This window comes from Salvia miltiorrhiza, chromosome 1, assembly GCF_028751815.1.
Source record: "Salvia miltiorrhiza cultivar Shanhuang (shh) chromosome 1, IMPLAD_Smil_shh, whole genome shotgun sequence".
In the NCBI taxonomy this organism is placed as follows: Eukaryota; Viridiplantae; Streptophyta; class Magnoliopsida; order Lamiales; family Lamiaceae; genus Salvia; species Salvia miltiorrhiza.
This window is the reverse complement of record NC_080387.1, coordinates 16219817-16341712: the sequence shown is the minus strand read 5'-3', so window position 1 is coordinate 16341712 and position 121896 is coordinate 16219817. Positions and strand designations below refer to the sequence as shown.

The 121896-nt window shown below is 39.0% G+C and overlaps 5 protein-coding genes, 3 long non-coding RNA genes and 1 other non-coding gene across 12 annotated transcripts; 7 read left to right on the top strand and 2 right to left on the bottom strand.

The window, feature by feature from the left end:
* Positions 1–1061: 1061 nt before the first annotated feature.
* LOC131006752 (uncharacterized) lies at positions 1062–4021 on the top strand. 2 transcript variants are annotated; one of them, XM_057933877.1, is made up of 5 exons: positions 1062–2271; positions 2352–2639; positions 2706–2811; positions 2910–3698; positions 3778–4021. In XM_057933877.1, exons 1-4 carry the CDS (start codon positions 1067–1069, stop codon positions 3696–3698), a joined length of 2388 nt encoding a protein of 795 aa, XP_057789860.1. In that variant the 5' UTR covers positions 1062–1066; the 3' UTR covers positions 3778–4021. The 2 variants fall into 2 exon arrangements, with proteins under 2 accessions (XP_057789860.1, XP_057789859.1); XM_057933876.1 differs by having other exon boundaries at positions 3772–4021.
* Positions 4022–26468: 22447 nt separating this feature from the next.
* On the top strand, positions 26469–29345 carry LOC131006751 (uncharacterized). The gene is made up of 4 exons (XR_009095755.1): positions 26469–26528; positions 26611–26641; positions 28370–28434; positions 29030–29345. It is a non-coding gene; the product is annotated as an uncharacterized LOC131006751 (long non-coding RNA).
* Positions 29346–34067: 4722 nt separating this feature from the next.
* On the top strand, positions 34068–34174 carry LOC131007359 (small nucleolar RNA R71). The gene has a single exon (XR_009096062.1). It is a non-coding gene; the product is annotated as a small nucleolar RNA R71 (small nucleolar RNA).
* A 7849-nt stretch (positions 34175–42023) lies between these two features.
* LOC131006750 (uncharacterized) lies at positions 42024–42541 on the top strand. Its single transcript, XR_009095754.1, has 2 exons — positions 42024–42293; positions 42413–42541. It is a non-coding gene; the product is annotated as an uncharacterized LOC131006750 (long non-coding RNA).
* Positions 42542–48960: 6419 nt separating this feature from the next.
* On the top strand, positions 48961–51854 carry LOC131006749 (uncharacterized). Of its 2 annotated transcripts, XM_057933875.1 has the most exons (5): positions 48961–49271; positions 49355–49501; positions 51062–51207; positions 51339–51362; positions 51393–51854. In XM_057933875.1, exons 1-3 carry the CDS (start codon positions 49062–49064, stop codon positions 51200–51202), a joined length of 498 nt encoding a protein of 165 aa, XP_057789858.1. In that variant the 5' UTR covers positions 48961–49061; the 3' UTR covers positions 51203–51207; positions 51339–51362; positions 51393–51854. The 2 variants fall into 2 exon arrangements, with proteins under 2 accessions (XP_057789858.1, XP_057789857.1); XM_057933874.1 differs by lacking the exon at positions 51393–51854 and having other exon boundaries at positions 51339–51369.
* Positions 51855–53664: 1810 nt separating this feature from the next.
* Positions 53665–54546, top strand: LOC131006748 (uncharacterized). The gene is made up of 2 exons (XR_009095753.1): positions 53665–53993; positions 54108–54546. It is a non-coding gene; the product is annotated as an uncharacterized LOC131006748 (long non-coding RNA).
* A 19110-nt stretch (positions 54547–73656) lies between these two features.
* Positions 73657–75847, top strand: LOC131006747 (uncharacterized). The gene is made up of 3 exons (XM_057933873.1): positions 73657–74041; positions 74298–74438; positions 75429–75847. The coding sequence occupies exons 1-3, from the start codon at positions 73841–73843 to the stop codon at positions 75576–75578; spliced, it is 492 nt and encodes a 163-aa protein (XP_057789856.1). The 5' UTR covers positions 73657–73840; the 3' UTR covers positions 75579–75847.
* An 11652-nt stretch (positions 75848–87499) lies between these two features.
* LOC131006746 (uncharacterized) lies at positions 87500–94272 on the bottom strand. Of its 2 annotated transcripts, XM_057933870.1 has the most exons (9): positions 93693–94272; positions 93382–93586; positions 92104–92194; positions 91802–91947; positions 90629–90872; positions 89586–89690; positions 89319–89501; positions 88458–88659; positions 87500–88281 (listed from the first exon to the last, which is right to left on the bottom strand). In XM_057933870.1, exons 1-9 carry the CDS (start codon positions 93841–93843, stop codon positions 87809–87811), a joined length of 1800 nt encoding a protein of 599 aa, XP_057789853.1. In that variant the 5' UTR covers positions 93844–94272; the 3' UTR covers positions 87500–87808. The 2 variants fall into 2 exon arrangements, with proteins under 2 accessions (XP_057789853.1, XP_057789855.1); XM_057933872.1 differs by lacking the exon at positions 93693–94272 and having other exon boundaries at positions 92104–92252; positions 93382–93520.
* Positions 94273–113958: 19686 nt separating this feature from the next.
* On the bottom strand, positions 113959–116236 carry LOC131006745 (sugar transport protein 8-like). The gene is made up of 3 exons (XM_057933869.1): positions 115980–116236; positions 115595–115914; positions 113959–115092 (listed from the first exon to the last, which is right to left on the bottom strand). The coding sequence occupies exons 1-3, from the start codon at positions 116110–116112 to the stop codon at positions 114019–114021; spliced, it is 1527 nt and encodes a 508-aa protein (XP_057789852.1). The 5' UTR covers positions 116113–116236; the 3' UTR covers positions 113959–114018.
* Positions 116237–121896: the final 5660 nt, after the last annotated feature.

Genomic DNA, 121896 nt, shown 5'->3' with positions numbered 1-121896 from the left:
TTAATCCATTCAAGTCAATGAGTATTGCTCATAGTACTTGGCCTATTATTCTCATACCTTACAATTTACCCCCTGGTAGACAGTGACGTAGCCAGGATTTTGTTTCAGGGGGGGCCAATTTATAATAATATTTAAATAATATATATATATATATATATATAAGTTAAAAATAAAATTATTTTTTTTATCAATTTATTTTATGTATAATGCATCGTTTAAAATTAATAGCTAGACATTGCTATATCATAATATATATTTTTTATACATTTAGTATTCTAAAATTGTAGTATAAAAACTTCATTGTAATATTTAAAATAAATCTCTTTCGATGTAGAATCAAAAAAATATCTTTCGATGTGAGATACTAAGATTAATCAAAACATGTCCTAATAACTTACATAACAAAATTTAGAATTATTAATAATAATTAATAACTTGATATCTGAAAATAAAAGTAATAATTGGATTCGTTCACTATCGCACTACTTCACATAACTAAAGAATACTAAATTCTCATTAATAATGTAAATACAAATAACATATATACAAAAAAGAAATGAAAACTAATTCACTAGCATATGATGGTTTGAGCTAATAACTGATATGAACTAGGATTAATTACTTAAATATATTAACTATAATATCTAATAATTCACATAATAAAATCAAGTTATAATTAAAAAAAATATTATTAATAAAGAAACTAAAACAAACAATCCATAACATAATTTAAAAAGTAAATTGCGTGGAAAGTAAATTGCAAGGTGATCATAAAAAAATTTACATTTAAAGTTCAAATTTTACTCTTTTATTTATGATCGTTCATTATAGATAATTCAAAATTCAAATTCACCATTTCAATAAAAAATAATAACATCAAACCTATATTAAAAAATATTGTGAATTTATGATTGTTCTAAGGAAAAGAAGAGAATTTTTTAGAATTAAAACTATATTTAACTAAAAATATAAATATTACTATATATATACTAATTATTTTGAAATTTTCAGTGGGGCCCAGTGCCCCCACTGGACCCCCCCTCCCTCCGTCACTGCTGGTAGATGTATGAAACAAACATCTATAATTTTATCCACACTCATCGATGGTCCTAGAAGTCCAGGGAATGATATTGATATTTATTTGCAACCATTGGTTGATGAACTTCAAAGTTTATGGAATCCTGGGGTTTCTACTTATGATGCAACTGCAAAGAGTATGTTCCAATTACGTGCTGCATTATTATGGACTATAAATGACTTTCCAGCCTATGCCATTATTTCAGGTTGGAGTACAAAAGGTGCATATGCATGCCCTTGTTGTAATAAAAATTGCCAATCTCAATGGCTAAAAAATGGAAAGAAGCATTGTTACATGGGGCATCGTCGGTTTCTTCCTAGCGGACATAAGTATCGTACAGATAGGATCCATTTTGATGGGACTATTGAGAAAGCTCATAAACCTAAACGATTGTCTGGTCCTGAGATATTAGAGCAACTAAATGGTATGGTGAATAGCTTTGGAAAACGTGAACCCAAAAAAATAGGGGAGAAAAGACGAAGGAAGGAAAAATCTCCTACCGATTTCACATGTAGATACAATTGGAAAAAGTTGAGTATATTTTTCCAATTGCCATACTGGAAAGAAAATCTTATTCCCCATAATCTAGACATTATGCATATAGAAAAAAATGTTCTGGAAAATATCTTATGGACTTTGCTTGGTGTTGCTGCTAAAACAAAGGACAATGTTAAATCTAGATTGGATCTTCAAATTTTAGGCATACGAAAGTCGCTACATCCTCAAAGGAAAGGTGATAAATTTTATCTTCAACCAGCTTGTTTCACGTTGGGTAAAAAGGAGAAGGATTTATTCTTACAAGTTTTGAAGAACGTAAAGGTTCCAGATGGTTATGCATCAAACATCTCGAAATGTGTCAATTTAGCTGAACGAAACATATTTGGTCTTAAAAGCCATGATTGCCATATTCTAATGCAACAATTGCTACCTGTTGCTTTAAGAAGATGTGTTCCTAAGCAAGTCTGCAAAGCAATTATTGGCTTATGTGAAGTTTTCAAGCAATTATATTCAAAAGTGCACACAGTAGCTGATTTTGAAGCTTTAGAGGATCGAGTTGCCTTAGTGCTTTGCGAGTTGGAGAAAATTTTCCCTCCTTCATTTTTTGATGTTATGGAGCATTTGCCTATTCACTTGCCGGAAGAGGCTAAACTTGCTGGACCTGTTCAGTTTCGCTCTATGTACCCCATTGAGAGGTAATATTTAGTATTTGCTTAATTTCAAATTCAAATTATATGGTTCAGATGAATGATTTAACAATGCTATGCTTATTTAGGTATTTGTGCACATTGAAAAACTATGTCCGCACTCGAAGTCACCCTGAAGGATCTATAGCTGAGGGGTATCTCGCTGAAGAATGCATGACATTTTGTTCGATGTATTTAAGTGATGTCGAGTCAAAGTTGAATAGACCAAATAGAAACAATGAAAGTGGTGGGATTGGTCCAATCCAAGATGGTCGTCCATTGGGGAAAGAAGAAATATTTATGCTGGACGACATCGAATGGATTCAAGCACATAGATATGTGTTGAATAGTCTATCGATTGTTGATAATTTTAAAAGGTTTGTACACGTATGAAGTATTTTATTTGTGAAAATTGTTGAGTTACTAATATTCTAATATTGCAGGGAACATTTGCGTGTGCTACAACGTAATCGTAAAAATGGGCGCATGTCAAATTATGATAGGCAAAAGCTTCATACTGAAACCTTTCATGATTGGTTTAAAAGTCAAGTAAGTTCATAAAATAATTTAACAATAATCTGAACTATTTATTTCTTTATGTTATTTAATGCATTTTTACATTGCTATATTTTTATTAACTTACATAGGTAAATGAAATGGCAAACACAAGTAGTGAAAGTCTACACCCGGATATTCCATTTTTAGCTGTTGGACCAAGTAAATGGGCTCGTCGCTACACTGGGTATATTGTGAATGGACTACGTTTCCATACTAAGAAACGAGAGATGAGAAGAAAAACTCAAAATAGTGGAGTGTTCTTGACAGCTACTACCGATAGTTTCTCGAGTAGTAAGGATAAGAATCCTATATCAGGAGACGTGTCATTTTATGGTGTTTTGAAAGATATAGTAGAAGTGAGGTATACCAATAATTTGAAATTTGTATTGTTCAAGTGTGATTGGGTTGACTATAATTTAGGATTGAAACGTGATGAGTTTAATTTCACTTTGGTCAACTTTGCTCACTTACTATATAGAGGAAATAGGCAAATAGATGAGCCATTTATTTTGGCATCTCAAGCTCAACAAGCATGGTATATTCAAGATCCCGTTGATCCAGATTGGCATGTAGCTTTGAAGATGACACCTCGAGCTGTATTCAATGTTGATCCAGAGGTTAATGAATTTGAAAGCATTGAGGATGAGCTGATTTCATGTCAACAAAATGAATCAGATATTAACAACGAAAGTATATCATGGACTGGAGCAGATGTTGATAATGTGATAGTTGTTGATGCTATTGGTGAAGATAATGTTGATAAGTTCAATGATGAAGATGATGAAGCTGATTATTTTTCTAGTGATAAATCTGATTCCAGTGATGATGATGACTATTTTGAAGATATTATACCATCAGATGAGAATGAAACAGATTAGGTAATTGAGTATGCAGTTAATCTAATTTTTTATGTGTTTTATCTCGTTATTTTATTTCATGTGGTGTTTACAGGAGCAGTAGCAGGTGTGAGCAGAGCTTGTATGGGCTTGAGCCAACATGGGAGGGAGGCTTCTTTGTGTACATGGTTCAATTAGCTCAATAGTATTCGTCATACGTAATGTAACCAGAACTTTTTCTTTCTAGTTCAAGTTTGATGAATTATACGGAATTGGAAGTTAGACCAATAACATTGGAAATTGTACCATGTATTTGGGAAAGTTTTGGATGATTTATATGAAGCATAGATTAGAATATTGTGTTTTATGTGAGGTCTATTTGCTAAAAATTGTGTGCTTTGTTCTCTTAGTTTTTTCAATATTAGTTGCTGCCATGAAAGTAAAATAAATTAGCATGTCAACCATTTCTGTATAGTGATACAATATGATGCTTTTCATTGAGCATTCAAATTTTAAAAAGGCATTTTTGCTATATCACGCCCCATAAACTATCAAAAAGTTGAAAAGTTGGATGATGGTATTCTTGTTGGCAAAATAGGTTCATTTTACCCTTTTTTTGTATAGATAACCTTGAACTAATTTAGTTATTTTTCAATTCTCAATTTTTTTTTTATCATTTTTAATCACACAATGTCACTAAAATATATTTTAATCACTTGATCATTTTGACAACAACATATGTTGGACAAGGGAATCCCCAAAGAATAATGGCAGTATTGGTACAATTAAAAATTACTGTTTTTTTTTTAATTTTCGGTAAATTTAGAATTCTTTCTAATAAATAAATTAATAATCAAAATATAGTTATATGTTATTCATTTTTATTTTGTATATATAATTATATAACTGAACAATATATATATATATATATATATATCTAAATTCTTTATATTTTGCATAATAAATTTTCCGATAATCTCAAAATGTCATAATTAAACTCTTAAAAGTCCAAATTATATTATTAAGAAACGATGCCCAAAATTAAAAGTTCCAAATTGTAAAAATGAATTAAACGTAACTATAAAAAAATTAAAAACAAAAAATTAATATAGAATAATTGGAATCCCAATTTTTCGTTTTATACATCTAAGATCCAGCGTGAATATTTATAATTAAGCTTTTTTTTTTCAAGAAAGTGTATTTTAAAAAAAAGTGTATATTTAAAAAAATGACTATGAGTAGAATCGAACACTCCACTTGTAACAACTGAATCATCAAATCAACTAGCACACGTCCACTCGTGCGATGCACGATCAGTATGGAAACTAAACGATATTTTAAATAAATCAATATGTATATTAAATATATATAATTTAAATATAAATAAATGTAAATATAAAATTGAAATTCAATAAAAAAACATGAATTCGAAAATATATAAATTTTCAATTTTGTATTTTCAATTACCAATTAATTGATTTTCATTGATAATTAAAAGAAATTATAAAAGAAAAAGGAGAGATAAAAGATGAGAGAGAGAAAAAAATATTTTTGTAACTTTAATTGATAATAACTTATTTGATTTAAATTTATTTTTTATAATATTTATATCAAATTAAAGATCTTTTCGTTATCTTTAATTTAACATCCATGTTGAATATCTTTTTATTAATCAAAGTTGACGATTTTTTATAATAAAATAAAAAAGAAAAATGAGGAGATAGAAATTTTGGCGGGAAAAAATAGCCGTTATACTGCTCTTTTATATAATATATAGATTCATTACTCATTCATTCTTTGTTAATTTATGACATAAAATTTTAAAAATGTTTCAAATTCCGTCAATTTGCACCAAACCTTGGGCCCCACAGTAATAATAATAATAATAATAATAATAATAATAATAATAATAATAATAATAATAATAATAATAATAATAATAATAATAATAATAATAATAATAATTAGTTCTAAAATCACATCACAATTTTGATACACATAAATGAGTCACATTTCTGTCACTAAAATACGATATACTTTAGATGACACAAAATTGACCTAAATATATGACACTAATGCAACGTTATTCTAAATATGTGGTATAATTATGACACTTTATGAAGGTGTCGCAAATAAATTGTCGTAATTTTGAGACATAAAAATGAATGTCGCATTTGTGTCACTCAATTGCGACACAATCTTTAGATGGCGCACAATTGACGTAAATATACGACATTAATGCGACATAATTGTAAATATGTGGTATAATTAAGACATTTTATTGAGGTGTCACAAATAAAATGACACAATTTTGAGACATAAAAACAAGGGTCGCATTTGTGTCACTAAAATATGACACAATGTTTAAATGACGCACAATTGACGTAAATATACGACACTAAAAGCGTAAGTGTGGTAATTTAACGTCACATACATGTAGTGTCGCATGTGCATATGTCGCAATAGGTCAGTTTTCCTGTAGTGGACCTTGCAGATGGTCAAAGATTGTCTTCTTAATGAAGAATCCAGAAGAAAAGATCAAGAACGTTCTTCTGAGACAAAGGCGATGATTGCTGAAAATGGAGATCGAGGGAGAAGTAAAAGTAAAGGCTCTCAATACTCGAGAGATAAATCCAGGGGGAAGTCTAAACCCAGAAAAGACTTCAAATGCCATTATTGCGGTGGTCCAAACCACTATGAGAGAGACTGCAGAAAGAAGAAAAGAGATCAAGCGCGTGGAAATAATGAAAATGCTGAGAATGACACAACAGCAGTTGCAACTGATGGCGATGTTGTCGTAGTTTGCGATGATGCTCTTGTGAGTTCGTCATGCCAACAAACAGATTGGATCGTTGATTCGGGTGCATCATATCACATTTCACCACATCGTGATATGTTTGCATCCTACACCGGTGGCAGCTTTGGCAAAGTCAGAATGGCCAATCATGGTGTGATAGAAGTTGCTGGTATAGGAGACATTGTCCTGCTTACTAACACTGGATGTAAGCTTATCTTAAAAGATGTCCGACATGTTCCTGATATCAGACTCAATATTATTTCCACTGGCAAGCTCGACGATGATGGCTACATCAACCATTTCGGCGGAGGAAAGTGGAAGCTAATCAAAGGCTCTCTAATTGCAGCAAAGGGTAGAAAGCAAAATTCTCTCTACATGATGCATGCAACGTTGTCCAATGGAGAGGTGAATGCAGTCGTCAAAAATTCCTCCATTGAGATATGGCATAAGAGGCTTGGGCATCTGAGCCAGAAAGGTCTGGAGATCTTGGCTAGAAGAAGCCTCATCCCTGAGGTTAAAGGAATGCACTTGGAAACCTGTGTTGATTGTTTGGCCGGAAAACAACACAGAGTTGCATTCAAGAGCTTCTCTCCCTCAAGAAGAGCTCAACCTCTTGATTTGGTGCACACAGATTTGTGCTACATGAAAGACAGAACTCTTGGTGGCGCACTATATTTCGTCACTTTCATTGACGATTTTTCGAGGAAAGTCTGGTGTTTTGCTTTGAAAACCAAAGACCAAACGTTGGAGGTCTTTAAGAATTTTCAAGCAAAAGTCGAGAGACAAACAGGAAGGAAACTGAAGTGTGTTCGTGCAGACAACGGCGGTGAGTACCAAGGCCCGTTTGAGCAACACTGCAGGAACCATGGTATCAAGCTTGAGAAAAGCGTCCCAAAGACCCCTCAACACAATGGCGTGGCAGAAAGGATGAACAGAACAATTTGTGAAAGAATCAAATGCATGTTGTCGCACTCCAAACTGCCAAAATCCTTTTGGGGTGAAGCTATGAGGACCGCAGTTGACTTGATCAACCTTTCTCCATCAACTCCTCTGGGTGGTGACATTCCAGATAGAGTTTGGTCCAGGAAAGACGTGTCTTACAAACACTTGAGAGTGTTTGGCTGCAGGGCTTTTGTTCACATTCCAAAAGATGAGAGATCCAAGCTTGATGATAAAACCAAACCATGTATCTTCTTGGGATACGCTCATGAAGAGTTTGGTTATAGATTATGGGACCCAATTAACAGGAAAGTCATCAGAAGTAGGGATGTTGTATTCCTTGAAGATCAAGTTCCTGATGATGCGAAGGAAAAGCCTGAATCTAATTCAGAAGTTCCTGTCAACTTAGATCCAGTTCCTTCACCGACACTCCAGAATTACGGGGGAGATACCCAATCGGAGCATGGTAATCCGGTTGATGATGAAGCAGGTGACGATCAGACTCCATCTGTACAAGATGATGTCCCTCCAGTCAGAAGGTCTACCAGAGAAAGACAACCTTCTACCAGATATAGCCCAAATGAGTATGTAATGCTCACTGATGGAGGAGAGCCACAGAGTTTTGTAGAAGCCATGGCGCATGACCAAAAGGAGAAGTGGTTAGAAGCCATGAAGGAGGAGATGAACTCCTTAGTTGAAAATCACACCTATGACTTAGTGAAGTTGCCAGCCGGCAAGAGATCGCTGAAAAATAAGTGGGTCTACCGATTAAAGGCTGAGGAGAATAGCTCACAATCAAGGTACAAGGCGAGACTGGTTGTGAAGGGTTTCAGTCAGAAAAAGGGTGTTGATTTTGAAGAGATTTTCTCACCGGTGGTGAAGATGTCTTCAATCAGAGTGGTGCTCGCGATTGCTGCCAGTTTGGACCTGGAGATCAAGCAACTTGATGTGAAGACTGCATTTCTACATGGAGATTTAGACAAAGAAATCTACATGGACCAGCCTGAAGGTTTCAAAGTCAAAGGAAAAGAGAACCTTGTATGCAGGTTGAAGAAGAGCTTGTACGGCCTGAAACAAGCTCCCAGACTATGGTACATGAAGTTTGAGTCCTTCATGTCAACCCATGGCTACAACAAGACCACCTCAGATCACTGTGTTTTCTTCAAGAAGTTCACAAGAGGTGATTTTATCATATTGTCAGTCTACGTTGACGATATGTTAATTGTAGGCTATGATGCCAGCAAGATTGATAAGCTGAAGAAAGAGCTAAGCAAGTCTTTTGCGATGAAAGACTTAGGCGCAGTGTTTAGCCCTATTTTGTGATGAATCTCTGGGTGTTTACGTGTTATATTGACTTTTATTTTGGTCTCTTTCACTTAAGAGTTGAATGATTTGAGCTTTTGTGCTAATTTTGTTGTCTCAGGATTTTGTGCTCACATTGATTGATATGTGAACAAAAGTAAAGTCAGAATTTAGTTGAATGGTCTGAAGAAGAATCAAAGTTCGTCTCGATACGAGTTCGTAGGCGAAAACGGATCTAAAATCCGACTTGAAACGAGGGAGAACGGACCAAAACAAAAACGCTGCGCATTGCAGTCTGCGAAAGGCATACACGGCGGCGCCGTGGCACGGCGGGCGCCGTCCACGGCGGCCGCCGTCCCACGGCGGCGGCCGCCTCTGTTCAGATCCGAAAGTATGATTTTTCGATTAAAAACCCCTTTCTAGGGTTTTACTTTAATATCTTCGAACCCAGCAGCCTCTAGAGGCGATTTCCACATTTTTCCTTAGGGTTTTTAGAGTTTCAAATCAATTACTTTCGATTGTGGATTCATTGAATTGCTTTGGATGTCAATTAACACTTCATCGGATTGGTTTTCCTTGGATTGCTATGTTTTGTAAGAACTCCCTTTGATTCTCTTTGTTTATGAATCCCTTGGTTATTTGAGTTTTTGTTTCTTGTCTTTGATGAATATATATGATGATTGAAGATTATTGTTGTTGATGCTATATTTTTTTGGTTATATGAATCTTTTGGTTAATTAAGTTTTGTGTTTTATGCTTTGATGGATGTAATGATTAGAGATGATTGTTGTTGAGTTTAGATAATCTACGTGATTCGTAGTTCGTTGCTATTGATTACGTTTTTCCCCTTCTTGTTGGTGAAAGTTTAGAGATTGCTTTTTATGGAGATTAAGATTTTCTTTGCATTTGAATTGGATGCTTGATTTAGTTTCTTGCCTAGATAGTAATTAATCGTCGATGCTTACGAGTTTATGATTGTTTGGTTCAGAGTTCAAGATTGAAACCCTAGTTGATTCCGTTAATGTTTAATTGCCGTGTTCTTAGTTCTTATATGTGTTCGTACATGTCTCTGCATTAGTTAATGTTTACTGCTTCATTTCAATTACGTACCGGTGTTAGAGCGTTAGTCAGTGCCAGCCCCAATTATCCGATTAGAATGTTTAGGTTTTATTTCTGTTTCTTGTGAGCAATACGATTAGAGCCCTGCTAAGTCTTCCTTGTGAGACGACTTGAGTCACCTTACCGCTCTAGGACGACCTCGTATAAATTCGAGTCCATCCGCTAGGTGTTTTTGGATGAGTCAAATTTTGGCGCCGTTGCCGGGGAAGGCTTTAGGCATTTGATTGTGTTGCATTGTTTTCCGTGTTTATTTTTGTTTATTTCTTTTGACTCGGTTATTTTCTCCCTCCGGTGCGTTTGATTTGTTTGTTCGTGTTGTGTATGCAAGGACGTAGAAGCTTGAAGAGAAAGCTTGCACCTTACTTACGACAACATTCATCGACCTCGGGAGGTTCCTTTCAAGCCTGGAGAAGGAGTCCGAGTCCAGTTCGAGAAGCCTTGTGGAATCACAGTTTAGTGAGGAAAACTGTGAAGAGAGAATTGCTTCCAATCCCATTCCGGAAGCCGTTGAGGAGACACTTTCCGTGCATTCTGAAGAAGAAGAAGAAGCTCGGCCCAATCCTGACCAAGAAGCAATGGCGGAGCAGAATGTCCAGTACATGGGAGATTTTTCCAGGCCAGTTATTGGGACCACTAGCACTTCTGCGATAGTGTTTCCCACGGCGGTCCGGAATTATAATCTGAAGCCCAACGACTCAAACCTGCTGCCGCTCTTTCACGGGATGCCCAGTGAGGACGCCTTGCAGTTCATCCGTGATTTTTGCACCCAAGTGCAGACCTTCCCACTGCTGGAGCTCACCGAGGATCAGTTGAGACTCAAGTGCTTACCTTATGCACTCAAGGACCGGGCGAGAACGTGGTTATTGTCCTTGCCGCCGAACTCCATCACCACATGGGGAGAGGCAAGTGAGAAGTTCATGCTCAAGTACTACCCTAATCACAAGACTCAAGAGATTAGGAGCCAAATAATGAACTTCATGCAAGGAGCTGACGAGCCTTTCCACGAGGCTTGGGAGAGATTCCAAGAGCTCCTCCGCCAGTGCCCACAGCACCAGTTACCACCTGTCATGTTGATGCAGTTCTTCTATGACGGATTGATTCAGACGGCACAGTTTATGGTGGACAGTACAGCAGGGGGCAACATTGCCCGGAAGACAGTTGATGAGCTCAAGGAGATTTTCAACACACTTGCAGCGAGTTCTCAACAGAAATCAGCTAGAGGAAGGAGGGTTGAAGCCAATGCAGTAGCTCCCAACAATGAGCTTCAGAAGCAAGTAGCAGAATTGATGAGGCAAGTTCAGCACCTCAAGATGAACCAGGCAGAAGCCCCACCAGTTCACGCGCCACCAGCAGAAGGATGTGGAATTTGTGGCGATTTTGGTCATGGAACCAACGCGTGCCATCGCATGGGGGGATTCACACCTGAAGGAGAAGCAGAGGTCTATGCTGCTCAGAGCTATCCGGGGAGGCCTCAATTTGAACAGAGGCCTATCTTTAATCAAGGGCAACAAAGCTCCAATTCGGGTTGGAGAGCTCAGCAGCAGAACTACACTCAAGCTTATCAGCAGCAGCAGCCCCCGCAGTATCAGCAGTATCAACAGTTTCCTATGCAACAAGGGAATTTTCAGCAGCAGCAGCAGCAATACCAGAATGCCTCCCAACAGTGTCAGAAGCAAGCTCAACCGCAGAAGCCGTCTCTCGAGGACACCATGCAGTCCTTCATGGAGATGACCAAACAGAACATGGAGTCTCAGAGTGCTACCATCAAGCGCCTCGAGACTACAGTTGGGCAACTTACAGGAGCCCTAAATCAGCTGCAGCAAGAACAGCCAACTGGGAAGTTCCTAAACCAGGACAAACAGCCGCGTCAAGCTCATGTCGTGGCGGTAATCAAGGAAACTACCCCAATAACCACGGGGAAATGGAGAAGCAGAACCGTGCAAGCAATCAAGGCAACCCAATGCCCCAGTGAGCCACTGCCACCTGTCACTGTTGCACCAGACCAACCACCACCCAAGCAAGGAGATCCAGGTAGCTTTATCGTTGATATTAGCTTAGGAGGGGTTGAAAAGGTCTTGGGAATGCTTGATTTGGGCGCGGCAGTCAATTTGATGCCGCTTGATATTTTTGAGAGGTTGGGAAATAAAGAGCTGAAATGCACGAACATTAAGATAGAACTAGCTGACGGCTCCATTAGCAGCCCACGAGGCCTTGTAGAGGATGTTGAGGTAGTCGTGAGGGGGATTAGTGTTTTAGCTGACTTTGTTGTACTTGATGTGGGAAAAGGGATTAGAGGCGAGAATGGGCATCTCGTGCTACTTGGCCGACCCTTTATGGCTACCACCCATACTCGCATTGATGTGGGTACGGGAACTGTAAGTATGGTAGGGGCAGGTAGAGCGGTAACATTCTCTGTTTTTGATCAAAAACCTACTACCCCCACTCGCTTAATTCAAATCTGCTCTTATGTTGAAACCTTTAATGCTTTGGAGGAGAACTATATTGTGCAGGAACTCCTTAATAAGTTGCCGGAGGAGGACGAGATCGTGGAGGAATTCCTTGCTAACCTGCAGGATGAGGCTGACATTGAGCAGGAATTGCTGGAAAAGCTGCAAGAGGAAGATGATAAAGAGCAAGGCCTTCTGTGTGCTTTGCTATTGGAAGAAAAGCTTGATGAGGTTGAGTCACTCAATTTCGTTGGATGTGTGGATAGAGGGCCATCCCAGGATATGAGCATGGATGACTCATTTGGAGGACCCGCAGCTGCAACTCAAGAAGATGTGTTTACAAGGGCGCTAAGGCAGCTGGAGCTTCAATCGGATTTTGGTTAAGGGGTTCTCTTAGTCGGGCTGGCGACTTAAAAACTAGCGCTGCATGGGAGGCAACCCATGTTTTCTTGCTTTTTCTTGTTTCGTTTTTCTTTCGTTTTGTTTGTGTTGTGTTTTGTTGCTTCTGTTGTTTGGTGCAGGTTGTTGCGTTGGAGACTGCTTGTTCTATGGATGAGAGAGAGGCAGACATCGTGGGACACTACAGACTCACCACTGGATCGGTATTTAGGGGAAGTTTCCTCTTTCACCTCTCTTTTTGTTTGCACTGAGGACAGTGCTAGATTTTAAGTGTGGGGGGGGTGTTTGTTGATCCTATGGGTGCCTTTTTGTTGTGTTTTTGGGCTTTCTTGTGTGGGGCAAATGGTCTCCTTTATCTTGATTGTTGTTTGGCTTCAAGTAATAATGCACACTTTGATGATTTGTTCACAAGTAAATTTCATGCTTTGTGTTGGCTTGGTTGCTATCTTTGTCTCTCAGGCTATGCATATTCCTCTCTTAATGTAAGTTGTTTAATGTTTTGGATGCAACACCCTTATGAGCTATTCTTGACGTGATTTGTCCTGGTAGATGCTAGAGGGAGTGTTTTCATTGTGATAGCCTACGATCTTATCCCTTGAGTTTGAATGTTGGTTTGTTGTGAAGTTTTCTATAGCTCTGGGTCTCTGCTCCTCTGACGGTAGTGTTATGAGCATGGAAAATCACGTGAGAACATTTTGGATTTCCTCCAAAAGTGTTGATCTCACGAAAGTTGGCCCATCTATTGAGAATGGAATAACATCACCTTTAAAAGAAAGATGTATAAAATTATTTTTGGTTTGATTGTTTATCATCTTCAAGGAAAATGGGATTTGATTATAAAGGCAATCACATTAGGGAATTCACCTCTAGCGGAGAATTGGGTCTGATCGGATTGAATTGTATCATGTGGTTGTTGCTTCTTAAAATCTTAACAATGAACATCTCGTGAGGAATGTGAATGGCCAAGAGACTTAGATTGGTTGGAGATGTGAATGGTGAGGAAGTTTTCTTGTGAACTATCTTTTGGTGTCGTGACTTTGCTTGAGGACAAGCAAAGGATCAAGTGTGGGGGGGTTGTTTAGCCCTATTTTGTGATGAATCTCTGGGTGTTTACGTGTTATATTGACTTTTATTTTGGTCTCTTTCACTTAAGAGTTGAATGATTTGAGCTTTTGTGCTAATTTTGTTGTCTCAGGATTTTGTGCTCACATTGATTGATATGTGAACAAAAGTAAAGTCAGAATTTAGTTGAATGGTCTGAAGAAGAATCAAAGTTCGTCTCGATACGAGTTCGTAGGCGAAAACGGATCTAAAATCCGACTTGAAACGAGGGAGAACGGACCAAAACAAAAACGCTGCGCATTGCAGTCTGCGAAAGGCATACACGGCGGCGCCGTGGCACGGCGGGCGCCGTCCACGGCGGCCGCCGTCCCACGGCGGCGGCCGCCTCTGTTCAGATCCGAAAGTATGATTTTTCGATTAAAAACCCCTTTCTAGGGTTTTACTTTAATATCTTCGAACCCAGCAGCCTCTAGAGGCGATTTCCACATTTTTCCTTGGGTTTTTAGAGTTTCAAATCAATTACTTTCGATTGTGGATTCATTGAATTGCTTTGGATGTCAATTAACACTTCATCGGATTGGTTTTCCTTGGATTGCTATGTTTTGTAAGAACTCCCTTTGATTCTCTTTGTTTATGAATCCCTTGGTTATTTGAGTTTTTGTTTCTTGTCTTTGATGAATATATATGATGATTGAAGATTATTGTTGTTGATGCTATATTTTTTTGGTTATATGAATCTTTTGGTTAATTAAGTTTTGTGTTTTATGCTTTGATGGATGTAATGATTAGAGATGATTGTTGTTGAGTTTAGATAATCTACGTGATTCGTAGTTCGTTGCTATTGATTACGTTTTTTCCCTTCTTGTTGGTGAAAGTTTAGAGATTCCTTTTTATGGAGATTAAGATTTTCTTTGCATTTGAATTGGATGCTTGATTTAGTTTCTTGCCTAGATAGTAATTAATCGTCGATGCTTACGAGTTTATGATTGTTTGGTTCAGAGTTCAAGATTGAAACCCTAGTTGATTCCGTTAATGTTTAATTGCCGTGTTCTTAGTTCTTATATGTGTTCGTACATGTCTCTGCATTAGTTAATGTTTACTGCTTCATTTCAATTACGTACCGGTGTTAGAGCGTTAGTCAGTGCCAGCCCCAATTATCCGATTAGAATGTTTAGGTTTTATTTCTGTTTCTTGTGAGCAATACGATTAGAGCCCTGCTAAGTCTTCCTTGTGAGACGACTTGAGTCACCTTACCGCTCTAGGACGACCTCGTATAAATTCGAGTCCATCCGCTAGGTGTTTTTGGATGAGTCACGCAGCTAAGCAGATCCTTGGAATGAAGATCTTCAGGGACAGGAAGAGCAAGAAGCTCTGGTTATCTCAAGAACAATATATTGAGAAAGTTCTTGAAAGATTTAGAATGAGCAAGTCGAAGCCAGTCACCACTCCACTTGCGGGTCATATGAAGCTAAGCTCAGCACAATGCCCGACAAGTGAGATAGGAAAGGAAGAACTGCAAAAGATTCCATATGCTTCTGCGGTGGGGAGTCTAATGTATGCTATGATATGCACTAGACCTGACGTCGCTCATGCAGTTGGTGTGGTTAGTCGATTTCTCTCAAACCCAGGAAAAGAGCATTGGACAGCAGTGAAATGGATATTTCGGTACTTGAGAGGTACTTCTAAACTTTGTCTGAAGTTTGGTGATAACCATATTCTACTTGAAGGATATGTGGATGCAGACATGGCTGGTGACATAGATTCCAGGAAATCCACATCTGGATACCTGATGAGACTTGCAGGGGGAGCTATCTCGTGGTAATCGAAACTTCAAAAATGCGTGGCATTATCCACAACGGAAGCTGAGTACATTGCTGTGACAGAAGCTTGCAAAGAGGTGTTGTGGTTGAAGAAGTTTCTACAAGAGTTGGGCTTGAAGCAAGAGAAGTATGTGTTTTACTGCGACAGTCAAAGCGCAATTCACTTGAGTAAGAATTCGAGTTTTCACTCGAGATCGAAACATATTGATGTGAGATATCACTGGATTCGAGATGCACTTGAAAGAAAACTAATGCAGCTCAAGAAGATCCACACCGATGAGAATGGTGCAGATATGTTTACCAAGTCCTTACCCCGAGATAAGTTTGAGATCTGCAAACGTGAAGCAGGTCTAGTTGAGTCTCCACATGACGTGGAGGGGGAGAATTGTTAAGTTTTTCCACCTCATGTGAAAGCCCACAACTTTTGACAAAAGTTGCGGATGAATAATTTGAAAGTTTGAAGCAGCAAAAGTTTGACAGATTTTTCCAGCAATTGGAAGTCAACAATTGCGGCCATAAAGTTCAACAATTTGCAGCTCAGATCTCCTATAAATTGAGGCTCATTCTGCCAAATGAAAGTGTGCAGAAGTGCGAGAGGTGTGAGGCAAAACAAGAGAGAGTTTGGTGAGTGTATTTGAGAGAAGAAAATTGTGAGGAAAAATCATAGGATTTTTCATCTCTCTTAAAATAGTAGCTCAGTCCTCTTGTGTTTTTCCAAGTTATTAAACTTGAGATTTGTGTTTCCCCTATTTTGTGTAGGGAGAATTTTGTAAGCCTACTATATACATAGTGGAAGATTTCTAGACTACGGTCTCGTGGTTTTTCCCAATTTGGGTTTTCCACGTAAAAATTCTTGTCTCATATTTTCTTATATTTTGCACCAAATATTTTTTTCTTGGTTTGGATCCCATTTTGTAATCCAGCAAGAGGGAAAAGAATTATCCTGGTTCCGCTGTGCAAGTGTCATTTATTTGGACACTCGTGAATATTTATTCACCACTTTTCCCAACAAAAGCTTCAGCCTTGAATTAAATAGTAAAACCTTCATTCACGGGAATGAAGGTTTTACTGTTTAAGCTCCAACCAAAAGCTGCTTTGTTCCCACGTTCCTCTTAAACAGTAAAACCTTCATTCCCTAGCAACGCCTTCAACACCTCTAGCAACACCTCTAGCATTTTCAATTGAGTTGCTTGAGCCTCCATGTCGCAGCCCGCCTTAACTAAGGATAGTTAAGTCGAGTGATCTACAACTAGGGATGGGATTAAAGAATAAGGGAAAGAAAGGGGCGTCATTTAGAACTGTAAAATTTACTCAATTTAAGAAAACTCGTCATAATTTCTCATTAATACTCAATTAAACAGTCTATGAAAGACAACATAAAAACTTAATTAATATCATTAATTCAAGTTATACATCATAAGAAACCATTCTCTTAATGCTCAAGGTACGACATAACATAATATAACATCAAAATATTTTGCAGCGGAAAGTAGCTAGACATAAGAATGAAGACATATTCTAGACAGGTTAACTTCATTTATTAACAACTCTGGAGACTCCGCTCATTGCAGCACCATCACCACATCGGCTCAACCTGCACATTTAGAAAACATATGCAGGGCTGAGTACAAAAGCACTCAGTGAACACATGTAATGACCCGACTTTTAATTGAGGATTTAAAATCTTCTAATGACAGATTAAGGATTTATTATGACAATTAGGGTTCGGCATCCATTAATAAAATATGGACTTATATGAATTTGATGATTTATATACGTGATGATTTATTTTCAATGGATGATGCACTCAAATTATATTTTGAGTCCATTAATCTATTACTGAGGATTTAACATTGATGTGTTAATTATAGATCTTTTAATTGATTGTTAAAGTGAGCATATGCGATTATTTAATTTATTTAAATGGCAAGCTCAATTAGATTTTATACTTCAAATGAGGAATTTGGCTTATATGTATTAACGTATTTATATGAGTTTCAGACTTCATAATTATGCAAGACAAAAAGTCCACAGTCATACATAGTAGGCTGAAAAAAAAATCCATGTTCATACTAAAGCTGAAGAATTTCCACGATCCTCACCAATCCATTTTTCTTTTATAATCTACACCATTTTTCACCCAAACCTCACCACTTCACCATTTCTAAATTCTGCAGTCTCAATTTCACACAGCAAGTTAAGGTAATAGAATGAGGATATTCATCTCTTTCAATTTTTTTTCACAACTGACGTTTCTAATCTTAGTGATAAACAAAATCTGCAGAAATAAATATCTTCCACCACACCTATTCAAGGTATCATCGACTTCTTGATTTCAATTTTCAGAGAACCACCAAGGGAACTACCAATTCATACACGGCTGTTTTCACAACATGTTTACATATGCACATATGAACTGAAACTTTTAATTGAGTGTTTAATTTGCAAGAAAAGAAATTCAGATTTGATTAAGCAATTACAGTTTGAGAATGATATGTGCTAAGAAACCCTATGCTATTTTATGAACTGAATGTGAGGCTTGAGTCCCTGTTTTTGTATGTGTGAGTCGAGGTCAGGGGGAGGGCAGCCTCGGTGGCTCGCCGTCTCTGGCGATGGCGAGACGGCGGCGGAGTCGCGGTGGTTCCGATCTGCCAAATAGGAGAAGAGAGAGAGAGGGTTTTCAGATTTTTAAATTAGCAAGGGAAGGATATTGAAAATAAGAAAAGAGGAAGGAAGGAAAGTTAGGGTTTTTACCTGGGCTATCTCAGGCGACGGCGGCTCCTCTACGGCTCCTGGCCGTGAGTCCACCGGCGAAGGAAAGGCGGCGGCGACGGCACAGCAGGGGCTGTTTCCGTGCGTCCTGCTTCCAGAGAAGGAAACTGAGACGGGAGAGAAATAGAGGGAAGGGAGAACAGGGGGCGGCCGTGGCGTTGAACGGAGCCGGCCGTTCCGCCGTGGAGGTGAGGCGGAGGAGATGACAGCGGCGGCGTGGTTGCGCTTGCTGTGCCTTGTTCCAGCGGCCGAGAGTGAGCGAGAGAGATAGAGGAGAAGAGAGGGGGGAAGAGTTCAGGGAGAGAGAAGGAGAGGCCGCGCCGCTCGCCGGCGGCGACGGCGCCGTTGAACGGCAGCGGGGCGGCAGAACACGATAGAGAGAGAGTAGAAAGTGAGGCGCAGGTGTGTGTGTGAATGATGGTGTTTTAATGTGTGTGCAACTAGGTTATTTAATTAAGATGGGCTTGGGATGAACTTGGGCTTTTATTTAACTGTTGGGCCGAGACTTGGGCCGATTTTAATAAGTGTTTGGGCCCTTATTTAATTAATTGATGGGCTTAGATTTAAATGTTTGGGCTGCAATATCTGTTGGGCTCGGCTCTATTAAATAAAAATCTGATGGGCTTCTTTTATTTAAAGGATTTGGGCTTCTTTAATTTAATTGTTTGGGCCTTATTCAAAGAAAAACATGATAGACTTAATTTATCTAATTAATTTGGGCTTATATCTATTTAAATTATTTGAGCTCTTAATTATTAATTTAAATTGAGCTTGATTAATTTAATTATATATTGACCTTTAAATTAATTATTTAAATGGAGTTCTTTATTTCAAGTATTTTTACAAATGGACTTTAAAATAAAATATTTTGAGTTAAACTCTTATTTAAATTAATTCTTTTCAAATGACTTATTAATATGGATTATTTGAAAATGATTAAATTATTTTAAGTATGAGAAAGAATGATCTATGATGACATAATTTGTTTATGTAATATTATATGATTTGTTATTAAATGACGGAATATTTAACTTGATGGCGTGAGTAGAACGAGTTATGATTGATGCGCATGATGATGTTCAAATAAACGGTTTCGAACCTAAATGTTAGTTATGTGATAGATGTTTTGAGTTTAAGGTTTTGAACGAGACAAGATTAATATGGATGCTAGAACCCTAAAATCATTAAAGGAGATAGTTTAGTTTAGAGACCTATCTTCCTTTCTTACACGACTTTCTTCTCGAACTTATCGACTCTTCGTCAATAAAGGTCCAGACGGGAAGTGAAAGCTAAAGAAGGAGGTAACTCTACGCCCCTAGTGGGAACGGAATGAGGTGGGCTTTCTTAAAACACGTATATAGAGATCCCCTGCATACAGGCCGCTTATACGAAATGAAATGAATGATATGATATGACTATATTATTTCAAATGATGAATGGTTCTTATGAAATGAAATGTTTATGGAAATGATTAAATGATGAATGGTTCTTATGGAAGGAAAGGAAATGTTTATGAAATGATTGTCTGCCAAAAATATTTATGTTTTATGTATGTATCCTATCTGTGTTGGTTCGCCAACTATAAAGGAAATCGAATTCAGACCCTACGCTAGACGAAGGTTTGCTAGTAAGGGTTAACGTGTACACTCATGGAGACTGTGTGTCGCTTGCGACCAGTCTTGGCGTCCGTGGAAGGAGGCCTCCTTCCCGGCGCGTAAAAGGAACAGATATGGATCATATAGACTGAAAATGGGATGCGCATCCAACTTTATGAAATGAAAGAAAATGTTTAGTAAGCACAGGTCCTTCAAGTAAAACCCTGTGTGTTACTGTTGGCAGTACAATAAATGATATAAAATGTTATGTTTCCGGCATATGTTCACTGAGTATTATTACTCAGCCCTGCATGTTGTTTTCCCTAATGTGCAGGTTGAAGCGGGTGATGGAATGGAGTGGAGTTGAGCGGATGTACCCTTGAGACGTAGAACAGTAATGTAACCTTGAGTATACATCTTCATATGTATAACTCACACGTATTTCCGCTGCAAGATACTCTGATTATGCTAATGTTTTATTTTAAGTATGATACTCTTTTGTTGGGTAATCCACTTCGACGGGCCTTCCCGAACAAACGTCTTGTATTTGCCCAAGTGATCAGTTATGATCCTAGTGTTATATAATAAATGTCTCTTTTCGTAAAATGTTTGATTGTTAAGTAAATGCCCCTTTCTTTCCCCACTTCTTAATCCCCTTCCCGAGTCATAACCCCGGTTAAACCATCCTTAGGGATTGCGGGCTGTGACAGAGTGGTATCAGAGCAGTTCGTTTGCTCTGGACCCTAGAAGTTCCTTTCAAAGTAAAGCCTAGATCGAGTCATTAGACTTATATGGGTTCAAACGACACCGCTCAACACTCCATTGCATCACGCTCAATCAAAGAAAAAGGTAACTGAAGTTACAATGTTTAATTATGTTATGGTTTTAAACAGTTGCAAGGATGTGATTGTGAAACGCATGTTATGAATGATATGTTGATGCTTTACCTTTTTATGGCACAATTTGTGCATATTATGTTGATACGATTGTATGAATGAAAGGACATGGACACGTTTTCCAAGGAACATAGATTGCTATAGGCTACATGATCATAATTGGAAAAGAACATAGATTGATGTATCAATAGGATATTCATATATTCTAGATGCTTGATATGTTGAATGAGAAAAATGATTGAACACCTCGAGTGTTTTGGTTTCCTTCGGGAGACTGTAGTTTCGTTGAAACTCAAAGATATACTGGAAAGATACGTGCCACGTTGAAAGTAAGTCAATGAAAGGTGGCATGAGACAACTTCAAGATGGACGTTACACCACGAGGGTTTTTAAGCATAGTCTCTACGTTCGATAGTTCACACATGACAGAACATCGAATTAACTTTGTTTCATGATGAGTTATAGAAAGAATATGGTTGGACTGTTACATTACTATGTTGTAATATATCTACTTATGGAAGAATGTTGAACGTTCGGAATATAAGTCTAAGAGATAGGACCCTATGCTTCAGCTATTAGCTTACTGTTACGAACTTAAGTGTTGTTATGTATAGTATGATGAGAATTTAGAAGACCCAGAATTACCAAGTTCGGGATGATGTTTCCCGTGTAACTGGGAAGTGATTATGTTGGACCTAGCCAGTCCACATGATCCAAATCTCAGTAGACGTCTTTTGGGTTTATAAACCCCTGTATTTCAACTTCAGTTTAAAAATCAGATGGGTTCTCACTCTAGGTCATTTTGTTCGACCTGGTAGTTACTCCCTTCTACCCTCTGGTTATTTATTTGAGTCTCTTGAACAAATTTTCCGCAACACTTTATTATAATATCATTTGAGATTTGAGCTTTTGCAACTTTGAGTTGCCCTAGTAGATTCTTTTGATGTATACGACTAAGAAGCGTTAGTATATTGACTTAGTAAGTCACCCAAACTATAGCATGGTTAATTGACTTCAGTTGTGTCTAAATTAGTTGAGATTAGTATTTCTCCTCTGATTATTATCGACCACTCCTTTTGTTAACAATTTATAGTACAAACCGTAAGGTTGAGAATAAGGACTTGAGTTATTTTGTCTATGCTGATTTCACGATGGAATCATGGAAAAAGTGTTACGCATGTGATATGAGAAAAGGAATGTATTGATGATCGTTTTTTTTTAAATAGAATGTCTGGTAGATGAGAAGCTAGAAACGAGATGGGGACAAAAATGAACCATTACGAAAGATGGATGAACTTTTTCTCGAGTAAAGCTTGTTATAGCTATGAAACCAAGAATCCAGTTGAGGGTAAACTCTAGATTAAGACGATAAAGAAAACCTTTGATTTTCTTTGTACCGCACAAGAACGACTTCATGTGTTGCGTTCCAGATGACTAGATCTACAGATTTTGGTGGGAGGCCAAAAGAAAAGAAATGACTCAAGAATGGTTAGCAAACTTGTCTTAGAAAGACTTTAAGACGGACACATATGACATATATTTTCAATATCTGCGATAGGAGGAGAGAAACGAAAATGTTCAATCTAAAGCAAAACAGGATATCTATGACCTAGTATGACCACATTTATTGTGGCATGTCCGTTATGCCCCACAATAGGTGGACACCAATGAAAAGATCCCGAAGAAGTTTCGCCCTGGCCTAAAGTATGAGATAAGAATGGCACTCGCCAACCACGATGAGTTTACGTACTTTGAATTGCTCAGCAAAACTCTAGACGCTAAGGTAGTTATGCCCGGGGATCACCCGTCACAAATTCAAACTGAACAAAGTGATCAAGACATGAAAAAAACTTTTCACCCATAGAAGGAACGACGATAGTAACACGTAGTTATATGAACCTGTAATCGAATGCAGGATCACTTAAGGTGGTAGCGAATAACTTGATGTTATATCAATATGGAACGTAGATATAATTCTAGGAATGGACTGGTTAACTGAGAACTATGTCACGATTTATGCAAAGAAGGGAAACCTCCTACAAACCCTAAGAATAGACAATTTAAGGTACTTCATGAGATAAGTATAAAGAGTATTATACCAGTTTTTCAAACCTACAAGCCAGGAAGGTTATAGATAAGAAGCATTACCAAGTTTTCCTTGTATACCTAAACGGAGGAGCTAGAACAGAAAGGACAGTCGAGGACGTAAAAGTTATACGTGAATTCCATTATGATTATCCGGAGAACTTACCAAGACTGCCACCCAATAGACAAGTAGAATTTACCATCGACCTAGTACCAAGATCGATACGTGTATCAAAAGCATCGAACAAGATGACTCCAAAGGAGTTGGAGAACCTAAAGATCCAATTGCAGAAAACGACTAGACCTAAGTTTGATCATGTCTAGTGCATTCCCATCAGGAGCGCATATTTTGTATGTTATGAAGAAGTATGGTACTTTAAAAAGGTGCGCAGACAATAGAGCGTGGAACAAAATAATACTCAAGAATGAATATCCTTTACTGAGGGTAGATGAATTGTTTGACCAACTCAAAGGTGCAAATGTGTTTTCCAAGATCGATTGAGGATCGGATGTCATCACCCAAGACAACTTTTAGAACGGGTTATGACCACTACAAGTTTGTAGTTGTGCCATTCAGGCTAACAAATGCCCAGATATATTTATGGGCATCATTGATAGAGTATTCTACCTTCACCTGGATAAGTTCGTCTTAGTGACTCCAAGAATGAAGATGAACATAAGGAACATTTAGGGACCATGTACACAAGTACTATTGGGTGAACGAATTTATGCCAAATCAGTAGGTGTGAGTTTTGCTCAAGAAAGTGGCATTTTCTGGAACATATTGAATGATTTGAGTTTATATATGTGTTTATATTTATTAAATATTGCACGTATAATTTACTTAGATTAATTTGAACACCAAGGTTCAAATTTGATGAAGGCCGTGAGTCATAAGGCCAGAGACGAGCGATGCTCGATTTTAATTAAGTTATTTTGAGCATGCCAATGTGTTTAGAATAATTAAAAATATTTGTATTTAAATTTTTGGAATTTATTTCCATTAAATACAAATTTTCTAACTATTCGATGATTTATTAAGTTGAGATATGTGGAGTATGTGAAGTCATGTAAGTGAACTAGCAGTGCATATGAGTTAATGCTATGTTAGTAAGACTATATGAATTATTTGAGTATTTATGAGATGAGCATGATTAGTAAGTTATTGAGCTTTTTGAATTGCATGAGAAATGCATATAAAATGGCTAAGTATGAGAAATTAGCATGGATTAGATTTATTAGTTTAAATGAGGTAAATAAATTAGATAAGCATGTTAATTAATTATAGTTGGAATTTAGTATTTAATTACAAAGTTCGAGATTTAATCGAGAACTATGAGCATGATAAATTGTTAAGATATAATTTATTATTTGAGTTTGATATCGATTATGTGTCTAAATGGAGTGAGTGTGAGAGTTATGAATAACGCACATAAATGTTGGTATCTGACACTCGAACAATTGGTGTCGAGTATAAATGATAGTTTACTGATAAAGAGTTTTGATGATTTTGAATTGTAGTGCTAGAGATTCTAAAACCTGATAAGGAATTTGTAGTAGCTGATGAGACAAAGAGGATGGGTTGAACCCGTAAGGGATTATGATTTTGGTATTAACCATCACATGGACAAGACCAATGTAGTAGATGATACAGTGAGCCGGAAGGTCTCGTCTAAGATGTGATAAGATGATGATAGAAGTGATTAAACCACCCAGCTTGAGGAAAATTGTGGTAGGAGCACGAAGGAAGGATGAGAAGTTAAGAGTAAGAATAAGGATAAGAAGTTTCAAGAATTACCACGAGGAATCAAATAATGTTATCTTCTTTGAAGGGAGGATATGCATCTCCATAACAATGAACTTAAGAATAAGATAAACCATGGCACCTTTATACTGTCACCAGGAAGTACTAAGATGTATTAAGATCTAAAAAAAAAAAAATTCTAGTTAGGAAGAATGAAACGAGATGTAACCTCATTTGTTGAAATATGTCTTCTGTGCTAGCAAGTGAAGGTTTTACCACATATCATATTGTTATTTTGAGTCTTCGAGCTCATAAAGTCAGGCATAATGTCGTGTTTGGGACAAACCGAGCCCTTAACGAACCAATGGATTTCTTTGTCGAGATGGATTTTTTTTCGAATCCTTCAGACCTAAGCAAAGGTTGTCACGAAAGGGGGCAATCAATGCCCACATGACTCGAGATTCCTTCGATGAATGAATAAAAGTTTATAACGGCATTTTAAGCTAACTGCCTACATGCTCGAAATGGTGGGTCTCCTTACAAACTGTTTAAGTTGCCTTAGGAATGTTTTAGAAATATTAGTCGTTATAGTTCCGCTTAAACGACATAGAAATTACTAATGAGGTATGTTGAAGACGACCGAGCTAAACCGGGGTGAAAGCTGAGAACATGTTTTTGCCACTAATTGTGAGGCATATAATACCAGTTATCAATCGACTATCGATAGGTTGCCAAATGAGGCGTTATACGCGAGGAAATATAGATCACCACTTTGTTGGGATGAAATGACTAGATGATTGAAATCATTCGTCAAAATTTGATAGTGAATAAAAGAGGGTCATGATTGACAGAGTCATATGTTGACAAAGGACGAATTGACCTATGATGTGAAAGTGGAGAGATAATTTCCATAAAAGTTTCTCCATCAAGAGAAATAATTGGATTCAATGTGAAGGGTAAACCTAAACCCCGTTTTATAGGCTCATACGAGATTGTAGAAATGATAGGCCCAATAACTTGATGGTTGGCGTTAGCACTAAGCTTTGAGAATGTGTGTAATGTATCCCATGTGTCGCAAATAGTGAAGTATGTTTACGATTCAAAGCATATGATTCATAATAACAACATAGTTATTAGTCAATATTTGAGTTACGAAGGAAGATCCAAATCTATCTTAGATCGGGAAGTTCAAGTACTAAGGACTAAGTCGATACCGATAGTAAGGGACCTATGAATATATCATGGTCAAGAATAGACTACGGTCTAACAGGAAAGTGAAGTACTCAGAGTTATTTTCTGAGGTACAAATTTCGGGACGAAATTTCTTTTAAGGGGGATAGTATGTAATGACCCGACTTTTAATTGAGGATTTAAAATCTTCTAATGACAGATTAAGGATTTATTATGACAATTAGGGTTCGGCATCCATTAATAAAATATGGACTTATATGAATTTGATGATTTATATACGTGATGATTTATTTTCAATGGATGATGCACTCAAATTATATTTTGAGTCCATTAATCTATTACTGAGGATTTAACATTGAAGTGTTAATTATAGATCTTTTAATTGATTGTTAAAGTGAGCATATGCGATTATTTAATTTATTTAAATGGCAAGCTCAATTAGATTTTATACTTCAAATGAGGAATTTGGCTTATATGTATTAACGTATTTATATGAGTTTCAGACTTCATAATTATGCAAGACAAAAAGTCCACAGTCATACATAGTAGGCTGAAAAAAAAATCCATGTTCATACTAAAGCTGAAGAATTTCCACGATCCTCACCAATCCATTTTTCTTTTATAATCTACACCATTTTTCACCCAAACCTCACCACTTCACCATTTCTAAATTCTGCAGTCTCAATTTCACACAGCAAGTTAAGGTAATAGAATGAGGATATTCATCTCTTTCAATTTTTTTTCACAACTGACGTTTCTAATCTTAGTGATAAACAAAATCTGCAGAAATAAATATCTTCCACCACACCTATTCAAGGTATCATCGACTTCTTGATTTCAATTTTCAGAGAACCACCAAGGGAACTACCAATTCATACACGGCTGTTTTCACAACATGTTTACATATGCACATATGAACTGAAACTTTTAATTGAGTGTTTAATTTGCAAGAAAAGAAATTCAGATTTGATTAAGCAATTACAGTTTGAGAATGATATGTGCTAAGAAACCCTATGCTATTTTATGAACTGAATGTGAGGCTTGAGTCCCTGTTTTTGTATGTGTGAGTCGAGGTCAGGGGGAGGGCAGCCTCGGTGGCTCGCCGTCTCTGGCGATGGCGAGACGGCGGCGGAGCCGCGGTGGTTCCGATCTGCCAAATAGGAGAAGAGAGAGAGAGGGTTTTCAGATTTTTAAATTAGCAAGGGAAGGATATTGAAAATAAGAAAAGAGGAAGGAAGGAAAGTTAGGGTTTTTACCTGGGCTATCTCAGGCGACGGCGGCTCCTCTACGGCTCCTGGCCGTGAGTCCACCGGCGAAGGAAAGGCGGCGGCGACGGCACAGCAGGGGCTGTTTCCGTGCGTCCTGCTTCCAGAGAAGGAAACTGAGACGGGAGAGAAATAGAGGGAAGGGAGAACAGGGGGCGGCCGTGGCGTTGAACGGAGCCAGCCGTTCCGCCGTGGAGGTGAGGCGGAGGAGATGACAGCGGCGGCGTGGTTGCGCTTGCTGTGCCTTGTTCCAGCGGCCGAGAGTGAGCGAGAGAGATAGAGGAGAAGAGAGGGGGGAAGAGTTCAGGGAGAGAGAAGGAGAGGCCGCGCCGCTCGCCGGCGGCGACGGCGCCGTTGAACGACAGCGGGGCGGCAGAACACGATAGAGAAAGAGAGTAGAAAGTGAGGCGCAGGTGTGTGTGTGAATGATGGTGTTTTAATGTGTGTGCAACTAGGTTATTTAATTAAGATGGGCTTGGGATGAACTTAGGCTTTTATTTAACTGTTGGGCCGAGACTTAGGCCGATTTTAATAAGTGTTTGGGCCCTTATTTAATTAATTGATGGGCTTAGATTTAAATATTTGGGCTGCAATATCTGTTGGGCTCGACTCTTTTAAATAAAAATCTGATGGGCTTCTTTTATTTAAAGGATTTGGGCTTCTTTAATTTAATTGTTTGGGCCTTATTCAAAGAAAAACATGATAGACTTAATTTATCTAATTAATTTGGGCTTATATCTATTTAAATTATTTGAGCTCTTAATTATTAATTTAAATTGAGCTTGATTAATTTAATTATATATTGACCTTTAAATTAATTATTTAAATGGAGTTCTTTATTTCAAGTATTTTTACAAATGGACTTTAAAATAAAATATTTTGAGTTAAACTCTTATTTAAATTAATTATTTTCAAATGACTTATTAATATGGATTATTTGAAAATGATTAAATTATTTTAAGTATGAGAAAGAATGATCTATGATGACATAATTTGTTTATGTAATATTATATGATTTGTTATTAAATGACGGAATATTTAACTTGATGGCGTGAGTAGAACGAGTTATGATTGATGCGCATGATGATGTTCAAATAAACGGTTTCGAACCTAAATGTTAGTTATGTGATAGATGTTTTGAGTTTAAGGTTTTGAACGAGACAAGATTAATATGGATGCTAGAACCCTAAAATCATTAAAGGAGATAGTTTAGTTTAGAGACCTATCTTCCTTTCTTACACGACTTTCTTCTCGAACTTATCGACTCTTCGTCAATAAAGGTCCAGACGGGAAGTGAAAGCTAAAGAAGGAGGTAACTCTACGCCCCTAGTGGGAACGGAATGAGGTGGGCTTTCTTAAAACACGTATATAGAGATCCCCTGCATACAGGCCGCTTATACGAAATGAAATGAATGATATGATATGACTATATTATTTCAAATGATGAATGGTTCTTATGAAATGAAATGTTTATGGAAATGATTAAATGATGAATGGTTCTTATGGAAGGAAAGGAAATGTTTATGAAATGATTGTCTGCCAAAAATATTTATGTTTTATGTATGTATCCTATCTGTGTTGGTTCGCCAACTATAAAGGAAATCGAATTCGGACCCTACGCTAGACGAAGGTTTGCTAGTAAGGGTTAACGTGTACACTCATGGAGACTGTGTGTCGCTTGCGACCGGTCTTGGCGTCCGTGGAAGGAGGCCTCCTTCCCGGCGCGTAAAAGGAACAGATATGGATCATATAGACTGAAAATGGGATGCGCATCCAACTTTATGAAATGAAAGAAAATGTTTAGTAAGCACAGGTCCTTCAAGTAAAACCCTGTGTGTTACTGTTGGCAGTACAATAAATGATATAAAATGTTATGTTTTCGGCATATGTTCACTGAGTATTATTACTCAGCCCTGCATGTTGTTTTCCCTAATGTGCAGGTTGAGCGGGTGATGGAATGGAGTGGAGTTGAGCGGATGTACCCTTGAGACGTAGAACAGTAATGTAACCTTGAGTATACATCTTCATATGTATAACTCACACGTATTTCCGCTGCAAGATACTCTGATTATGCTAATGTTTTATTTTAAGTATGATACTCTTTTGTTGGGTAATCCACTTCGACGGGCCTTCCCGAACAAACGTCTTGTATTTGCCCAAGTGATCAGTTATGATCCTAGTGTTATATAATAAATGTCTCTTTTCGTAAAATGTTTGATTGTTAAGTAAATGCCCCTTTCTTTCCCCGCTTCTTAATCCCCTTCCCGAGTCATAACCCCGGTTAAACCATCCTTAGGGATTGCGGGCTGTGACAACACATGCCAAACATCTCATGCATATAAAGCTATAAATATTGTCATTGCCATTCTCATGCAAAACATAAGGAATTTATCTAAAAAGCCTGTTCGCTAAACTCATTTTCATTTCATAAAAGTTGTCTGCGCAGACTTTCTCATCAAGTAAGTATCGTATCTGTTAACTCGTGTACTGAGAGGGAGGCCTCCCTCTGCAGCACTGTAATCGGCCAACCTGAAAGCTGACTTACGATTACCGTGTACACTAATTCTACCTCGCGTAGAACCGATATTATTATGCTCAGACAGATAGATAACATACTAAAATCTCAAATATTTTGGCAATGCAATAACATCAAAATAGATTTTCATTTCAATCATACATCAATACATAAAACGCATAAACATCTTGATTTTAGCGTAGAAAAGCCCACCTTCTTGCGTCTTGTATTAACGGGGAATATCATTCTCTCCCCACGTCTTTACTTCCCAAAAGGACCTTCATTGCTATGAAGAATCGATGAGAAGAAGGGTCATTATAAAAGAAAACTCATTTATTAACCTAAACTCAAATAAGGAATTAAAACTTAATAATTTTAACTCTACTACCCTGCCAGCGGTGACTTGGCAGCCAGAGCTGACAAACTCGACAAAGCTGAAAATCACACGCCAGAGCTGATCACTCGACAGAGCTGAAAATCACATGCCAGAGCTGACCACTCGGCAGAGCTGAAAATCACACGCCAGAGCTGACCACTCGGCAGGGCTGAAATTCACACGCTAGAGCTGACCAACTCGACAGAGCTAAAATTCACACGCTAGAGCTGACCAACTCGACAGAGCTGAATTTCACACGCCAGAGCTGACCAACTCGACAAAGCTAAAATTCACACGCCAGAGCTGACCAACTCGACAGAGCTGAACTCCACAGCCAGAGCTGACAATTCGACAGAGCTGAACTCTGCAGCCAGAGCGAACAACTCGACAGAGCTGGAATTCACACGTCAACTCAAAAAGCTCAAAACTTACTCATGCTCATCAAACATTCGGTCCTCATACATCCCTTCACTAACATTCCTCAAAAACTTCCAACTTAAACTAGCATGCTCAAGTGACATCCTAGAACACATATACGCAAAAACATTTATCATGCAACGTCCCATACTTCACAATTTAAACAATCATGCTCTAAAAACACATACAATTTCGTGCTTGGAAAAAATACGAATTTAAAATATAACAATCATAGCATACTCCTAAGCACAAATATCAAGTCAAAACGATCAAACAAAAATCGAAAGACGAGCTAAACAGTGAAAACAAACGGGGCTTCCCTCATGGGTTTCGTAGCTACAGTTTGTTCCATTCTTACTTCCTTCATTAAACATGCTCAACTATATGCTAGGAACAACATATTAAAAATTCACAATGATCCGACATCATTTCAAAATAAAGTCGAGAAATCGACGTTGACTAAACTCGAAAATCTAACTATCAAAATGTAGGTAGAGATGACACCTACCTACACTACAAGAAAACACGCGTTTAAAGACCGAAATTAACGATCGAAAATTTCGGTCGTTAATTTTGCGGCCTTAACGACCGATTTACGACCGTTTAACGACCGATTTTATTTTTTATTTATTTTTATTTTTTAACGACCGAAAATTCGGTCGCTAATTATTTTTTAATATTTTAATATTTAATTTTTTTTAACGACCGAATTTTCGGTCGTAAAAATTATTTTTTTATATTTTAATTATTTTTTTAATTTTAACGACCGAAAATATATATTTTTTATTTTTTTTATTAAAAATTATTTTTTTAAAAAAAATAATTTTTTTAAAAAAAAAATTATTTTTTTTAAAAAAATATTTTTTTTAACGACCTAATATTATTTTTTAATTATTTTTTATTTTTTTATTTTTTTTATTTTTTAATATTTTTTAAATAAAAAAAATATTTTTTTTAATTATTTTTTTAAAGACCGAATTTTTCGGTCGTTAAAATTATTTTTATTTATTTTTTATTTTTTTTATATTTTTTTATTTTTTTATTTATTTATTTTATTTATTAACGACCGAATAATCGGTCGTTAATTTTATTTTTTCAATTTTAAAATTTAAATTTCGTTTTTATTTTTATTTTTATTTTTTGATTATATATAAATATATATATATATATATACATATTTAATTATTTTTTATTAATTTTCTATTTAATTATTTTTTTCAAATTATAGAGAATATTTTGAAAATGATTGTTATTTTCATAATATTATTCTATAAAAATAGATAATATTGATTATTAATAAAAATGTGATATTATCTGCAAATAATAATAAATTATTAGATTTATTATAATAAATTATTAGACTTATTATAATAAATTATTAGACTTATTAGATTTTCTAAATTATTAGATTCATTATTTTCAAAATATTAATAATTTTATTATTTTAAAATAATAAAATTATTTTTCAAATATTAATTTTATTAATATTGATTTTGTTGTATATTTGATTGTTATTTTTCATACTCATATTTTCTTTTCTTTTTTTAATTACGATAATATTATTTTTTTATTATTTTAAATTCGATCGTATATTTATCGTCAATGTTTCGCCGACACCACAAATCTTAGTTATTATCTCGACATATTATAAGGTTATGAATGATTAATGATATTTTATATTGAATTAGAGTTTAAATGAATTAATAGGTACTATATATATCAATAATACGAGTGTTCTCTATTGGTGACTACTCGAAAGGAACTTCAAGGTTAAGCGTGCTTGACTTAGAGCACAAGTAAGATGGGTGACCTACTGGGAAGTTCGTCAAATGGTATGCAATTAAGGTCAAAATACATTAGAAATACACTAAAAATACTTGTGGGATACAAAGATATAAAAAATAAAAAAATATATTTTTTTCGAAAAAAAAAATATTTTTTTATTAATTTTTTAACGACCGAATTTTCGGTCGTTAAAAATAAAATTTCGGTCGTTATTTAAAAAAAATAAAAAAAATTATTTTTATTTTTTATTTTTTTCTCTTTTTAACGACCGAAATTTCGGTCGTTAAAAATAAAAAATCGATCGTTAAATTTAACAACCGAAAAAACGGTCGTTAAAACTCGGGCGACGATGCAAACAACGACTGTAAAAAACGGACGTTAAATCGGTCATTAAAAATATTAACGACCGATTTTTGGGTTTTAACGACCGAAATTTCGGTCGTTAGAGCCGCATTTTCTTGTAGTGCTAGATATGTGTTTGAAAAGATGATCGGGGCTCGTCTCCTCGCTTAAAACGGAGCTCAAAAGCTCCAACTCCATGCAAAAATGGAGAATGTGCGTGAGTGTGTGTGTGATTAAAGTGATAGTGCGTGTGATGAAAGTGATGGCTGACTTAAAGGCTGTAACAGCCGAGATATTTTAAGGGAATGGGCTTTGGGCGGTTGGGGGGGGTGGTTAGGGTAGGGGTAGGTAGATATTTTAGGATATTAATCCCCTTTTAGTCGTTAAATATCTCGTTTCGTCTCGTTTTAACGACTAACTATCCATACTCTTCGTTACTCGCCCTCTCAACTCCCACTCACTTTCATTACACTCGTAATTCTATATAAATATAGAAAGCTCAAGTTCATTCTCGAAATTCTAATAAACGAGCTCTATTCGTTTATCGAAAAATTCTAGTTTACTATTCACTCGTCGTCCAAAAATAAAAACTTTCATTATTGGACTCGTATCGAAAAACTAAGAATATTTCTCGACAACGCGCACATAAGATTTTGAAAGTCGACAAAAAGACGAAATAGCAATTATTACTATTCATCGTCAAAATTTCAAAAACATCTTAACGGACTCAGATCTCACTTCCGAGTTCATCGTTCTCAGTCAAATAATTATCTCAAATTATTCAAATACTCATACTTAAATACGAATATAAAATCCCACATCATTCAGATATAAAAACTGACTTCTCAAAATTGTAAATCAAAGTAGTTCTCATGTCTCTATAAAATTAAAGGAAAGAGCTAAAACCTTAATTACTCAAACTTAAGCAATTAAACAAGTATTAAAAGCCCGGGTATTACACTCCAACCTGTCATCGGTTTTTGTCATGTGAGCTTATGTGGCCGTCATGAACTTCATTAAGATCTCTTCAAGGTTGACATTTTTCTCTTCCTTGATCATACCATTTCTCACAGCAAATCCGGGTGGTGGTTGTAAGAAGTTGCTGGGATTACCATATGCAAGATTTGGGTGGCGATTTGTTTAAAATCCTTGATTGTATTGCCCTTGATACCCTCCTTGGTGTTGAGGATGGAAGTTCCCAAAGCCTCGATTATTGTTGATGTAGTTCACATCCTCAATGTTGGTTCGTTCCTCCACCGTAGGCTCCGACTTTGATGTGGACATAACATCAATTTTGCTATTTATAGCGGTCAATTGAGCCGTCAAAAGAGCTATCGGATTCGAGCTTGTTGTAGCTGCCACTTTCTTCAAAATAGTCCTCTCCACCGGAAATTGGTAGCTATTTGCGGCTAAATTCTCAATTATGTGGGCGGCCTCCTCGTGGCTTTTCTCTAACAATGCTCCATTCGTCGATGCATTCATGTCTCTTTGCATCTCACCACTACACCCGGTGTAGAATACACAAATGATTGTGTTTTGGTCTAAGCCATGGTTAGGGCACTTCCTTAACATCTCTTTGAATCTTTCCCAAGCTTCATAGAAGGATTCTCCATCAAATTGGTGAAATTGGACTATGTCCTTCTTCATCTTCATGGTTTTACCCGGAGGGTAGAACTTGTTGAGGAACTTTTGAGCCATCTTCTCCCATGTAGTGATAGAACCACCCTCTAAAGATTGATACCATGTCTTGGCCATGCCACTTAGTGAGAAGGGGAAGAGTTGAAGTCGAGCTGCATCCTCCGGGACTCCATTTAACTTGATAGTGCCTCATATCTCCAAGAAATTTCCAAGATGTCCATTCGGGTCATCTTGAGAAAGACCGGCGAATTGGTTTTGTTGCACCATATTTATGAGGGCCGGCTTGAGCTCAAAATTATTGGCATTGATCCTTGGAGCATGCACTCCTCCTTGTTAGGCCACGGGTTGGAACATCTCGCTAATGAGTGGTGGTGGTGGTGCATTCATTTGAGCCTCTTGCTCATTGATTCACCCTTGCATGGCCTCCAATTGTCTTCGGAGTTGGAGGATCAATTCTTGATTTTTCGCCATGTTTTCCTCCAATTCTTTCTCTCTTCTCGCTCTTGCTTTGTTGTGTCGGCAAAAAGCTTCAACTTCAAGGTCAATGGGTATAAGAGGAGCACCCTTAGACCTTGTATTCATGCACTACCTACCAACCAACAAGAAACAACGAGTCAAGACACAATCTTAAAATTAAAAACAAAAATAAATCAAGTACGCCGACAGCTGTCCCACAGTTGAGCTTGATGAGCCTGTAATGGTTGACCATGAAGTTTCTCGGGCTGCTGCTGCTGCAGCTGGTTCAGAGTACGCCGACAGCTGTCCCACAGTTGTCTCAAGACGCTTGATAGTAGCGGCATAAGACTCCATATTCTGCTTGCTCAGCTCCATAAAAGACTGCATAGTCTCCTCCAGCGAAGATTTCGGCTGTGGAGTCTGCTTCTGAAACTGTGGTGGAGCGTTCTAGAAGTGTTGCTACTGAAAATTCCCTTGCTACATAGGAAATTGCTAGGAAAAATTTTGTTGCTGCATAGGAAACTGTTGGTACTGCTGTGGATACTGCTGGGAAAAATTCTGCTGCTGCGGGACAGAATTTTTTTACTGTGGTGAGAAATACTGCGGTTGATTTTGATATCCCATCTGCTGTGGAGGTCTTCGGAACTGACTTCCTTGATTTAATCCTGATCCAGGAGCCTGATTTCTCCAGCCAGAATTTTGCTGACCCCTCCATCCTCCGTTGAAATTTTGTTGGCCTTGATTATAATTCTGTCTTTGCTCAAATTGGGGTCTGCTTGGATATCCCTGAGCTGAATAAACTTCAGCTTCTCCTTCTGGCGTGTATTCCCCCATTCTATGACATTCATTGACTCCATGGCCAAAATCTCCACATATTCCACAACCTTCTACGATATGCTCTTGAATAGGTGGAGTTTCCAACTTGCTCATCTTGAGCTGCTGTACTTCCCTCATAAGTGTAGCCACCTATTTTTGCAGCTCGCCAGTCGGTGCTACTGTGCTAGCCTCAACCCGGCGTCCACGGGTTAACTTCTGCTGAGAACTCTTGGCCAGAGTCTGGAAAATCTGGTTCAGTTTTGTAGCTGTCTTTCTGGCCATGTTCTCGCCTGCAGTATTGTCAACCATAAATTGAGCAGTTTGAATCAGTCCATCGTAGAAAACCTGGCTCAACATCACAGGGGGCAGCTGATGCTGCTAGCATTCCCTGAGCAACTCCTGAAATCTCTCCCACACCTCATGAAAAGGCTCATCAGATCCTTGAATGAAATTCATAATCTGCGTACGAATCTCCTGCGTCTTATGATTGAGATAAAATTTCAGCATAAATTTCTCGCACGCCTCTCCCCAAGTTGTGATGGAATTTGGCTGCAGAGATAACAACCACGACCTCACCCTATCCTTCAGCGCATACTGGAAGCATTTAAGCTTCAGCTGATCTTCTGTGATATCCAGCAGCGAAAAAGTCTGCACCTGGTGCAGAAATCACGGATAAACTTCAGGGCATCTTCATTAGGCAGCCCGTAAAAGAGGGGAATCACATTTGAATCATTGGGCGTCAACTTATAGTTCCTAACTGCAGTAGGAAGAACTATAGCTGAACTTGTGGCCTCTACAACAGACCGGGCAAAATCTCCCATATACTGCAGATTGTTTTGCGCCATCTCTTCTTTGCTGTGGTTGGATGGCTCTTCTTCTTTTTCTGTTTGATAACCTCTGGATTCTTCAGAGTGATTAGATTAAGTATCCTCCAGAGTGGTATCTGACTTCAAACTCCTTGCGCGCTCGTGCTCTTTTTCCACAGACTCGTCTGAACTGGACTCAGATTCCTCCTCCTGTTGGTTAGGAAATAATTCCTTGATGTTCTTTCTAAACACTCCACTAGTCCGATTAATGTTATCGACGTAGGGCACCAATTCCTATTTTAGACTTCGGCGACCCTGCATGCACAATACTAACAAACGGATCAAACGCACTGGCGGGAGAAAATAACAGAGTCAAAAGAAAATAAATAAACAGAAAAGAAACACAAAAAACAACGTGACACAATTAAAATGCCTAAAACCTTCCCCGACAACGGCGCCAAAATTTGACTCAACTCAAAACACCTATTGAATTGACTCACAATCGTACGAGGTCATCCTAGTGCGGAGAAGGTCTTCAAGAATTCATCCGTTGGAGATAGATTTGAACTTTGCTGAGGCTTCAATTTTTGAGGTTCCTTGTTTGGTGAGAACGACTACTTGGTACAGGAGATACGACGTCTTTGAAAAAGGTAATCACAAAAAAAGGCTCATAGAAAAGACGATCTTTGAAATCTCTGCGAGGAAGAATGTTAACTGATACTAAATGATATTATATGAGTATGGTTTAAGTTTTCATATGAATATCACATGAGTTTTAAATGATGGATTTTCAAGTCTATTTATTTTAGAAATGGGCTGGGCCAAATTAATTACTAAACTTGACAAGTTTTGCTTTTTGGGCCGGATTCTCTTATTTGTGGATTTTTCAAAGCCCAACTGAATTTTTATTTTCTTGGAGCTCAAGTTTTTCAATCACATATTTTCTTACTACCACATTATTTTCAATCACAAGTTAATTGAATGGAATTCAGAATCTCAAATGTCCACGTAGCTTAGTTTCCTCCTACTTGACACCCCCAATCCTTCAGATTCTTCAACCACAAATTAGCTGATTTCATTCTCCTCCCAAACAATTCAGTCCGCATTCCCCAGCAAACTTCTATCTCTCAAATCGGTTTTGTCTACCCTACATCGCCACATTCTACGCACTGTCGTAGATGGACTGACACGTGTTCTATCTATTTTATTACTTGTTTTCTTATTTGTTTTATACTTTTGCTTAACCCAGACCCGGACCCGGATTACTGTTGAATACCACTTGCACCGTTTTTTTGCATGGCTGTTTTGCAGAAGCTAACTTTCCATCTTGGATTATGTGCCTCCCCTAATTACTTTGACTCTAAAAAATTAGGTTGACACGTTTCGATCTGTAGTTGACGGATCATTATGATTTTTCATTCCCCACCGTTGGATTACACTTTAAAAAATTTGGGCTATACCCACGTCGCCGGTGTACGACGGCCAGCTTCTACTTCAACGGCTTCTTCTTCTTTTTCACAAGGCTTTTACTTATTCTGTGGAAGTATTATCTTGTGAGGGTAAAATAAAAAATTTCAAAATGGGTTCTCCAGCATTGTTGTTATTCTTTGACGTTGTAAGCTTTCAACTGTTTTTGTGAAATCCGTCGAAGTATAATAGTCTCCGGCACTCACCGTTGCTAAGTATAAAGTAGTGACAACATATTTGAAGTTCGGAAAGCGAAACTGCAATAAATTCAGCTAACACTTTTCACAAACATGTGGTGGGCGTGCTTATACAATGCAGTAACTCTGTAATGCAATTTGTTTTTCAGTGGAACTTTTCGTGAGCCAAGTTCATAGTTATTATATTAATCATTAATAATGAATAAAATCAATGATTCAGAATAGTGTTGGAAAATTTGGTGGGAAAATTTGGATGTATTTGATGAAAGGGATTCCCTCCGAAAAATTTTGGATGGAATGGTGGGGCTTGTTGCTGGTACAAAGCCATGGAATTGGTACTTTTCTAAATTGTTTTACAACCAGTGAAATAAAATTAACTTATAAATTACCTTCAAAATTTATTTTACATAAGACACTGCGGGAAAACCAAGTACTGGTAGATTTCTTTACTTGAAAATGATTTAAAAGGATTCCGATTTTCCCATATATATACGTAGGAATATAAATGTTTAGTTTTTTACAGTAATTAATTATTATCTAAGAGCAATGCGATGAAGTAATAACGAAAATTATATGCTTTTTTCTGAATGGAACAATGTTAACTAATAATGACAACATTATATGTTATTACAGGAATTACAAATTCAGTCACTTTTAAAAAAACAAAATACCAGATAAGCCTAAAATTTTGGAGGAAACTATAGCCATAATACAGAATACTACTACTATGTATCAACAATAACAAAACTACCGTCTTCCCATACGAAACGTCTGATATTAACTTGAATCGTGGACGCATGATCTGGACTACAAGTTCCAACGATGTTGAAGTATACCACATCCCCAACTTGAAGTCCATGTTCAACGTAGAATTCATCTTTGCGATTTATTTCCTTCATGCATCACGTGAGCGAGTACTATGGGTTTTTTTTTTGTTGATTGCTTCTTTGAAAAAGTAAAATATTCGCGTAGAATGTGGCGACGTAGGGTATACAAAGCCAAATCAAGAACTCTCACAATCGCTCCAGAATACCTGCAAGTATTTATAATCTACCAAATCAACAGTTCATCTACAACCCATTCTCAGCCATAATTTCGAGAACCCAAAATCTATTTATTTTCCTTCACAAAAGGTAAACCGACTCACAAATTCATGCAATAATCAGTAATCCACTTCATAAAGAACCATCTTATTCACGGAGGATCTTGAAACAGAAAGCAAGAGAAGTATGGCATATAAATTGACTTTGCATATATAATGTATGTCTGCATATACACGTGCATTTTTCTGCAAATTAGCTAATCAAAGCTTTTTAATTTAATAAGACAAGAAACTATCACTCTTGCGTATGTTTGATGTATAAAAAGAAGCCATTTCTATTTTGTGTTGTGTGTGAGGCTGCTGCTGGGTTGTGATTCGAGGGAGAACGGAGAAAGAGAGGACCGGCGATGCTGCTGTGGGCAGCGGCGTTGTGGCCGCGACGCCGATGGATGGCGGCGGCTTCTCGTCGGAGAGAGAAGGGTGGAGATTAGGACGGAGGAGGGAGTGCCGGCGGCGGCAGCGGCCTGATGCTCCTGCTGGCGTCTGCCATAAATAGAGAGAGAAAGGGGAGGCGGCTGGACGGTGGGGCTGTTCGGCGGCAGGAGCGACGGCGGCCTCGGCCTTTGAGATCGACCGAAGGTCCAGAGAGGGTGAGATCGGCGGCGGCGGAAATGGCCTTCTGGCTCCTGCTGTCTGTCTGCTAGATTTAGGGATTTTATTTGCAGATTTGGGGTTTTTGCAGGAGAGTAGGAGAGAAGGGGAAAAAGAAAGAGTTGAGAGGGCGGTGGTGGTGCCCAATGCGGCGGCGGTCGGCGGTCGGCGTCGGCCTCTGCAGCCGGAGGAGAAGGAGAGATAGGGGGGAGAGTTTCATGGTACTTCATCTGGTTCGGTTTTGAGAAACAAAGAATGGGGTTTTGAGCGAGTTTGAGGAGGGGAAGGAGGTGGTGGTGGTGGCAGCTGGTGGCGATTTCGCCGGAAAAGGAAGGCGGCGGCGTCGGCATGAAGGAAGAGAGGAGAGAGAGGTAGGGAGAAAGAGGGTGGAGGGCGGCGAGAGTGATGAGAGAGAAGAGGGGGGGGGGGGGTTAATTGATTATTCAAGTTCATTGTCCCCTTGGGATGGCCTAGTGGTTGGGGTGGTTGCCTGTTGTCCAAGAGGTCACAGGTTCGAGTACTCTCGGCCACAATAACCACTAGGTGGGGTGTGTGTGTGTTTTGTATTATTTATAATGTAATTTCATCAAAAAAAAATTATTCAAGTTCATTTGGACACTGATTTATTTAATTAAATTCTTCATTAATTGTTTCTTTACAAGTGTTGTTATAGGCACACGATTGTTTTGTTATATGTTCTAATTTAAATGTTAGTTTTACAAATTTTTGTAAGAAAAATATGGCAAAACACATCTAGAGGTCCCCTATATTTCTATTTATTATTTCATTAGGTCCTTAAAAAAAAATTCGTTTCAATAGATCCTTATATTATTAATTTTTATTTTGTTGGATCCTTATTTAACGGAATCCATAAGTCTGTTATCTCATACTCCCTTTCTTTGTTTTTTGGAATTACGTACTCCCTTTCTTTCTCAAATGAAAATAGAGGTGTGCATCAGTCGGTTTGGCCGGCCGATCGACCAAATTTTAGCCAACCGATCGACCGACCGGCCCCCCAAAAAAATAACCGACCGACCGAAAACTGATTTCCAAACCGGCCAAAAGCCGAACCGGTCAAATTTAGGTTTTCGGCCGATCGAACCGACCCGACCGCCCACCTGTGCACTTACTTCAAATTTGCAGGTCGGCTATGGTTGTTTCAAGCACGGAGGGCGGCGCCGGTGCGGTGGTGTTGGTGTCAGTGAGAACCTCTTTCTCCTAAGAATCAACGGCGATAGAGAGAGGCCTATTTTCAGCAACTGTTTCATAATCTCCCACTTGAGGGTGGTGGCGGTCTGGACTCTGGAGGGCAGCGCGGCTGCGGGCTGCGGCAATTTCGGGCCGGCGGCGGACTGGGGGTAAGGGTGGGGGTGGGGTTTACGGGCGGCTGACTGGGGGTGGGGGAAGGCAGATTGGATTGGGGTTTGGGGCTTGGGGTGGGGGTGGGGTTGACGGGAGGCTGACTGGGGGTGAGGGAAGGCAGATTGGATTGGGGTTTGGGGCTTTGGGGGAGGCGGAAGATAGATAGTGAGAGAAAGATAGGTTTAAGATTGATGATGTAGGTTAAAAAATGAAAAAGAATATTAAAATACATATATGTTCGGTCGGTTCGGTTTTCGACCGACCAAATTAAAAAAAATTGAACCGACCGAAAAAATCGAAAATTTTCAAAAAAATCGGCCGAACCGACCGAACCATTAAAAAAAACCGATCGAAAACCGATCGGTTTGATCAATTTTCGTTCGGTTTTTTCGGTCGGCTCGGTTTTTGCTCACCCCTAAATGAAATAAAGCAAACTACAGCTTTGCGATTCCAAGCAGAGAAATGCAGAAGGAATAAGATAAGGCAAATTTTTGGGCTCGCTGCTTGGCACACCAAAACTACCTTTCGACCATTAATGAACTTTCAAGGAAAATCAAAATATCGAACGCACAAAGGGGTATTTTAGTAAAGCAAAGGAAAGAAGCGAGCTGAGAACAAAATTTGGGAATGTTGCAATATTTCCTAAATCAGCCAAGAATGAAAAGCTATACAAGATCAAGAAGCCGATGAAGAAGATGAGGTTTAATGAAAAGTTATGCTTTGTAGTGTCGCCTTCTTCATCATCTTGTACTTTGATGGTGGCTATTTGATTGTATCTTAATTAATGAAGAAGATGAGGTTTAATGATTAAGCATATAAAAGTTGGAAATTAATCGGAAGATGATCAATAATTTGAGGAATTGTAATTGAATCTCCAAAAGGGTGAAGCAGTAACGGAAAAGTTCACGAAATTATATGATCAGTTAAATAAGGACCCAATAAATTCAAAGAGAAAAGTAGAAGGATCCATTAAAACAAAAAAAGTTATGTAAGGATCTTATGAAACAAGAACTAAAAATAAAGGGACCTCAAGATATGTTTTGCCGAAAAATATTTTAAGTTAATTTTATGCTCAAGTTGAGTTTTCAAAGTAAAAGTCGAGCAAGAGTATTGTTGGAACCCTTAGCCAAGAAAAATGATTTTCAAGTTTATGTTGAATTTTTGAAAACCCGGGTGTTGCGAATCTAGTTAGAAAATGATGACAAGTCATGAAGGTTAAGCTTGATTTTAGGATTATGAGTTTAAGTTGAGAACTTATCTTGTAGGTCCTACAGAAGAGGATATTTAGGCTCTTGTTCAGCTGAGTTATATTGTTTGGATTTTCTTCAAATCAGGTGAGGCTTTATTTACGAAATGTATGTTTGAGCTAATAAGCTCGGTTTCATGTAAAGTTAAAGTTTGATGATTCATGCTTAAAATGTTTTTGCTCTCTATTGGTTATTGCTTCTACCAGAACATTGTTGGCTCCGCCAACCAAAACATTGTTAGCTCTGCTAACCAGAATTGTGTACGTACACCAGAACCTGTTGTCTCGAGAGATTCGGTGACAACCAGTTGTAGTTAGCACGCCCAATAGATGAGCCAGGAAAATATGAGTTCAGATTATTTTAGTATGCATAGAATGACTCGTTTTTAAAAACATTTTAGTATGCACTAGTACTCAGCCATGCAAATGTTTTCAAAACCTTTTGCAGATTGAGCAGCTGGTGGTGATGTGCGAGGCTGATGAAGGGTTGTTGCTGTGGATTTTGAAGAAATACTGTGTTTACTTCCGCTGAAATAAATTCACTTAGTGAATATTATCTGATGCCTAACTATGTTAATACTTTTATTCATATTTTTAATATGAATTTCACTCTCCATCACCTTTCTAGCGATTGTTTTCCGCATCTATTATATGCTTAGTATGAGACGTTGTCTTGGTCTCAGACCTTCGAACTTTCGATCCTGATAGGGAGAATAGTTATGTTATAATGTCGTACTTGTTATTATTTAAACACGGCATATCTTACTATTAATGAGATGAAGCCCAATCCTCATGGCACATTACCCATTTTATTCAAGTAAAGCTTAGTAGTCCCGTTACATAGCCCATTTCTTATTTTCCCGGGAAATTGGGGCTGTCACATTATCGATCTAATTTATCATAGTTCGTACTCATTTCTGTAATAATTCACCAATCCTCGCTGATTAAATACTCGTCGTATTTATATAAATTAAATCCTTATACTTGGGATTTAATACGTGAAAGTCGGAATTAATTCGCGACTTAATACTAAACACATATAGCGTGAAATAATAAAATTATTATTCACATAAGCTCAAGTTATAATTCTAGCAATTTGATTTAAATAACACGATTTATGAAATCGGTTATAACTCTGAAATTTCTAATAATATTGATTGAATCAATCGACTGGTAAAGCAAAGTCTCAAACGTGTAGCTAAACCAATAATTTAATTATTGGTTTGATTCAGGACTGAATATTAAATCGCAACTCTGTATCTCTTATACAGGCTTTTGCTGAAATAATATTATCTCAACAGAATAGTCACAATAAATAATTAAATAGGCAAAATAATTTTATAATTAATGCACATATTTAATCTAATATGTATTTAAAAGAGCGGGACATCACATACTACCCCCCTCAAAATAAATTTCGTCCCGAAATTTTCATACCTTCGTTAAACAGTTCTGGATATTTTTCTTTCATCTTGTCCTCCAGCTCCCACGTGGCTTCTTCTTGTCCATGGTGTCTCCAAAGAACTTTCACTGAAGTGATTGATTTATTTCTGAGCTGCTGGACCTTTCGATCTAGAATTGCTTCGGGTTTTTCTTCATAGCTCAGGTCTGGATTAAGAATCATCTCATTTTGCTGAATCACATGCTTTGGATCGTAGACGTACTTCCTGAGTTGTGATACGTGGAAAACATTATGGACATTTCCTAAGCTTGGTGGCAATGCTAGCCTATAAGCCACTGGGCCTATTCTTTCTAAGATCTCATAGGGTCCTATAAATCGGGGTCTAAGTTTTCCTTTAACTCCGAACCTAATGATCCCTTTCGATGGAGAGACTTTCAGAAAAACTTTTTCTCCATTCTCAAATTGTAAGTCAGTTCGGCGTTCATCAGCATATGACTTTTGCCTATCCTGGACCTCCTTAATCCTTTGTCGGATTTGGCAAACGATTTCAATCATTTCACCTACTGTGTCTGGTCCTAGGATATTTCTCTGGCCCACTTCATCCCAATAAAGTGGCGATCTACACTTTTTCCTCGTAGGGTGCCATAGCGATGGTCGTTTGGTGACTATTATTATATGCAAACTCAATGAGTGGCAAAATGTGCTCCCAGTTTTCACACTGGTTTAGCACTATTGTCCTTAACATATCCTCCAATGTCTGAATCGTTCTTTCAGACTGACCATTTGTCTGTGGGTGAAAGGCTGCACTAAAATTCAACCTTGTGCCCAATTTCTTTTGCAAGCTAATCCAAAATCTGGATGTGAACTTGGAATCTCTGTCCGAAGTAATTGACTTTGGTACTCCGTGCAAACGCACAATCTCTCTAACATAGAGTTAGGCTAGTTTATCGGATCCATGGGTGATTGGGATAGGTATAAAGTGCGCACACTTCGTAAGTCTGTCCACAATGACCCATATAGCCGTGTTACCTCGCCTGGATCTTGGCAATCCTGTGACGAAGTCCATTGCTATATCATCCCATTTTCATTCTGGTATCTCCAAAGGTTGTAACTCCTCGTAAGGCCTTTGGTGTAAGGCTTTCACTTACTGGCAAGCAAGGCATCGTTCAACAAACAAAGCTACATCTCGTTTCATCCCTTCCCACCAGAAATTCTCTTTTAGATCTTGATACATCTTAGTACTCCCCGGGTGGGCAGTATAAGGGGTATCATAGGCTTCGCTCAAGATTTTACTCTTAAATTCTGCATCTTGAGGAATGCATATCCTTCCTTCAAAGAGTATGGCATTGTCTGGTGCTTCTTGGATATTCTTGAGATCTCCGGGTCTTATCCTTTCTCGTAATTTTTCCATCTTCTCATCATTTCTTTGTGCTTTTACCACTATTTTTCTCAAACTAGGTATTGTCGCAACAACACCTGCTATAGTACTGGTGGTTTAATCACTTCTACCCTCATTAATCTATAATATGTTTTTTTTAATATAAGACATATAGAACATATGTGACGTTTTCATTATATTCCGATGATAATGTATGAATGTTTTGGATGATATATAATACTCCATCTGTCTGATTAAAAGCGATCACTTTCTTTTGGGCACGAAGATTAAGAAGGTGATTGTTATGTTTTAATAAAATATCTTCCACCAAAATTAATGAATTAATTAAAATTTTCTTCAACCTATCTTCTTCTTCTGAGTGACGACCACCACCACCGTCCATGGCTGGGCAGCAGCGACAGCTCCGTCGCCGTGCCCTAGCCTCGTGCCACCTCTCTGGTTTACCGACGATGGCAAAGCCGCCACCGCCGTGCCCTAGGTACGACACTCTCCTCCCCTAAATCAAACGACAACAACAACCCCCATCACATCTCTCTCTTCAGAAAGTGGCGAACCACCACCACCGTCGACCACCTTTAGATTTAGGCGTTGACGCTTCTCCACGCCGCCGACCACCCTCAGATCACTTCTTCTTCTTCTTTTGGGCGCTTCTTCTTCTCCCTGCATCTATTCCATCTTCTTCTCCAGACACCCAGGGCCACCGCCAACCGGAACTCTAGGCCCCTTTTATTTCTCTTCTTTATCTCTCTCTTGCCCCAAACAGAAGCCGACAATGGTGGCGCGACATCTGTGCGTATATGTCTGTGTCTATGAGAGAGTCCAGAGGTCGAGGGTAAGGGGTAACCGTCGTGTTAGCCAGAGAAAAGAAAAATCGGGGAGAGGTTGAGGGGCGAGAGGTGACGACAACCATGGGGGTGGAGGCTATCGCCGAAAGTTTTGAGTGGGAAGGCAACGATGTTTTCGGTGTGTGCACACGCAACGAGAGAGCAGAGGCCATTGGGGCGGCGGTCGGCGCTGTTGCCGTTTGCCAGAAAAGAAGAGAGAAGGGGGATGAGTTGTGTTGGGCGACGCAACTGCTTGAGTGTATGCGTGTGTTTTGTGTGTGTGTTTATTTAAAGAGTGTTTAGGTTTAATTAGAAATTTTAATTAAATTAACTAATTGAGCTTAATTACATAATAAATATTTTTATTTTGAGAAGTGGCCACTTTTAATGGGACAAACCAAAATGGAAAGGTGGCCACTTTTATTGGGACATAGAGAGTATATATCATCGATGATAATATCGTTTTGTTGTTTCGGAATTTATTTATTTTTCAAGATAAATAATATGAAAATTGAGAAAAAAAATACTCCCTCCATCCCCAAAATAAGTTCATCTTAGGGGACGGCACGAGTTTTAAGAAAAAATGGTAAAGTGTATTAATAGTGGAGAAAAATATGTTATAATTAGTATTGAGAGTGGTGAAAATATGAAAAAGTGTTATAATTAGTATTGGGAGTGATGAAAAAGTGAAAAGTAAGAATAAATAAAGTATTATTAGTGGTGGGGTAGTTGTCCAAAAATGGAAAGAAAGAAAGAGGAACTTATTTGGGGGACGTCCCAAAAAGGAAAAAGATGAACTTATTTCAGGGACGGAGGGAGTATTAAATATGCTGAAAGTTATAGCTAGCATACATAACGGTATAAAAAATCGTCATCTAATATAGATAAAATCATTATCTATAGCATTACACAATTAATATAAAAATATTTATAACGGTAAAATATTGTTATGTATTATGACAAAGATAATAGTTCAAACTGTTATGTAAAGTACAAGAAAACGTTATGTATAACGACAATACAATACGTAAGAAATACATTTGATAACGGAGATTGACCGTTACATATAATAATAATAGAAAATGGAGAAAAATGTGTTATGTATAAGTTATGTTACCGTTATGTATTTCATATATAGGTAACGATATGTCTTCGTTATATATGAGCGCACTCATACATAACACCACTATATACATCGCAGATTTGGATACATAGATAGCATAAAAATATCGTTATCTATGAGCATCTATTTTTATTATATATCATTTTTAGTTTATTTCTCTTCTATTTTCTCTTTCTAGCTTGTAAGTTTAATTATCCAAATACTTTCACAACTTATAATATCTTTAGAAATTACATCTTATAAGCTCTTAAAATATTTTATAAGCAGTTTGGAACTTATAAGAGCATCCACATTGGTTGAGTAAATACTTGACTCATCCATGCTTCGGGCCCACTTGAGTCAAATGCTGCATTGGATTGACTCATCATGTTGACTCATGTGAATTAATTAGGATGAGTTACTCGTATGATGCATTCGTTGATTTATTGGCCAAGCCGACTCAAGCCAGGTGCGTTCAATGCACGTTCTACACATAAAAAATTTATGAGTCAAGCTCATCTACATGAGTCACGCGTCGAGTCACCCGACCCTACATCGACTGACTCGACACTAACGTTGACTCGAACCGACGAATGAGTCAGCCCAATGTGAATGCTCTAAGAACATCTCTAGTGGGAGGCGCTATAAGGTGGTCCCCACCATAGCACCTCCCCTTTCCAGTGCATTGACTTTATAATAGGTGTTATAATCTTCATTTGCATTAGACCTGCCAAACGGGTCAGGTCGGACCAGCCCGACCCCGACCCACCGGGCTTTTGACTTGTACCGAGCCGGGCCAGACCCGGCCCAGCCCCATCAGGCGGTCAGGCCAAACCCGCCAATTTTTTTTTTGAAGTCTTAGTTTTTTGTTACAAAAATAAAAAAAAATATAATCAATTAACTTCAAATTAAATTAAATCATCAATTTACAAATATAATTAGAAATAAAATAAGAATCTTAAATAAATCATGCCATTATAAGTGCAAAAGTTTTAAATAAAAATACATTTCATCATAAAATTAATGAAGTAACTCCGTGAATTTAAATAATTATATAGCAACAAATCCAAAAAAAAAAAACTAAATAGAAAATTAATCGAGCCAAGTAAAAACACCAAGAAAAAAAATGTTATTACTAATGAGGGAAGGAGACACAACAAGTGGCAGCTAAAACTAATTAAAAACTAGTGTCGAAGACACAAAAAGTGATAGCTGTGACTAATTAAATAAATGTGGCAGATACAATCGTATAAATGAAAATATAAGTTGATTTGTTAATTTAATACTTTTACTTCTCTTTATTTTTTCTTTTTCTTAATGTGTGAAAATTAAATTTAAATCATGCACATAGTGCAAAAGTCCTCTTTAATTTTTTTCTTAATATGTTCTGAATAGGATTTTTGACTTTAGTTTTATATTTTAGGATATATAATAATAATAATAATAATAATAATAATTAGTTTATTTCGGGCAGGCCAAAAAGCCGGCTTTTTAGCCCGAAAGCTCGATCAGCCCGCCGGGCTGTTTGGATGAGCTTTTTAGGCCCGATTTTTTTAGCCTCATTTTTTAAAGCCCAGTCCAGCCCTAAACTTGGGCAGATCGGGCCGGGTCGATTTTGACAGCTCTGATTTTTATTTTATTTAATTTTTATTTTTCTATTTTAATATTCAATATTTCATTAAAATTAAACATTATATTAATTAAAATATAAATTACAATAATTTAAATGACTAAAATTCGAGAATAAAAAGAAAAAATAATAATTGAAAAAGTAAAAAAATAGTCTGACTCAAATTTTAATTATTTTTTATTTAAAAAAAATAAAAAAAGTAAAAAATGATCTGACTCAAATTTTAATTATTCGCACGTGGTGCATAATACGCACCCGCCTTTTATTCTCCAAAGCAGCGCCACTATTGAAAGCACCTAGCAACAGCTGCAGGGACACGCAACTATGCAAGCAGGCGGCACGCGGTGTAAACTTTTTAAAATAAGCTTAGTCAAACGCTACGTAGATATATTTACCCAAAAATAAGGCTAAAACTTCTTTGAAGTCAAACAGAAGGGAAGATGAAAGAAGGGTAGTTGGGTTGTATTTCAGTGAAACAAATGGTTTAAAGCAAGTGTTGATGCATATTGACATGGAGAAGGCGAGAGAGTTTCTGGAGAAACTGACGTCCGGCGAAGAAGCCGACGAGGTATCGCGACTCACCTTCCCTCCCCACCGGCCCCTCGCTGAGTCCAGCTTCTACGAGTGCTTCGCCGGCAGAGGCGTCCGCCTCGCCCTGCTCCAGCCGGATTTCATCTCTTGCTCTTTCAAAGTGCCGCCTCGTCTCCTGGTAAGATTTTTGTGAACGATCTCCATTTTCATGTTTCCTAGCGATGGAATTGAACATCGATTCCATTGCCCAACAACTCGCAGGATAGAGATGGGAAGCTTGCTATGGGTGCAATCACCACTTTAGTTGATCTTTTAGGGGCCGCGGTGGCGTACCAGGGCCAGGGGGATGACTCGTGGAATCTGTCAGCTGATATGTCCATCTCCAATCTCTCCACTGCGAAACTGGATGTAAGCATTTTATTGCTCCAGTGTATATTCTTCTTGTGGTTGGTAGTCTAGAGTTTTAATCAGATGATGTGATTTTCCTTATGAAATTGTTCGTATTTCTTAATTGCTAGCTTTAATTTGAAATGCGGTTCTCGCCTTTGAGAAGAAGCATTTCGACAATTATGGTATCTTAATTAATGGGACGATTTCTTGTGTTTGCAATGGTAGTGGTGGTGGTGCTTGGTTGCTAGATAACTCTCTCAACATATGATTGTGTCATTTGAGAGTGGAATATATGTGTTTGCACCGTGCCTTTCAAGATCCAAGTAGAGATTAATTTAACAGTTTTGTTGTAGTGGCTTTGCTAGACATCTGCTTGCAGTTCTCAAAAAACACATTTCTTATTGGAACTAACATCGCTTGGCTATTTAGATTCCATAAATTGCATAGAAGATAATGGTAGAATTGGGGAAAACAAAAATTCCCAACATGAGAAAATAGCTTTTTTCCTCGCCTGCCCAACTGGAAAAACTCCTCTTCATGTTTGGCTTCCTGAACTGGAGTTTCGTAGGATTTATATGAACCACATTTAAAGCTTTGTATTTACTGTCCACAGACACAAGAACATGATTGGTTGCAACATTGTGATAACTGCTTGCGTGATGGAACATGTGCCAAGAAACAAGTAGGCTAAGTCAGACAATTTTCATAATTGGTAGAGTTAGCTTAAAGACAGATCACATGAAATAAATATGGATTGGAAGTTGAAAATGAATTTGATTGTAGATTCAAATGGGAAGGTAAGGTTGATCCATTTAATAAATCCCTTTTCCTATGCACGGCAAGTGAACTTCTAACTTATAATTTGTCCGTCCTTGCTTTGCCAGATTGGCAAATGCAAGTTAAGAGTTCATTACTCTTATCTATAAATATTTCCTTCTTTCATTTAAAAATGTATAGAAGGAAAGAGAAGAATAATCAAATGAATATAAATGGAAGAATGCTAATAATCAATCAAATAGTTGAGAAGTAGAAACAAGATCTGCTGAAAACCAGAATTAGCAGGCAAATAGTTGGAAGTCAGTTAATATCCTGAGAAGTTGGGAGATTTATTTGCATGGGTAGTAAATCTCTTCTGTTAAACATTGTAATACATATCTAGATGATGATAGCTCCGAGTTCATTGGGTAAGAGAGATGATTGAGGTGTTAGACAGCTTTTAGCATGCAAGGATTGTTGATTGTTGTTGCGGAGATGGACTTATAAGATTCACTACAATAGTGAAACTATGGCTAGTTAAAGCAGACGACATTGTATCAACGTGTATTTGGTTTCAACAAAGTGTGGGTGCAGGAACAGGGAAATACGAGGTTTGGACCCTCAAAACTACTTTTGTGCAATGTGTTTGATTTCATATTTATTGTTTCACTGCTAGTGTTTTTTCATGCAATGTGTTATTTCCTGATCTTGAGTTTGTCTGTGCTTATATAATTCAGATCTTAGACTTGCTCTTGACGAGCATCCTACTATCATATACTGTCCTATCTGCTTCTTACTCGTCGTTCTCGACACAAATGGCAGGACGAATTGGAAATTTTCGCGAGGTGTTTAGGTCGACAAGGTGGCTACTCCGGAACACACATACTCATTCGAAACAAAGCAACTGGGGAAATTGTTGCCGAAGGGCGACATTCATTATTTGATGCTCACAGCAAATTGTGACTACGGTTTGTCTATTTCTCTTCATTCGTGGTAACCTGTTATTAAGATAGTTGCAGTTACAGAATGGTTTGATAAATCCCCACCAATTATGGAATTGTAATTGATAGTGTGCTACATTTTGGCTTATGAATGATAGGACGTTGTTTGCATCACGGCAACTTCGAATAGAACTATGAATGACACGTCAACTACATCGACAACCATCAATCACACCACGGCCGCTCTGTACTTATGCGTCCCTGAAATAGTTCACTGAAAGGGACGCATACACTATTTTTTTAATTTTCGTGCCAAAAAAAGGTCTTAAAATAGCCGGGACGGAGGGAGGAAGTAGTTCAATGTTGTCCAACTATCTGTTGTGACAAAAGAAAAATATCTCGCATCATTATATGGTCATAAGACTCATTAAATTATAGAGACATGTATAAGAATAACGACATCTGCGTAGAAGATGCCAGAAAATAATGGCCAATATAGTTGGGTTAGGGGTTAGGGAAAATGAAGAAATAATAGTTTCATAGTGTGGTGGATTAGGAACAAAAATGTGTTTTTGTCAAATTGTCAAGAGTCCTGCACGAGTTGTTATATTATATGTCGTATATATTTATGCTTAATATTTAATAGAATTTAATTTATATCAATTTTAAATAAATTATTTTACAAAACATGTATTTATGCCCTTACAATTATCAACTTAGTTGCTTAATAAAAACAATTATCAACTTAGTTCAATAATATAATCCTAATATTTTGTAAACATAAACTACATGATAAAATTTTATAAATCAATATAATATTAGTAAGAGACTTTAAACCAACATTATAAAGTAACCGAGATAAATAATACTCTCTTCGTCCCATTGATAATGACTCATTTTATGTGGATATGGAAATTAAGGATGATGTATTTAGAGTGTAAAATAAATGATAATCACTTATATGGATGAGGTGTAAAGTAAATTTATGGTGTAAACCGGAGTAAATGAAGATAACTTAGAGACCTTAATATTTCTATTTTGAATTAGGTCATTATCAAAGGGATAGACACTACTACAAAAGTTTACATACATAACAGTGCATAGATAACGGTTTTTTTCAAAAACCGTTATGTATGAGCGCACTTTTAGGAATAGATAACGGTTTTGGAAAAATCCGTTATCTATGTAGTGTTGTCTATATGCATAGATAACGGTTTTTAAAAACCGTTATGTTTTTTGCGTTATCTATTAGTTGCATACATAACGGTATTACAAAACCGTTAAGCCACCGTTATCTATGACCATCTTTTATAACGGTTTATTCATAACGTTAAAGAACCGTTATCTATAAGAGTCATTTATAACGGTTTTGGAACCGTTATGTTTGAGCGTATCTAAAAACTGTTATGTATAATTTTTTTTAATTTTTTTAATTATTTTTTTTAAAATTTTTTTAAAACTTATATTTTATTAAACCATTTGAAACTTTCAAAATTTACACAGAACATTCTCTCCCCCTTATTTTTCAAGCTGAGCGGACCAGCTAGGGCTCCGCCGCCGCGGCCGCCGAAGTTCCGGCGAGGAGCGCCGGCCTCGCCCACCTTATCTCTCATTCTTTTGACTCAATTTGGGCATTCACAAACTCACACCACCGCCCAATTTCTCAATCTCCGGCGAACGGCAGTGAGGCCGCCGCCACTCTCCCTCAAAATCTCACTTAAGCACCGCCTCAATCTGAAAAGGTTCCAGCCGCCACCACCGCCTGTATCTCAAGAGGCGGCGCCGCTCTCTCCTCTAAACCCTAGATCCCTAATTCCTCCGTCTGAAACCCTAGGGCCCCAGATCTAGACTCCACCCTCTCCGGCCTCTGGCATCAATAGCAGCTCCTCGCCGCCGTGCCTGGACTTCCTTGATCCCGAGTCATGCGGCGGCTAAGGGTCACCGGCGACACACTCTTTAATTTTTATGAAGCAGGATTAAGTTTATTTAGCCACATCAGCCTCCAGGTTAGTTGTACTTCACTTGTTTGCATCAAATAGTCAAATTAGGGATTGATTATTGAGTTTTAGTGATAAGTCAAAATTAGTAGAATTTCTTTGATTTTGTTCTTCAATTTCTTTGATAATAAAATTTAGAGATTTGATGCTCTAATTTTGTACTTCCATAATGTTATTTAGATGGACCCTGGAAACAGAGAGGCCTGCATAATTCTATCATGGTTTTAACTTTACACAGATGGAGATGCTATTTTGCTCGACAGTTGTTGGTTTGCCTTTCTTATTTGAGTGCAGTAGTAACATTGGAATTAAATCTTGGCCTTGACTGAATGGCATTCTAGCCTATTACCGAATTAGAAGAAATAAACAATAATGAACAGCTAATATGTTTCTGTATGAAGATGAATGCCTTGTTACTTCAGAATGGCAAGTACCTTGAGTTTCATTAATGAATATCCCTCACATATTTGTATTTTCTCTTGTGAACTAGTATGGACGTCCCCTCTATGGAGATGTTTTCGGCTTTGTGCAACAAGAACAGCCCAATTATGAGGTAAAGGAACATAGTATATTAGAACCTTTTTCATACATGCTCCCCTCTTTGTAACGGCGAGCATTTTATCATGATTTTGTCTCCATGTAATTCATACCGACTGATTTTCAGGAAGAACCAGTTGATAAGACTAAGCACTGGGGTGACTTGGAGGAGGAGGAGGAGGAGGAAGAGGAAGAGGAAGAAGAAGAAGAGGAGGAGGAGGAACAGATGGCAGAAGAGGAACTTGAAGATGGCATTCAGTCTGTTGACAGCCTTTCAAGGTGAAAGACATGCTTTGCTCTTTTGTGTTGAGATTTTGATTGTACTGTACACTAGAGACTGGTCTATATGTCTTCTTAAGTTGCTCTAACTGGTTATCTGGTGGATGATTGTAGCACTCCTACTGGCGTTGAAACCCCTGATGTTATTGATCTTCGAAAGCAGCAGAGGAAGGAACCTGATAGGCCTCTCTACCAAGTAATTATTTTTCTTTTTTCCTTACATTGTTACACCTTATTTTGAAGGTTTCTAGATGAAAAATCTTTCCATTTCAGGTAGCTTCTTTGCTTGATTATGTATTTCTTTCTACATTTTATGCCTGCTGGATTATAGATTCATTTCAGGTTCAAGAGATTCTGCCTGAAGTATAAAGGTTACAAGTCTATTGGTGCTAGAAACATTGTATGATAGATTTTTGTTTTAGCTATAAGGTTGTTGGTATTTTCAATTTTGAATCGGAATATGCAATGATGATGTATACTTGATATTTGGTTCATTTGTATAATAATGTATGAATTTCTTGGATGATATATAATATTGTTATCGTTGATTTTATCATTTTGTCGTTTTATAAAAATTGCAAAATTTAAAAATATACTACAATTATATAAAGTGCAAAAAACTATTATAAAAGGTGCAAAAAATCGTTATGTATTCTAATTAAAGATAACGGTTAAAATCGTTATAAAAACTGCAAAAATCGTTATAAAAAGTGCAAAAAATCGTTATAAAAAGTGCAAAAAACCGTTATGTATTCTATCAAAGATAACGGTTAAAACCGTTATAAAAAGTGTAAAAAACTGTTAACTATGATAAAAAAAAATAAAAAAAAATTAATACATAACGGAAAAATCTTAATACATAACGGTGAAAAACCGTTATGTATTCTATCAAAGATAACGGTTAAAACCGTTATAAAAAGTGCAAAAAACTGTTAACTATGATAAAAAAAATAAAAAAAAAATAATACATAACGGAAAAATCTTAATACATAACGGTGAAAAACCGTTATGTATTCTATCAAAGATAACGGTTAAAACCGTTATAAAAAGTGCAAAAAACTGTTAACTATGATAAAAAAAAAAAAAAAAAAAAAAAAAAAAAAATTAATACATAACGGAAAAATGTTAATACATAACGGTGAAAAACCGTTATGTATAACCGTTATAGATAACGGATGCGTACTGTTATGTATGACACATCGTACCGTTATCTATGCTACTATACATAACGGTTTTGAAACCGTTGTCTATGACGTATAGAATAGATAACACCACTATACACAACGCTTTTTTTGCTCATAGATAACGGATAAAATCCGTTATCTATGAGCGTTTTTCTAGTAGTGAGATAAAAATGAAAAGGTCATTATCAATGGTATGAAAGCAGTATTTTTTTTTTGAAGGTGAAAGCAGTAATATTTATTTACAAAATAAAAGAAAAATTATGAAAAAAAAATAGAATAAAAGATTGTAGATTGATAAACAACACCTGCTATACATCTAAGGTCATCTCATCTTCAATGTTGCGCCAAGATGGCGCTGAGTGGTATTTTGAAGCAGTGATTTCCCCAATATCGCGTTATATATATGTTCTGGAGATTGCTGCAATGTTGCACTAAATATGTCACAACACGAGAGCAAAATTTTTTTAGACAATATATTTGGTTGTTTTGCAAATGCAGGATAATTTTTTTCGGGCTTATAATTATAGAACAAAATTTCAAAATTCGATATTTGTGGACAAATTGAGCTCGATCGGGCTAAATCGCATGTGCTTCTCACGTGACTTAATTTTTGCGAGCTGATGCCTATGTGGCTGACAAGCAAGCTATCACTCAGCTTATAAAAATATTTTTTAAATTAAAAATTAAAATGAAAGGCATCCACGATTACATGCAAAAATTGATAAAAAAATTTTGGGAAAATATTGAGGAAGCCATGGGAGGCGGTCAGCAACACCTCGACCATGTAGACAACCACTATCATGAGCGCGTAGCCGACGCTGGCGATGAAGCAGCAGGTAGGTAGTGGCGCAGCCCATGAGCAGCGCGCCGACAAAGAAGATGCTTCGACGAACACAGTGGTGTAGTTGCGGCCGGCGACGGCGGAGTCCATGAGCAAATAGATATTGAGAATGTTCATTACCACGTGTCTTTGGTTATTTGATATATGAATCTCTACATTTATTTGATATATGACGGTCTTACTGAATATGGAGTATTGCACAACTCATCACTCTTACATCTGCACACCACATGTTCGACAGAAGTCCAAAGAGGATAATCATGCAAAATATATTGCCAAAGAAAATTAATGTTCAATCATCAAAATATATGGCTTATGTTTATCTAAGCTATCACCAGACTTATACACAAAATACACGCAGAGATTGATGTCCAATTTATTTGAACAAAAGACAAGTGAGTAAATACCTTTAAAAATCACGCCTCTATTTCTATATTGATGTTTATTTTCGGCGCACTGCTCATGGGCTACGCCACCACCTACTTGCCACTTCATCGCGGGTGTCGGCTACGAGCTCATGATTGCGCCCGTCTACACGGCCGAGGTGTTGTTGACCGCCTCCCGTGGCTTCCTCAATAATTTTTAAGAAATTTTTATCAATTTTTGTATGTAATCGTGGGTGCCTTTCATTTTAATGTTTAATTTAAAAAATATTTTTATAAGTTGACTAGATAGCTTACTTGTCAGCCACGTAGGCATCAGCCCACAAAAATTAAGTCACGTGAGAAGCACATGCGATTTAGCCCGATCAGGCTCAATTTGTCCTACAAATGCTGAATTTTTAAAATTTTGTCCTATAATTGCAAGCCCGAAAAAAATTGCCGTACATTTGCAAAATGACCAAAGATACTGTCCTAAAAAAACTTTGCTCTCTCACAACACTGTAGCTTACACTATATTTTGATTTTGTTTTATGTATTAGTATTATTTATTTTGCAATAGTTATAATAAGTTTCACCCATTAACCAAGCATAGACTAATTTAAAAAGTATGAATTGGTCTCCTGTGAGACTGAGTGCATGGGTGAGACTGATTTTAACCTGACTTGACCGAGGAAGTGAGCGCAGGGATGGGAGAGCAGCGAAGGGTGAGGGCGCGGACCTGAGGTTGCGGGCCCGGGTGCGAAGGGCGCGGGGCTGGCAGAGCAGCGAGGGAGCGGAGGCGGGCGTGAGCGCGGTTGGGTAGCAGAGTTGCGGAGGGTACATGCACAGAGTGAAGGTCGCGATGATGTACTTATTTTGGTCAAGTAATTATTGTTGTAAGAAAAAATAATTATTGATATAAAGAAATGTAATGTTTCAAAAATATTACTTTTCTTTATATCAATTATTACTTTTCATCACAATAATAACTACTTCGAATAATTCATATTCTTCAACCAGTTGTGACTGGTAGAGCAGCGGAAGGAGCGAGCCGATGATGTACTTATTTTGGTCAACTAATTATTATTGGTATAAAGAAAGGTAATGTTTCAAAACATTACTTTTCTTCATTTTATTATTACTTTTCATAACAACTATAATTACTTTGAATTATCCAGCCTAGATCCCCGACCCCCGCCAAGATCAGCCCCGACCCTCGCCCAGACCTGCTCAGACCCGCGCCCCAGTCCCGATCCGACCCGTCTCACTCATACACTCAGTCTCACAGGAGAATTTGTGAAAAAGTATATGTTCGATTATCTTTTATTGTTGTATAAAAGGAGAGTGCTGAAGATGAAATTGAACTTTTGCGCTATTTTTATGTCAGACTTGTTGTATCATGGCTATGAGTGCTAGAATTTCCCTAAGGGCCTATTTGGTATGGCTTATAAGGCTAGATAACTTAATTATCTCACTTTATCTCACTGTATGGTAGTCTAGACTATGAAATCAGAAAGCCCATGTATTGAGCTTGGCCCGACATAAAAGTACTATTCACCTTCAGGAAATATATCTGAAGCCTACCCTCGGATACCTTTTCCTTCTTGATCAGTGCTCCTTATTATTTTTACAGACTTCAAATTACCCTCATCCCAAAGCTTGTTTCAATCCCCCAATTTGAATGCAAGTAGAACTTTTCCCGAAATCAAATTATCATAGCAACAGTATCTGGCGGCGTTCTCAGCGTCTTCAGCCACCATAACTTTCTTCTTCTCGAACTTTCTGTCTCTTTTGGCGCGAAAGGCTTTCTTTTCAGAATAAGATATCTCTGGGCAGTCTGTCTTGTAGTGTCCCTTCTTTTCACAACCAAAGCATTCAAAGTCCTTCAAGTCTGGACTTGAGGAATACTTCTCTTCAGTGTCGTCCTTGGAGTATTTGGCTTGTACTCCTTTTCCTTGAAGTTTCTCTTTCGGAACTTGTTGAATTTTTTCAGTCTTGACTCCATGTTGTTGAACCTCTCCGTTATGAGTGCATATTGGTTCAACAATTCTTCAGTATTCATATCAGTCTTTTCCTTCGACTGCTTTTTGGAGTCTTTGGAGACGGCTTTCAATGTCGCTCCCTTGGAAGCTGATGGAGCTTCTTCATAAGAGATTCTAGCTTTAGTGGGATCTCTATTCCGGCTAATGTCGAATTCATTTACCTTGAGGTCTGAGAACAGTTTCTCTGTACTCAGGGTGTTGAAGCCTGTCTTGTTCTGATGAGCGATGGCATCATTTGCCATTCTCCGTTTGGTAGGCTTCGGACAATCTTCAGGTTCATTTCACGCTAATTAATGTACTTATCCTTTGAGATGGTCTGAACCTCGTTCAATATCTTGTTGAATCTGACCTCCATCTTGTCAATGGATTCTCATTTCAGCATCTAGAAATTGTCGAACTTCTAACATGCAATCGACAATTTGTTCTCTTTAATTTATTCTGATCCGACACTTAACCTTTCGAGGATGTTCCACATCTCATTGACAGTGGAGCACTTCATGATCTTTGTTACATGCTTGTCGGGAATGTGTTGGATATGTTGTTCTTGGCGAGATTATCCAGCTCGTCCTGTTTTCTTTCTTCAGAGGTAAAATCAGCTTTTTCTTTGATCTTCTCTTCATCGTTGGGATCTTTTCCAGCTTCTACTGGTGCCCTCTTGATTCGTTCCTTGATCACGATTGGGCCATCTGTGATCACCTCCCACATTCTGCAGTGTTGGGCGGTGAAGAAGCTTTTAATTCTGAACTTCTTGATGTCATAGTTGTCGACGGAGAATGTTGGCAACGATGATGACCTACTGAAGTTAGTTTCCATGATAATAATAGTTTATATAAAAACTTAAAAACACACGTAGCACAAAGGAAACTTTAAAACTTTTGAAAATGATCTAGTTCAGTAGAACCAGGTCAAAATAGCTGATACCAATTGTTGTGTCCCGATAGGTATCTGAACTGGTGTATTGGGGAGAGGGTGGGAAATGCACCAGTAGGCTATTTGCAAATTCTAAAAATTGAAGTCAGTTTCTAAAATGAAACTGAAGTGAGTTGTGCAGTTAAGATCGGTTTGAAAAATGGTTAAGACTGATACTAATAATGAGTTAGTATGGTTACTTCAGTTTGGGGAACTGATCAACAAACTGAAGTTTAGATAGGGTTTCAGTCTTATCAGGTTTCTAAATCAGAGTAGTGTTAGATATCCTACTGATTGTCTTTAGACTGATCAGTTGGATTGATAACACTGATGCATAAGCGATTTAAGGAATAACCTTTAGTGAATCAAATTATCAATTTTAGGGTTTATCCTTTAAGTTATCAGTTTCAGTATGAGTGGGGTTTGTGCACAAATAAAAATGGAAATACTGAAAGCAGTAAACAACTCAAGAATTTTTATGTAGTTCGAAATAACGATTCCTACGTCCACGGTCAGTAGATCACACTGACAATCGATTCAGCTCGTGCTTACGGGTGCACAACAAACTGTTGAAATAGAAATTTTATTGAAAAAAAAAACAAAAACCCTTGAGAGCACAGGCGCAAACAAGGAGAGTCCGAAAAAACCAAAACAAGAAGACGACAAAAAAACCCAAGCGTAAGGGAAAGGAAAACCATAAGAACGAACAAAAGACGGGACCGAGACAAGGTGCCAGAGGAGACGAGGCGCCAGAGGAGTCGAGGCGCCAGAGGAGTCGAGGCGCCAGAGGAGACAAGGTGCCAGAAGAGTCAAGGCGCCAGAGGAGACGAGGCGCCAGAGGAGTCGAGGCGTCAGAGGAGTCGAGGCGCCAGAGGAGTCAAGGCGCCAGAGAAGTCAGGGCGCCAGAGGAGTCAAGTCACTAGAGGAGTCAAGGCGCCAGAGGAGTCGAGGCGCCAGAGGGGACGAGGCGCCAGAGGAGTCGAGGCGCCAGAGGAGTCGGGGCGCCAGAGGAGTCGGGGCGCCAGAGGAGTTGGGGCGCCAGAGAAATCGAGGCGCCAGAGGAGTCGAGGCGCCAGAGGAGTCGAGGCGCCAGAAGAGTCGAGGCGCCAGAGTAGTCGAGGCGCCAGAGGAGCCAAAGCGCCAGAGGGGACGAGGCGCCAGAGGAGACGAGGCACCAGAGGCGTCAAGGCGCCAGAGGAGTCAAGGCGCCAGAGGAGTCAAAGCGCCAGAAGCGTGCCCGAGCCAACCAACCCAACAAGAAATAAAACAGCAGCAGACCAAACAAACCAAAACACAACAGAGCAACGAAGAAAAGAAGAACGACAAAGCGAAAAGCCAGCCCTTCCCCCCAGGGACAAAGGTCAAGGGTGGATCAGCACCTCAAACGTTCCAACAAACCACCAAATCGGCCCCGGAAAGCAAAGGCTTCACGAGGCTCCCCCACCAAAACAAGCCCGAACCAGACCAGCCTCAAGCACTGCAGACCGAGGATGGGAACGAAGTAAAGTCTGGGGAGGCAACATCAAGAAAAGCGACCAATCCGGTCAGATCCGATTCCCCGCAAGCAGTGAGTCTCCTAAAGCGAAGCCGTTAAGAACTCAACCAATATTACAAACTTAAAAATAAACATTGAGGGCCATCTTCACGGGATGAAGTAGTTGGGGTAACAATACTACCATCATAGGAGCAGAGGCCAAGAGGAGGCCAACTTCACGGGATGAAGTAATTGGGATCACCAAAGACTTCCCGCGGGGTTTCCCATGCTCATAACGGTTCGATTGTCATCGGAGCAGAGACCAAGAAACCAAACAACACAACTAGAGAAACCAGCTTGCCATGAAGACACTCCTGCAAACATCAACCGGACAAATCCCATCAAAGAAGCTCACCCATCCGTTGCCTCCCAAAACCGTAAACTCCAGATCACACCCAAGGTATGCACCGAGCTTAAGGCCAAGATCAGCCACCAAAACCCAACACAAGCCAGAGAGCCTCGGAAGCCAGGGCAAAACCAAAGCAGTGAAGTAGCCCAGCGGCACGCAAGGAAAAAACCACCCAAGACCAGCGGACCCAGGGAGCCCAAGGGCAAAGCCCGAGAACGACATCCCAAAGAACCGAAAACCAAAAGACAGCAAAAAACAGGAAAAAGACCGAAACTTCCCTGTACAACCCAGCGCACCTAGGGGACGATCCGAATGTAAGGAAGGCCTCTTCTGTCATCTCTCACCAAATGAAGAATATCCGGGATCGCAAAAGGCCAAATCCCCTCCTCCGTCACCGAAGAGGCCATGTAGTCAACAACCCTGTTTCCTTCCTTGTAAATGCGAGTGATAATAATGTGCAAATTGGCAATGGAAGAAAGTACCTTCCTCCAACGACTGAAGAATCTCCACGGGACCGTGTGGGAGTGCGAACGGAGGAGATCGACCATGTAAGTGCAGTCCGTCTCAATCCACACGAAATCCCAGTTCTGAGCGATGATCTGCTCCAGGGCAATGATGAGGGCAAGAAGCTCGGCTTCGAACGCCCAACCACGGCCAGCAGAGAAATGGAAGCAACCTAAGACAGACGAAGCGTCACGCATAACCCCACCAGCGTGAATAAGGGGAGGAGAGCCATGTACCGAACCATCAATATTAATCTTCCGCGAAGGCTGAGGAGGAGGAAGCCAAAACACATAGATGTAGAAAGTAGGCCGACGAGGTCGACCCGGGACCCCAAGACCATGAAGAACAAGAAGATCGTCCATAGAATTCGCCATCTCCCCCAGGCTGATGCGAGAAGCTTCTAAATTGAAAGCTTTGATCTGCACAGCTAAGGCCATAGCAGACACCGGAGCGTCGTCGAAAATAGCCCTGTTCCTCAGATTCCAAATACTCCAAATAGTAGAAATAACACCCACCCGCCAGAGGTTATTCACCTGCCTGCTCACAGTCCTGTTCATGGCCCAAATGATGAAGCTTCCAATCTCCTGAGAGCCAGAGCCGTCCATCCTGAACCAGGAAAAAAGAAAACCCCAAACTTGCCTAGCAACCTCGCACTCCCAAAAAAGGTGACAGATATCTTCGCTCGCATTTTTACACAAAGGGCACCAACCCGGACCGCAGTAACCCGAACGACGCAAAGCGCTGGCCGTAGGGAGCCTGCCCAGAATAACCCTCCAGGTCACAATAGAGCGACACATCGGAATAAACGGGGCCCAAATCCACTTGCCCCAGCTTACCTTCGGGTAGGAGGGATGAACATGATCTGTGGCTATCGCGGAGGAGACATCACCAAAGTGAGAGTGGATCCAAGCACGACGATCCTCCCCCCCGCTGATGGGGGTTGACACAATGTCAACAACAATATCCAGAAAGGCATGCACGAAGTCCAGAGTGAAGTGTCAAGTGTCGTCAAAATAATAATCCGAAACCGGCTGTATGAGAAGATGATAATCAGCCTCTGAAATCCCAATTCGGTCAACCAGCCTGTAGCCAAGCCAGTTATCAAACCAGAACATAACAGAGGAGCCAGGGCCAATAGAACAGTGCGTGTCGCTGATCAAAGTGCGAATGGACTCCCTCGAGCCCAACCAAATCGTGGAAGAAAACCAAGGATAAATCCGAAAAAGGCAAGGAGCCCGGGGAGAAGCCCAAATCGCGTTGAAGCCGGCGGCGAGACCGAAGGGAAACCCCTTTACCGAAAAAAATGGTGGACTTGATCTTATTGCAGTGTTACCCGGAGACGCTAGCATAAATCCGCAGGATAGAATCAATCATCCGACAACTGCGCTTGTCAGCTTTACAAAAAATGAGCACGTCATCGGCGTACAGGAGGTGAGACGGAAAAAGCACCGAGCGGGACATCCTCATACGACTAATGAAGCCCCTATCCGCAGCGTCCAAAAGCAGGCGACTCAGAACCTCCTCCGCCAAAGCAAACAAAATCGGAGAGAGAGGATCCCCCTGACGAACCCCCCAGGAGCAACTGAAAAACCCATGTTGCTCACCGTTAAAAAGGACGGAAATCTTAGCCGACTGGAAGATAGCGCTGATCCAGTGGCGAAAAATAAGAGGGAACCCAAAGCAATCCAAGACGACGTCGACAAACTCCCAGCTTAAGGTATCAAAGGCCTTCCGGATGTCCACTTTGAGTGCTAAATTCCTCCCCTGAATCGAACGTTCCATGCAGTTGACCCATTCAGAAGCCAGCAGAATACACTCCTGAATAGAACGTCCTGAAATAAACTCGAACTGATTGGCCGAAACGATGTCAGCCGCCACCAAATTGAGACGAGAAGCCAGAATTTTGGTGATGACTTTGAAGAAAAAGTTACCAAGGACAATAGGCCGGTAATCCGAAACCAGAACCGCGACCGCCTTCTTAGGAAGAAGGCAAAGAAGATTGGAGTTAAGACCATGAAGAATATACCCAAGCGAGAAGAAACGTCTAACCGCGCCGATCACATCTTCCCCCACCACCTCCCAAGAGTGTTGGAAGAAGGCACCATTGAAGCCGTCCGGGCCAGGAGAGCTATTCCCATCCATCGAGAAGACCACCTCGCGAATATCCTCCGCAGAAGGAAGCGAGGTAAGCCGAGCAGCGTGAACCGCAGTGACAGAATGGGGAATGTAACCAGAAATCCAGGATCTGTCCACTGCCCCAGCGCTCGGCTCCGTAAAGAGTTCCTCATAGAAGTTAACCACGTGAGCCGCCATAGCGGTCGGATCGTCGGAAGTGACGCCATCAATATTGAGCTTCTTGATGGATTGACTGGCCCGACGCCATTTCACCATAGAGTGGAAGAAGCGAGTATTACGATCACCATCGGAAAGCCACGAGACCCGACGTTGTTGTCGAAGGTGCTCAGATTTTCTCAGAAGAATAGTGCTAATGCGCGCCTGCAAACTAACTTCCTGATCAAAGAGATCCTCCGTATAACCTTGCTCATCAATATTCTCCTGAAGAAGGCTCAGATCCTGCTGTAGATCAGCAAAGGCAGTATTATAGTTCCCAAAAGTCTCTCTGTTCCAGGCCTTGAGGATCGGACGAAGACGTTTCAACTTTTTCATCACGCGGACCATAGGACAAGCACATTCAAGAGGCGAGGACCAGGAAGCACGAACTTGATCCAGAAAGCCCTCATGAGAGCACCACATATTCAAGAACCGGAACCGACGATCGGCAGGGAGGGAGGCCGTATCCTGGCACTTCAAAAGAATAGGAGAGTGATCGGACCCCAGCCTAGGGAGAACCAACGCAGAGGCAGAGTACCAAATATCAAAGAAATCCTGAGAGAAAAAGGGCTCTATCCAGAACAGACTCAATTGGGAAAGGGAACCTACGCCGATCAGTCCAAGTGAAGAAAGGGCCAAACGAGTCCGCTTGAATTAAGTCATGATCCTCAATGAAGGAGCGAAACTCTGAGCAAGGTCTAGAAGCAGGGGTTCTACGACCCCGACGCTCGTGAGTGCCCAAAATCGCGTTGAAATCCCCAATCATAAGACAAGCACCCACCATGAAAGGGCCCGCATCCCGCCAGAGCTGACGACGCTCAATGTAATCACAAGAAGCGTGAGTGAAAGCAATCGTGCAAAAAATTCCCATAATGTAGCAGCGAAGAATCACAACCTGATCAGAGGAGAAGACCACCGCCGGGGACAAAGCAGGGTCAGCAAAAACCCAAATATTAGAACGCCGTGAACCACGATCATTCTGATGAACCGGGGAAAGATGTAAAGAACGCCAATAAGAATTCGGGATGCTAGAAAACCGAGACTTGGGCTGGAGAACACCGAGGAGGCTCGGTCTATGAATGCTGTAGTACTGGGAGAGAAGAGGCATAGACGAGGAGATGCCTCAGATATTCCAACTCAGCACATTCATTGAGAAACAGAAAGAAAGCCATCCACATGAAGGGGATCTCCATCAAAGTCCGAATCCTCATCCCCCCATCTAGTCTTAGAGGATTTAGTAGCTACATCAGACATACTCTGTAGAGCTCCCGAGCGTGGGGACTCAATGGTGAAGTTCTGAATCACAGCGCCAGCGGATTGAGCGACAGCAACTTTCTCCAAGAAAACCGCAGGTTCCGGGGAGCAGCCCCGCCGCGCAGTTATCCGAGTGTTGAGCCCCCCTTTCATCTGCGGCGGATCGATAGAGATGCCTCCTCCTGGCATGGAAGGACTCCGAAAAGAGACATAACTATACCTTCCCGAGTCAGCCGCCGGTTGATTCCGCCTACCTCTCCCACCACGGCCCATAGGGAGGGGAGGGTGAGCAGCCAGAACCTTCTTAGGGTGTGGAGAAGGGGGGCCCAGGGAACGATGCGAACCGGAAGCCAGAGCACCAGTGACCGCCAACTGAGCCGGTTGCGAGCTCATCGGCCGGGAAGAGGGACCCCCCAGCAGGGCCGTGCCAGAGAGATCACCCTCCACCGAGGCAATAGCAGAGGAATCCCCCAGCGGGTCCGAGCCAGAGAGATCACCCTCCGCCGAGGCAATAGCAGAGGAATCCCCCAGCAGGTCCGAGCCAGAGGAATCACCCTCCGCCGAGGCCGCGTCAATTTTCTTGTTTAAGGAGCACACAATAGTAGAGGAAGTACTCCCGGGAAGCCCAAAAGAAGCCTTGATGATGCTCATATCATTTGGTCATTTCCCAAGTTCCGTTTCCAGTCCATCCTCAAGAACCTCAAAGGAATTAGACGTGGAGATACCTGAAGAAACAATGATAGGGGTGCGAGGAGAGTCCTCTGGAGGGGACTCCTGCGACAAGGAAAGGTCCGCCTAAGAACCCAGTGAAGCAGCGGGCATACCAACATTCCTGCCTTTCGGTGGAGCTAAAAAGGATGTCACAGTCCTGTTCCTGTTCCTGGCACGGTTCCGTCTGGATCGACCCCTGCGCCGTCTGCCACGACCACCTTGCCTACCTGTGACCTGACCGGAATCCCTGTTAGGCGGGGGCAGCTCCGTGCCATCGGAATCAGCCTCCGGGTTCATCTTCCGGCAATTGTCTGTAGAGTGACCAAGAGAAGAGCAAACACAGCAAAAAGTAGGCATATCCTCATAACGAAACTCAATCTCATAAGTGTTTCCATCACATTGAACATCAAGGAACGAAGGGTGTTCCAGAGCCACATTAATTTCCACTAAGATCCTGGCAAAGTTACCCACGGACGTCCGAGCCGACAAACCATCAATAAGAAGAGGAGTACCAACCTGGCGAGCAATACCCGTAATGACCTCAGGATGCCAGAGCTCGTGGGGTAAGTTGAAAATCCGCACCCAAACCTGAGCCAAGGAGGAATCCAGCTTGTGCGGATTGAAATTCGGAGTCCAAGCTTGAAGGAAGAGGATTCCGGATCGGAGTCTCCAAGTGTTCTTAGCAAAAGCAGCGGTAAAGTCAGAATGTGTAGAAAATTTTAGCGTAAAATATCCCTTCCCGAGAGGAATCACTTCCCAGTTCGCCGACGGTTTCCAAAGATCAGAGAGCTCCAAGTAGAGGTCGGCAGCGAACCTAGGCGCCTGACCTTTCTTGAGTAAAATCCGGCCATGGATGGCATGTTGAAAAGACCTAATTTGTCTTTGACGGAAGGCAGACGAGAGAATGAGACAAGGACGGTCTGCCACTAACGTCGGCTTCAACACCGCATAATCGTGCGCCAGAACATCGACCGGACGGTCAGTAGATGATTTCAGAGATTCCGCAAACGTCTTCCTATTAGGGGGAATACCATGAGGCTGCTGCTGTGGTGCCGACGTAGTGTGATGAACCCTAGTTTCCCGTTGAAGCATCTCTTGAGAGATCGCGAACTCCAGCGACTGAGAACTCGCCGCACGTGTTATATCGGAGAAAGAGATTCCCGAACCCTCCCCAAACTGTACCGGAGTTGAAGCCACGATAAGGAAATCTAAGGAGGAAGTGGGATTACGCGTAAAATCCGCAGCCGCCGTCTCCGAAGCAGAAACCCTAGGGACAACCGCCAATTGTGAAGGTTGCGAATGAACGTTGGCCTTGGCTATGAAAGCACTACAGTCAAACTCCGCTGCCGGCAGCCCGGAGGAGGCTCCATGAAACGCGGATGAAGAAGCCGCAAAGAGGAAACCCTCAGTGCAGGACGAGGGGTTGAAGGAGTGTGAAACCCTAGAATTCTTTTCTAGAGACTCCGGCGGCAAATCGCCGTTCCAAAGGGATCCTGCACCAGACGAAGGAGGAACCATGAGGGTTGAAGGTGAAGTAACCCTAATTGAGTCCGAAACCAAACCAAACTGTGTGTTGCCATTGGAATTAGCACGCAAGGGAGGGAACCAATTTGAGTTGTTGATTCCCAACGGAGGGAAAGCCGAGCGAACAGAAGAGGTCGTCATGCCGGCCGGAGAAAACCAGAGCCGGCCGGCCAAACCATAAGAAAGCGGCCGCCTAGGAATTAGCGGCGAGAAACCCTAGGGAGAACATCTTCGGAGGGAGCGTTTAACTTAAAAACCAAGCGTCTATAGATATACACTATCTACTAATACACACTCAAAGAAATTCTCACAACTGTCTACTAATACTAATACGGGTGCACAACAAACCTTACAACTGAAACGTTCGTTTCAGTGCCAACAACCATTGGACTTCTCTTCCTTAGCTTCCTGGTGCTAAGTAAACCACACGTCTAGCTTTCGGGTGCTAAACAACCAAGTATTTAGACAACTGTCTCGATTACTTCTCTCTCTTTGAAAAGAGTTTGTATACCAACAAGAATTACTGAGAATCGAATCTTAGTAATCAGTTTCTAGGCTAAGGATATGAGTGTATATGCCTAGAAAAGCTAAGAGAATTTTTGTTTATCAGTGAAGACTGATAATTACAGCTATAGGTATTCTCTTCTTCGATTCAAACTCAGGTTCTTAGTCTTTGGTCTCCTAAAGTTGAAAGTAGGTATCGTCCTTGCTTTCATAAGAGATGGTGTTGCAGAATAAAGCAACACGAAATGGGAAACTCTGCACTCCGAAGGACGATTCTGCATATCTTCGCATTAAATGCTATTAGTACTGGCAGTCAGGAGCTTACTTTCCACGCGGCTTTGATTGAACTGATCGAAACATTCTTAGACTGAAGGATCAGTTCGTATTAGGAATCAGTCTGAGGTTTCTTCTGATACTTTACTTCAACATCAGTCAGTGTTTTGTTTGACGTGGCGCATATTAGTGTTTCCCTAACACTTGGTACTTCAGTTATAATCCTTTAGTTGAGTCAGCAGTCTTGATTCAGTTGGCCTTTAGTTTTCAGTCGTTGAATCTTCAGTTCTTCAGTCTTCAGATCTTCAGTCTTCAGTCTTCAGATCTTCAGAACATTGGTCTTTGCCTTGTTACACTTCAGGCTAACTAGAAGAATGAACTCTAACACTTGAGTTAAGAGAAATTCTAATCTAGAAAATAAAATCTAAGGGTTTTGAGATCATCAAAACCAAGGGTAGGATATTTCATTAATTTCCGAACAATAAGCTAAAACCTATTTAATGATTCACCTATAAACACTAAATCCATCAAATATATACCATAATATATCCTCTAAAATAAGTAATATTATTCTCAGGCAAATAAATCACATAGACAATTTCTCTGTAATTAAGTCTGATCTCCTAATTAAATAATTTTAATTGCGCAACTTGTCATAAAAACTTCATCTTACTTATTAAATCTTTATACAAGTCATGCTTTATAAATCTCATACTCATCAAATGCCCATGAGAGCATAACTCGCAATTCACCTCTTGTGAATTAATTTAATTTTTGCGCTAGAATTCTCAACTTATCTCATAGCATATGAAAATAAATCATAGAATATCACTTACCTCACATTTAAACACATATATATCACGCCACACACACACACACACATAGGGGAGGGCAACAGTATAAACATTTCTTAATATATAAAATACGAACTACCTAAAATGTATGAATTCTATATAGAACACTTATGAATTCGCTGTGTAAATGTATGAATTGCGAAAAATAATTTTTTTGCTACCTATGAGATTCGAACTCGGGACCATGAATTCATCCAACAAGGTGATGAATATGAAAATAGTTCTAATTTTATATTTTAAAAGGTGTTTACATCATCTCCCCCTAAAAATAAATTTCGTCCCGAAATTTGCTTACTAACATTGGGGAAAAAATCTGGGTAGTTCTCTTTCATCTTATCCCCCAGTTCTCATGTGGCTTCTTCACGTCCATGGTGTCTGCATTGGACCATGAAAAACGCAATGGACTTGTTCCTCAATTATTGGATTTTGCGGTCCAAAATAGCTTCGGGTCTCTCCCAAAACTTAAGTCTGGGTCTAGGGATATTTCCTCTTGATGAATGACGTGGTTAGGATCGAACACGTACTTCCTTATTTGAGAAACATGAAACACGCGTGGACATTCACGAAGCTAGGCAGCAATGCGAGCCTACAAGCGACATGGCCTATCATTTCTGAAATCTCGTTTGGTCCACCGTATTTCGGTTTAAGTTTTCTTTACACCTTTGGAAGGTGAAACCTTCAAGAAGATTTTGTCTCCCACTTCAAACTTGATCTCGGTGCAGCGCGTATCCGCATACGACTTCATCTGTCTTGTGGTTCCTTGATCCATTGTCGAATTTGGCATATCGTCGTGATCATCTCTTCTATTGCTTCATGTCCGAAGACCTTAATTTCTCCAACTTCATCCCAATAAAGAGGAGATCCACATTTCTTTCCATAAACACTTCGTAAGGTGCCTATTAATGGTTTACTGGAAACTATTATTGTAAGCAAACTTAATCACCTTTATCCAGTACTACCGTACGAATCATATCTTCAAGAATCTGGATGGTTCTCTTGGATTGTCTATTCGTCTGTGGGTGAAAACTCGTGCTGAAATTCAGCTGAGTTCCCAATTCTTTTTGTAAGCTCATCTAAAAGTGTGACGTAGACTTCTACTCTCGATCCGATGTGATCGTTATTGGAATTCTTTTTAATCGCACGATCTCTTGGACTTAAATATGAGCTAACTAATCAGATTCATCTGTTATCGAAATCGACACAAAATGCACGCTCGTGGCGAGTCTATCAATGATCACCTAAACTGTTGTATTTCCATTATGTGACTTTGGCAGTCCAATGACCAGAGACAGATGCACATTAGTCACTATGGGGGCACGTGCCCCCATAATTTTTTTACTAATTATATATATATATATATATTTATATTTGTATATATATTTAATTAAAGTATATAATAAATAAGTAAATCTTTAAATCTCCTATCCCTAATAAATATATATTTAGTTTGAAATGGTATTCTTTTAATATCATAAAAAATCGTCTATGCAATCGGATGAGAGATCAATGATTAATGATAGTTTGACTGTATATATTGAGAAATAGATTTTATATTGTCAATCATGCAAATGTTTCCGTAATGTAAACTCGTAAATTTTTTAACGTATTTTGTGCCCTCATAATAAAAAAATTCTGGATCCGTCCCTGCTAGTGACAAAATCTATAGTTATATGGTCCAATTTTCATTCAGGAATCTCCTATGGTTTTAATTTTCCATAAGGTTGTTGGTGAAGTGCTTTCACTTGTTGACGTGTTAAGCATTGTTCTACGAATATAGCGATTTTTTGTTTCATTCCTTTCCATCAAAACCTTTGCTTCAAATCCAGGTACATTTTTATACTTTCTGAATGTGCTAAATAGGGGGTATAATGAGCTTCGCTCATGATCTCATTTTTCAACTCTTCAACCCCCTACGTAAAGGCATTGTCTACCACGTCGTGAATTCGTGATATCGTGGCATTGTCTACTTTTTTTTTTGATCGGACAAAGTAATGTTAGAAGTTAACAGTTAGTACCCCAAACACTCCAAGAAATCACCAAGCCCACCTTATCTCTCCAAACACCAAATTCGCTCCCAATGGGGATCGAACCCGAGTCTCATCACTAAAGTGAGGACCCGGTGGCCAGGTGAGCTAAGCCCCCTGGTTATCGTGGCATTGTCTACTAACTACAGATGTCAAAAAAGTCTGAAACCGACGGATCGACACGAATAAACCGATAAAAATGAAGGTTAGGGCTGAAAATTTTTAGCCCAATTTTTTTTAGCCCTAATGGCCCGAATTAAAAATAGCCCGAGCCCAATAGGATTGGCCCGAAAACCAGATGGGTTGGCCTGACTAACCGAACAGTTTCTTAATAACTGATTTTTAAACTTTAATACTTTACTTTTTAATTCGATAATAACATTTTGATACTTGTAGAATATATTTTGATTTTTTCCAACAGTTAATAACAAATATTTATAATATAAAAGTCAAAGAAAAATAATTATTTATGTTAAATCTATATACTCCCTCCGTCTCGCAAATTTTGAGTCAATTCTTTTCGGCACGAGAATTAAGAAAATAGTATTTAGTGTTTAGTGTGGTAGGTGAAAAAGTGAAAAAGTGAATAAAGGAATTTTTTTTGCCATATAAGGAAATGAATCAAGATTCGTGGGATGGTCGAAAAAGGAAGTGACTCAAGATTCGTGGGACGGAGGGAGTATAATTTTTATCGAAAACGAAGTTAAAGTTAGATATTATGTAAACTTACGTTAAAATAACAATAATTTTTGTATCTAAAACAAGGCTAAATGTCTTAATTTAAAAAATACGACATATTTTCATTACAAGAATATGATTATCTATATAAAAAAAAATTAAACATATAAAAAAATTATAATTCTACGGGCCCGAATGGGCTAGCCCAAAATCGAGTGGGTTAGGGTTAGGGTCAAAAAATTTTAACCCGAAAAATAAAAAATTGACTAGCCCAAATCGAAAATAATCCGAAATCAAATGGATTAGCCCGAAATCGAGTGGGCCGACCCGATTGACATCCCTACTGCTAACTTCAATTGATTACATTTTTTCTTTAGTTTTTGTTTGGGCCATTACCAACGTGGAGGCCGACCCACCCCTGTTGAAAGGGTAATTTTATTCACAGCCACCATTTTACTCTCTATTACCTCTCATATAAAATAATAATAATAATTATTATAAAATTATTATTTTACCCTATTATTCATAGCACAAATTAAATTTAAATCAAATCCTACTTTGTATAACCCCCATTCTCCTCCGTCCTCCTCTTTCTCATTCTCTTGACTTTTTCGCATCTCGCTTGCCGCCGCTTGCCGGCATCTCCGTCTGGCCTTCACAGCAGCAGTGGCCAGCACATACTTTTGACATAGAATGACGATGAGCTCAGAAAATGAAGATGCCCCGCCAAAGAAGCGACTGTCGTGCACCAAGTATTTTGATGCGCTGTATTTTTGCTATTCCCCTTTTTATCAGATGTAAGAATATTACCGGATTGGTGAACTTGACAATTGTTTTGGAAAATGGGGTGCTCTCTATGATTGCTTGTTCAAAAATCTGTATGACAGGCCATAGAAGTTTCTGCTCATTCAAAATCTGGCTTCTTCTAATTCTTATGGCAATGGTGTAAGTTATCGATCAAATAATAGTGGGATAAAAATCATATCATGTTCTCATCAGGTGAGGAGGAAGTAGGAAGAGTTATATTATGATTATTTGACATGGTTGGAGTATTGTTGAAAAAGAGGATTTTATCATTTCAACATATATACCTCCATGTTTTTTCTGGTCTTAATTACCTTATCGTAGAAATTCATTTCAGATAATATATTTCTTCTTCGTTGAAGAAGATTCAATAATAATATTGACTAAATGTGTTTCGTGGTGATTTTTAGCTATGAAAATAATCTAAAAAAATTGGGGACTATATAAAAGTAGAGATTAATTTTAACTTAATTAAAGGCTATGAATAATAATGATAAAATTGTAATTTTATAATTATTTATTATTATTATTTTATATGGGGGCTATAGTGAGTAAAATTAGGGGTGTGAATATAATTACCCCTGTTGAAAATCAGATGGGATCCTCTGTTCCAAAATATTCTGTGTACCACGTGTACCACTCTTTATTTCTTTATTTTATAAATTATTTTTTATAAAAATAAAAATTATTATTATATTATAAACTCTAATTAGTATTTATCATTGAAAAATTAAAATTTTAAAAATTATATACCCTAACTTTGAATTAATGAACCCAAATAATCTATTATTAATTCAAATAAATATAAAAAAATTATTATAAACCCTAAATGAATGAGTGAACCCTTGTTAATTATCTTTATATTATATAAAAGCATAATAAATTAAAATTGAATAAAAAATAATTTAAAAATATAAAGAAATGAAGAGTGGTATACGTGGTACACACTATATTTTGGGACAGAGGATCCCATTTGGTTGAAAATAAGTGTTGCTAGAAATAATAAGATAGCGGCGGGCGGTCTATATGTTGGTGGGGTCCATTTTTGAATTAAAGTACTCCAATGAGGATTTAAAAGAGTGAGAAGATATGGTATGGTCGTAGCGAAAGGTTGAAAGCCGATAAGCACGTCTATGTCATTGTTAAATCATCATCGCTGGTAGTGATGGATACAGCCAGAGAGTTTCTCGAGAATATCGCCGCCGCCGAAGAAGCTGATCGAGTATCGCGGCTACGCTTCCCGCCGCATAAACCCCATGCAGAACCCAGCTTCTACGAGTATTCCATCCTACGAGGCGTCCGTGTCAACTCGCTCCGATCGGATTCAACACTCTCCTGCTCTTTCACTGTGCCCCCTCGTCTCACAGTAAGAATCTCCTTGATAACAAATGATATCGTAAAGTTGGTTATGACTATGAGTGCGATTGCCAGCAAATTTTGTTGATGAGCGTTAATTTTTCTGGTCAATTAATTTTTCGAATCAACTCGGTCCGATCGAGTTCAACACTCTCCTGCTCTTTCAGTGCCTCCTTTTCTGTCAAATTGTCGTGGTAAACATTGAATTTTCTGGATGGTTGAGTTGATTTTCGTTAAAGCATTCAATTTTTGGTGAACTGGTGCAGGATAGAAATGGGAAGTTGGCTGCGGGGGCGATTGCCTCTTTGGTTGATGAAATCGGGGCTGCGGCGATCCATGAGGGTGGTAAACCGATGGATGTTTCAGTAGACATGTCCATCGCCTATATTTCTGAAGCTAAGATGAATGTGAGTCATCTTCTTTGCAATATTTTGAACATGTAAAATTATTGTAAGATTTGTTCTCTTATTGGCCTGTTAGGAAATATGAAGTGTTCTGTTGCTCGTCTTAATTGATTGATTTTCCAGTTCTAGTATGGTTTGTAAACCCCTTACTAGTATACTTGCAGTGAGAATTTCATTTGTGCTGTTCATGGCTCTTACAATGGAGAAACAGGCCTAGGTTAAGAGAGAGGACACGGGGGTAGACGATTTGTGCTGCAAGTAGAAATGTTGCTCAACAAAAACATAATTGTTATGTCGCTTGTGTGTGTGCGTACAAGCACCATTGCTTCTCACAAGGAAGCTTGATAATTGGCAGAATCATGCCTAGAGGGCAACAATATAAAATTCTACCCTAAATGGAATGCTTATCCAGTCACAGTTGAACAAGAGTGAAAGTCCATTGTATTGACCTCGAATGCTATTTATAGTAGTGGAATTGAAATGTTGAAGGGGGAACAAACTGCTGAATCGACTTCCTGAGAGTCTTGTATGCTTAGCTACAACGTAATACTGGACAGGGGAAGGAAGGCTTCCGAGAGAGGTTGTTGGCCTTGGGAACTAATTCATTTGGCTTTGCTTTTGTTTCATTGATTGTATTGCTTACATGTCTGTGATCTTCAGTTATGCGCCTTTCATAGTTTTTTGACCATGTTGATTCTAGTTGGTTACATTCTTGAATGTGCTCAGTTGGAAAACAATATATAATGAATCACGCACGCCTTTTCAACATGGTATGGTTCTGATCCTTTTCTTTGTTAGATAAACCTACTGCTATACCATGCAAAAATCAAACTAAATAGGCTACTGAATATGAATGCGCGAGCATGAAGCTGTGGACTTGAACATGAATTATTTTAGTGCTGATTGTCCATATCTCAGCCTTGTTTTGTGACCAGTTATTGAATGGCCTCGCGTTGCCTCTTACTCTTTTTCTTGGCGATGTTTTGTTGGTAGGACGAATTGGAGATTACCTCACGGTGTTTAGGTGAGCGAGGTAGCTACCATGGAACAGAGGTGCTCATACGTAACAGAACAACCGGTGATGTTGTTGCTCAAGGGCGGCATTCCTTATTTAGTTTACCTCCCTCTGCCAGCAAACTGTGACACTACAAGAGCACTGTTGCTGTTGAACTGAATTAGGGTGGAAATGTGCAAAATAGATGTTAACTCAACTTTGTTTCACCACCATGAATACCAGACATATATGTCTGACAAAACAACCCTTGAAGATCACCATTGAATTCTTGAACTGTATTATGTCTTGCATTTGATATAGAGGGTGTTTGACTAAGCTTATTTTAAAGAGCTTATAAGCTCTTGGAACTTATTAGTATTAGTTTTTTAAGATCTTATAAGTTATCAAAGTGTTATTATATATATTTCATTCAAAAATAATTATATATGTGATATAAGTGTTACTTATAAAATATTTAAGAAATTAAAAATAACTAATGCAATAAATTATAGTGCTATGATTATAATATACTTCCTTCGTCCCATTACTTTTGGGCACGGAGATTAAGAAATGTGTAGTTAGTAGATAAGTTGGTTGATGGAAATTGTTTAAATATTAGGTATAAAGAGAGAATATGTTGTCAAAAAAAGAATGAGACATTTGTAATGGACATCCTATTATAGAAAGTGGGACATTTGTAATGGAACGGAGTGAGTCATTAATTCGATGAGATTATAATTGATACACAATCATAAATGGTTGATTAATCTTAAATTTTAAATGTTTTATATATCTTGAATAAATATTCAAGAATGAATAAATAAATCAGTATTTCAAAGTCTATTTTTAATCATAAATCTTATCAATATAAATTTTTTAATAATATTATAAAAATTTGTTGAACATTTTATCTGTATGACTAATAAATATAAAATATTTAAAAGATAAAAAATTAACTAATACTTTAATTGGGCCAATATGAAAAATTTCATTTTTTTTTCATATAACGTGAAGTAGACGAAATTATGAACAAAAAAAAAAATCATTTTAAAAAATAATAAAGTGATTTTGAAAGAAAAATATAAATTACTCCCTCCGTCCATGAAAGAACTTCCTAGGAGGGAGTGTCACGGGTTTTAATAAAATGTTGTATAGTGTATTGAGAGTGGAGAAAAAGTTGTAAAGTGTATTGGGAATTGTGAAAAAGTATTAATAATTTATTGTGCTGTTTTAATTAATGTTATTTGAGTGGTGGGAATTGTCTTAAAAGGGGAGTATTTTTTAAGTGGTGGGGTATTGTCCCAAAATAGGAAAAAGTAGGAAGTTCTTTCGTGGACGTCCCGAAATAGAAAAATAGGAAGTTCTTTCGTGGACGGAGGGAGTACTATTTATGTAAGTGGTTGTGCCTTTTTAATTTATATATATATATATATATATATATATATATATATATAGGGGGCCGCTCCAATGAGACCCCCTAATTTTAGTGAGATTTAGGGCACGATCTAGTGCGTTTATTTCATTAATCCTATGGCTGATATTGTATCTGGAGGGTGATTTTTTTTGCAGGGTTCGAATCCTGGAGGGAGCAGAATATTTTAAATTTTGTTATTTATCAGTATATACTGCATTGTTCATCAGTATATAGTGTCTTGTTCATCAGTATATATGTCTTATTCATTACCAAATTTTTAATTTTTTTTTTCATCAGTATATACATCTTGTTCATTAGTATTATTGTCTTATTCATTATCCCACGAAAAATATGGGGTCTCATTGGAGCGCGCCCCTATATATATATATATGTATATATAGGGAAGGGCTACCTTGAGAACACTTCTTAAAATAAGAAATAAGAAAAAATTTCAATGTATAAATTTGATGTAAAACACGTATCAATTCGCTGTATAAATGTATAAATTACGAAAAATAAATTTTTGCTACCTTTGAGATTCGAACTCAGGACCATGAATTCATTCAACACGATGATGAATCAACCGTAGATCTTGATGATCTGAGGGCTGAAAATGATTCTTATTTTATATCTTAAGTGTTGGATTTGTATACTGAAAGCAAGAACGTTTTATGCTTGTATACAATGATTCATGTGTTTACTATTTAATCTCCTATCTAATTGTGTTCATGTTTGCATATGTATGTTCTTTATCTCTATATAAGTACATTATATGGTGTGTTGTAGATCACAGAAGACCATATAATTGGAATAACCTTAAGAGATATAAAAATTATCACAGCCGAAATGACTCTAGGACAAGTCGTTGGTTTAGGCTGCAGTATAGATGGAAGGAGTTTGTCTTGACTACTTGTCTATACTGGTACGTCATAACGTATTGATAGGATCACAGTGAGATGTATTCTTCTATCTGACATAAGTGAAGAATCAAGATCTCGGTGACTTAATAGAATCTTAATACTAATAAGATTTCAAATATATATGTTGATTCGTATATCACTTTGACTTACTATGGGTGAGAGTTAGATAGTAACTTGAGTACTCTGTATCTTGGGTGATAGCGGTCAATATATGATATTTGATTATCTGTATTAGTACCCGTATCCGGTATAGGATAATGACATCCCCTTAAGAAGCTCAACAAGGTTTATTGCGTTAAACCCTGCAGGTTGATTAAGTTCAGACGCAATAATAAAGTTTGAGTGGTACTGCTTAAGGATTACAAAGAGATTAATTAATTTAAGTTGTCAGAGCTCTAATTAATTAATGGATGTCGGATATTTTAAATACAGAGATTTAATAAGTCTAAATACAAGCCTCGACTCATCACCGACAATAAAGGAGTAAGTCAGTATCGATTCTCTAGTGGAATGAATTAATACTTATGAATTAATTATGATCTGGGCTGATCAAAGAAATTAATTCATTAGAGGCCCATCTTTATTCCTTGTATCTGGTCCCTGAACTGGCCCAAAGTCTCCTGTGCCCTAGTAGGAGAATTTTCGCCTATCACAGTTCTGGTGCCCTAGGACTGTATTCTGTCTTTAAATACAGCTGTCTGCTCTCAGGAAAATACACACGCTATTTAGGTTTTTCGAGAGAGCAGCAGAGGGGCACAACTTGAGAAGGCCGATTCTTCCTTGGGAACTTTCACAACTCGTTGTCCATCCAACGGTGAAAGCTGAGCGGGATACAGTTCAGAAGATCAGAACTGGAGTCTTTCAACTCAATCATCGACAACCTCTGCATACAATTCTCAAGTAAGTAATTCTAACTTCAATGTGCAGCACTTAAATTCATAGGAGCATGTTAGGAATTAATCGTTGTATGGTGAATTAAGATATCCGAGAAACGATTGGGCTTAATCCTCTTATAAGAAGGATATTTTTGCTATTCCCGATTATATATATATTAATAGGATATATATACTATATATTTAAGAAATGACTATAGTCATTATCTCAAAATCTTTTAGAATCTCATTGAACCAATTCCTATATATATATATATATATATATATAATAGGATGAGGTTCAGAAAGAACCTAAATAAAAGAAACGCACATTTCAGCATCGATCATCAGATTACTGGATGCTCTCTGTTGGATGAAGCAATCTGGGTTCGATCAAGGGAGAATCTTTTTTATTTTAGTGATAATTTAAGCGAATGTAATTAATTACGTGGATGCATTATGATGTCTCCCGTTATATAGTTTCTAGAACCACATATAATATATATATATATATATATATATATATAGGGTTAATAGCCGCTAAATCAATCATAAAAAAGTTTATTTTCTGTATATTATCACGACCCTAATTTTGGCGGCTAAGTACACCAATTTTTAATTTGTCCTGATTTTTCCCACGGCGAAGGTGACTCCGGAGAAATCGAAACTGACGTTGGCCAAGTACTTAGACAAAACGACGTCGTTTCATTATTAATTAAAATTAGTTTATATTTAATTAAGAATAAAATTATTAATTATATCCCCTAATCTAGCCACGTCACCCCCTCCCCTTCCCCCCCCCCCTGCGCAAACCCTCCTCCTTCTCCACCCCGGCGCCACCACCGTTTTTCGACCGTCTCCGTCGCCGACTAGACCAACGCCCTTCCTCCGGCGACTGGTCCATGCCGCCAAGCACAGCGCTGCCCCCTCCTCTCTCTTTCCCGTACACAAAGACGAAGAATCGAGCCCTGATTTTTCCAAATCAGAGATCGCAAGCCAGTCCTTTCTCTCTTCTCCAATCTCGCCGCCGTCGTTCCTCCTCCGGTGAGGTCAGGCCCAGCCGAGAACGACGCTCCTCATCGGACGCCGGCCACCCCTCTCCATACGAAATCCCGCCGCTGCAACCTGAAGAATGGCAAACGGCCGCTGCTTCAGCCCATCTCACCTCCTCGTCTCTGCACCTCACTCTCCCACAATCGAGGCAAAAGGGTGAGCCCTAATTTCCCCCCATCAGTTCGACGGGAAATGCCGCTCTTCCGGAGAATTCGACGCCCTGCACCAGAGCTTATCTCTCTCTGAATTCTTGTTCACAACATGGCTCGACCCCCCTCCCATTCTGGTTCGACGTCGCCGAGGCGGAAGCTCAAGCTCGATCTGTTTGAGGCGGAGGAGATGAGCGAGAGAGAGCAGAGGCGAAGGCTCTGGGCCGGCGAAGCTACCGGCCGGAGCTGTGGTGGCAGGTCAAGGGGGAGGGCGGCGGAGCCGAGAGATGAAAGAGAGTTGTGAAGCTGTGAGAGAGTGGTGACGTGTAAGAGAGAGAGAGAAAGTGGGGTGTGTGAGAGAGAGAGTGGGGAGTGTGTGTGTGTGTGTGTGTGACGTGGTTATTCCGGCTGCCACGTTGGCATCCCGGCGTCCACGTCAGTTTCGATTTCGCCGGATTCCTAAATCGAGGGGAAAATCAGAATCAATTATAAATTGATGTATTTTGAAGTCAAATTGAGGGGTCATGATATATACCAGTCAAATTTCACTATCCATGAGAATCCTTTTCACTCTTAGATCATCAAGATCTACGGTTGATTCATCACCTTATTGATGAATCATGGTCCTAAGTTGAATCTCATAGGTAGCGAAAATTTTACTTTTCGCAATGCATACATTTACACAATGAATTCATACATGTTCTACATATAATTTATACTCCCTCCGTCCCGCTCCAAATGTCTCCTTTCTTTTGGGCACGTAGATTAAGAAATGTGTATAAAGTAGATAAAGTGAGTATAAAGTAGATAAAGTGAGTTGGTGAAAAATTGTTTAAATATTAAGTATAGAGAGAGGGTGTATTGCCAAAAAAGGAAATGAGACATTTGGAGTGAGACAACCCAAAATAGAAAATGAGACATTTGGAGTGGGACGGAGGGAGTACATTTTAGTTGGTTCGTATTTTATATTTTAAAAGATATTTTTATTGTAGTCCCTCCCTATATATATAGGTAAAGGATGACGTGGGAATCTCATCTTTTCGTGAGAACGAAAAATGATGCAGCCAGAACAGAGCCAAGCTCGCCAGAGCTGAAGTCGTTCTGCCAGAGCAGAGCAGAAGAGAATGCCAGAGAAGAGCAGAAGAGAATGCCAGAGCAGAGCAGAGTAGAATGCTAGAGCAGAGCAGAGTAGAATGCCAGAGCAGAGCAGAACATATCGCCAGAGCAGAGCATACTTTCAAATGATGAAGTCCAGAGCAGAGCATACTTTCCAAAGCTGAAGTACAGAGCTGAGCTAAAGTTTCCAGAGCTGGCGTTCTCGCCAGAGCTATGTTTTCCAGAGCTATATTTCCAGAGTGGCGTTTTCTAGAGCGAGCGTTTTCCAGAGCTGGCATTTCCAGAGTGGCGTTTTTCAGAGCGGGCGTTTTCCAGAGCTGGCATTCTCGCCAGAGTTGTTAAAACTTGCTGAACAAGTTTTCTTTTGTTTCCTTGTTTTTAAGTTTCCTTGTTCTTACGTTTGTTTCTTTAATTAGATTAGGGTTAGTTTTGCCTATATATAAGGCTGTTGCATGAAACTTTGAATCACCTAACTTTGATATATAAAATTTGTGAGTTTATTCTCTCTTGAGATCTTCGGATTCTTCTTGATTTTGCCAAAGGCAAATTCAATTATCGACGTAACGACGAGTTCAACCAACCCTCGTCGGGTGTCATTCATCGTCCCCGAGTTGCTGCGTCAATGACACGTTGGGGTTTAGGGATTCGTTCGCCTAGATCATTTCGTGGATTAGATTCAGAGGTTTTGGGATATTCCATCTTTATCGTTCCTTCAATTTGTTTACTAAGTCTTCCGCATATCGTGTTGTTTGAACGGTCCGACCGAGTTCATATCATTCCTTCAAGGTGCCGGCGAGGTTCATATCATTTGGTATCATCATCCAGGTTTCGTTTCTGTCTTCGTTCAAGGGTAGACGTTTTCTAGGGTTCCTCATAGTTCCGTGATTTTTGTTTCTGTGCTCTTCCGTCTTCCATATTGCCGCATTTTAGGGTTTGAACGTGTGTTGCGTTTTCTGTCCGTAATTATTTTCTGTTCTTGGGTTCTGCATTACCATAATTCAGCCGTGTTTTCCGTTTATAATTTTAGGGTTTTGTCTTTTCTGTTTGGGTCTTTACGTTCTTGAGAGAGTATGAGTGTGAGTTCAGCAAATCAAGGCAATCCGGCAGTTTTTGATGGTTGCAATCGAGATAAGTGTGTTAAGTGTCAGGGTTTCGGATCCAATGAGAGGGTGCAGTAGGAGAATCTCTTTCACACGAGATGTCTTGTCCAAGACAAGTTGTGCAGTGTGATCATTGATCGAGAAAGTTGCACGAATGTGGCGAGTAGGTACATGGTGGAGAGATTGGGGCTAACCGAGTGAAACACCCCAAGCCGTATCATTTGCAATGGCTGAATGAGATCGACGTCGTCGAGGTTACCAAGTAAGTGAAAGTGCCTTTTTGCACTGGGAAGTATGAAGACGAGGTTTTGTGCGATGTTATTCCCATGCAGGTTGTAACACCCCGATAATTTAGATTTATTTTATAAGTTTAATTAATAGTATTTTCTTGTATAGCTTATTTTTTAAAAAAATTACATGATACATATAGATATGCACCATTAATTTTATCTAGACTATTATTATTATTATTATTAGTATTATTTTTGTTTCCTATTAGAACTAGAACTCTTTAAAAACTAGTATAAATATGGGATCTATTTTCAAACCCTAAAACAGACGGACACACTAATTAATTAGGGTTTTAGAGAGAGCAGAGAGGGCCAGAAACGTGTAGGCAGTTTCTCCCTTGGGACTTTCATAGAACGTTGTTCATCCAACGGTGAAAGCTGAGCGGGATACAGTTCAGAAGATCTGAGCTGGAGTCAGATTTTCGCAGGAAATCAAGTTCTGGCAGTTTCGGGAGAACGGCCATAACTTCCTCCACAGAACTCCAATTCAAGCGAAACAGGTGGCCACGGAAAGCTCTCTCGAAGACGCGCGAAGAAGTCGTATTTCTGGGAAAAATACGATTTGAGGACGTTTGAGGCTTCAAACGAAGGCTTGAAGCTGACTGGTCTGTTCAGCTGCGATTTTAATTAGGTGCGGTGCAACTAGAAACCTCGTTCCGGATTTTGATTGAATTTATAAGTTTCGATATTAAGGTGAGGGATTATATGCTTGTGGTTATATTCATGTATGTTTTTATATGCTCTTAGTTCATGTTTGATTATACTTGCTCAGCCATGTAGAAATACATGTTCAGAATATCAGCCATGTTGAAATACATGTTCAGCCATGTAGAAATACATGTTCAGAAATTTAGCCATGTTGAAATACATGTTCAGGGGCTTTCAGTTCGCCCATCAGATTATCATATATGTGTATGACAATGTGAATTATTTGCATGTTTAAGCGTATGTGAATATTTGCATGGTTTCTCACTGAGTATATTTTCAATATGCTCACCCCTTATCTTCTCAGTTTTGCAGTTATGGAGTTGAGGTGGCCATGGAAGTCGAGAATGACTAGAGATTTAGTATTTCCATAGAAATTTAAGTTGAACTTGTTAAGTTTTAATTTATTGTTTTATTTTATTTTTTTATGTTACTACTTTAGTTTTAGCAAGTTGATTTTAAATTAGTTTAAATTTTGATAGTCAAGGAATTTTATTTTTAACTATTAGTTCTTCAAGATTTTAGTTTGAAAAGTTTATGAAAATTGGGGTGTTACATAGTGGTATCAGAGCGGGTCTACGTTCCTGTAGACTCGTGCTTTAAAAAAAAATTGTTTTGCTTTTAAAAAGGTTTAAGTAAGCTTAAAGCGTTAAATAAGCCTAGTCATTCGAAACTCATGTGCTGCATGGACTCCAAGGTATGTGTTTTAATTGTTTAAGTATATGGCCGTTATGATGTTTTACATGACTTTTTTTATGATGCCTTTATGTTCTAGTACTATTATGTTTAGCTTCGTTAGAAATAGTTGAAATTGTGAAATTGTTAGATGGCACGGACACGTCAAACTCCCACTAGAGCTCAAGTTACCCTACAAGCACGAATGGAGAAATTGCGCGAAGAATATGAAAGATTAAGTGAACGTTGTGAATTCTTGCTTGTACAATGCGAGAGATACGAAAGGATTAGGAGGCTGCAATCGGTGTACGACTGCTATACATGGAGTAGCGACTACGGGTTCGTGGAACACGTGTGAAGGATGAAGTTACCTCACCATAGAACTAGATTATATGGCTCAAGAATCGTGACTAGAATTTCGAGGACGAAATTATTTTAAGTGGGGTAGGTTGTAACACCCCGATAATTTAGATTTATTTTATAAGTTTAATTAATAGTATTTTCTTGTATAGCTTATTTTTTTAAAAAATTACATGATACATATAGATATGCACCATTAATTTTATCTAGACTATTATTATTATTATTATTATTATTATTATTATTATTATTATTATTATTATTATTATTATTATTATTATTATTATTATTATTATTATTATTGTTTCATATTAGAACTAGAACTCTTTAAAAACTAGTATAAATATGGGATCTATTTTCAAACCCTAAAACAGATGGACACACTAATTAATTAGGGTTTTAGAGAGAGCAGAGAGGGCTAGAAACGTGTAGGCAGTTTCTCCCTTGGGACTTTGATAGAACGTTGTTCATCCAACGGTGAAAGCTGAGCGGGATACAGTTCAGAAGATCTGAGCTGGAGTAAGATTTTCGCAGGAAATCAAGTTCTGGCAGTTTCGGGAGAACGGCCATAACTTCCTTCACAGAACTCCGATTCAAGCGAAACAGGCGGCCACGGAAAGCTCTCTCGAAGACGAAGAAGTCGTATTTCTGGGCAAAATACGATTTGAGGACGTTTGAGGCTTCAAACGAAGGCTTGAAGCTGACTGGTCTGTTCAGCTGCGATTTTAATTAGGTGCGGTGCAACTAGAAACCTCGTTCCGGATTTTGATTGAATTTATAAGTTTCGATATTAAGGTGAGGGATTATATGCTTGTGGTTATATTCATGTATGTTTTTATATGCTCTTAGTTCATGTTTGATTATACTTGCTCAGCCATGTAGAAATACATGTTCAGAATATCAGCCATGTTGAAATACATGTTCAGAAATTTAGCCATGTTGAAATACATGTTCAGGGGCTTTCAGTTCGCCCATCAGATTATCGTATATGTGTATGACAATGTGAATTATTTGCATGTTTAAGCGTATGTGAATATTTGCATGGTTTCTCACTGAGTATATTTTCAATATGCTCACCCCTTATCTTCTCAGTTTTGCAGTTATGGAGTTGAGGTGGCCATGGAAGTCGAGAATGACTAGAGATTTAGTATTTCCATAGAAATTTAAGTTGAACTTGTTAAGTTTTAATTTATTGTTTTATTTTATTTTTTTCATGTTACTACTTTAGTTTTAGCAAGTTGATTTTAAATTAGTTTAAATTTTGATAGTCAAGGAATTTTATTTTTAACTATTAGTTCTTCAAGATTTTAGTTTGAAAAGTTTATGAAAATTGGGGTGTTACACAGGCGACCCACATTTTGTTGGATAGACCGTGGCAGTTTGATATACGAGCTACTCATGATGGATTCACCAACAAGTACTCCTTTAAGTATAAGCAAAAGAGGGTGTCACTTGTTCCCCTTAGCCCTAAACAAGTTTATGAGGATCACGTGCAACTGCAGCAACTGCACAAGGAGGCGGATAAGGTGAAGTCTAAGAAGCAGTTGGTAGAGAAAAAGGAGATGCAAGTTGTGGTGGAAATTGATAGAGAGGTTGTTGCTATCAAAGATGAGGAGACCGATCCCGATATGCCAAAATTGTAGGAGACCGACGAAGAAGTGGCAGTTGTGGTGGAAATTGATAGAGAGGTTGTTGCTATCAAAGATGAGGAGACCGATCCGATATGCCAAAATTGGAGGAGACTGACGAAGAAGTGACAGTTGTGGTGGAAATCGATAGAGAGGTTGTTGTTGTCCAAGATGAGGAGTAATCTTACGTTGCTGAAATTGAAAGAATCACGCGAGGAAGTGCGTGAGAAATCTACTCCATCTATTTTGGAAGCAAAGGCTTTGACGCAAGCTAAGGTGAGGAATACGGAGTAGCCGGTGGAGGAAGAGGAGGAATTGGATGATGTTGTTCCCGATAATACCAAGCTGATGAAATTAGAGCTGGTGCCGTTTCCAGTCGACAAGTATGAAAGTGAAGACTTTTGTGATGAACCGCCGATGCAAGCTACATGGCTGTTCGGAAGAGAAGTGAAGCATGGCGGTATTTTCAACAACAACTTCTTCATGTTCAAGGTCCAAGAAAAATCAGAGTTAGCGCCGAAGCATCTGGTTTTTGATCCCGGCAAGACGAATGATGGACAAGAGAGAAGAGCTATGGTCCAACAGTCGTTTCTTGCAACAAACGAAGATTAGGTTTTTGATCCAGGCATTTGCATTGACGACTTGGATTTGAGGACAAACCTTCTTCAAGAAAAGGGGAATGATGCAGCCAGAACAGAGCCAAGCTAGCCAGAGCTGAAGTCGTTCTGCCAGAGCAGAGCAGAACAGAATGCCATAGCAGAGTAGAGTAGAATACTAGAGCAGAGCAGAGTAGAATGCCAGAGCAGAGTAGAAAGTTCAGAGCAGAGCAGAACATATCGCCAGAGCAGAGCATACTTTCAAATGATGAAGTCCAGAGTAGAGCATACTTTCCAGAGCTGAAGTACAGAGCAGAGCTAAAGTTTCCAGAGCTGGCGTTCTCGCCAGAGCTATGTTTTCCAGAGCTATATTTCCAGAGGGGCGTTTTCTAGAGCGGGCGTTTTCCAGAGCTGGTATTTCCAGAGTGGCGTTTTCCAGAGCGGGCGTTTTCCAGAGATGGCATTCTCGCCAAAGTTGTTAAAACTTGCTGAACAAGTTTTCTTTTGTTTCCTTGTTTTTAAGTTTCCTTGTTCGTACGTTTGTTTCTTTAATTAGATTAGGGTTAGTTTTGCCTATATATAAGGCTGTTGCATGAAACTTTGAATCACCTAACTTTGATATATAAAATTTGTGAGTTTATTCTCTCTTGAGATCTTCGGATTCTTCTTGATTTTGCCAAAGGCAAGTTCAATTATCGACGTAACGGCGAGTTCAACCAACCCTCGTCGAGTGTCATTCATCGTCCCCGAGTTGCTGCGTCAATCACACGTTGAGGTTTAGGGATTCGTTCGCCTACATCATTTCGTGGATTAGATTCAGAAGTTTTGGGATATTCTATTTTTATCGTTCCTTCAATTTGTTTACTAAGTCTTCCGCATAGCGTGTTGTTTGAACGGTCCGGCCGAGTTCATATCATTCCTTCAAGGTGCCGGCGAGGTTCATATAAAAAAATCATGAACAAACACATTAAATATAAATAATATATAATCAGATCGTGAACATCTAAATATAACATGTCTATAAGATTCGATCATCTTTTGTTCATGTATTTTATGTATTATAACTATTCAAGATTCGATAGTCTCTAGTTCATGTATTTTATGTGTTTATTTATAATTCGTAATTCTCACGAAAAGATATGATTCTCACTTGATCCTAATTCTATATAACTTTTTAAAATTACACATATGGTGAGGAAACGTATAAATATCTCACCGTAACGCTTTTAACAATAATTTGTAATACACATTTTTTTTCACAATTGCATTGTCTGCTTATTAACAGACAGTAAGAAGAAGAATCAACCAAACAAGTTAAGGCAAGATATCTTCATAATACGCCCTGCTGCTGATCTTGGCCTCTTCATACTATATAGAAAACACATATCAATATATAAATCTGTCTCTCACTGTAAAAATTTTGAATAGCTGCTTCTTTTTTGTAATCTTGATGTAATTAATGTTTTATTACCACTGCCAAATTCAAGATTAGCTCACAGCTTTAGCATGATATCCCGAACCCAAACGGGAACAGAGGGTCGGACGAGTTCTCCCCTGCATGGATCGGAAGCTTATCGACACTCGTGAACCATGTCACGGGCAATCGTCCTTCAAATGCATAATCTCCAAATACAACATCCGTGATTCCCCTGCCCTCGGAACCGGGCAGCCAAGCAACAACCAAGGCATCGATCTTTTCCAAAAGCTGTGGCTCTAAAACCAAAGGCCTTCCTGTGACCAGAATCATCAATGTTGGAACTCTATCTCCAACTAAGCTCACCAACTCAGCTCCATTAAAAGGAATTTTGAGCTCCAAATCATCACCACCAGATTCAACATAAGGACCCTCACCCACAGCCACTATAGCAAAAGAGAAATCTTGGCCAGAAAATGTTTCTGGAGATGGATTTAATTCGTATGTCACTTCTGCCTCGTCTTCCACTGCTTCTTTTATAGCGTCCAAAATAGTAGTTCCTACCAGAAGAATGATTTTAGAAGATTAGCAACTAAATGTGCTCAACTGCCTCAAACAAATTCACGAATCAGTTTCATATGTTTTTGGCATTGTGTTAAATTAAGATGAGAATCCTACATTAAAAGTATTTAGAAAGTAGGAATGTACCATGAAAAGCTCCAATTTAAGACCTTACCTTCAGTTATTCTGCCAGTTGTTCCCTCCCAGGTAATTGTCCACCCTCCACACTGATATCCAAGGTTATCAGCATGCGTTCCCGCAACAAGAATTCGCTTAGCCTTCTTGTCAAGAGGGAGCAAAGGTTTCTTACCATCCTTACCATTCTTTAACAAAACCAAGGACTTGCGAACAGCTTCACGTGCCAATTCTCTATGTGCCTGAAATAGTAAATTCGTAATTGACATTATCTCATATATGCTACAGTCTCTCTTCTTAGTTCTTACTGATTATAACGACTAGTGATTTATGAATCGTTAAGTTATATGTTTCTGATTTACTTAGCAGCGAGAAAATCAATCAAAAGTAAAAAAAGAAAGGGAAAAAAAAAGTGAAAAAAAAAGCTGGGAGTAGAATCTTTCCCTAAAGTTGAATTTGAGTATGTTGTCTGCGTCGAACATTCAATAAGAAGGATATTTATACTAGAGATGAATCATCATGAGAGTTGAACTAGTAAGATCTCTCAGAAATGTATGTCGTCCAGTTACATTTACAAACTTCTAAAATGAATACTTACCGTTAAAAGAGAATCACATGGAGAAGAATAGTTTTCTTTATTAGATAAATTCTAGAATCCATATAAGATCAGGATGTGAAGCTACTAACAGCAAGGTGAAATGCCATATCAAGATATCTATCGAATTCGCTAAGATGTATCCAAAAAAACTGAATTTGGTTAGGAAGTATTTCCAGGGCTGCAACACAGAGTCTAAAATGGATTAACATGAAATCAAATTTGAGTTTGATCAGGTCCTAGTCTCTCTTCATGGCATGTAATTTTTTAATTCTATGAATAACCAAATAAAAAAAAGAAAAATACCTTACAACCAACTACTTCTAGTAAAGATAAGTCAGCCAGAGGATACTCAAACAGTCCAGCAATGAATTTCACTCTCAGGATCCTCTCAACAGCATCATCAATCCGGGACATTAGTATCTCCCCTGACTCAACAAGAGACAGAAATTCATCCAAGAACAGTTCATATCTAAAAGGAACCATTACCTGCATATATGAAGAGACATGCATAAGTATTTTAACTAGATCAAATAAATGGAAGGCTAAGAAATCATGCAGATATATTTTTACCATATCAATTCCCGCATTTATGGTTGATAGGATACTCTGACGATAATTTGAACCATGAGGGACATAAAGCCGGTCCAATGCCTCCCAGTCTGATATTATAAAGCCCTGTGGCAGGTTGTCGTCGTTTATTATCAAGTTGCTCGATGATCTGATAAATGAATAACCAGGAAAAAGGAAACAAATGCAGTCTAAAATGTTCTGTGTAGTACTCATTCTCTATGAGTAAGTACTACACAGAAAGTGTGAAACAGTGAAAGATTCAAAGTGATTTATAATCTCAGTTGCTGCTCTTTTTTTCTCACGGGGCAATAATGACCTGTTTCAGAGGACATACAGCTGTAGTTCAGTTTAAATAGCATGAGGGTTGTGGTCCTTAGAGCTGTTTACAGTTAAAACTCATATGTTAGTTTCACGGGAAAATCTTTATCTTTTAATTATACAAGGAGAAGAAATGGACATTTTTCTGTGGCAAATTGACAAAAATTCTCTAATGAATTAGTGCAAAATTGACTATGAAGAATAATGCCTTTAGGAGAGCAGAATCCTGATGATTGTCAGAGACATTGCACTTATTGTATGTCAAATAACTATACCTTTTCAAACAATTGTAGCCAACTATGATTATTCGAAATCTGGTGCTCAGTAGTTCTGTAGCCATGGTCCGAAGTGTTTTAACTCAGTTTAAGAAGATATGGTTTCTATGTCAAACCAAGGATTGGTATGATGCCAATTATATTTCACACGATGGCTACCTTTTGACTTCAGCCATGTTTTATGAGTTTTCAGTAATTTCTTCATCCCTTTTCACATTTGAACTAATGACTTATAGAACACTCATAAAAATCTGGCAATTACTCTGTTTCATAAAAAAAAACACAATTTGAATTGCATCTGTCTCTTATAAGCAATATCTATATTAATCTTATGTCTTGATGGGCTCCTTGAACTTCTAAAGAAGAGCAGGACCTTTATCTTGAGAAAATAAAAACAATTTGAGAGAGCTACCATAACAGAAAAGATGATGATACTTCGAATATATATACCATGAATCCTAGCTTCTTTTTAAGAACTTCGGTAAGAAGATAATGGTCAGTATGCAATTTCCTTCCATTCCAACTAGAGTATGATGCCATTACAGAGCAAACTCCTTGGGAAAGACAATCCAGATATGGTGCCAAGTGAATTCTCTCCAAATCCTCATAGGATGTTATGGTATTTCCCTCATTTATGCCTTTCTCAGTTCCACCATCACCAACAAAATGCTTGGCAGACGCAAGAACATTTTTTCTGTAATATCAAACTATGAGTAAACGATACATATTCAAATTACTAAAGAAGTCATAAATATCAGACTGATAAACAAATGCCATTGTCCCTGTGGAACTAAATATCAGCAAGCCAATATAGTACTAGCCAAAGTCAGGCAGAAAAAGCTTATGGACAAATGAGGCCATAATCTCGCTGCTCCAATCTGATTTTTCTTACGCAAGTACAGGAAATCTGCCAAAGTATTAGCTAAAACTGTTGACATCTGACTTCATTAAAAATCATGTAGCTTTGAGAGCTTTTATATCGTGTAGCTGACAGTGGCACGCATCATTTATGTGTGCATTCATTAGAAGCCACGAGGGGCCCGAGAAAATTTGAATTTTTTGGATATGAATATTATTTGTACACACATATCTGCAAATTTGAATTTCATATAAAAAAATAGTTAGAATATAAATGCTTAATTACAGTACATATGCTTATAGGGCTTGCTTGATAGTAAACTAATCATTTGGATGTGCATTTGGTGATCTTTAGTTTAATTTTATCCAACGATTGGTGGTCTGACTTGTGTGATTCAAGCAGCATATGATGCTTTTTAGACCACAGCTAGACATGTACAGTGTTGAGGAACAAATGAAGCCAAAAGACAAGCAAACTGATGAAGGAAAAGGAAAACAATCAATCTGCACATGTTTAGCAAACGACCATGCTGAATCAGATGGAGTCAGATAGAAAATCAAAGGCAGAACGAGATGGAAGCAAAAATGCTTGATGGCTTTGAACAAGTCCAGCAACAAGGAGCTTTTATTCCTGGATTCTGAATCCTAATTTTCTTTTGTGATGTTCAGCTGCTGTGCATGTGTACATACATATAGGCTTCTACGGTTATTATGAATACACTTTAGGACAAAATTAACAAGATAGTAAGATTTTGTTTTTTTCACCTTCCAGCCAGAAATGGATATCCCTTTGGATGCCCTTCAGGTGGCTGACCTTGCAAGCCTGTAACAAGAGAGGTCATCTTTCTGACTACTTCAGTGTCTTCACTATAACTTTCATAACTTCTTCCCCATCTGGGGTCTCTGGTAACCTGAAATGGTAATTTTTAGAAGTTAGTACTGAATAATAGTTATATAAACAAGGTCCCAGCAGCGTATATGACTAATAAAGTAACCACAATAATTTGTTAATTTAGATGATATCTGTTCAATTCATGTCACAACCCTTCTATAAAGAAAGTACTTACAGCAACACATGGAGCAAATGCATAATGGGCTCCGCTTGCCCTTACTTCAATAGCCGTTACCTCCCCAATTTTCCTAGTTAAATCGGCATCTCTATATTGCATTCTCCGATATTAGTGTCATCATATAACCAAAGCATCAAAGAATTCCACTGCATAGAAACTCTCTTATTATGTGCCCCTGGGCACAATGTTATGAACAAAAATCACATAATCATAGAAAGAATTCCACTTAAAGAAAAAAAAAATATTTGTGAAATTATACAGGGATATCAATTTTTGGATTATTGAGACAAATGAGAGGATTTATATGAAATACAAGAATTGCTTACAGGACCTGTGCTAGATTAGATACCAATTAACCAAAATTCATTGACACGCAACCTAAAAGGATCATGAACTTTTCCACTCAGCATTCTTGTATTTCCCTTAGCATTTCCTTTTCTTATTCTAATAACTCACAGATCTCCTCAACGTCAAGAAACCACTCTTATCTTTTACATAAAAAATGCAGCTCCACTTGCTTCCATTGAATGAAGTTGGGTAAATAAATTCGTTATTGACTGTCTAGTTAAGAAAGTTGTGAAATTTCATTTTAGAGAAAATTGATTTTACTTTTGAAAAACCAACCAGAGTCACAGTTTTAGTTTAAAGTTTCCCTGCAATCTTTGAATCTTACAACTTGTGGTATTAATTTGATCCTGAATTCTTTTAGGAGTTTGAATTAATTTGATAACTTCCATGCAACGAAATTTCAGCAGAATTTGTGATTTTTGAATATTTGGAAGTCTTCCACCAAAGTACTTTTCATGATTAATAAGATATATGATTGAGTATTTTTATCCTCAAGAGTAGGATTCTGCAATCTCATTCTTTCAATGAAATATAATCAAGTATCTTGCGATATCCCAAAGTTCAAATTCATCTTAGTAAACAAGAGATTAGCCTTACTATTTTTATCTATTTAGGCTAATCCTAAAAAGTAAACGCCCCAGAGAGTTCTCATAGGCTGTTAAGAACAGAGATCGAGAATGGAGTTCTACACGCTTGTACTCAAACCTATAAGAAAAATGCTTTCTCATTTCAATCGTATGCTACAGAAATGAACTAATACCCTGATAATCTTCAAACATTGGGGAAAAAAGGTACTAGTTTATTTCATATACGGAATACTGAGACGGTGTTCAGCCGACAGCTGACCTCAAATTGGAAAAGTTCTTAACTAACTATTGGCACTTGCCTAATAGCAAATGAAACGACATATGCTGAAAATCTGCTCACCTAGTGGCGCCAAGGCCAATGTTGTGAGGAAAAATGGTAGCGCCGTAGACATTGTTGTTCCCGTGGACGGCGTCGACGCCGTAGAAAATGGGGATGCCGAGGCGCGTCACCAGAGCCCCCTTCTGGAAGCCGTCAATCATATCCACCCAATCCGCCGATTTCGCATTCTCAAATGGCTTGCTTCCTCCTCCACTCAGCACACTTCCTGCAGATAAAAGCCATGATTTTTGTTTTCCTAACGAATCCAAACAACATCCAATGCAATTATACACTAGAATGCAAGTAAAAACAGACGAATTAGAGAAATGCACCGATGAAGCGGTCTCTGATGGCTGAAGCGGACGCCACGCTGCGCTCGATCTGAGTCATTTGGCCGATCTTCTCGAGGAGAGTCATCCGTGAGAGGAGGTCCTTCACACGCGCTTCCACGGGAGCGTTGGGATCCTTGTACACGCAATCCATGGCGTTCGAGATGGAAACAATTCACACCAAGCGCACGAGAGGAGCAGCAAATCTCAGGTTGCAAACTCACTCACTCACTCAACTAGTGAAGAGCTGAAAATAATGCAATATTTAATTCAATCTGGAGAGAGGAATCTACAGAGTATTTTATTCCTAAGCTTAAATAATGTTTCCATAATTGGTAAAATCTTCGCTCGTGAATGTCGTTGGGAATAATGACAAATATGATGATATGGATTGAGCGAAAGAGATACTCGGGAATATTTTCTGAAGGAGAGAGAGTCTGCATTCATGTATATTCTTAAATTGGGACTTCATTTTCCATTCAAATATTCATATTGGGAAATTGACTGTGTTGCAACTATAACTAATGATTTCGGGAAAGCATGGAAGAGAAGAAATGGTCGGCTGATTTTGGTATGCTTTATTATATTGGAAAGAAAAAATTGTCATGCTAACTATACCTAGAATTGTATGAATTTCCAGCTTTCTTTTTGTATACTTCAATCCAAATGTTTCCTTATTATTATGGCCAAGTTCATGTCTTGCTTATCTTGAAAAAGTTGAAATTGTGGTTCAATATATAAGGTTGAGGTTGCTTTTGACAATGTTGATTTCTTAACTACTATCAAATTTTATGTTATTGATGTTAAAGTTAATATTGACTCGAGCAATATTGGGTTGGATATTAATAATATTTTATTATTAATATTTTTGGGAACTGGTCAATATTTTGGAGTCAGCCTTGAAGTTAAACTTTGATTTTTCATTGGTATTTGTATATATTTAATCGCTATCTTCCTCTTACGTTTTTATATTTTTTTGTTGTGAAATAATGTGTTCTGTGCAATTGATCACGTTTTTTATAAGTGGATTAATCATGGTTCAAAGTAGTGGGCAGTTTGTTCAAGAACCATGATCTTTCAACCAACATCGACTAGTAGACTGACAAGTTTCAGTGAGGCATTGCAGCAGTTATAGAAAGCTTCTGGATGTCTATAAAGGCTACAAGATGGTTCTCTCATGCGTACAACTCGAAAGTGTGATTATTCATCATAACCATTTCGTCATTTATCCTGCTGCAAACGTGACACAAGTCTTGCTCTCTTTGCCGATAAAACACACAATTTGTGGAAACAAACTCTCCTCTATTCCACTAAATGAAACTCGCCACCTATATCGAAAATTATTTAAAATTTGTTTACATATATATGGTGTATACAAATGATATGTTAATACAAGAAACAATAGGGCCAAATGGCCCTATTCAACATACAACATCAAATTTTGTCCACCATTTGAAAAAACATAAATTTTTGCCATTTTTTGTATGTCATGACTATTCTACCCTTCTCTCTCTCTCTCCTCTCCCTTTCTCATCTCCTCTCTCTCTCTCTCTCTCTCTCTCCAGCGGCGCCGAGCTTGGAGAATTCGTCGGAGCTCTCGCAGCTTGGGCAGACTTCGTCGGAGTAAAGGATGAGGCGGCGGCGGTGGAGGAGATCCGGTCCTCTGAAATCGGCGGCGTGGAGGAGGTCGGTCAGGTGGCGGAGGATGAGGCGGCGGCGGCGGCGGTGACAGATCTGATCTGATGAGGCAGCGGCGGATCTGATCTGATGAAGCGGCGACGGTGAATCTGATCTGATCGTTGCGCCGCCTCCTCCATCGGCAGATCTGATCTTCGCCTCCTTCGATTTCAGCCATCGACAGATCTGATCTGATCTGATCTGATCTGATCTGTGCTGCACGTATGGCACTTATGGCACTAATAGTGCCATAAGTGCCATAAGTGCACACTTCCACCTAGGGTTTAAATATTCCATTTAGGGTTTAGATTATTCATTTGGGATTTAGATGTTCCATTTAGGGTTTAGATTATCCATTTAGGGTTTAGATGTTCCAGTAGGGTTTAAATGATGTTGTTGTTTCTGTATTTGTGCTGCACGTATGGCACTTATGGCACTATTAGTGCCAGAAGTGCCCAAATGACCATTTTACTTAGTTTTATTTTGAATTTCCGTTGGCACTTATGGCACTAATAGTGCCATATAGTGCCATAAGTGCCAAAATGACTATTTTACTTAGTTTTATTTTGGATTTTCGATGGCACTTATGGCAATAAGTGCCATCGAAAATCCAAAATAAAACCAAAGTAAAATATTGGCACTTATGGCACTAATAGTGCCATAAGTGCCTAACCCGACCCGGCACGCGACCCGCGTGCCTGATCCTACCCGGTCCGCCTCATTAAGGGCAAAAACGTCCAAATCAATAAAAATGGCCAAAATTTGTGTTTTTTCAATGTGTGGCCATAAATTGTGTTTTATGCTTCATTTTGGCTACTTCAAAATTTTACTCTTAATACAAAGTAACTAACATTCAATTGAAAATCAAAGTAATACAATAACATAAAGAAATTGTGCTTGGATTTGCACGGCTCGACACCGTTCGCGTTTTCCCAAGCCTTAGATAGTATGTAGGACTAATGTTGGACCATTCATTTTGTTCATGTGGTGCACTAAAAGCGCGTCACGTGGCAAATGCCTTCGCAAAATAACACAAAGGTGAAATAAAAATAAAAATTTTAGATATTAAAAAATATCATTGTTATTTTTTTTATTTTTCTGAATATGTGAAATTTATTTAATTCATATTAATGAACACAAAAATGAATATATATAAACATAAAAATGCATAACATTGCATAAAAAATTGCATTGCGTTATGTGACCGGTAAGGTACCCCCTGTGTCTTAAAGATGCACATAATTGAACATAAATATGCATACATATATACACAAAAATGCATAACTTTGCACACAAAAATAAATATATATAAAATACAAATATGCATAACTTAAATATATATAAAATACAAATATGCATAACTTTGTGATCAAGACAATTTCGTATTGCTTACGGCTCTAAGTTTGAAGAAAAGAGAATAAGGGCGCCGAATTAAAATGAATTTGACGGTTAATGGGGTTGAAGCAGGGTTGAATATCTTAGAAGCCCTTGTTATGCGGGATTTGACGTGATCTTAGAGCTATCGTCTAGTTTAGTTCTATCGAAATATAAGAGCTAATTATTAAAACAGGACCGTAACTTTTAGTGTTTTTCAAAAAGAGAACTATATGTTACGGAATTTGAAAATGAGAACTATATGTTACGAAATTTGAAAATGAGGACTATAGCTTCCATTTTTTTTTACATTTACACTCTTATTTAACACATCAAAATGAGGACTATAGCTTTCATCACGGTCCAAAATAGGAGTTGTTAGGTCCGGGGGGTCTCGAATAGGTGTATGGGGGGGGGAATACACCTATAGGCTATTTTTACAACAATCTACCGACCTCAATCAGAGGGATCTCAGTCAGAGATTAAAGCGAAACTTTACATGCAAACAAGACACCTGTTTTACCAAAATTAGTTTTGACCAACAGGGTTGACGACTGATACTGAAAGCTCTTCAGTAAAGAGTTATCAGTTAAGTCACTGGAACTTAACTGATCCACGTAAGGGCTTCAGTCGTGTTTGCAAAGATAGAGATGATATCACTCTTCCTTACTATCAGAGGATAGTTTAGTCAGATTGATATCATACGCAGCGGAAATTAAACTTAGTTTCGAATAGCCTCGGTGGAGCAGATAGTTGGATTAAGGTTTCTCTTTCCTGTTAGTCAGTGTTCAGTTTTATCAATTGAAATCGCACAAGTATTGAATGTAAAACTGAAAGGTGTAAATAACACAGAGACTTTTACGTGGTTCGGAAAAACCCTTTCCTACATCCACGGCTGGTTGATCAGACCAACAATCCACTCCGCAAGTGCTTGCCTGGTGCACTGCAAACCGTACCCGTGTGCTTGCCCGGTGCACACAACCGTAAACTGAAGATAAACTCTCTTCAGCACCCACACACCTCGCGTAGGATTTCCCTGCTAAGCACACCTCGTGCTCAGACTTCCCACTCAGAGTTCAGAGTACCTTCCTGAACTCCGAATCACTCAAACACTCTTATGGAGGAGAGGTTTAAACGAGTGCCAACTATACTTACAAAGAACAAGTTCTTTGAAGCAAGTTTTACCTTTGGCTTCTGGGTAAACAGATATATGCCTAGGGTATAAGAGAATGTATGTAATCAGTAGAGACTGATTTTGGCTTTGGAATTCTCTTCTTCGATTCAAGCTTTGGGCGGTTAAGCTTTAGGCTGAGTAGCAATTTCGGCAGAGCTTCAGCTTATGTCGTTGAATCGGTGAAGATTGAAGTGATCCTCGAGCGCTATTTGTAGGAGAACTCTTGAATAGATCCGTTGGCGTAAATCGTCCTCAAGATTTCTTCCGTTGGAGAGCAATTCGAATTTGGGCTGAGACTTCAATCTTCGAGGTTCCTTGTCTGTGTGGAAACGGCTCTCTTTGATGGACAGGAGAAGATAGGAATGACCTCTGCAGAGATAAGATATTGTGATATCTCTGCATTTAATGCGGCTGTACTTGTGCGTACGTGGCTTCCTCTGAACGTTGGAAGATCAGTCCTAGGAGGAATGTTCAACTGATACTTGACTTTAGTATCAGTCCATTGCGCGCATTAAATAATCAGTCTTCAACTGATTCTTCAACTGATACTTCAGTTGGTAACTCCAGTCTTCAGTCTTCAGTCTTCAGTCTTCAGTCTTCGACACCGCAACTAAACTAGAAACGAACTCTAACACTTAAGTTCAAAACGATTCTAGTCTATTACAAATAAGTCCTATGATTTTTGGTATCATCAAAACAAGGGTTAGGATATTCCACAAGGTTCCCAACAATTTCCCCCTTTTTGATGATGCCAAAACCACACAGCAGTTCTAGACAACAAAAAGACTGAACTCATAGTACAAGTTCTAAACAAGAGGTGAAAACAGTTCCCCCTTAACAATAGAACCTAAACAACTTGTACTTAGAGCAAGAACGAAAACAGTTCTAAAAACAGAACTTAAAGAAGACAGAAAAACCATAATCAAAGCCTGGACAAAGAGTCATTGTCTTCAGGTTGAGATCAAAAAGAAGTTCATTTCATTAATAAGACTGATAAGCCATCAGTCGAGGTACAGAGCAAGACTTACATTGGAGTAAAAAGAAAAACAAAAACATCATGGATAAACCATGGATTGAGGTCTTCATCTTCTGTCTTCATGTTCTGTCTTCATGTCTTCGTGTTCCTAAGCTTGTTCCACTCTCACTTGTGTTCCGTTGAATTGAGGTCTTTTACTGGAACATCATCCTTACAACTTCTGGTGATCATTTGCTGTTCCATCATCAGTCAAGATAGAGGACAGGAGCTACCTTAGAGAAGGTTTCTCTTTGGCTTCCTACTTTCCCAACTTTTCCCCTTTTTGGCAACATCAAAAAGAGAGATGACGATGGAGGCTATGATCAGACGGTACCCAACTCCTAGTCTCAGAAGTTCGTGAGAAGATTTGAGAACAGAGTGAGTCCGGATAAGCAGAAGAGGATGACGCCAATGGTGGGGTGAGGAGAGGAGGAAGACGGAGAAGTGGAGGAGGACAAGAAAACGTAGAAGGCGGAAGATAGAAGAAGGCTGCCTTGGAAGAAGGAGAGGGTTGCCTTATGAGGAGAAGGATCAGGTTGGTGAATTAGAAAAAAAGAGAGAAGAGGGAAGGGTGTGAGAAGGAAGAATCGAAGCGGTGGCAGCTGAGAAGACTAACACCGTCGATTCGCCGACCCAGGGTCTATGAAGAATAGACCCGGTGCGGCTGAAGATGCCGGCCAACAACAAGAGAGGTCTCGTTGTTTGTTGCAAGCCAGGGAAGAGTATGATATATGCGATAGGAAATATCTCCTCCAGAAGCGGTAAAGCTTCTTGGTGCTAGGCATGAGAATGGAAGACGCTCGCTTCGCTGGATACAAGTGAGGGTAGAGCAAACTTTGACGTCGGAGAGACGTTGAGATCCAGTGGAAGGGTCCGGTGAAGACCAAGACTATGAGCGTCAATCTTCCACTCCATGACTTTGCAGTCATAGATTTCTCCTTTAGTCGGAACAATTTTTCTCTGCAACTTTGAAAATAATTGAAGCTTTTTCTCACAGTGAAGGCTGTGGAGATTTGTTAGTTGATGCAGAAAAAATCGTGAAGACAACATGGTATAAATAGGTAGAATGTGAACCATGTAGAAGATGAAAAGGTTTTTCGAAAACTGTGCCTAAAATGCAATTGAAGAAAAATTTCGCGTCCGCCGTCACTGCGAGGGACTTTGAAAGGCATCATTACATTATGTCATGTCAATGAGCGTTTCAAGAAATTTTATTGCAGAGGCAAAAAGGTTGGATGGATTTTTGGCAATAAGATCAGGACAAGTTCAATCAAAACAGATTTTCACTTTATAAAAATCTTGTCCTTTTCGGATATTCCATATTCCAACAATTCCAACAATCAGTTAAAGTTTTTGAAAGAAACTGATCAGTTAGAGAAAATGTTTTGAACTAAAAACTTAAAGCTCTATACTGAAATAACTGATTTTGAAAAGTAAGCATTTAAAATACTTACTGATCAACTGATCATCATAGTCAGTTGATACCACGTGATCCTGGTAGATTCATCAGGATGACTTCTTCTTCAGATGAGCATTCGGACTTCATTGCTTTCCACATCGGCGATCGTAGAGGCCGCAGTTGGTTGACCACCAGTCAGCATGACTGTTTGAGAAAATCTTCAAACACAGCATCACTCTTCAGGGTTGATGAGGCCGATCTTTGCACATAGATCATTGAACCTTTCTTCTGGAAGAGCCTTGGTCAGCAAGTCCGCTCTCTGAATAGCAGTGGGAATCCATTCCACAGAGACATTCTTCTTTTCGACATGATCACGAATGAAGTGATGTCGAATCTCAATATGCTTGACTCTGGTATGATGAACTGGATTCTGGGAGATTGCAATAGCACTGGAGCTGTCGCAATAGATAGGAACTTCCTTTTCGTCGATCCCATAGTCCTTAAGTTGATGGACTAACCACAGGATTTGTGAACAGCAGCTTTCGGCAGCAACATATTCAGCTTCAGTTGTAGAGGTGGCGACTGAAGTCTGCTTCTTTGAAAACCAAGAGATGAGCTTGTTGCCTAGGAATTGACAAGTTCCGGAGGTTGATTTGCGATCAAGCTTGCATCCACCGAAGTCTGAGTCTGAATATCCGGTGAGCTTGATGTCATCGTCTGCTGGATACCACAATCCTAGATTGGGTGTGCCTTTAAGATATCTCAGAATTCGCTTAGCTGCATCCAAATGAGCTTCCTTAGGATCTGATTGATATCTTGCACATACCCCGACTGCAAATGCGATATCTGGTCTGCTCGCAGTCAAATACAACAAAGATCCAATGATTTATCTGTACTTCTTCGAAGGAACAGAGCTTTCTGCTGAATCTGGATCAACTTTCCAGTTTGTATTCATTGGGATCTTGACTGACTTCATGTGCTGAATACCGAACTTAGCTATCAGCTCCTTGGCATACTTGGATTAGGCTGATCAGTATTCCTTCGTTGGTCTGCTTGACTTGCAATCCAAGGAAGAAATTCATTTCTCCCATCATGGACATTTGAAACTTGTTGGTCATGATGTCAGCAAACTTTTTGCACATGTGTTCGGATTTGGATCCGAAGATTATGTCATCGACATAAATTTGAACAAGCAAGAGATCTTCTCCTTCTTTGAGAGTGAACAAAGTTCCGTCCACAGATCCCTTTTTGAAGCCTTGTTCAACCAGATACTCCGAGAGAGTATCATACCACGCTCTTGGTGCTTGCTTCAACCCATAGAGCGCTTTCTTCAGCTTGTACACCTTTTCTGGTCCAGCAACCTCAAACCCTGGAGGTTGTTCTACATAGACTTCATCTGTGAGCACTTCATTGAGAAATGCACACTTGACGTCCATTTGGTGTACCTTGAAACCTTTGTGAGCTGCGAAGGCTAAGAAGAGTCTGACTGCTTCCAATCTGGCAACTGGGGCAAACGTCTCGTCGTAGTCGATTCCTTCTTCTTGACTGTATCCTTTAGCCACAAGCCTTGCTTTGTTTCTCACAACGTTTTCTTCTTCGTCTTCCTTGTTCTTGAAAATCCATTTCAAGCCAATCACCTTTACATCGTCTGGTCGATCCACAAGCTCCCAAACTGAATTCCGGTTGAATTCATTTAGTTCTTCTAGCATTGCGATGACCCATTGAGTAGACTTCAGAGCTTCTTCAATATCCTTGGGCTCTGTAGTTGATAAGAAACAACTGAAATTCTTATCTTCGTTGATGTTGTTCTGGTTGATGTCGAAGACGAGGTTGCACATTGATCTCCGAGTCTTGACGCCTTCTGATGGTTTTCCAATGATGTTCTCCTTTGAGTGGAGTTCAAACCATCTTCGATACTTCTTGATTTCTTCAGGGGAAGGTGGGGCTTCTTCAGTCAGAATGGCTCTGGGGTGTTGAGCACCTTCTGGAGCAGGGGAGAGTTGAGCTGGGGCGGCTTCTGCGCGTTCAACTCGAACTTCAGCGACTGGGGTTCCCCCTTAACTGATGCCATCTGCATTGGCTCCAGTCTGAACTTCAGACCTTTGGTTGATTTTCTGATACTGAAGCATCTCAGCATCTTCATCTTTGCCAGGTCCCCACACCAAGACAGTAGAGGGCTCGATGTTGTGGCTTTCAGCTTTGGAACCTTCAGCGATCTGAATATCCTTTTCAGCATCTTGTTCCCTGAAACCATCGTTGTAGCTTCTTGGAGTGATCGGGCCAAACAGATCCATGTGAAGTAGATGCAGAATCCTTCCAAAGGAGTGTCCTGACTTTGACTTGAATGATGTCCGAGTCTGCTTTCCTCTGAGGCATGCTTCACATTCTTGCTTCTTCTGGAACACAATAGAAGGGAGACCTTCTACCAGTTGATGTTTAGCAAGTTTGTTGATCGTCTTGAAGTTGAGATGGTTGAGTCTCTTGTGCCATAGCCAACTGAGCTCCGAGCTGCTCTTGCTGATGAGGCACGTTTCTGGTGGGCTGTCTTCCCAAGAAACAACGTAGAGACTCCCTTGTCTGAATCCTTTCAGAACCACCTTCTTCTGATTGTTTCTAACAGTGAATTCATCCTTCTTGATTTTCACTGTGAAACCACTGTCACAAAATTGACTCACAGACAACAGATTATGTTTAAGACCAGAAACAAAGCTAACATTACTGATACTGGCGTTACCCATGTTGAGCACACCGTAGCCTTTTGTTTCTCCGATTGAGTTGTCTCCGAATGCAACTTTGGATCCAGCTTTCTCAACATACTGAGATAGATATTCTTTGTAGCCCGTCATGTGCTTCGAACAGCCACTGTCCAGATACCACGTTCTGATTGAAGCTTTGGCCTCTTCCTTCTTTTTATGTTTCCTGACATTGACCTGCAAGGAAGAGTTGCTTCAGGCACCCAATCAAGTTTTGGGTCCTTCGATGTTAGCTCGAGTTCCCTTTGGAACCCAAATCTGCTTCAGAATTGGTCTGGCTGATCTCTTGCGCTTCGTTAGATATCTGATCGATGTCGTTGGCGCTTCAGGTGGCACATGAGCATTCTTCTGTTGAGAGATCCTTTTGAAGGCCTCACTCTTGTAGCAGTTCTAGTCTGATGAGTGGTTGAGGTCTTCTTTGCTCGGCGAAGTATCTTCCCTGAGATACTCGAGTCTTTGTAGACTTTTGGAGATTTGGCTGATGTCCAGTAACTTGTTGTCGTGGATGGCTCTTGGCTCTTCTGGACTCAGCATTGCTTGGTCTCCATGGATGTTGTTCCTTCTGAAACTGAACTGAGGATGTCAGTTTCTGACTGATGTGGTTTTTCTTCCCCCTGGGTTGATGAGGAAGATTCTTCTTGACTCCTGATGTTCCTTCCCCGATCTTTGACTGAAATCTGCTTTCCAGCCTTTTCAATAGGATGATCTGGTTGGGGGCCTCCTTAGCTCGTCTGTAGCTTCGCGGAGGTGGAACATTTGATCTGGCCATCAGTATGCGCTTTTGAACTTCATCCATATCATGATCTCTTGATTCTTCTGAGGTTGTGATTTCAGAAGGATCGTCCTTAGAGGTGATCATGATATCCTTTCCTTTGTTAGCTGCAACCTTTCCTCCGATGCTGTTGACCAGTCCTTTCGATGGAAAGTTGCTCATCATGGGAGATTGCATCATGCAGCTCTTGACTGTTTCTTCCAGTTTGTGATTGAGCCTCTTGATTTCATGAGATGCTCTTTCACATTCTGAATTGGAAATTCTGAGCTTTTCCTCCAGTAGGCTATTCTCCATGATTAGCTGATCAAGATAAGTTTCATCCGGACTGATTCTTAGCTCGTTCATCATTGATCTCCTTGTCCATTTTCTGATTCTGCTTGAGGAGATCTTCGAACATTTTCCTCAGCTGACAGTGATCAGTCAGGAGCTGATCAAACTCGTCAGTTTCAACGGATGAGCTATCTCCAGATTCTGAGTGGTCTCCTGAAAACATCAGGAAGTTATCAGTATAAAGAGCTTTTGAGTGAGAGTTTACCTCTGGGCCATTCATTCCATTGTCGTAGCTGTTATCAGCCACGCTTTCTGATTCATTGGCCATCAGGGCTCGGCTCTCATCATCTGAGCTGGAACTGTCGAAGTCGGATGATTCTGATGTGCCTATGGAAGAGTCAGCATCGTCAGCAACCATCGCTTTCTTCTTCGAAGATCTGCGATCTTTCTTCGTTTTCAGTTCCCTGCGCTCAGCTGGAGTCAGGTCAGGGCATTCATGTCGAAAGTGCCCTTTCTTTCTACATCCAAAGTATTCCATATCTTTGATGTCGTAAGCGGATGACTTCCTTTCTCCGCTTCGATCTGTGGAATGTCTGGAGTTCCCTTCTCTTTCTTTTCCTTTGTAGTGCTGCTTGTGGAACCTCTTGTACTTCCGGAACTTGGACTCCATCTTGTTGAATCTTTCAGTCAACAAAGCATATTGACTGAAGTAGTCCTCTTAGTTGAGTTCCGTTGGTTCCTTGATCTGCTTCTTGTCTTCTCTGGTTGAGGCCTTCAGTGCAACTCCTCTTGAGGTTGATGGACCATCTTCGTCTGATCCTCCAGCCTTCTTGTTACCAAGAGTTCTCAGAAGGTCGAACTCATTTGCCATGAGGTCGGAGAAAAGCTTGTTTGTCGGGAGCTGACTGAATCCTGGCTTATGTTGATGAGCAACTGAGTAGATCTGCCATTCTCCACGTGGCAGTGCTCGAAGAATCTTCAGGTTGATTTCTCGTTTAGTGTATTTGCCTTTGGAAATGGATTGAACTTCATTCAATATAAGATTGAATCTTTGTTCCATTTCCTCGACAGATTCATTCTTGAGCATGAGGAAGGAGTCGAACTTCTGGCAAGCTATGGATAGCTTATTCTCCTTGATTTCCTCAGAACCTACGCACATTCTTTCCAGAATATCCCACATCTCCTTTGTTGTTCCACACTTGATGATCTTCATGACATACTTGTCGGGAACAGTGCCGGAGATGATGCTTTTGGCGAGGTTGTCTAACTCATCTTGCTTCCTTTCTTCTGTGGCGAAGTCTGCCTTTGACTTAGGCTGTACATCATCGTAAGGATCCTGATGGAGTTCAGCAGGAACCCTTTTGATAGTTTCTGTGATGGTGATTGGTCTGTTGGTGATGACTTCCCACATTCTGCAATGTTGGGCGGTGAGGAAGCTTTCAAGCCGAAACTTCCATATGTCGTATTTTTCAATACTAAACATAGGTAGAGAGGATAATCTGTTGTGGTTAGTCTCCATCAAAAAAGAGAGAACAGATAACAGCAGATAGAACAAATAGCAAGCACGAAAAGAAGGAGTAAACTTTTTCGAGACCTTTAAGATAAAGGATCTAGTTCAAATAGAACCTAGTCAGATACAGATAGTTCTTGCGAACAACCTGCTCTGATACCAATTGTTAGGTCCGGGGGGTCTTGAATAGGTGTATGGGGGGGAATACACCTATAGGCTATTTGTACAACAATCTACCGACCTCAATCAGAGGGATCTCAGTCAGAGATTAAAGCGAAACTTTCATTGCAAACATGACACCTGTTTTACCGAAATTAGTTTTGACCAACAGGGTTGACGACTGATACTGAAAGCTCTTCAGCAAAGAGTTATCAGTTAAGTCACTGGAACTTAACTGATCCACGTAAGGGCTTCAGTCGTGTTTGCAAAGATAGAGATGATATCACTCTTCCTTACTATCGGAGGATAGTTTAGTCAGATTGATATCATACGCAGCGGAAATTAAACTTAGTTTCGAATAGCCTCGGTGGAGCAGATAGTTGGATTAAGGTTTCTCTTTCCTGTTAGTCAGTGTTCAGTTTTATCAATTGAAATCGCACAAGTATTGAATGTAAAACTGAAAGCTGTAAATAACACAGAGACTTTTACGTGGTTCGGAAAAACCCTTTCCTACATCCACGGCTGGTTGATCAGACCAACAATCCACTCCGCAAGTGCTTGCCTGGTGCACTGCAAACCGTACCCGTGTGCTTGCCCGGTGCACACAACCGTAAACTGAAGATAAACTCTCTTCAGCGCCCACACACCTCGCGTAGGATTTCTCTGCTAAGCACACCTCGTGCTCAGACTTCCCACTCAGAGTTCAGAGTACTTTCCTAAACTCCGAATCACTCAAACACTCTTATGGAGGAGAGGTTTAAACGAGTGCCAACTATACTTACAAAGAACAAGTTCTTTGAAGCAAGTTTGACCTTTGGCTTCTGGGTAAACAGATATATGCCTAGGGTATAAGAGAATGTATGTAATCAGTAGAGACTGATTTTGGCTTTGGAATTCTCTTCTTCGATTCAAGCTTTGGGCGGTTAAGCTTTAGGCTGAGTAGCAATTTCGGCAGAGCTTCAGCTTATGTCGTTGAATCGGTGAAGATTGAAGTGATCCTCGAGCGCTATTTGTAGGAGAACTCTTGAATAGATCCGTTGGCGTAAATCGTCCTCAAGATTTCTTCCGTTGGAGAGCAATTCGAATTTGGGCTGAGACTTCAATCTTCGAGGTTCCTTGTCTGTGTGGAAACGGCTCTCTTTGATGGACAGGAGAAGTGACATCTTTGAAAAGTAACCACCAGATAGGAATGACCTCTGCAGAGATAAGATATTGTGATATCTCTGCATTTAATGCGGCTGTACTTGTGCGTACGTGGCTTCCTCTGAACGTTGGAAGATCAGTCCTAGGAGGAATGTTCAACTGATACTTGACTTTAGTATCAGTCCATTGCGCGCATTAAATAATCAGTCTTCAACTGATTCTTCAACTGATACTTCAGTTGGTAACTCCAGTCTTCAGTCTTCAGTCTTCATTCTTCATTCTTCAGTCTTCAGTCTTCGACACCACAACTAAACTAGAAACGAACTCTAACACTTGAGTTCAAAACGATTCTAGTCTATTACAAATAAGTCCTATGATTTTTGGTATCATCAAAACAAGGGTTAGGATATTCCACAAGGTTCCCAACAAGAGTGTAAATGTAAAAATGAAAGTTATAGTCCTCATTTTCAAATTCTATAAAATATAGTCCCCATTTTTAAATTTCGTAACATATAGTCCTCTTTCTGAAAACACTGAAAGTTATAGTCCTGTTTTAACAATTAGCTCGAAATATAACAAAGTTCTTTTCCTACTAGGATTCTTAATGTTTTTAACTTATAAATTAAATATGCATAGATTTCCATTGTAATGCTACACACACAAGCTATTCGCAATTTACTAAGCAATATACAAAGTTCCAAAGTTTCAACTATATTCGTTTTTTTTTATTAATTTCTCTTAGTACTATTTATTTTGAGCATAACAACTTCCGCCATATGTGGAAATTCTGAGCTCCAGCTAAGATGTTGACGTATTTCATCTTGTTTTGTTCTGTTATGTTATGTTCTGTCACAAGAACTCAATGAGCGAAAGTACAACGATGAAAAATGATAGCTCCAACGTTAACTGAGACTGTAATGCAAAATTTGATTTAGGAGATGCAACTGCCCCAGGGCAAAAGATTTGGCAACAGGGTTGTTGAATGAATCAGGAGACGCTATTGACCCAAATTTTGCTTTATTGAACAACGCTGCTGCGACGACAATAGTCGAAGAAAACACCACTAGTGTATGTCTGATCAAATGATCCAAACTTTAAACATCATGCTCATGAAATGAGTAATGAGCATGGAAGGAACTGCTGCCACACTCTTATAGCATTGTTAGCACCACGGGGGAGATCTCTACTTGTGTCTAAACCCGATGAGCAGGGAAGAAGGGCTAAACAATCGGAGATAAGGGAAGGAGAGGTCTCCAAAAATAGCGAGGCACCGGAGAAAGATCCTAATAAACAGACCAGGTGATAGTAGAGGATGAAGCAGAGTCAACTGAAAGGCCTCCGAAGACACGTGCCCAAACAAAGCAGAGATGAGTCTGCAAGCGCAACAGGGCAGGTGGCATTGAAATATAAGGAAGAGAGGACGGAGCAAGCTTACGAGGAGAAAGTTCAAAATGTCAGTGACGCGACCGTACTTCGGGTTTTAATCGAAGTTGTCGTTCTCGGTCGAACATACAAATAAATTTATAAACCTCACCCAAAACAGGCGTAGTGCCAGTGATAAGCAAGGGTCGATCCCACAGGGAGTTGGTGTAGTTGCGTCTCGTTGTCACGAACAAAAATAAGTAAAGGGTTTTGGTGGACTATCGTCCTGGTCACGAGACACCTCTCGGGACTAAACTTAACTTGACTTGAAATAATAAACTGAACTGAAAACACTTAACAAAAATATCAATAATAAAAGGCAATCTGGTCAAGACGTCAAATCAGTGGATAATCTCTTATACTCGTTCCTTGGTCAAGATATTCATTACAATATTGTGTCTACCGGTTATAACTTACCAATGGTCCTGTGCCCCCATTCTCACTTGTCATGTGCACTTTCATCATCTAAGAAAATCTATCCTTAATTGTGTTTAAGATAAGGGACACCCTATACCATTAAACCATCCCGTCTTAACCATGCAATAGGACACCTCATAGCATGCAATTAAACCGAAAAACATTGAGACCTACAGGGACGGATTCAGAATTTTTTTTGTTATGGGGGCACAAAATAACTCTAGATATAAAATATATTCAAAAAAATTGTTAAATAATAATCCAAGTCTATTATAATTGAAACCAACGAATTTTCAATGACTAAAATATTTATATAATTGACTCGTTATCAAACACTATCAAAAACCTCTTTTTCAATATATACAATCAAAATATATATCATTCATCTATTGATCTTCCATTCAACCGCGTAGAAGATTATTTATGATATTCATCGTAAAAAAATACCTTTAAATATTAAAAGGAGAAGAGTTTCGACTTTATTCTACTACACCTTTATTCACCTCACTAACAAATAAAATTCTCCTAACAATCTCATGCGCACCCATATTGATTATTTAATTAGAAATTCTTTTATCTTTATTAACTTAATTAAAATGGGAATTTGGCTCTGGCTCTACGGTAGTCGCTGAATTGGGAATTAGCTAGGGAATATAGTAATATGTTTTTGGGATTGGAATGTAATATATAGTTAATACAAATAAAAATAAAAGTTGTGGGGGCACGTGCCCCCATACCAGGGATGGTGCGTCCGTCTCTGGAGACCTAGATAGACCCGATATTGAACTTAGGTAGACCGTAGTCATACTTCAACCTCTCGTGCCTGCGAATACTCTCAAGACGCAATGTGATCGTACACACCCTTTAATCTTGATTTATTGGTGATCTAAATCTATTCAATTAATTAATGGCCGGTTAACCAATCAAATTGAATTAGACACCTAGATAAACTGCCCAGCACTTCGGGAACACAACATGCAATTACTTAAGCACACAAGCGAACCTCACGAGTTTATAAGTTCATATCCACATCATCTATGCCTTGCCCAGATTTATAAAATTAGCTACACATAAAGTAAATTGCGAAAACAAAAGATAAATAAGACATGGAAATAAAATAAAGAAACTTACTTAATAAAGGGAAAATGGGCAAGATGCTACTCTGCCAACATAAATCATAAACCAAACGTATTGCCCTAAACGGGACTTGAACAATAAATGCAGAAAACGTAAAAGTATTTTTGGTACGAGTCCCCTACTCCTCTAGCTGAACTTGCACACTCGCACCCTTCAAAAGTGAAATGGCACAGGTTTATATAAAGATCCAGGCGTGGGCCGAAGGCCAACACGCGGCTAGGGTTTCGGAGAGTCCGACTTCTGCTGGAGTGTGCTTCTTTCTGCTCGAGATAGAGTCCACAAGTGCAAGGACTCTACCTTTGATAAAACTCCACTCTCGATCCGTGCTTATCTTCAATCTTTCACTCATATCTCCTCAGCGCATGGGAAAATGAATATTCCCGCGCATCTTCCTCGTGCACTAGATCTGCCACGTCAGCATCTAGCCTTGGACGCCTGGTCTGGATGTAGTGCTTCCCTGTTCACCATTTCTGCCTTCATCCTGCCATCCTCATGCCCTTGATACTCCTCTTGGTGGTTGCTGATTCTGAGCGTAAGTCAGGCCAACCTCTTGGTCAGCGGCAAAAGCCTTAGCTGCAACACTCTCTCCCAGAAACAACTCCAACTGTCCAGGATGCCATAGTACTCCTCCTCCGAGCGGTACTACCTACTCGATCAACATCATGCCCAGTAGGTTGGCGAAAGTAACTCTCGATCTTTGAATTGCATCCAACCTATAGGCTCCGTTAGACTTGATCAGTGAGGTGACTTCCCTTCTCATCAGATTCGCTCCATTTTGCCCATTATAGCATCTACGAGCCCCTGCCATACAAATGTCATCCCATACACGAAAACAGACACAAAACGCACACAAAGACTCGATCTAGACCTAGACACAACAAGGAAAAAGAGCACAAAACTTGGGCTCGTCAGTCCCAAAAAGTATCAATAAAGAAACTCATTAATGTTTACACCAGAAAAAATGATCCCGCAGGAAAATGAATCCCTCAACCATCTGTTCTTTACTTGTCACTTCTCGGCTCAAGTGTCGAGGAAGTTAGGCAACAGGCTTTAGCTTGGGATGTTGAGGTGGATATTATTTGGAAACATCCAATACAAGGAAGCAACTCATGTATAGATTATTGGTAGCTAATACTGTTTATCATCTATGGCAAGAGAGAAATGATAGAAGATTCAGTAGTAAGGAAAATGATGTAGATAGGATAGTGAGGCAATATCAGTTGATGATGGTACTGAGAGATAGTAAGAATGCTAAAGTTCAAAAACTGTTTTTAAACTAATGGATTTTTGCGTTTTTATGGTGTAAGGAGGTGATTTGTCTTGAAAAGTGATAAATAAAAATTCTATTTCCCCCCCTCCCCCCCCAAAAAAAATGATCATGCAGAAGAGCCTCCCTTGAAGCGGCTTACAAATAGTGCTGCCTCGATACTAAATTATGATTGCATGAACAATAACAAGAATTATTTGAACAATACATAATAAATTATGATTTAAAAAAATCAATTACGATAGTAATTTACAATAACAAATAAGAAATGGATAAGAGATGCGAAATTATAAAAAATTAGAAACGAATTAATGATCTGATTTTTCTAAGGATTTGATTTTGTTTTCCTGTAGAAAATTTATACTATATTAAAAAGGGGTAATTGCCTGTAAATCCCTAACGTTTACACGTAATTGGTTTTGCACCTATTTTTATTTTTCTTCTTTTAAATACCTAACCTTTAGTTTTTTGTCTGAAAATATCCTGCGACCAATTTTTTCTTACGCCGGCACCAAAAATACCACTGTGGCAGCCGAAAACCTCCCTTTCACCGGCCTGCTCGGAATGCTGAACTTGAGGAAAATGCCCAATCCCATCAACCTCTCCAGCTCTTATGGCCTAATCCGTCTAAAACCCTAACGTCTCACCCGAGCCCGGTCGCCGCCATGGCCACCGCTGCCACCGCGTGCCCCACGTCGTGATTCCAGTACCTAAAAGCCCTATCGTCGTACTTCCACGCTTGCCGCTGCTGGGGTTGGCGCACAGGGACCAGGTGGAATATTCGGTTGTCTTCCAAGCGAGGGAGTCGTAGAGGAGTCGGGAGATGGGGTTGCGCTGGGCTGCAGTGGAGAGTTGGGAAAGGGGAGGAGCGGCGGTGGGTGGGGAAATTATCGAGATTGAGATCGGCTTTGGAGCGAGGCTTCTCGATCTGGAGCTTGGTGAGACGGAGGACGGCGGCGGCGATCGGCTTCCTCCGCTGTTCCAGGCGGTGGAGCGTTGGTGGTGGTGGCGGTAGGTGGCGGCGCCGGCTGTGGTTGAGGCGGCAGGGGGCGGCGCCGGGTGGGGAATGGAGAGTTAGGGTTTGGGGTGGGAGAAGGGGGACATGACGATTGGGGGGAGGGGGTGATTTTTCTTTTTTTTTTGTTTTTTTTTTAAATTATTTTTCCACATGTATTTTTTATTTCAATTTTTTTTTCAGATTATTTTGCCACATATAAAAAATGAGCCAAGTGGAGAATTCCGGCTACCAGCTCGTCGATTTCGGCTGCCACTAGTGGCATTTCCGGTGCCGGCGTAAGAAAAAACCGGTCGCCGGATAATTTTCAGACAAAAAACTAAAGGTTAGGCATTTAAAAGAAGAAAAATAAAAATAGGTGCAAAAATCAATTCCGTGTAAACGTTAGGGATTTACAGACAATTACCCATATTAAAAAAGCAACTTTCAATTTGAAATTAATTTCAAAACAATTTCAAAATTGAATGGTAATCTTGTATTTATAATAAAATTGAAGGTTTATGTTTAAACTATATTTTTGTTTTTATTTTCCTTTTCTCTAATTCTTTCCAAAATTTTGAAATTTGATTAATTATAAAATACTTAATATGCATATCAAATTAAAGATCACGATAAGAGCTTTAATTTGATATATTTTATGTAAATATTTCATTTAAAATGTAAAATTAAATTTGTTTAAATATCAAAATTTTATTAATTTCTCATTCCTCTCACATCTTTTTTGAATAAATATATTTTTAATTATTTTTATTAGTATTTTTTATTTTTAACTTATTTTTTTTTTGCTTTTCATAATATCAAATTTTATAATTGTGAATTACTCCCTCCGTCCCAGCCTTTTGTATCCACTTTTAGTAGTATTACTACTAAAAGTGGATACAAAAAGCTGGGACGGAGGGATTATTTTTATAATATTTAATTCAAATATATTCAGTTAAAATTAATTTCTTGTTATATTTATTAGTATGATAATTGAATTAGTATTAACTTTATATAAATATAAAAATTTAAAAATATTTTCCCATGCATCGCACGGGATGCAAATGCTAGTATATATGTCTTAAACAATCTGTTTCATAATTAAACAAGTAATAAATCTCTTCTATTAAGGGATCGAAAGTTATGATATATGCAACTTTATAAATATATAGCATCAACATTAAATAGAAACAATTAATTCAAATAATATTAGTTGAATATATCACGTTACAATTTCAATATTATTTCTCATCACATCTATCTATTTTTGTTTGATCCATTTCCTCTCTATAATTTCGGATGACATCATTATTTAAATCAATTTTGTATGAAGAAATCAACACACTGCTGGTATTGGTAGTAATATATTATTCCATCCGTTCTACTGTATCTGAGACTTTTTTCATTTTTAGTAAAGATTTTACCTTTTAAACATATTTTCACTTTTACAACTACAAATAAAATACATTTTTCTTAATTTCCGTGTAAAAAAAAGGTCTCACATACAATGGGACGGAGGGAGTAGGTTGTAGAAGTTTATTAATTAAAAAACTATAGTGCTCATATTTATGCATCCTTGTTTTATGAATTAGTCGATTAATAAAAAAAAGCTAATTTAGTTTATTCCATCGAATATACATCACATGTAAAGTTTTTTTCTTTGAATATGTACATGTAAATCGAACAATGTCTTGTACGTATTTTGAAATAATATTTCATCTGTGTTAGCTCTTTCTTTTTGGTGGGCTGTATTGATTAATTTTGATATTTGACGATGTTTGAAAAGTAATGATGACAGACAGTAATGATGAATATAAAAATAAATAAAGAAATTTAAAAAATGTAATCAATTGGTAGTGGGCGGTTGAATAGAGGAGGTAGGAAGCGAGTCGAAGAAGGTCCGCCAGAACCAATGCTGGCTCCAGACCTGACTCATCTTATCAATGGGAATCCCCTTTGTCTCCGGCAGCAAGAAGATCGCGAAGGCGCCCATGACGACGATCCAGGCCGCAAAGAAGAAGAAGATTGCCGCCTTCATATGGCAGAGCATGGTGAGGAAGGCCTGCGCAATGATGAAGGTGAAGATCATGTTGGTGCTGACCGCGCAGAAGAACCCCGCCGTGCGCGTCTCCAAGGGGAAGATCTCGCTGGGGATTAGCCACCCCAGCGGGCCCCACGACCACGCGAATCCCATCACGAACACGCATATCAGCGCCACCACCACGTACGCGTACCATCTCGGTATGCTGTTGCTCGCCTTCAGAAACACTTGCAGAATCACTCCTACGATCACCTGCGACACCAGCATCTGCGCCGCCGCCTGAATCAGCAGCTTCCTCCTCCCGAACCTGTCCACCCCGAACACCGCCACCAGGGTCGACGCCGAGTTGATGCACCCCGTGATCACGGCCGACATCAGCGCCGCGTCCGACCCCAGCCCCATCGTCTGGAACAGCACCGGCGCGTAGAACATGATCACGTTGATCCCGGTGAACTGTTGGAATATCTGCAGAGCTATGCTGCAGAAGAGCATCGGCCAGCTCGATCTCCTCTTCAGGTTTCGGAAGGGGTGCTTGATCTGATTGGCGACGTCGGTGGCCTCCACGATCTCGTCGAACTCCTTCTGCACGTCGTCCACGCCGCGGATCCTCCTCAGGGATTTCAGGCCTTCTTCCTTCCTGCCCCGCTCGACGAGGCTGGTCGGCGTCTCGCTGATGAGAATGGAGCCCAGCCCGAGCACCACCGCGGGGACGGCGGCCAGGCCGAGGGAGATCCGCCAGCCGTGGCCGGGGATCCCTGAGGTCCAGTAGTTTATCAAGTTCGCCACCAGAATCCCCACCGTGATCAGCAGTTGGAAGCATATGTTGAGCATTCCGCGGTGCTTTGCCGGGGCGATTTCCGATATGAAGAGGGGCACTGCCTGTCCAAATTAACCCAATCCCATCAAAAATTAGGGTTTACAGTTCAATGCATCCAATTAGAGGTGTTTACTTTGCATAATTGATAAAATGGATGATTGGATATTTTTATACTCAATAGTCCACCTTTTTTATGAGTAAACATAATCAAGGGCCTTACGATATCACAAAGTTGCAATCCATAAAAGTAAATTAACAAAGGATTAATCTTACTATTTTTATCAATCAAGGCTTATCCACCAAAGTAAACACCCCTTAGGGTTTTCAATTAGGGGCGTTTACTTTGCATGATTGATAAGATACATGATTGAGTATTTTTATCCTTAAGAATAGAATTTCAATTCTAAAATCAAGTAAAATTAACTCAAATGATAGAAATAATCAAGGGTATGTATTGGGATATTCCAAAGTTTGATCAATTCATAAAAGTAAATAAGGGATTAGCCTTACTATTTTTATCTATCAAGGCTAATCCTTCAAAGTAACCGCCTTATTAGGGTTTACCTGGTTGCCGAAGCCGACGCCAGCTCCCAAAAGAATCCTACCGGCGATGAGCATGTGAAGATTGACGGCGGCGGCGTTAAGGGCAGCGCCGACGAAGAAGAATGAGGCGGCCATCTGCATGGTGCGCTTCCTGCCGTAGCGCTTGCAGGTGAAGGAGGCGACCCAGCAGCACACCACAGCCGACAGGTAGAGCGACGACGTGAACAGTTGGAGCAACTGGTCATCGAATTTGCAGTAGTTGTCCTCCCTCGCCCTGTGCTTCTTCTCGTAAACACGATGGAAAAACTTCAACAAAAAATCATCCATAGATGTCACGCCTCCTGCACGAATACATTCATCAATTAATATATACAATACAATTAATCACATGATCCACGATATTCACCTGATATGCCAATGTCGTAGCCGAACATGAACCCACCCACGGCTGCGATGAGGCTACAAACGACCACCTGCAAGGTCAGCTTCGACGGGAAATCACGGCCTGTATCGCCGGCGGACTCGATGATGGGTGCCATGGTGGATCTAAATCACCGACTTCGAGTAATGTATGTATGTATGTATCTCGGATCTACGATGAAACTATCAGAATGTGCTGGCTTATATATATGCACGCGCGCGTAAGCAGCTGTGAGAGTTAACTCAATAGAAAGTCCTAGTTCAGATATTTTCTAGGATTCGGTTGCTTCCGTTTCCCTTAATTTTGTATATCTGATTATCCAAATTAATGAGATATGAAACTCAAGTTAATCCGGATGTTGTTGTTCAAAATTTTACACGAATTATATCCGATTTTTGGATAAACATCTAGACATGTGGATAAACGTGACTCCTAATTAGTGACGTATTAACATATTCGCTTATAAATATATAAATTATTACTCACTTTATAAATAACTCATGACATTTAATAAATTTTGGCGTGAAAATATATAACTTTCAATTTACTATGACTTTTTATGAAATTAAAATTTCTAATTTTTTTATATATATATAAATATTCAAATAGAATGGCGAGTAAAAGTTCATATGGACTAAGAGAATTGGGGGTTTTGCCCCCTGTCCGTAGTCGGCGACGCGCGCCGTGACAATGTGTAGCGTGCTGCTTGATTTATACTTAATTGTTCGTATTTTGGGGGTTTGATTGTGCCATGTTTGAGTTAAATATTCTGGAATTTGCTGCGTTTATAAGTCTGTTTTATGCTTTTGCAGGAGATTTTGACATAATAGCAGAAAGAATGATATTCTGCAGATTTTGGATTAGAATTGCGTATTCTGGCGCAAACTGGTGCCTAGAGCTGAAAAGCCCGCGCCATAGCAGAGCTGATAATCCCGCGCTAGAACTGACCAAGCTCGACAGAGCTGAATTGCCATAGCCAGAGCTGACTTCCATAGTCAGAGCTGACTTCCATAGTCAGAGCTCACCATCTCCAGAGCAGAACTCATTTGCTAAAGCAGAGCTAGAACTCGACAGAGCTGAAGCTCAGTCACCAGAGCGGACTTTCCAAACTTCTTTTGCCAGAGCTGGAATTCATGTGTGCAGAGCTAAATCTACAGAATTAGTATTTATTCGTCCAGAGCTGACTATTTCTACAGAGTTGCCTACTATCCAGAGCTGACTTCTAGCTCTGCCATGACCGCCAGATCTGCCATGATTTTCCAGCTCTGCCAACACTTGCCAAAGCTGCCAAGATTTGCCGAGCAAGTTATCCTGAAGTCCCCTGTGCGCGCACGCTTCTTGATACTTATCTTTTAAGCCCAGTTTTGATGGGCCGTTTTGAGGGTTTTAGGGTTGATCGGTAGTCTAATATAGGGCTCAATGTTCTTCATGAAAATTTAATCTTTTAGCCTTAGGGACAAGAATAGCTTAGACCTTAGGCAATCAAAACAATCTTAGTTTTAATTCTCGTTCTAGATAGTTCTTTAGTTTCGAGCTTTAGTTAGTTCTTAGTTAGCTTTCAATTCAGCTTTAGTTAGTTCTTCGTTCGAGTTGTAATCAAGTGACAGATTTGCTTCTCGACGATTTCGATATTTATTTTATTTACGTTAATTCCTTGCTTATACTTTAATTATGCTTTGCTTTCAATTATGCAATTTAGTTTTTGTCTAGTTAGATTAAAAGCTTTTAATTAAAGTAGTTTAAATTCTTAGCGTAGTAGCGTTTAAATTCAACTCGCCTAGTTAATTCTTTTACTTTATGCGTTTAATTCTGCATGGGGTTAGTGATTTAATTATGCTTAAGTATTTACGTTTGTTCTTTTCTGCCTAGTTAATGATTCTTTCTCGCCTAGTTAATTTTAAGATTAAGTTTTTAGTTAAGTTCAATTTACAAGCATTAGTTAATTCTTTTCCGCCTATATAATTCTTAAATTTAAGTTTCTAGTTAAGTTTAAATTCCAAGCTTTAGTTTAATTTTACAAGTTTTCAATCCAACCTTTACTGCTTTCTTATGATACAATTAGAAGCCCTTTAAGATCTTCCTTGAGAGACGATATTGGGTCAACTTACCATTGCTAGAGTGTCCTTGTCCTATTGCAAGTCAATCTAGAGGTGTTTAGGTTGAGTCACTGCCCAAGGATTTGCATAGGTAGAGGCCTTTTGCCAATCGGAGACTTGGCTAGGGTTCAAGAAATCAAAACTCCCAGAGATTCAGATATAGCCACTGAAGTGTGAGCAACAGTCAGCGGCGTACGCGGCTCCTACGCTGCGGCGATGTGCAGTGGTGGATGGCTGATAACACTCATGTTTTCATGGTTTTTAATGTTCATATAATCTTAATTTTATAGGAAATTGAGTGTTGGATGATTGTTTTGTGCTTCTATTGCTTTATCTTGTGAAACATGATTCTTGCTCGAAATTTGATAGTTTTTATAGGAATCTTGAGATCGAATTTGGAAATATGGTTTGAAATAGAAGTTGTAGTTCGTCTCGAAAGGAGTTCGTGAGCATAAACGGATTGCAAATCAGAGTTCGAACGAAGTAATTATGGCCGAAATAAAAATGTCGCGCGCAGTAGTTCAAATTCGACGACCTACTGGAGTTGGTCACCGAATTCGATGGTTTTGAAGAAGAAAATTGGCGACCTAAACGGCGACCGCCGAGTTGGTCACCGAATTCTCTGTTTCAATTTTGCACTACGAGTTTCAGAATCGGCGGGCGCCGAATTTGGTGGTTTTTCAGCACAAAAACTGGCGATCAACTTGGCGACCGCCGAGTTTGACCGCCGAGTTGGGCGGGTTTGCGAGTTTTTCCAATTTTTAGAGTTCTTCGAGGTTTCAAACTCTATGATTTACCCTGATACTATATATAGGTCTTCTTTTGACCTATCTGGGGTTCCCAGCTTTAATTTTTCAGTTTCATAGCTTTAGATTATTACTGCTTTCTAGTTTTTAAAGCTTGGATTGGATATCTACAAAGATTGAAGATTCAAGATTTTTCATTCAGTTTTATTCAATTCAGTTTTTATGATTGCTTTCTCTTTGATTATGTTTCTGTTTTATTTTAATATGTCTAGCTAGTTTCTTTATCTGATTCTAGGGTTTGTAAATAGTTAATTAGATTCATGTGATTTATTTGTTAATACCTATTTACCTTCCAGTTTATGATTCATAATTCCTAGTGCTTGAATTCGTGTGAATTATCTGATCAATAGTTTGCATGTTTAGTTATTCGGCTTGAGATCTAGCGGAGATAGATGTTTATCAGATTAAGGAATGTATGATATGATCTAAACCTTGAGACCAACGGAGATAGGTGGATCATAGAGAACTATTCTTAGGAGCTATTGGGAGTTAGTAGATTTTCTTGAGACCTAGCGGAGATAGAGAATTTACTAATCTACGATCGTTGTTGCTCTAGCGAGGGTGATTGATTAATTAAGTGATCTCTCATCATAATTGGAGTAAATTGGTTAATAGAATTAACAGATTTATTATGTGGATTTAGTTAATGAAATTACTACCCTAGGATCAGTTGTTTTTATAATTTGATTTTTCTACGTGAATTTTATTTATTGCTGATTGAGTTTTAGTTTTAATTAAACCTTCTTCATATTCGTTTGCCTGTCTACTGTTATAGTTTGTTTAGAGAATAGCTAGGGTTATTTCAGTGTTCAGTCCCTGAGGATACGATACTTGACTTGCTATTTATGCTATGATTACATCGTGTTAGTTGCGGTATTTTTATTGCTAATAAATAAGCGATCAACTTTTTGGTGATGTTGTCGGGGACTGATTAGAAGTATCTTTAATATTTTTGATAGAACTTTACAGTAATTCAGGCATTTTATTTTATTGTTTTTAGTTTTGTTCTGATTTGAAATTGGTGGTTTTTGTAGGTTGCGCATGAATACAAGATCTCAGGGTCTTCCACTCTTAGATTTTGATCCGAAAATAACGCTACCTATCGCAATCTCAAGAATCAAAAGAAACAAGATGAATTGGATACAATGGCAACTCCTGAACAAATTCAAATTCGAGCTCTGCAAGAACAACTAAAAAAGTTGATTGACGAAAAGGAGGCTTCAGAGGCTCAGAAGCATTCTGCAATTAATGAGGCGTTCATACCGCAGTATAACTGGCAGGAACCTCCTAAAGTCAATGTCAATAATTTTGAGCTAAAAACTGGTTTGATCACAATAGTCCAGCAGAACCAGTATGGAGGACACGCAATAGAGGATCCTAATGCGCAATCTGGCGCACTTTCTGGAGTTGTGCAGCACGGTAAAGATGAATGGTGTTTCTGACGACATTATCCGTCTTCGTCTTTTTCCTTTCTCACTGCGGGATAAAGCGAAGTACTGGTATCATACGCTGTAGTTGGGAGAGACTACTGTGTGGGAAGACCTAGCTCATACGTTCCTACGCAAGTTTCATTCTCCTGGCCTCACACCGAAATTAAAGATGGACATTGTGCAATTCCAGCAATTTGAGGGAGAAAAGCTAGCAGAAATATGGGAGCGGTATCAAGAAAAGCTCAGGAAGTGTCCAAGCCATGGATTCGATGAAGGCACACCCGTGATTATGTTCTACAATGCTTGTGGGAAACGTACACGGATGCATATGGACACAGCTGCAGGTGGTTATCTACTCCAGAAAAGCAGTTCTAAAGCATGGAGCATCATTGATAGTATGGCTTCTACGAGCTATCAATGGCTATCAGACAGAGTGCAATTGAAAAATGTGACAGCTACTTCCAGTGCTGATCCTATAGTAGCGATGGTTACACAGCAGACAGCAATGGCTACGCAGTAGGCAGCGATTGCTACGTAGCTGGCAGAGTTGAATGAGAAGTTCACTGGATTGAATGTTGGACATCCTGAGCAAGCTGTGAAAGACCCGTCAGGCTTGGAAGACATCAATTATTTTAATGGCAAAAACTATGGGAATTTCCAGCGAGGACAGCCAGGAGTTTATAGCAGAGGTCAGCAGTATTAGCCAGGTCAGCAGCAGTTTCAGCCAGGAGGAAGGCCGCATCCGAATCTGTCTTATGAAAACCCAAACAATGTTGTGCAACCTCCACCGGGATTTTCTATTTCTAGTGGATGAGTCATCAATGAGCCGAAGAAGGGCTCACTTGAAGAGATGATGCAGCAAGTGTTAATGAAAGTGACTGGGATGGAGACAAATGTGGGGAATAAAATATATTGAGACTCAATTGGGTCAGATGAGAAATAATTATTCAGCACTGTCCAATATAATTATTCAGCACTGTCCAAGCAAGTACAAATGATGGAGAATCAAATGGAGCAAATAGCCAACCATGCAGCTGCGCAGAACATGCCTGGACGTACTGAAGGCAAGCAGAAGAGTCAATGCAATGCAAATTTTTTATGGCAATCTGTCCCCAAAAGATGGGAAGACGAGCAAGGAGCATGAACCGCCAAGTGAGAAACCATACAAGGCTCTTGTTCCACTTAGAGAATACATCCCAAAGGCTCTGTTCACCCATAGGCTGATGAAGAGGGAGGTGCTTGAAGAGAAATGTGCTGTAAAGCCGAGCAAAAAAGGTGGATGCCAAGGAAATCAAGTTGGAGATCTCCCAATGCAAAAATGAGAAGAAAGTTGCCAATCCCGAGGAGACATAGCATAGACGTATAGTTGAAGAGCTAGAGCGACTACTTGAGGAATCAGACTGGTGTGTACAACCTCAAACTCTCTCAAAATTGCATGATCCCAAGGAGAATGATGAGAAAGAAGTTGTACACCTCGAGAAGACGGGTGATGAGGAGGAGAAAATCCCGCCGGGCAGAAGATGGTTGTACTGAGCTGCCAATGAAGCTAATACCGAAGAAGGAAGATCTG

What these genes read in the sequence shown, in the direction of transcription:
- LOC131006752 (XM_057933877.1), top strand. Translation starts at nt 1,067, where the DNA reads ATGAAACAAACATCTATAATTTTATCCACACTCATCGATGGTCCTAGA. An exon ending in TCTATGTACCCCATTGAGAG is followed by an intron (nt 2,272 to 2,351) that starts GTAATATTTAGT and finishes ATGCTTATTTAG; the next exon opens with GTATTTGTGCACATTGAAAA. An exon ending in ATTGTTGATAATTTTAAAAG is followed by an intron (nt 2,640 to 2,705) that starts GTTTGTACACGT and finishes CTAATATTGCAG; the next exon opens with GGAACATTTGCGTGTGCTAC.
- LOC131006749 (XM_057933875.1), top strand. Translation starts at nt 49,062, where the DNA reads ATGCATATTGACATGGAGAAGGCGAGAGAGTTTCTGGAGAAACTGACG. An exon ending in AAGTGCCGCCTCGTCTCCTG is followed by an intron (nt 49,272 to 49,354) that starts GTAAGATTTTTG and finishes AACAACTCGCAG; the next exon opens with GATAGAGATGGGAAGCTTGC. An exon ending in TCTCCACTGCGAAACTGGAT is followed by an intron (nt 49,502 to 51,061) that starts GTAAGCATTTTA and finishes CACAAATGGCAG; the next exon opens with GACGAATTGGAAATTTTCGC.
- LOC131006747 (XM_057933873.1), top strand. Translation starts at nt 73,841, where the DNA reads ATGGATACAGCCAGAGAGTTTCTCGAGAATATCGCCGCCGCCGAAGAA. An exon ending in CTGTGCCCCCTCGTCTCACA is followed by an intron (nt 74,042 to 74,297) that starts GTAAGAATCTCC and finishes GAACTGGTGCAG; the next exon opens with GATAGAAATGGGAAGTTGGC. An exon ending in TTTCTGAAGCTAAGATGAAT is followed by an intron (nt 74,439 to 75,428) that starts GTGAGTCATCTT and finishes TTTTGTTGGTAG; the next exon opens with GACGAATTGGAGATTACCTC.
- LOC131006746 (XM_057933870.1), bottom strand. Translation starts at nt 93,843, where the DNA reads ATGGATTGCGTGTACAAGGATCCCAACGCTCCCGTGGAAGCGCGTGTG. An exon ending in CATCAGAGACCGCTTCATCG is followed by an intron (nt 93,587 to 93,692) that starts GTGCATTTCTCT and finishes TTTTATCTGCAG; the next exon opens with GAAGTGTGCTGAGTGGAGGA. An exon ending in CATTTGCTCCATGTGTTGCT is followed by an intron (nt 91,948 to 92,103) that starts GTAAGTACTTTC and finishes TTACCATTTCAG; the next exon opens with GTTACCAGAGACCCCAGATG.
- LOC131006745 (XM_057933869.1), bottom strand. Translation starts at nt 116,112, where the DNA reads ATGGCACCCATCATCGAGTCCGCCGGCGATACAGGCCGTGATTTCCCG. An exon ending in CTACGACATTGGCATATCAG is followed by an intron (nt 115,915 to 115,979) that starts GTGAATATCGTG and finishes GTATTCGTGCAG; the next exon opens with GAGGCGTGACATCTATGGAT. An exon ending in GCGTCGGCTTCGGCAACCAG is followed by an intron (nt 115,093 to 115,594) that starts GTAAACCCTAAT and finishes TAATTTGGACAG; the next exon opens with GCAGTGCCCCTCTTCATATC.